The sequence below is a fragment of the Anguilla rostrata genome, chromosome 4, assembly GCF_018555375.3.
Source record: "Anguilla rostrata isolate EN2019 chromosome 4, ASM1855537v3, whole genome shotgun sequence".
NCBI lineage: Eukaryota > Metazoa > Chordata > Actinopteri > Anguilliformes > Anguillidae > Anguilla > Anguilla rostrata.
In genome coordinates this window covers 18,750,233-18,894,411 of record NC_057936.1, presented here as the reverse complement: position 1 = coordinate 18,894,411, position 144,179 = coordinate 18,750,233, and the positions used below count along the sequence as shown (strand labels likewise).

At 39.3% G+C, this 144,179-nt stretch overlaps 2 protein-coding genes across 8 annotated transcripts; both read right to left on the bottom strand.

Annotated features, from left to right (window-relative positions):
* Window positions 1–38,509: 38,509 nt before the first annotated feature.
* Window positions 38,510–55,587, bottom strand: tmem200ca (transmembrane protein 200C, genome duplicate a). 3 transcript variants are annotated; one of them, XM_064331119.1, is made up of 2 exons: window positions 51,468–55,587; window positions 38,510–41,650 (listed from the first exon to the last, which is right to left on the bottom strand). In XM_064331119.1, exon 2 carries the CDS (start codon window positions 41,615–41,617, stop codon window positions 39,983–39,985), a length of 1,635 nt encoding a protein of 544 aa, XP_064187189.1. In that variant the 5' UTR covers window positions 41,618–41,650; window positions 51,468–55,587; the 3' UTR covers window positions 38,510–39,982. The 3 variants fall into 3 exon arrangements, with proteins under 3 accessions (XP_064187189.1, XP_064187190.1, XP_064187191.1); XM_064331120.1 differs by having other exon boundaries at window positions 51,651–55,587; XM_064331121.1 differs by having other exon boundaries at window positions 52,556–55,587.
* A 151-nt stretch (window positions 55,588–55,738) lies between these two features.
* On the bottom strand, window positions 55,739–143,203 carry LOC135252709 (lethal(3)malignant brain tumor-like protein 4). 5 transcript variants are annotated; one of them, XM_064331116.1, is made up of 20 exons: window positions 143,080–143,203; window positions 128,831–128,940; window positions 128,192–128,286; window positions 128,046–128,100; window positions 126,709–126,794; window positions 125,731–125,835; window positions 124,694–124,829; window positions 123,944–124,035; window positions 123,399–123,550; window positions 117,250–117,326; window positions 112,084–112,169; window positions 111,617–111,727; window positions 107,513–107,627; window positions 104,096–104,198; window positions 91,563–91,736; window positions 90,176–90,343; window positions 85,331–85,404; window positions 65,685–65,857; window positions 57,924–57,986; window positions 55,739–57,345 (listed from the first exon to the last, which is right to left on the bottom strand). In XM_064331116.1, exons 3-20 carry the CDS (start codon window positions 128,264–128,266, stop codon window positions 57,190–57,192), a joined length of 2,001 nt encoding a protein of 666 aa, XP_064187186.1. In that variant the 5' UTR covers window positions 128,267–128,286; window positions 128,831–128,940; window positions 143,080–143,203; the 3' UTR covers window positions 55,739–57,189. The 5 variants fall into 5 exon arrangements, with proteins under 5 accessions (XP_064187186.1, XP_064187185.1, XP_064187184.1 ...); XM_064331115.1 differs by having other exon boundaries at window positions 128,192–128,301; window positions 128,845–128,940; XM_064331114.1 differs by having other exon boundaries at window positions 128,845–128,940.
* Window positions 143,204–144,179: the final 976 nt, after the last annotated feature.

The following is a 144,179-nucleotide window of genomic DNA, read 5'->3' as shown; positions in this document are numbered from 1 at the left end:
CTGGGATGATCTAACGGTCCATAATAAAAGGAGATGCCCTTCGAGAATCTCAGTATGGTTAGATGCTGGCCACCAGGGACCTCTATGTCTGTGCCTGTTTAGAACTCTGGGGAGTGCACCCTGACATGAATTATCCATGAGCCCCTGTGTGGAAAGACAGGCGCTGTGAAGGTAATCCAGATGAATCCAAGCTTTGAATCGTTTCTTTTTAAGGCCAAATCCCAGCCATTTCCTCTCTATCAGAAGTTTGCATTCTCCACCAGTAGCACAGAGGCGATACTCACCTTTATACTCCCATGTGTTTGCACCAAGCTCATCCTTATCTCCCACTGAATACGCTAAGGTCAATCGCACAGATTGCACAGAACAGATACTCCCGCACTCTGTAATGACTGTAATACCAATGTTAACTTCAGATTTATCTGTGGACCCCATCCATTCCCCGGCAATTTTAATTCATATTTTAAGAATGTGTGCCGATTATGTACACAGAAATCAGCAGTACTATACCTAAATGTATAAAAACAAGCGCAATAGCTGCGACCGCACACGCGCATACATCCATGTGTGCATGCATCCAGGCACACACCCTCACACAAACACGTGACCTCTTCTTTGGCTCATGACCAACCTTTCCACAAAATTCCACAGATCTGTGAATCCATTCGGGAGTTATGCGCCTTTCTGTGATAGGCCACACCCATCGCCACGCCCCCTCTTGGACAATCGACCTTGAAAGTCACTCACCTCTACCTTCGGTCATGACCAACGTCCATGCCAAATTTCAGCCTCCTGTGGCAGAAACTGTGGGTGGGACACTTTTTGTGGACCAACCGACCAACAGACCAACCAACCAACCGATCGACAGCTGCAGTTGCAGCTAAAAATCAGCTACCATGAAATTGTACGCTTGCTTGTTTCCGGAGAGTGGAAGCAGTTAAAACATAGCATACAGACATCAATTTGGGATAGTGGTTTAGTGCACCAGAGTTAGATAATCAAGACTGCACTCTATCCCCCACTTCTTCTGGCCACAAGAAGGCATGTAACTCAAACCTGACAGGTTTGAGTGGTGAAATTGAAAGGGAATACAAGCCCCCATCATATTTTTAGAAAGAGAGAGAGATTCTGATTTTATGAAAATCATTAAAGGTCAGTAAGCTTGATTGCTTTGCAGACTGAGATGGCTGCCACACTTCAAAACATCCTCAAACTTCACAATTTCCTATCATCCAATTCAGGTCAATATTCCCCCCAAATAATTAGTGAAACCTGAATTACGAATGAACTCATAGCCATGAGCAACCAGGGATTGAGATAAACCTAGCATTCATGCAGAACAACAAAATTCATTTAAATACGGATGTTCTGAATTAAAATACATTCTGCTAATTATATAGCAGTGGGAATGGAATACTCAGTGAAACAGATGAAAGACAGGAAGTAATTTCTTTTGTTAACCAGTATCTGGATACCACTGATGCTGATAATGCTTTTCATATCATATAAAAGCTTGAAATATCATGCAGTCTTTTCCCATGTTCCTAACTCTGAGAACAGTGGCAGGAGCTGAGGACTGAGCAATTACAATCATAGACATGGGATACATAAATATAGAACAAACAAATTAAGAACCTCACAGACAGTCAGAGCACTAAAGTAAAGGCTGTGAAGAAGCTTTTTTGAACTGAAATCCCAACATGACATTTTGCAGGAACTTCTGATCTCGGACAAGGTTTTAAATTGGAATGGTACGTTACATTTAATTAGCACATGTAAAGCCAGTTTAACAATGAGTCGTTTTCAGGGTACGTTCAACATTGGGCTACAAAGCAGGGCAGCCTTTGATACATTTTGTTTGTAAGCATTAGGCATTAGTAAGCATAAAAAAACCTCAGGTAGAGAATAATTCAGTTAATACATGGACATTTATTGAAAAAAAAATCAGAAGTATACACCTTTTTCCTAATTTCAACCTATCAAAACACAAAAAGATGAGTAAAAAGTCTTAGACAGGACTTTCCTCAAAATAGCCTCCTGTGGCTTTATATTTTACATTTGCAAATGTATATACATGAAATATGTCTACATTTCATGTCATATATATACATTTGCAAATCAATGCTTCTCATACCATTATATCCAGGGATGGTGTGCCTCCATAGTAAAAATGATGACTGTCATCCTATTTCCCACTTATGACTTAGGACTGGTTATGTATATTAAACTCTCCTTTTCCTTCTCATAAACCACCCATGAACAGCAGACCCATGATTAGAGTTCACATACTGTATGTTTTGTTGGCTGCTAATTATTTATTAAAGTAAGGGTCTATTATGATGATATAGGGCTTTCAGCTGGACCGAAAAAAATGTTATACTGTATTCAGAAAAATAACTGAGATTTAATTATATTTCAATATATATTGAGAAATCTGCAAGAATATTGCCTTGCAGTAAAATGCATAGGATACTTTCAAGCACTTCCTGTTATACATACACTGTCCACAAGGGAGTTACACCATTAGATGGATTTCATACAGCATTAGATGAGTTTGTAATTAGAATAATTTAGCTGGAGAGATTTTAGATTTGGCTGAGAGATTTAGAATTTAATGCTAAACATACTGTGTATAAAACTACTGTTTCTTCATTAAATGAGATTGATTAAATCTGAAGCTCTTGGAAAATAAAATTAAAACATGAGGGAACTGAATCTGGTCCAAAATTATACATTTATTTTCAGTAGTTTAACTTCTAAAAGACACCTCTTTAACCGAGGTGTCATCATTTTAGCTCCTCTTAAAAAGCAAAAAAGGCAGCATGCCATTCTCATGCCATCATTAAAAATGTGAGACACCAGTATCTGAAAGAGTAAGCTTATAACTAAACGACACTTTTATTTAAAATCCATATATAATGAACCTCCCCATTACAAAAAAAATTGATATGAGAAAACATATTTGTATGTCCCAGTCTCTGGTCTGAGTTGACAAGTTAGCATCCAGACATTCAACCATAAAATGCATGCTTGTTAACCGCAGTCTCAGAAAGTTCTTGTTCTTTTGTTTCAAATACAAGCTCCCTGAAGCAGCACTGAAGCAGTACTGATATTACTTATATCTCCGGTAAATATATTACTAAACCCCTGCACGTCATTACAAATCATGGTGAGATACATCCACCTTCCTTCCATGATACAATCACGAACAGTAGTCATAATTCATTCTCTGCTCCCTCTCATTATACTGTATTCAATACATCATCTTACCACATCACAACACCACCAAAAAAAAAAAAATTAAAACGCAGTTGATTTTAATTACAAAAATTTTCACATGGTCAAATAGATCAAATTAAATGAGGCACTTTGTGGCACAAAGGTAAAAGCGACAGTCAATGCGCAGATAACATTAATGGAGTGCACAGATAGTGAAAGACTCAAAAACTTCACCAGAGTAAACCTGACCTTTTCATTCCAGTTTCAATCAACAGAAAGGAGCTAAAAACGCACACGCTAGATTCCACAATCAGTAGGCCCCCAAGCACCTCAGCTCACTTTTGCATATGATTTGAAGCCATTTCTCAGGAGACTTCCCTAAAAAGATCAATATGAGATTGATGCTAATGAACATCTGTTTTAGTTCTATGACAAGTCATTACAGCCTTGATTAAATAGACTACATTACAATAACAAAACATTTATCAGGGTGACCTTCAGAGTTTTAATGGGTGTTGACTACAACATATTATACTGTGATAACACATGAGAGTTAAATGACAATCCTTCTTTTTTACCAGCCTGCTGTGTGGCTATTTTGGAAATATAGACCAAATGTTGTTATCTATACCTCAAAGATTTAACAACAACACATCTTTGATAGGATGAACAGTAAGACGTAAAGAAAGTTGATTCATTCATCTTTTCAGATGTTTTGAACCGGTCAATATTTCAGATTTTCAGAAGGCTAAAGTGTAAATGAATAGAGCTATGATTCCTGTTTAGCATAAAACATCAAGAAATGCAGACCAGAGAGGAGGAATGCTCAGGCACCATATTGGTTAGACAACCGTGCCAATTATGTGACTTCCAGCACCCTGGGAAAGAAGTCTGATGTGAAATCTGTTGTGTTTGTCATCAGCTTGTCAATCTCTCCTGGCTCTGAGAGCCTTCTTTTTCAATATTCCTCAGATTCACTGTTATACGCATTTAGTCAGTCCAATAAAATCCATTCCTGATCAAGACAATTTCAAACATTACTATGCTCATCGGCTTATATAGAACAGTGATTTCAAAGTCCTAAGGTGCTTTCATTTTCCTTGAACAAATGTTTTGACTGTAATTAGGCTGATTACAAAATAATAAGAAAATAAATACTACAAAAATGTAATAGTCAAATATAGCATAGTTCAACACAAACTGGGAAGACACAAACATAAACAAGACCCTTGGCTCGGCTTTACCCTCAGATAAAGAAAAGAACCCTTTAAAAGACAGCAAGATACAGCTGTTTCTACACGGTATTACCAATAACAAATATGCCATATGCTCCACAGGAAAACAGAGAACTGGATCTGAATTAAAATGTATCGCACACTGCTAGATTCGCATTTAAGAAGCTGCATAAGCATTTAACAGAAATCCGGTAATACATAACTATAAGGATACACCATCTGCAACTGTTCTCCATTCCTGTAATGGAGCACTTTATGACTGAGTAATTGGCGTGTGATGAATTCTCAGGAATCAATAGTTGCTCTTCTCTCTTTGCAGAGATCATGTTACAGGAAGAACTCACAGAAAAATAACATCCTGGCATGTGGCTCAGTGAGAAAGGGGAAGGAAGGGGATGTTTCTGTATAGAATTAAAAAACATCACCCACAACAAATAAACAAAAATAGCTAAAACGAGCCACAGCTAGTTCTGCTAGACATTATTTGCATAATATCTGCAATACTGACAGGACATTGCCTGCAGTTAATCCTCACATACGGAGTGCAGAAGATTAAACAACAGGCAAAAAGCTTAAACTCGAATCGGGTCAGATGGTCCCAAAGCGCCTCCTTAGATTTCACCTACTGGTACTGCTTTTACTTCTTCAAATTCAACTCGCCCAATTCACCTAGTTAAGGAGACTGCAGGACACTGTTCATTGCCCAGAGCTATCTTCTTAAATCCATCATTAATACAACCTTCAAGGGAATCCTTTAGTGTAACATGCTTGACTACATTCACCCATTTTGATTTAACAGCCTGCACTGTTCCCTGGATTGTGCCTGTAACCTCAAGGCAAAACAAAATTTCAAAACAATATTATGTCAATTAATAAGACTCATTATATAAGCTTATTCAAACAAAAGGTCATAAATAGTGCATAAACATAATCATTTATAACTTAGTATAATAACGTATAACAGAGTCAAAAAAGATGATTAAAAAATAGACTATGTCTGGACACAGGAGCAGATAATAACATTGCTTTCAATTTGGTCCTTTTTGCAAATGAACATCTTATTTTCTGGCAATGCAAAAGAAAAATGCATTCATCTGAACCTCATAATAGTCTGTTTATCAAATACAAAGGTGCATGTGCCACTAGCCAATGTCTGAGGAAAACAGAAGGTAACATTTCACATTGCAAATCTATATATAATTTTACTAAGGGATTTAATATACTCACCAGTGATGTAAATACATCATATCCAAATCCATCGGAGCATGTCAGCAGTGATCACCATGATCCAGAGTCAACATTTTGTTGAAAAGAAAACACAACACAGAAAACGCAACAAATCAAATATCTTACAGAGCCTATTACATACTCCAACATACTTTTAAGCATGCATCAAATGTTTCAGATGACCAATAACTGTTTTTGTCTGTTTTCAATGGTCCATGCAATGGTCCATGTTGCATTTGGCCAGTCATTACAAGACAGAGCACTTGATGGAAATGTGCTTTCATATGTAGTCATGTATTTATTCTCACTTGCTTAAATGCGTATCGTCTAACATTGCACACTAACATTATTACTCTGCTAACATAATGTCAATACTAATATAGGTACAGTCAAGAGAGAAATGCACCTGGCAGAGACATATCGTGTTAGATGTATAATTATCAGATGTGGTTCAGAGTCACGTATGAATATACTGTAGCCATAATAGCAAATGTGTCACTACAAGCACAGAGCCTAGTTGATGTGGTTCATTTCTGTCAATGTTAGAACATGCTGCTCTACTTTTGTTCTCCCTTGAATATGTTCTGTTAAACCAAACAGATTCAAGTGTCCTAACTGTGACATTAGCAAAAGGCAACCTAAGTGTCCCATTTATGGATTTCCTATTGGCGTATGACAAACAAACTCTCATTTTCCACAATCATTAAAATTAATCTAATTAAACAATGGGCTGGTTACTTTATATGTCTTATATAAACTTTAGACACCACAAAACAACATTAACCTCACGGAACAGAACAAGACGTAACTGATAATTTCTCTCTTAGTGGCTGGTTAAATCAATCACAGCACAGAAATACCAGCAGTGGCAGGAGCAAATTTGGTAGAGGTATATGTCAAGATGACATTCAGCTCTATCCTAGCTTATTTTAGAAGAACTACAATGGGTGGGTAATCTGAATTTGGAGACACCTTCCCTGATCTCCCGTACTAGGTGAAGTTGTGCTGACTGAACTCACAGGGAGAGACAGGGAAGCTGCTGTTCCAACTGCAAACAGTACCCTCATCCTCATCTTAGGAGCCAGTAAAAATACAATCATTTCTTTGGCAATATTAAACCCTTGCAATTTGCCACACTAAAGTGAAGCAGCATCTTTTCAGCAGAACCTAAACACAAAGGTAAACTTAACTGAACACCATAAACCCAGATTCTATTTCTTTAGTGGCTAGCTTGCTAGTGAGTAACGTTATCCTCTTTCAAAGAGCGGATTCCAGGCCAAGTCGTAACACTCAGCCCCTCCGCATATATTCAGAAGTAGTGGAAATGTGTGACTGGTGCTGTCTGATGCCTGCCCATAGACAATAAGCACCCCCGTTGTAGTCCATAGTAAAGCAGGAAACTGGATCATGCTCTGTAGTTTGGGGCTATATCTCTGCACTCACTACAGAGTTGGCTGAAAGCTCATTTTAATCAGGACAGCCACTCTTCTACACATACAAAAAAAACCTGTGGTGGCATTTCCTTTTAAATGTGCATTAATTTCACAATATATACAATCATTCAATTACATTTTACCACATATGGTCACAAAAATTACTTCTTTTCTGGAACATACTAAGTCAAATTTGGTACTTTTTCATACCACTTAATCACAAAAAACGCATGCTCTCATTAAGAGCCCATGGTTTTGTAGTACCACATGCAGTCTATTCTTCTTAGCATATTCACTAGTGAATATGAATTCATATTTTAAAATACTGTAGCAATGTGATGTTGCCTAACTGCTCTGTTAAAGATTAATTCATCTTTAGAGCAGTGGTTAATGCTGCCGCCACCTATTCGCCCTGGAGACTCCAGTTCGAGCCTTGCCAGATCCCTGGCGATACATTGGTTCCAGAAGTGGAGGCGGAGTCTAGATGGAGAGGGGGCAGTGCCTTTCGCTGGTGGTTTCACTCTTTATTCTTCATTGATTCATTCGTACTTGTAAAATTCATTTAATCAGTGCTTTTTATTTTGACAAAAATATTTCTCAATAGGCTATGTCAACAATCTCGCCATAAGTATCCAAGCAACAGTTCAGTGGACAAAATGTATAATATAAGAACAATTCATTAATAATTTCATACCGCTTTGAAAAAGCTGGCATAATTACATTACATTACATTACATTACATTATAGGCATTTAGCTGACGCTCTTATCCAGAGCGACTTACAACAGTGTAACCAAACTCAGGATCAAGTCCACTTAAGTCCATTGAATAAAATGCAGATAAAAAGCCTTTACTATAGTAGCATACAGTAAGGAGAAACAAGATAGTCTGAACCAAAATTTTTTTTTTTTTTTTAATAGTTATGGGAGAGGGTTTAGGGAAGAGGAGAGAGGTATACAGAGAAGAGGTGCGTCTTGAGTTTCCGTTTGAAGGTGCTCAGACACTCTGCTGTTCTGACCTCCACTGGAAGATCGTTCCACCATCGTGGGGCCAGAACTGCAAAGAGTCGAGACCTTGTTGCTGCTCGTGTAGGGGGAGGAATCAGCCGCCCTGTAGTAGCCGATCGGAGCGATGACATGAACCTTCCAAACATGACTGACAGATGGGCTAAATTGCAAAATTTCATTGTTCAACCAATATAATCAATGAGGTGCCAACCAAGTGCTCAACACGTAGCCTATACTTTCTAAGCAGGCTGTCTATTCTGAATAGGCTACATGACTTGTAGGTAGCAAATGATGATACCACTCCATGAACACTCCATCCGTGAGTTCTTTTTTTTTTTCAATCAATGGAGCACAGTGCCCCAGGGTTCGTGCCAGCAACGTCGAGAGTACCACCCGTATTCAGTTAGGGCAGCTCTCCACATAATCAGCAACCAGCTCTGCTCAGCTATGCCCGGTGAATACTGCAGACGATTACTTGCCGTCACTGTCAAGGTACGCAACAGTAGGCTATAAAGTTAAATACACATTCAATATTAAATGACACAAACGTACGTATCAATACAACGTGTAGATATATTCCTTTCAACATGACATTGAAACCAAAAAGTGCCAACACGTTGCGGGCAAAATAACAAAACCTAATCCAGCTGCTGATAAATTAACAGCTGTGGATAAAAATTCCTAAACTCTACGCGATCACATTTTCCAACATATTCTAGTGAAAGACATATGAGACATTTTCAAATACGTTTTGATTAATCATCGTTTTCAAAGGTCCACTGATATAAGGATGCTATATGATACTAATCCAGTATTAGTCTATAACGAGAACATACCACTGAGACTGGAACTTAAATTAAACTTGCCATTGGCGATAAGAATATACAAATTATATCGAATAATTTTAGAATAAAAGCAATCATACACATTTATTGCGTGATTTTGTTGGTTAATTTGCTTTTATCGAAACATTCCAAAATACACCAAGCTGATCGACTGCACTGCGACGTCAGAGAATTTACATTAATTTCTGGTGGTTCAGTTAATATATATATATATATATATATATATATATATATATATATATATATATATATATATATATATATATATATATATATATTATATTTTAATGTTCAACAGTTTCAATCTATGCTAGTATCACAGCTAAGTAAACATGGCATAATGTAAAATGCATTGTTAATCTGGTGCAAACGCTTTACCTCCGTTGTCTTCTTTTTCTGAAGCGACGTTACAAATGCACTGTTTATGAGGTACTTATTTCAGCAACGTCCAGCAAACCACAAGACTTTAGGGGGAGATCCGCATTTCTGGAAAGAGGTGAAAATAGGCTGCTTCACGCGTTCAAAACATCCCACATTCATTCTGCAACAACCACCCAGCACCACTACCGAAGGACCTCGGCTCTCCGCCCTCAGCGCGCGCAATTGGCCAGACGCTCCCTAGCAGAGAAACCACACCCACAAAATGCTTGTTTCCTTAACGGGCTAGATCACTCCCCATTGGTCACCAAAACTGTCATTCGAATTGGCATGCATACAACGTGGGCTTTGGGTTTAGGCAGATGTACCGTGATGGTTAAACAACATTTCAGCACTCTTTCATATTTCTCTGTGGGTGAACATGGCACGGAAGATAGCTGTCAAATTATTGTGGATGTCAGAAAGTGTACAGTGATTTGGCAAATGTAATCTGACATGTATTTGAACATCATAGAAGCTGCTTTGTTATGATTGTTTTAAGTACACAAAGGCAAATAACCTGTGAAATCAGTCTACACAAAGGCCTCTGTTTGTAATGGATGTTATATTTTGTGCACTGGTAGAGTATTGAAAGCCTATCATTTAAGGTTCTGTCAAATCAAACTGATGCTAATTCACCTGTTAATGGTATTAAAAGCAAGTTCTGTCATATTACAGGCCAAAATATTTTTTTTGCAGCATTACCCTGACCTTTATAGTTATTTCACTATGAAAAAGTTTAAATCTGATTTTCTTTATATAAACTTTTAGTAAGGACTGACTAGCGACTACTATTAAAATGTTCTGCAGTGCAATGACATGACCAAGCAAACATCTGGTAAAACTGTAAGTGCATGCGTCTATTTTATTAGAAAGTGTGCGGATAATCAGACAAAAATTTTTAACAAATCATGCATTTAGCAGCATTCCTTGGATTCAATCAAGAAAGTGTTAATAAAAAAAAGGTAACGCCTGAAGTCAGTAATTAACCTACCACCATTACCTACCACCACTGTTGTAGTGTTGATGTTACTATATAATAAACATTTTCTAGACAGCCCCGAATACCATGTCTGAAAGGTTGACTTGCAAGTAATAGTAGAAGTAGTAGTACTTTAGGTGAATATCCATTAGGTGACAAGCCATCAGTTATTCTGTCACTTGCTGTATGTAGGACACAGCTTCCCAACCCTGTTCTTGGAGATCTACCGTCCAGTAGGTTTTCATTTAAACCCTAATTTGGCACACCTGATTCTACTAATGAGTGGTTTAATGATATCTATAGCTGTTGAACGATGTGTGCTTTATTAAGGTTGGTGTGAAAACATTCAGGATGATAGATCTCCAGGAACATTTCCTGTCTGCCTGATTTCAAGGCTGAAACTGTGCCAAGGACACCACAATGTCCCTCTTGCTCCAGTTCCGATTTTATTCATCTTTTTATCGCTGGAGACTTTTTGCCCTGTCATACCATTGCTTGGTTACAAAATTCAAGGGGCTTTTCTTAACAACCAATCCAACAATCACAGAACCATTGTGTGGGAACAACAGCCCCCCATCTCTTTCATCACATCATCAGTCTGTGGCCTTGGTTCCACAATTTCCCTCTTTGCAATCAACAGAGAACATGTTTGTCTAATATATCTCTGTTACCACACAGAAATGCTGGATTGTGTTTGGCAGGGCATAACCAGTAAGTGCTTGTGCTGACATGAACATTGACTCAAGATAACAGATAACTAGAAATTGTCACAATGAAAACAGGTCAAAAAATGACACAGAACAGAAATTGAATTGACACAAGTATGGTTAGATAGAGTCATATAAGGAGATAGTGGTAGTACACAAAATAAACCCACTTCACCAAAACAACTGTTTCAATTTTGAGAAACGAGCCAAATAAATGAACGTGGCCACAATGATAGAATGCACACTTCCAACTTCAGTAAAAATGTAAAACTGAAAATACGATCTGGTGTTAAACTGGTTGATTTGAATATCAAATATATAAAATGCCACATAATTAGAGAGAAGCAGTTCTGTAAATGTCAGTATGCTCATTTGAGTTATTAAAGACCAAGAGGAATGATTATATTTTACTGGTAGTATTTAGTAGTCGTATCATGAGTAATAATTATTATAAGACATTTTTTTGGCTCTGTGCTCTGTACTCCATAATTGCAGATTTGTAATCAAACATGTGGTTAAAGTGCACAATCTAAGATTTTATTTAGGGGTATTTTCTATGCAATTGGTTTCAACATGTAGAAATTGAGGCACTTTTTAGACATAGCCCTCCATTTCAGGGGACAAAAGGCTTCACGGGTGTTTCTGATTAGTCAGTTGTGTTCAATTGCGTCCTTAGTGCAGGTATGAAGAGCTTTCAATATTTCATTTTGATTATAGTCTTTTGGTTGCCTTTAGAGTCTGTTATTGGCATTTGTCAACATGAGGACCATTGTTGTGCCAATAAAAGTCAAGGAAGCCATTATGAGGCTGAGAAAAAAAGTCAGAGACATAGGACAAACCTTAGGCTTGCCAAAATGTTGGCAAAACATGGCAAAACTGGCAAAGCTTGCAACATTATAAACAAGCAAGGATGCACTGGTTGCTCAGTAATGGCAAAGGGCTTAGTAGGCCAAGGAAGGTCTCTACAGTTTATGAAAGAGAAAATGTCACCATAATGAAGAAAAACCCCCAAACACCTGTCTCACAGATCAGAAACACTCTTCAGGTGGCAGGCATGGATGCAACGGTGATACTGTTCTCACCATCATAACCTCAGAATACTTCATGAACAGAACTGCAGAGGCTACACTGCAAGATGCAAACCTCTAGTTAAAAAAAGATGGCCTGGTTACAGTGTTTTAAGTGTCTGAAAAAGCCTGCAGAGTTCTGGAAAAAGGTCTTGTGGACAGATAAGAGCAAAATCCACTTGTATCAGAGTGATGGCAAGAGCAAAGTGTGGTGGCCAAAAGGAACTACACAAGATTCAAAGGAATTTCTACATGGTGAAACCCAAGTGTATAGAAATACCCTTGAATACAAACTAAACATTTACACATTAACCACATGTGAATTGGTGGTTACAAAAATTGGGGAGTACAGAGTCAAATCAAGAAAAAAATATGTCTTTGTCTAAAGCATCACGGAGCTCATTGTATTTTTGTGTAACATTTTTTTTTGTTTGTTTGTTTATGTTTATAAGATATACTCCATCCTTTGTTATTTTCAGAAGTTTAGCCTTCACTCAACAATATCCTGTCTGGCATTGGGGGATTTCAGAAAGTTCAATGACTGTCTTCGTATTATGAGAGCTGAAGCATTCTGGTTATTGATGCAATTTTGATGCTTAAATGACTGACTAACAGAGGGAGTGAGTGAAGCTTGTCAGACTGATTATATTTTCACTCTTTCCACTAAACCATTAAAAACTGTAAAATTAATGGTGCTTTTAATAGTCCCTGAGAATCTCCTACTTCCCAATCAGTAAAGTCATTGAATGTAACTTCAGCATTCAGGTACTCTTGCAGTTGGAACAACTCATCAACCACTGAGATGTTTGTTTCAGCCAATATCGGTTGTAATGTTAAAAAAAACATTAGTATACACATGCTACCTGTCATCGAAATCACAACCATTTCTCTGCGGGGAAGGTGAACTGGACACATTATAACTTGTAACCTCATGTAACAATGATCAGCCCAGTTCCCCAGTTGGACCTCTGACTTGGAGGGTGTTAAAGTGCCTATTTCCAAGTCAGAAACTGTCATTTACAAGAATCTGACCTCATCTAAACACGCCATGAAATGCACAAGAGACAGAGGTTTCTGGGATAAGATGAAGTTGGTTTAGTTCAAAAAGGGATTTCTTTACAACTTCTCACTTGTAATTATTAACAAAAAAGAAAATTTATGGAGTCTGTTTTGTGGATCCATGGTTTATCATCAACAGCAAAGAATATGATTTTACATTATATTACATTTGAGGTATTAGCAGATGCTTTTATCCAAAGTGACTTACACAGCTTGAATGATAAAAAATTATACAGCTCGACACATATAGACACAGTACACAAATAATTTGCTCAGGGTTCAACAGCAGTGTCACCTGAGAATTAAACTTGCAACCATCATGTTACAAAGTCACTTTCTTAATCATTACAATCTATACATATATATATATATATATATATATATATATATATATATATGAGTCATGTGTTAAAATTGTTGGGACAGGCAAGCACATTCTTTTCATTTTTTAACTACATATTTCAGTTCTTTTCACTTCCTTTCCTGCAAAAAGAACATTTCATGCGTGTTGTTGATTACAGCGTGGCAAATATGTCTGTGATTATGTTGTTTTGATGAATACTGGTAAACCTGTGTGGTCAACTGACCCACAGCTGATTACTTCAAACTCACTTCCTCACAGGTGAAATACTGATGTGCATGCAGTCGCAACCTATGGGGCTTGATGTGGTGGATCTCGGGGAATGCGATAAAATGCTTGAAGCTGTAGTATGGTGGTAGCTGCATTCTTCCATACCATGTGATTACTAGGTCATAGATTATGCTTGCCTGTAAAATATTTGCAAATGAAAAATGCTGCCAATCTATTCCAGTCTCCAAAAAGGAGCCACTTACCAACTCAATGCATATTTTTTATATTTTCCATGCAAAACCTCTATTAGATTTCTTCCCCATCAGTCACATCATGGCTCTTTTACAGTTCAATTCCTAGTCCTATTTAATTTAATTGTTCATTGCACTTATGCACCGACCTTGAGAAATGTACTTTGATCATTCCTTTGTTGGAGGCGCACCTGCAGATTAAGTAAATAATGAGAGGTTGACTGGTGGAATGAAAAATTCCAATTCCATTCCATTTGTAAATTACCCCTTTTCATCATTCTTTTCAGAGAACCAGACTTTCTACATCTAAAGTTTACCTCAAAGGCAAGAGGGGGCCTTGGAAGCAGTTTAAAGATACAGATATAATTTGGATATAATCAGCAGTATAACTTGTCCTATCCATCTCAAACAGTTGGATATAATTTCCTCTGGCGGTTAATAATAACTTTATATTTAGCATGCATTCATATGGAGGTGTGTGCACAAAGCAACAGATTATTTCCCAGCCAACAGACTAAGGGGGGGGGGGGGGGGGGGGTTCAGAGATGTGCTAGTGACTTTCTAATGTTTCAGGCTGCCCCCATGTTCACCTTAGAATCCTACCCTACAGGTGGAAAACTGGTAGCCTATGGCTGTTCATTATTCAAATAAGGGTGTTGCGATTCTATCAAAGAACTGGGTCACCATGCAACACTCATGCAGGGAAAGAGATCAGATTCTAATTTCTACAAAACATACCAGGCTTCTGTGTATTGTAAACATTAAGAATCTTTTACTGACCACATATTTCCCTGTGTGACTTTACATTGTATCAGAGGCTAAGAAGCAACATGCAGATTCTTCCTGAGAAGAATTCAGATGGTGGAGGGAGGGGGAACACAGATTAGGTTTGTGCATGCTCAGTGCTATTTTTAGAAGCTTGCAGGATTTAATCCCTGCATCCTTTCTGCATCGCCTTTATCATAAACTGTTTTGTTTTTCACAAGCTTAGATCATTAGCAGAGAGATCAATTTCTGACAGGAAGCCAACGGATGTGTGAAGCAACACTTTACGTGATCTGTGTTGTTGCATGACTTCATGAAAGTCAGAGATAATGGTATTCCGTCTTCAGAGAAAAGAGGATATCTGTCACCATGTGACATATTTTGATCCCTGCACATTCTTGTTTAGAGACTGAATATGCATATGAAATATGCATCTCAGAGCGCTCCCTATTAATGTTTTTTAAATTTTTATCAATTGTCCAATAGCCCTCTGTGCAAAGCCTATTGACAGTTGTTTAGATTAAACTGAAATTTTTTAAGCTCATATATCTTCCTTTTTTTGAATCAACAAACCATTTTACAGTTTGATTTTGCTTGACAATTAGCATGTTGACATAGCCTGTACAACGTATTGCTGTACATATCTATTTTTGGAATAAATTGGCTGTGGCAGAGCAGACCCCATGTTTCATTAAATACTAAAGGGCTCAGCCATATCAGGGACCTTAATTTTTAAACCCTGTCCCTGAACATGAACCAACCCACTGGCAAGCCCTGGTCCTGAAGACATACTACATTCATAGATTTAAAAAACCCAAACATAATAAGTTTATTAAAATTAAGGTGTGATTCTGTGTTTTAAATCAAGTGCTTCAACAAATCGAACGAATGAATAAATAGTCACTCAAAACATAAGGTGGGTGGATCAACACAGGGGCACAAGGCTTATTCCCCAGTGTCCCAGAGATTCATTTCTGTCGTGTCAAAACCACTGGCAAGTCCAGAATGTGAATATTATAGGCCTACAATGTTTCACTCATAATCGATTAACAAATTTTACTATTGCGATATGTAGTGCACATAAAATACACACTTGAAAATACAACACTGCCTTCTGATATCACTAACTGTCAGGCGCTGGAATTTCTCTGACTCTGAAATATTGAGGAAAAAGTGCTGCCGACTGCACGAGAAGATGAAAAAAAACAATGTATTAGCCTCCAACCCTCAGCCTGTTTTAATCACTGACGATTGCTTAACTTCCCAGTTAAAAAATTGATAGAATTAACTACATCAATGGAGGGTCACAGAACCTCCTTGAAGTTAAGTGCTTAAATGCAACAGATTCTCCACTGGGGATTTTTTGACACAGCTTGCAGCACCTTAGTAATCACAAAACAATAAGACTCGCTGTAATGAAAAACGGCTCAGTCCTTCAAGCCCACGTTGAGTAACTCTGGAGTTTTCCCAAGCAGCCTACAGCTGCCACGGGAACTCCGCTTGTTGTATGAAAATTACAACTTCACAACTTCCCACACTGTTCTACAGTACATGGGCTAATACATGTGATTTTGCGCATTGCTCTACTCATTAAACAACACAGTCGTTTAGAGCATTCATTTTATGGTTTGTTAATTATACAGTGTGCAATTAAAGAAGATAATTCCCATGTCTCTGAAAGCAGTTTCTGAAATTATTTGCCCGGTAAAAAAGGCAGTTCTCTAGTTTTAATATCTTCCATATATTTTAAATGATTGAATTTTACACAAGATACAGTTTGAAACAGATTGATGGCTCAATCAGATTTTCCATACATATGTAATATGGAAGTAGTTAATCTTTTCAGAGTGATCTGGGCAAGGGTGTAATTTAAAGGAGGAATCAGGGGCTTACTCCCCCCCCAATATCACAAAACAGGCTAAACCCCTCCCCCAGTAATATAGCATGATGGAGATTTCATGATAGGATTGCGATATACTGATCAGTAAGGGTGGGTGTTTGTCATGGAAGTACCAGGTGTCAAGGATTCCGTGACATCCCTCTTTCTCCCTCTTTTTTATAATTTCCTCCATTTTTAGTGCTTTCCCTTATTTTATGGCAGTTTTGGATGGTAACAGTCAACCATAATGTGTAGCCTGTATGTGATTTGTACAGGGCGACATGTTTTGGCAATAGCTTATTGCCAAATGCTGAGGGAAACAAAGTGTGACAATGTATACAGGTTCTGGAATGAGCTTGGATCAAGATTCTTGTCTTTGTAAGTTCTTGCAATCAGGTGTTTTATGCCCCCTGTCAACAGTGTTGATGCCCAGCACTACTTCCCCAGTTACTGTAACATCAGTAACAACAGGCACTCATAAAAGATTCAAACCTTGCAATTTACAACACATTGTACCAAAATAAACTTTAACGGAATAAAAATGGTCACATGGAAACAGTGTTTTATTTTAGCAATGTTATTTGACCATGCAGTATTTCTATCAATGTTCGGTTAAATTTAAGGCAAAAAAGCATTCTATTTTTTTTTGTGATGGACCGAATTTAGAAATGAAATGCACCAGCCCATCAATGTATTTCACATGTAGGCTGTTCCTAGCTTTTATTGAAACTTCAAGCGCAGTTACGGTTGCCACAGTTGGGAATTTTATTGCACTCGTTTCACCAACCCACGCATGACATCAATTAATTAATTATTAAATTATCATTAGTTTTTTTTAACTGATTCACTTTTTTCAGTTTTCTTGTGACTGCAACTTCAGCCAATATTTTCTGTGACAATCACCCATCTTTACAGATCAGTAATCTGTATTTTCCCTTAAGAATTCACCAGCAATGATCTTTTCACAGCTGTTCTTTAAAAAAATTTGAGGGTTGACCCTACCTTGAGGGTTGCAGTTCTCAGGGTCTGTGCATTTGAACCCTCACCCCCAATTCAAACTAAATTTATGCCTTTGGTTCTGGGTTTTCGGCAATGAGGAGACCTAATCATTTTGATATGTTTCTTCTCCAAAGTGAAATATTTCTGGCAGCCCTGCAAAAGTAAACAGAACGTGAATCTTTCAGTTAGTTGGCAGACACTTATTATCACTGCCCTGTTCCAAGAGTTTCAGTAAATTCCCTTTGAAACGCTCTGTGCAATGAAGCCTCACACAAGCTCCATTAAATTAGCTCAGAGAGGACTTCCCTAATTAGAACTTTGTGTCTATTGTGCATTTCTGGTACCCAGATTAAACTCTCCTGCCATTCATTTTGCTGGGTCAGTTCACAGTAAAAAATTTTTTTTTAATTAACTTCTTATCATTTAAATTAACCTGAGGTAACCTTATTTTGGAAATAAAAATAACTGAGTATTATACTTTTTTTTCAATCCATTTGGAAATTCCACTGTTCACTTAGACCTTTTAAATTATATCAGCCTTCATTATCATGCTAAATTAAAAAATTTATGGAATAGCAAATCACTGCAACAGCGGCTACCACTGGTAATATTTGAACTTACCAGGTATAACTTCTTCCAAGGACATTTTCTACATAGAAAAACACTGACTCATATTCACTTCTTTCAACAGTTATTGTCATTTACCATTGTTTGAAAATGACTTGTAGATGATGACATATGGGATCACAAATGTCTTCACATATCTTTTTATGTTTATTATGACACTATGACAAGCATCTGGAGATTTATTGAATAATTAACCCATTGAAGGCAGAACCAAAAAGCTAGTAAGCTATTAAATGATGTATATATAGTTCAGGGTTACACCTTATTCTTTGTATAGCTTGTTTGTTGGGGACACAACATTTTTTTCTTATTTAAGGAAGTTCCTAGGCAAGCTTGTCAAAATGTAACAATGCTTTATGCAAAATTCATCTATAGGAGTTTATGTTAACTCCTGTGATTAATAAGTCCTGTCAGATTCCATCCTACACTTTGAAATGTATTGCCTTGAAGACATACTACTGTATCCCCATTACAGACCATGGAAAGAATAAGAAATAAGACTTTATGAAGCTAGAAGGGTGAAAACACAAATTCAAGGCAAACAGGATCTTGTAATACTCTTTATTTAGTAATTTCTGTGAAATGTTACCATGTGCAAAAAAAAGTGGTAGTTTTTAAAGCCACATTGGGCCAGTTTCACAGACACAGATTAAGCTACTCAGTCAGTAGTCCTTGACTAAATTGAGTTTTGTAAGAAGAATCTCCATTAAATAAAATTTAGTCTAGGACTCGGCTGAATCTGTGTCTGTGAAACTGGCCCATTATATGTACATTTTTGTAAATGTCAATATTTCACATGCAACTCTTGATTTCATCAGAAAGTTCACCACAAGTGGGTTCTATAGCCCAAATATTTCAGATCTGAGCTTGCAAAATGCTCTTATTTTGTGGCATAATAGCTAATTGTACAAAATTGGAAATGAGAAGATGAAGAAGGTTTGTCATTGTTAGGACGTGTTAGGTCAGTTTTGTGGGGTTCGAAAGCTTTAAATTACTGACAGCAGTCTCAGGGGATAGACAGGTATGTAGATTATCTGGTTCTCTGATTTGAAATAACAAATTAAAGTGCTTTAATTTTAATATTTTAATTTAATTTCACCTGCACAGGACCTAGACTTTTCTCTCCCTCTTTCCACGCTCAGCTGTGGGTGCAGTAAGTGAATTTTGTTTAACAATCTTTGGATGACAATTTTTTGTGATAAGAAATAGTACTTCACAAGTAGGTTCTATTGACCAAAAATGTTATGAGGATGAATGCTAATAATAACCCAAATGTTATGAACAGCAAAGTTAGCATAGCCTTTTGTGGCTGGAAAACTTTGACAGACAAATAGGCCTATTACTGTAAGTTTTTACTGTAAATTTCACTTGCAATAACATTTTGACCAGAATGTTTTGCAGATCTAGTAAAGCAGATCTACAGTTCCCCTTGAACGATGTGTTGATTATACCATAATATTGCTGTGAAAACTACACAAATCATTTACAGCGTGTCTTTTGTCTTATTACTTTAGACACTGTAGTACAAACTGCTACTTTCACGAACACTTGAACAACATGATAAATAAATCCAGTTTGGCGGCTTGGCATGTCACTTATCAACACTATTGTGGTTTTGAGAAGTTTTTCTGTTGTGACCTGCCAGCGGTTTTGAGAATTCCAGTGAACTCCATGGCTTAATGTTTTGTAAAATAAAACTGGCTTTGTATTAGATAAAATTATTGTTTCACTGGGCTCTAGCCCATTTTAATTTCAACTGACTCTAAGCATGAATAAAGTCAAACATACAATGACAATAAATAAATAAATAAATAAATGCAGTGAATAAAATGGCTGCCTATAATCAAAATTTGTAGTGTCCCATTACCTTTAATGGATATTACACAGTGAAGAAATGTCCACTTAAAATAATGGATGCAACACTTTTTTTTTCTTTCTAGATTCGGGGGGAAATGCGTGTGGCAGTTCAAAACAATGTGGTTTCTCTGAACTTATTACATTTATTAATACATTTGCATTACATTGCATGAATGTGCCCAACAAAGTGTGGTAAAAATCACAAACAAGAAAAATAATCTGCCCCAAGGTGTACTTAAAATCACACACACACACACACACACACACACACACACACACACAAATAATTTCCATATACATATATCATTTATACCTTACAAGCAAAATATTTCATAATATATTCACATGAAAACAGGAAGAAACTAGCAACACAAGTATTTATTATAAGTTGTCCTAATTGTAAGCCGATCTGAATGAGGTTATTTTTAATTCATCATTCATTTGTCATCATTAATCTTTTAGTTTTAATAAATTAAACCTATTGAATTATAAGAATAACACTTAGAAATGATACATAAAAATACAAATGGTCTGCTGAAGTAACCATCTTCCAGGCTGTAAAATGCATGCATTTGCCTGGCACTATTGACAAATGTGAAAAGCTCTGCTCAAGGTCATTCTTGTCTACAAACATTTCACACTCAATCTGGAATTTAGATGTCTTAACTCCAAACAACAAGAGAGCATGAACAAACAACAGATTATTTGCATCACAGCATTTGGAAGAGCAAAGGGAATACCTGGAAGACAAGTTGAGCTATCTTATTATTGGCTGTTTTATGAGAACATAATGTGATCCAGCCGACAAAATGCTCACATCGTTCATAATGAGAAAGATGACTATCCCAGGACTGTCAAAATTAAGTACTGGAGAACCACAGTGCTTGCAGATATTTCATTGTTTCCTTTCAATCAGCAGTAAATTAAGATCTTAAGAATGAGGTGTTTGAATTCTTTATCCAATAAATGATTTATTAATGAAGGGGTTGAAATACATAGAAATTCTGCAGACACTGCAACCCTCCAGGCCTAGATTCTGAAACTCTTGACCTATGTTATACAACGTTCAAAACATGATGCCACTGTCTGCGATAGTGAGAAAACATTCCCATTCATAAGGCCTCAACATTTTTGTCTTCAGACCTTATCGATTGATTGATGTGCCATATACATACAATGAAAAAGCCTAAATAGTAGTAAAACACAAAAAAAGTGTTGTGCATTGAGTGTATGAAATCAAGATGATAAGCATTTAGTAATTTACCATAAGCTGTACTGTTGCTTATGCATAAAGAGAATGGAAATGCGTTTATTAGTCAGAGATCATATTCTGGGACGCTACATACAATTTTTACGCAACTTCTGCTAGTATTCCATACCAATATTGCTGTGCAAGGTACCAGAACAAAGGCTGAAGCACAAAAAAAGAAGAAAAAAAATAGTTAAATGTTTGCTATTGCATTTGTTTTGTATGAAAAGAATCACACGATGGAATCACAACACAGTTGAAAGACACATGCTTTTTGAGCCCTACCACACACATGTTCTCAGGCAATGCTGTACCCCAAGTTTACTTTCATTTCTTGACAACATGGAGAGATGAGTAAATAATGACTAAATCAGTGGCCAATGTTGTTTGCTTTTATAGAATCATTTTTATTAAAATGTACTTTTAATGAAGACATATGGCTCAATTTGTTGTGCAGTTGCCACAGTGGAGTTCACAGTACAGTGAAGAAAATGAATCACGCATAATCAGCAATGCAATGGATACAAATTGCAATTGGTTATGGTGTGCACACTCCACTCTTCTGCAGTTGTGTGTAAAAATGAATAAAACGCAGAGTTTTTGAAAAGGATTACATTATTATTTTGGTTGACCAATCCATACACAATTGTGATAGAAAAAATTAATAATGCATCAAAATGTCAAATTAAATCTGAGATTAAATCAGTAAGGAAACATTATTTCCTACGTATAATAATCTTTATTTTTAAAGAAAGATTATTATAGAAAATGTAATTGTTTTCCTTTATTTCATTTAGAGGTAGTAGATAATATATTTTGCAGCGTAATCATTGTGTAGTGATGTGTAATAAAACATACAAGATTAAGATAATTTATTCTCGCCCATAGTTTTGACCCAAAATTGGTTAAATACCAGGGAAACTAAAATAATTAATGCTCAATTTTCCATCTATCATTTTAACTTTAGGTGCAGAGAAGGCATTTGACAGGGTTAACTAGACTTTTTTCTTCTCTGGCATACTTCATCACTTGAATCAAGATTCTCTATACAGTAACTCACCAAGAGCATCCGTAATAACCTACAGCCACGTCTCACAACCTTCTCAGTCAATAAAATCATTACGTTTCAATGCTACTGCATGTTCAATAGTGTGTTCAATAGCGTCAAAACATGTCAGTTTTATTTTGCACAATTAAAGGTGCAAAATAAAATTGATGCACTTGTTGTACATCACTCTGGATAAGAGTGTCTGCTAAATGCCTGTAATGTAATGTAATGTAAAGGGCTCATTTTGCTGCTGTGTGCTTCAGACTTGCTCCTTTTGTAATAGTAACTTCACTTTGTTTATGCTGTGTTCCTCTAACATATCACTGCTGTAACCTCTAAATTACATGCTTTTACTGAATATGGATGGTTATTATGGGTTTTAAATCTTATTTTAGACTACATTCTCAGCGTATTATTCATAACATGATTATGGCTGTCCACTGCATTCTCCTCTACATCTGACATTCCAAATGTGTCTGAGCCCTACACCACAGCCAACAAGCCTGCCACCCCATTGATTGAATAAAGGGAAACCAATGTCACTTGCATTGAGTGGTTTAAAACAGCACAGAAAATCTTCCCCTCTGTGCCATTCAAAATAGCATTTACCGCTGGACCTATGCATGAAAACCAATTATTGATGCCTGTGAACACTGAGGTATAATTCACATGGAGATGTCTGGCATACAGCAATTTCCTTCAAAAGCTACCTTAGATGTGACATGGTCTGGATCGATCATCTTAAGTGCCTGGGTTTGAAAAATGCAATGAAATCCATTCTCCCCATTTCAGCCATACATTTACTTTTGAGTGCCACATGTGCAGAAAAAGTAAATGTCCTATTTTATCAGTCCAACTCTTTTACTCAAACTTTGGTTGAGTTCATTGCCCACCTGTACAACTGATTTAAACTAGTCTCAGAATTGCAGATTAAGGATACCATTGTTAAGAAATTGAACTAACTGATCGACAGAATATTGGAATATAATACTGGAATATAGTATCTAATACGTTCTGGACTTTAGGATGATCATTACTTTCAACCGGCTATTTGAATTTTTCACTGCTTGCTTTGCTTCCATTTCTAACTAATCACTTTCATAGTAATAGCAAACAAGATAGAACGCATGAGCTCAGCTTCACAGCATCAGTGTTCCATATTGAGGAATAGTCAGTACTCACCTCTACTCTCGTCCTCAAGGAATGCATCTAAATAACTTTTATTAGTCTTACTAACCCCGTCCTCTCTAGAGCAAGAAATCATTCCCAGCCAATCAAACAACTATTGATTTAATTATCTAGACGCTGAAATAAAACAAAATTCCCCTCAGAACAGGGGAGTTACCCTGTTTAATACCAAAATGGCATGCACAGTGGATGATCACTAGTACTGAAATGCACGCAGTTCTGTCATTCTTCCACTACTCTGTTTAATTGAATCTGAATGCCGAGGTCTCACGGTGGACTAGCATATTACTGATTACTGGGCGATTTTTGCTGTTCAGTTTGTCATCCACAGACTTATCACGTGCCCTCTTCCTGTGTCAAGATGTTAGCCTCTGAGGCTGAAAGCACAACAGCTACTATTGATTAGAGCAGATAACCAGCATTCACCAGCCCACAAAGATTATTGATCAGTTTGTCTGGGGCCACATCAATGTTTTGACCTTTTTGCTTATCTGAAATTGGGCAGGCAATTATAAAACACACAGTGTGACTAGAAAGAGACCCAACTACATTAATGTATGTGCCAATTGCTATGAGGATTTTTGCCCTGTACATGTATACTGTAATTAATGCTGCTCAAATGCAAATAAAGCACACTATGAGCAGCCTGTTTTAAAAAACAAAACGAGTTTCTTGCACACAGAGTGTTACATTTTTTTCCAGATCATTTTTATTGTCATGCAGGCAGGTGACAATTGAACCTGCGTTATTCTGAGCAGGAGTTTGTATTGAAAATTCAAAGGCTTGAAATCACCAGAACCTAGCATTTGGAGAATGAACAAGGAATTATATGTATTAATACTCTTTGTAAAGATGAAATCTAATGGCTTGTATGCTCAGAGTGCTTTCTAACCATGAATTTAATTGTTTCACACTAATCAATAAAAGAAAAGGGCCTCTTAAAAGCCTTCACTGATTTAAAGCCACATTTTCCTTTGCATTTGTCAGGAAATTATATCAGCTACAGAAAATGCAGTGTATGTAATGAATATATTCTAGATAAGCACGTATGTAAGGAAAAATGCTTGTGACCTATTGGTAAAATGCATTTGCGGTGTAGAGTATCAGGTTACAGAAAAGACTGTTTTTTTGTTGAAAATAGGGTGATTCTGCCACCCTGTGGCTCATACTGTGTTGCACAATAGTAAGACGGGTTACATGACTTATAATATAGGGGGAATTTGCAGTCAAACAACCAAGTGTTATATTTAATTCTAAACACCCTTAGGCCTCTTGGGTGGCACATTCATAAAATATTAGGTTCTTAAGACCTTCTTAAGCCGCGTTTCCACCGCAGGAACTATACCCCGGAACTAGGAACCTTTTGAGGAACTCAGTGCGTTTCCACCGCAGGAACTAGGGTCTAAATTTAGTTCTGGGGGCTTTGTTTTACCCCCCAAAACGTTCCTGCTCGGGGGGTAGTACTTTCCGAAAGTACAGGAACCTTTTGGGTGGAGCTTGCAGCGCTGAACATTTCTGATTGGTCGAGTACTCGTAGCGTTTGTGTTGTATTTATTTTCCGCCATTACCCGCCATGTTTGAAAATATGCAGCGCAAACCAATTAATTTTCATAATAACTTCAAATCAAACTTGTATGTTATGCGGCGCAGTAGCCTACTTTTGGTTATAACCTGTCAACGTCTTGGAATTATAACGTGTGCTCTTCTGTTCTTTTCTTGCTTTAGTATTCGTTTTATAAAATGCTAAGCATTCGTGCTGGGACAGCATATTACGTAGGCTACCAAAACATTCAAACGGATTAATTCGGTTGCTGAATATTTTCTTCCGGATTTTCTTTGTTAGCCCGTTGTAATTGACTCAAAACGTTTGATACAGTTATGTGAGGTATGTGGTAGTTCTGCACGATTAACATTGGTGATACAGTACAAGCAAACTGGAAATCACCTTCCGCACTTTTTATCCGGGTAAAATAACAGGTTAATTCTAGTAATCTTCCCTTTAGCTTTTTCAGACTGCCGTAATTTTACTCAATTTTACTGCCATTTTTCAATTCCACGAAAAGACCAGGAAGACTATGGGCTCATTTATGGTGCATGGTTCGCATCTGGAGGGCACACGTCGCTGCTCGGCTAGCAGTAACTTCGAAGGAAAGCAAACGGTGGCTGTACCACTACTAATTTACATTTTCACGCAAGTCCGAGTTTTCGTTCTATTCTTGTCATTTTGCGATTAGCCTATATGGAATTGACGACGAGAAAGTAATAAAACAGCTAATTGTTTACAACGTGTGCATGTTTTCTGCTGTTAATGAATGTGTTTGAGAGGATATATGAAAATCAATAAATACAAAAGTAACCATATATAGTCATTGTTGGTAACCCGTTGTATATAAGTGGAATAAACCCTCCGGTGTCCCGGTTATTAGAAAATAATGTAGGCTACTTCGGTGGTAGTATGGGGTTACAGAAGAACTCATATGACAGATGGACCGACGACAACGTCAGTGGGCTAATTTACCTAATCTTCGCGGTACTTTAGACCCCGGTGGAAACGCAGACAACCATTGGCTGAAGGAACCTTTTAGTTCCTGGTAAAGTAGTTCCTGGGACTGAAAGTTCCGGGTAATTTCGGTGGAAACGCGGCTTTAGATGTATATTGCTTAAATTCTTATTTTAATTTACGAGTTGACATTGGGAGCTGTATGGTGCTACCAGTAAGTGTTATGTGCATAACCATGATTGTTGATCATTATAAGATTACACTGACTGAGCATTATTATCGCCAATATGTCTGCAGTGCCTATAGCTGTCAGTGTAGCAAAACAGCAATCTTTACACACCAGACAGTCAGGAGAATTCCAAACAAAATTCAAAAAATGCAGTAATGCTGTACCTAAATGGCAGAAAATAAATGAACAATGCATCTAAGCTTGATGTTATTTTTTGCACTTATACGAACGATAAATATTTCAGAGAGAAACAGCCTGCTGTTGTTTAGACACTGAACAAATACAAAATAACCTACCAGAGACCCACAGGATTACAGTAGCAGCAAATGTTGTGGTAACATTGCAGGGGCAATGTTTTGCAATGTGATGTGACAACATTAAACTGATGCAAGAAAGATAACCTGTGTATTAGCTTAACATTGCGTCAACACATTATAACTACGCTGTGATACAACATTTGGACAAAAACACGTGGCATCTTCAGTTTCTACATTATCAAAATGTTTTAGGAAGGGAATTTTGTAATGTCGCCACATAATAGCTTTATTGCATTCAGTCTACAAGTATTTAGGTTAGTTATTTAAATTTCTTTGAAAATATTTGTCTTGGTTTTCAAACATTGCAACTTATTAATGAGAACACTCACACCCCATAGAGTCCTTATCATTTGTGTGCACTGTATCAGATAGGGGTATAAAAGGTTACTTAATCCACACCCATTTTGGATTTCTGATTAATATAACCTTGATCTGATGTGACTAACCCTGACTATGTGCAAAAACCCAGTAATCAAATATGCAGCTTTGGAACAACGCAACTGGTGAGGCAGAAAATTACCAGTCCTCTCACTCTGATGAGTTGGCTTTCAATTTGATGCGCAGTGAGAAGATTGAATTCCATCTTCAGCTTCAGAAGTATTCTTGTGCAAGTGGAGAATCGAATTTATCAGTTTTAGATGCCACTTTTTTGGCACCTATTCCTGTACACAGAATAGCTTATGCTTTCAGTCCTTTGAGTCACTGGTGTTTTTGACCACAGGTGATGCATTGATGCCTTAGAAAATTGCAATCGGCTCAGAGTTGAAATTTCACCAAATCATCGTCAGAAAATTAGGTTTAGCAGTAATGTGCTAAACTGTTTGTGTCTTCCTCACACTCTTCCAAAATAAGTGGGCATAAGATCACAATGATTTAACGGATGTTAGAGCAGACCGGAGGGTCTTATTTGCTGTCAATACACAATTATCTGCATGAGAAAAAGTGTGATGTGCATGTGCAAAGAGACAATACTCTCTCCCATTAGGGTAAAAATCACCGAGGTCCTAAATTACATATTGAGACAGGAAAGATTTTAATTATGGGAAATTGCTATGTGCCATGGATTCGTGAGAGGAGTGATCCAACACCGGATGCCAGCAGCTGTTCAAATCCCCCTCCAAGGGGCTGTTGAATGTTCTAGCATGTGGATGAGTCCCCACAGTCTGCTATCACTTCAGACCGTGCCAAGTCTGACTGTGGCTGTCAGTGCTGCAGGGCGACACGTTAGCATCAACTAGGGAAAGGAGGGTTTCAGTTGGCTGGGATGACAATGTCTCATCATGCACCAGCAACCCCCACTGGTCAACTGGGTGCCTGCAAGTCTGCCTGTTGAGCTGCACACAATGTATCTTCCTCCGATTCATGGCTGTGTGAGCGCTGCTCAGTGCAATGTGACAGAGACGTGCTAACTGCTTCAGAGGAGAGCATGTTTGTCTGCACCCAAATCTATAGTGGAGGTTACAGCATTTAAAAAATCCCCCTCCAGATAAGATTTAAATCAGACAGGGGTGGAAAAAATAGGTGGAAAACTTTAATAACATCCAAGTCGAGTATAGACATGGCCTCATTTTAATTTGTTGTGTAATTTAACGCATCCAGACATTCAGAAAGAACAAATAAAATGTATTATTTTAAACACTAGATTCAATTACAGTTCATTGAACATATTTCCTTAAAAAATAGTCAGGTTTTGATACAACTGAACAACCAAGTAACCATTTTTAGTAATTGTATATTTTCTATCATCTTTGCATGCAAAATGTGCACACACATTTAACAGAACAGCTGTTTGTGAAAACCCTCCATATAATTTCACACAATTTCCTGAAGAAAAAGCTGTCATCCCATCTTTCAAGTACATTAAAAAGTGATATGGGTCAAACTGACCTGCATCATAAAAGGAGGGTTAAAATCTGACTGTTGGCCTGTCTTTCCTGTCCTACTTCTCATCCTCCACAGCAAGCTGCTAAAACATCCATCTCCCAGGCATTGTCCACCCAGGCTGTAGCTGGCAACCCCTAGGAATGGCCCTATAGCTTATTTTCCTTTCCCATTCACTACCCTTCATTCTTTCCCAAGGCAGATGACTTAGCTGCATTCTTTGGGGACAAATTTGCTGACATCCATCCAAAACTCTTTAAGTTTCCACTTGCACGGCTGATCAACTTCACAACATCCAAGCTCTTGCAGACCCCACCCGCACCTTCTCTCCACACTCAAACTCAGTTGCCTTCTGGCGCCCGTGCCAGCTGCTCCCTGCATCCAATTCTCTCTCTCTCTCACATATTTCAAGCAATCACTCCCCATCTGCTTTCCTTTATCTCTTTTCTCATACCTCTGGTTATTCTCTTGCTGCCTCCTATTCAAAAACAAGAACAAAACAAAGCATCCAAACCCTTTTGATATCAAAAATATAATTTCTTCTCTACTAATGCTTGGAGATTCTGTTTTCAAACATTATTTCAATTTCTATTTCAGAAATCCTGAACCCCCAACCCTTGTCACCCACCCCCCTCCTGAACTTTTTTTGACAACAGCAGTATGCTCACCTGCACATTTTTCCTCTCCAGTATGAACAAGAGAATCTTTCATTCCTGGCCCAAGTGCAGGTTTAAAAAAAAATTTTTTTAACATTTTTTATCCACCTGGAATATTGCAATTCCTGGTTAGCCTCCCTTGTGCGACTTCAAGTCAGGCAGAATGGTACTGATTGGCTGATCCGCAAACCCAATCAGTATGCATTTGTTATTTCATACTTGTTTACTTTGTTGATACATTGTTCTATGTAGGTGCGGGCATCTTACAAAAATGCATATAATGTGAAGACAAAAGGCTAATGTTGTACACGCAGAAACTCTGGGGGTTTTCAAGACCAAGCTTAACATGGTGCTAGATACTATTTAGTCTGTAGTAAACCTGTGTTTACATTTGTTACCTTTGCTTTTGCTACCTGTTTCGTCGTTTCGATTGTCATTGGTTCTAACTGGTCGTTTCCGTATCCGGTTGCTTGGCCTGAAAAGCTGCTGCTTGCCGCCAAGATCGCCTACCAGCGGAGGCTGTTCAAACTCACGGTTGGTGTTGTTAAGTTATTGCTTCGTTTGACTTTGCGTATTTTACCGTATTTCTGTGTTTGACTCCGATTCCGATCTAGCTCTTCTGGTGTGTTTGCTGATTTGATCTCGTGTGAACACTGACTCGTTTTCTTCGACTTCGATTCTTTCATTAGCCCTTCTAGTTTGTTTTCCCCGTGTTTTTGACCATTCGCTCTCATTCCGATTCTCGTAGTGCTCCGATTAGTTAGTGTGTTCCAGCTGGAAAATCCGTCCATCGGGACATAGGTTTGTTATTTTGCGGTGTTAATTTTCCTTTATTGTTTTTGGAAGCTACTCTGGATGGAGACCTAGCGCTCCGTAGGGGGTACGAGGCTTTCAGTTTCTTACTATCAGCTAACTGTCCAAAGTTCAGCGTTCAAATCCGCACGTGGCCAGTAACCTTCAATGACAATCCAGCATTCAGTTAGAGTTGGATAGGCAGATACGGACCGGGGTTATTTATCAGTTCGCGGTACGTTTCCCCACCTATTTTCCGTACCAATTACCCTGTTACGGTCTGACCCTAGACCAGGTAGTAACGGTAGGTAAACTCAGCACTAGGTACACAATGACTAGGTAGGACAATGACGAGTATTGTTGGGCTGAATGACCCGTTCTCGTCATTACTGAATTTTATGTTGTGCTGTGTTGTGTTCTGTTAAAACAAATTTAGGTACAGAACATACAGTGCAAAAACAATTTATTGAATGCTGCAATTCATTCTTAATATACATATTTTATTTTAATATCTCAGTCTTGTCTGGATGAAGTGAAATTTGATAGTTTGCATTAGTCTTTCTGTGCCAACTGAAGTTTACTTGGTCTCATTTGTTCTGGTTTAACAAGGTTGTTATTCAGAATCAAGATGACTTGTCCCTTGGCAAAACAATTTATTTCAATGATTTTCCATCATTCTTTTGCTATTGAAAGTTTAAGCAATTGTTTTTGAAGGAGTTGAAAAGGCTAGTTAATGTAATAAGCACTAATCACCTTCACAGTGGAAAGAAGTCACTGGAATTAAAAAAACAACCTCAAAATGTTTACACTGTGTCCGGTTTTCTTTTTAATTGTAGGATGCAAAATTGGTTTAAACATGTTATTTAAAGGCTCTTAATTGTTGCCAGTAGCAATCCTCTTGGTTAGCTGGATAATTACCGCCTTTTAATAAGTTTTTACAGTGTTTTGGTCATTAATTTGTTGCTGACGAAGCTATTATCTTTGAAGATGTTTTGAAATTAGCATACTGTATTAATCTGGCCCCCAAAGTATAAAGAAACTAGGTGACCTGAATTAACTGTGTAATCAACTGCTTTAACTGATCAATTGCTGTGCTGCTCCAGTGCTGAGTAACAAAAGCCAGCAGACCCTGTGCATATCCAGGACCAGGAGTGAGGACCACTAGCTGAAAGACATGCTTATCATGGCATTTAAACTTCTATCCATGTTCACTTGTCTTCCTGACTCCTCCCATAATAGGTCAACAAGTTGTTTTTGTAAACATCTCAGTTAGAAACTCAATCATATTCAATTAGTCACTAGACTGTGCTGTTGGAGTGCCTATGGGATCCCTGGAGGATAACCCTTGAAATACAAGTTTAAAACCCGGCAGGTCACATGGTGGAGACAAACTGGTGGCCTTAAGCATAATACATAATATTTTTCTAACGGATTAATGAATACTTTGAAAGTCCAAGAAATTATTGCATGTCCTTTAACATGACTCCTGTTCTGGAATCAATAGCTGCTCAAAATGGTGCATGCCATGTTTTACAAATGTATAATCAGACATTGTAAAACATTACATGTCCACAAAATATCATGCTACTGCTTTCCTTTGTGAATTTAACAATCAGACATTTGCCAAAAACTTTATGAATTATGAACTTAGACACCTTTAGCAGGTAGGCTATATCCAGACATTTCATTACATAGACATAGCACTTAAAACATGAGAATGAATAGACTTTAAATGGGGCTGTTTGTAGTTGGCAATCATCAAATTGACAGGAAAATGAGGCAAAATACCTTTACAGGATTTTCAAATATTCTTTTAAGCAAGTTGGAGATTTAAAGTGTAAAGAGTAACAGCCAAAAGCAAAATGAAGTGTTGTCATTTCTGAAGATTGACCAAGGGCATGATACACCACTAGGTGGTGCTAAAAGAGAAGTGGAAACACAAGATATTTATAGAAAGCAGCCATTGAATACTGAGACACCTTCCGTCCGTTGGTAATTTCAAGCAATTGAAACCTTTTTTGCTTAATTAGTGTGTTTGCATCATACTGTGATGTCCACAACTGATTGATGAGCTACTACATTGTACATTACATATAGTGTGTCTGTATTAGTACAATGTAATTACTAGTAGTAAAATTATGATGGATATATCTATGTTTTTTAACCTTGAGGACATTTGTGAATGTCTGATTATTCAAATGAAATGTGTGGGATGTTATTTCCCCAGGTAAATTGATCTTTATACCTGATACTGCTGCACTGTCGGCTGCACTGTTAGAGCTTTCCTATTGTGCAAGTGGGGGAGGGGAGTAAGGCTGGATGTAGTTATATAAACATCAACCCTTCTTACATAAGACAACCAAAGCCTCAGCACAAGCCCAGTTTTGGTTCCACTTTTCTCTGAGGTCAATGCATTCCAATTCTGTTTATGGCTATTTTAAACCATTTATTTTTTTGCAAGTGTTTCAACTGAAATGACATGTTTAATTTAATCTCATAGCTAAATTCAGTCTTAAGTAATCCCCAAACGGGATTCAAAATTCAGTCAGTTTCTTTCCACATTAGATTAATTAACTAGTTTTCTAAGCTAAGGTAACATTTTCTATTAAAAAAAAAGCAACATCCAACAAATGCATTGGCAACTGTGTAGTAATGTGATATGCAGCTCCATAATTTTTATATATGTATTATGTTATGCTTGGATGTGAGGCCGAGGCATGGTGCAGGAAAACGGGTAACGACAAAGTATTGACACCTAATTAATAAAAAAATAAATAAATAAGCCAAAAGAGCCAAAACAAAGTGAAGAGGAAAAAAATATGGGAACGTAACTTCTTGTAATCACAATAGCCGGTTTGAACTTTTTCCAGTTCCATAGCGCTCCACACCTGCTCAGAGTCTAAACACCACTCTCTAAAATGGCCAAACAACAGCCCACTAATTAGCCTATATACAAACCAATATCCTTCCTTTTTAACACACACACACAAAAACATTTGTTATCATGTTTTTAAAAGCTCAATAAGTCGACTAGAATGGCATATAAAATATATTGATGTCACCATCACCACTTCCCAGTGTAGTTTAAGTATCCATGAAATATGTGGTTTCCCTTTAAGATTTTGGAGCCAACTCGCCTTAAATGCTACCAGGATGGAGGGAAATACAAACAAGGTGAAAGAAGCAGCGTAATTATACACTATAATGAATACAACAGTTATTACAAACTGATTAACCACTTTTAACAATATCATTAAGGTCAAGTCTTACCCATTTGTGAAAAGTTTTACACATCCAACCTTATGAATTTTTAAGCACAGATTCTGTTGGACTACGCAGTGAAGGAACGTGCACCTTCCTAAAACAGCAAATGTCATGTCTGGAACATAACAATATGTAGGCCTACACAAACGTAATGTTTCCCAGGCACTTCAGTTTTTCCCCAAAAATACTTTGTTGGGCATGGGTGAAGGGTAGTGCTTTGTTTCTACATATCACACTAGTGATATGTAGAAATACATATCACTAGTGTATCCGTGGAGGTGGAGGTGTACATGAACAACGTTTGTTTGTGTCGCATGTATGAATGGGCAGGAGTGGTAAACTTAGCTATAGGCCTATACCAATGTTAGCTAATTCTTTCAGCAAATTTGTTTTATATCATTAGACAGGTGGTCTATGATGTAAAACATTTTAGATAAGCCCTAACTGGGGTGTCTCCTCTGCAGACAAATGATAGCTTATTGATAAGAATGGTATTTACATCAAATAGGTCCGAGTATACTAAATGGAAGCAATGGAAGCTACAAAGCCTGAGACTAATACAGTAAGTTCCGATCCTGATAGGACATAAAGGCATATCAATATTGGACGAACCTGACAGGCTGCCCTGCCTTGACGTCTTGGCTTGACAGTGATGTGAAAGTGAAAGCGTTGCAATCAACAGCTTCCAGGCTGGTGACATGCATGCTTTTTAATATTACTTGACATTGTACAGAGAAGAAGACCTCCAGGTTTTCAAAAGGCATGAAGATAAGGGTTGAATGAAGGAAGGATGAACTTGACAGCAGTAGGCAGAGCAGATTGTGGGCACTCTGTGACAGCTTATGCGAGCCCTTAAATAGAAGTTCTATTTTTTGTCATTACTATGGATGTGGAGGCAGCCTGATTGCACTCAGACCACACCATGTGAACATTTAACCATTGGCAATGATGCAACAGAATCTTTTAACTTTTAAATGTTTTCCTATGAATCTCTGTGACCAAATTTCTGATTTAAATCTATATATATGAAAAATGAAATATCCAGTAATTGTATTCTGATTCCCAAAGATATTGCTTGATAAATGCTCACATTTCAGCGGAAGGAACAGAGGAACACAGTATTGAAATCATTGGTGTATAAAAATAATAACCGCATTCCCTTTTCTCTCCAGTTTAACCACTAAAAGAAAAATAACTTGTATAATAATAAAGTAACAGAAAGTACTAATCCGATTGGCTTTTTAAAATTATAGGCCTACATAGCACCAGTAAAACTTTAAATGTTAAAACATAGAAAAATCTCTAGCCAATAGTGGTTTAAAGTATGTTTTACCACTCCAATGGTATGCAGTGCCAAGCATATGCAAAGATTCATTATGTCTCCAGATTGGTTGGAAATGTCGTCTAAATTCTATACTGGTGCTTAATTGTGTCAGGAACACTTAGCTTACCCTTAAAACCAATCATCCAGAGAAAAGTCTAACAACTCGTACTGTAATGGATGGGGAACTGTAATATCAGATCATATTCTCAATAAATTCACTTTAGTGAGAAAAACGGCACTCTTGAGGTGAATTTGAGAGAAGGAGAGAGGAGGCAACAGATTGTAAAACACAGCAATTAAACCACTTTACCACAGTTCAGCATTGCCCACACTGTATTTCAACAGTGAAATACCAGTAGGTTTTCTGAATCTTCACAATGAACTACATCCTCAAGTACATATTACAACACATCCTCACCAACTGAAAAGGGAGAGTCTACTGCTCACTACAGAGCTTTAGAGAGATACAGTACTCTTTCAGGTCATTCAAGTCTACGGCACAGATTTAAAATAAGATATAGTGAAAACTGGCATACACTGAGTTTGTCTGGAGTCATAGGGTTGACAAATGTTTAGCAGTCCAATCATGCTGAGCTCTAGGCAGAATTAGTGCTACATTACCTTGATGGGCTGGTAGAAAGAAGCATGCATGTAAATGGCATAAGGGTTTGACAAATGTAATGTCAAATAAATAATTAAACAAATAAAAACACCAAATGTTAAATCTGTGCATTTAATTTAATTCCACCTGTTTAACTATACAATTTGTCATCGCCTCTTTTCAGCAGATACTGCATCTTGAATGTTTAATTCTAAAGACACGTTAAGGAGCTAATAAAAAGGTGATTGTTCAAAGGGAAAACGGCTTCAATGAAAAAGTGAAAAAACCTTTCACAATGCAGTATTTTTATGAAAAGCAATCTTGAAATAAATATGCATAAATGATAATCAAAGAAGATGACAATCAAAGAGAGAAATTTCAAAAGGAGTGCTTCAAAAGAACACTGGCTATTAAAAGAAAAATGACAACCTCCACGTCCATGATATCCAAGGAAACATTAATAGCCAGGATTGCTTACAACAGCTTTGTAAGTGACTGAACTATGTTTCATTGGATTCTGGATATATGTGACTAACCGATTTCCCAATGACAGAGTGAGGAATGCATTTTTGTTCTTGGTGTAATACTGGAAATTATTCCGGTCAAACAAGTGAGGGAAAGTGTTGGGATTCATAATCCTAAAAATCACAAAAAAAAAAAAAAAAAAATGCAAATCAGGTTGGACATGATGCTGTAATTTCGATATTTCAATATGTTGCAATATTTTATAATATAGCAAACGGCATTAAGTAAATTATATGGGAAAATTGGTGCAGTAGCAATATGAATTTAATAGGGCTCAGTTTTACAAATATCACAAACATTTCATATAACTGCAGTATTGTAAACTAGGGAGAAAATATGAATAATATTTTTGGCAGTGGCTTTATATAATGTTCTAAATAAAGAAATGACCTGTCCTCCATTCTGTGAACAGATGGAAACCTCACTCTCCTGACAGACATCACACCAGGACTCCACACCAAGTGGTGCAAAAGGATTGTGAAGTGCTGGGTAAGCATGTTTCATTCCCACAGACTTGACCTTCATTCATTTTGCATTTAACCCGCTGAGGCATACAAATATCTACCGTTGAGTCTCTGGAATGATTTGATTTCTCCCAGAAGTTAATAACAATCTACAAAAATGATCAACAGGTAGTTGTACCACAAATTTAAACCATTTCCTTTCAAATAACGACCACTTTATAACGTTAAATGACCAACTATTCTCTTTAAGCCCCTGGGGAAAAGGATTGTTCTGGATATGATTGTCCTTGTAACATAATGTGTTTATGTAGATGCTGCCTGTAGAAAGTGAAATTTGAATAGTTAGTTAGCAAATAAACGTGGGCAATCGCTCCATATAGCTTCCTCAGGGAGTGTTGAGAAATGAAGGGTCAATGCTTGTTTTAAATGTCCTGCATTCTGCAGAGGTCACTTCGGTGATTGCATCTCTAATTTCTCAGGTTGCTTACTCACAGCTTGACAAGGGCATTCATTTCATTCATTCATTCATTTCTAATTCAAAATGAAATATGATCCTTTAGACCTTTGGTATTTGAAATGAAAAACCACAATGCACTCTACCGCTGGGCCACTGTTGAAGACGGAAGACTGTTGAAATGAGGCAGCATGAATCAGGGACGCGCTACTCTTTTATCTGGCAATTACACAGCTCCTCAACAAATAAACTCAAATTTAGTTAACTGCATGACAGTATTTTTATACGAATTAAAAAGTGGAGCCCTGACTTTTTTTTATATCTGAGGTTAACTAAGTTGGTCTGTGAGCTATTCATAGAAAACAAAATTAATTACCTCAGAGAAGACGTTTTCAAAAATCTGGAAATTCATGGTATAAATATACCCTTTAGTCAGCATCTCTTATTGGTTGAGACGACATCAGAATTTGATGAAACAGCATATCTGTTTCATATGGTGTTTTTTCTTTACTTGCCAAAAGTGCTCAAGGTACAGTAGCAAAGAATTAACACTGTTGGTGCTTTGCAGTTGTTTTCCAGGCTGATTTTGTCAGGTCCAAGATCTCACTATAATGTAAATAGATCTGGACAAGTAACAATAACTTTGAAACATATGCCCTTGTATATTATTGACCATATAATTGTTGATTTTGGAAGTAGCACCATTAGAACTGGAGAAGATGGATACAAATTTCACATTTAATGAAATTCTAATGAAGCATGTCTTTAATGAACCACTGTTGTATTTATTTTCTAAGAAAGCAAAAAAAGGGACCATACATAGAAGGAAATATTCCGTAAATCATATTCATAAAAACATACTTTGAAGGCTGGGACAGCCTTACCAAACCGGATTCGCCTTACAGGATTTAATATAGTTTTGCCAGTTCAGCCATATCATGAATCAGTTTTAGTGTTAAAGTGACTAAAAAGATCAGTTTTTCACTATTAACAATACTGTAGTGTATAACAATGTGTTTCATTGAACAATTACAATGATAAAGTGCCTGTGACATGGTTAAAAAAGCAACTCTATGAATACCCCTTTCAATATATGTGCACAACAAATAAATTCATTTTAGCAAGTGGCTTACAGTAAGACCAAAATACCTGACACGAGGTTAGAAGATTCCATCTTGATTTTGTGTTGTGAATTCAGGCAATAAATTGACATTTCACACGGGGAAACATAAAATGCTTACATGTGTAATCTAGTCATTTTAATCTCACATTATGGTAAAACCTTAAATGCACTACAATTTAATGCACAAAAGAAGGTGACTCAAAGTAAAGGCCATATTATTATTACCTCTTTTCATTGTGTTCTGATGTCATCAGTGCTAGCAGGCTGAAGGACGCTACTCAGTTATGAGTTACTACATTTTCTAAACAATTTGATTCTACCCACCTGCATGGAGTATCTGCTGGGCAGATTATATACACCTAACACAGTCTCAATAAATATATCATTAAGAAACCTTCCGTTAATTTACTAGGGTTATGGTGACATTTATAGCCAATGTAAGGAAAAGAAATGTTCTCTAACCACAAGCAGATAAATGTCCAGGAAGTGATGGGTAAGGATTTTTTCCACACACAAGAACTACTCACTTCCCAGCTCAGTAGGAGACGATTCTTTTAGTGATACAGGCAAATTTACCATTCAGTTACTACACACAAAAACTTTACTTAAGGAAACGAAGGTCTTGAGCTCGAGACCCAGAGGTCTCATTCCTTGCCAGCAGCGGTCAAGATGCGAACATGACTTCAATATGTTCCATTTCTCGGGCCACAATCAACACACTCTTCAATGTACAAAAAAAAAGAACAAAAATGTTTGCAGTCAATTTAATTCCCCTCCAGGAAAAACATATTGAAAGGATTCATGTTTTACAGTGCATGTTTTTCGTTTATCTCATGTTCTTGGTGCAACTGACTGCACACATTCCATTGGTTTTCCCTTTGAACAATGTGTTCAGAAACAGTAAATTTCATGAACACAAAACTTACAGAGTTGCTCATTCATTTGCAGCTTACAACGTCTTTGGGGTGCAAAATAATTTTTACACTCATTGATTGACTTATTTCTGAAAATGTTCACAAAAGTTAAAAAGTAAAATAAATAGAGCATGCCAATATTCCACTGCTTATGCATCACAGCTAACTTCTGGCTATAACAAATTTTATGTTATATTGAAGAACATAAAAAAGTGTGACCCATATCAAAGGTGCTTGTGCTTAGTAACGAATGAGTATTACTGGGTATCATCAACTATTGAGTTCATTTGTCACATCGTAGGCACTTCAAGGTCCAAAGTATGTCAATATATTTGAACTGAATTGGCACAGAACACCACCATGGCATTTATAAATGTATTTCAGTATAGTACTATAGATTTATTCATTAAAACTAAGGGGTAGAATAAACCAAGACCCTGAGCCATTCCATTAAGCTCAGGAGTGATTCGTGCTTGTATGTCAAATGTTTAATTTAACTCATGCCAATCTTGCAGGTTATACTGTAAATATATAATTTTCTAGACAAGCAAGCCAAGCATTCAAATTAAGCAGCAACATACCTGTGTAATTCAAGGATTGAAATAAATGCTATACTTGCAGTGAGAGGAAAAATACAAACTCTCTTTTGTTTTCATTAGCAGTTAGAAAGTGACACTTTGTAGTATTGCTAAGTTTGATTTCAAACTAACAAAACAAATCCATCCAGCCATAGAAAACTACTTCAAAACGCATAAGAAATAACAGGTTTAGACTGTAGCTCCTATTTGGATTGACTTAATTATTAAACTACTGGTATTAAACTAGGTTTAACAGCCACATTTACTGTAAATACACACTATTTAATCTAGTGAGAAACACTATCACAATTTAACAGTGCACCATCATTTTTGTGTTTTGTCTCCATGTTTTTGCTTTGACTCCTTCAGTAAACATTAACTGCAACATTCTGAGATTCTTTGGGTTATGACGTCTATAACTGCTTGAATACCATGAATAACTAGTGATGGTCATCCTACATTAGATGTTGCAAATCAATATATAAATGCTTTACAAACTTGAATTGAGACAAAATACATTAATTTTTTAAATAGTATGTTATGTCTTTCAACCTTTGATTGCATGATCATGGCAAAAAGGAGCTTCATCAGAGATGAGTTTCATCAGAGATTTAAACACTATGTGTCTATATAATTTTAAGTGATCTGTTTTTTGAATGATTTATAAAGTGTCTTTTACAAATCTGTAGCATGTCACCCTTGTGCAAATGAACACTTTTTAAAGTTCCTTCAAATGTCAGTGCTTTCTACTTCCTCATCGTCCAAAGTTGTGTCTGATCTGGATATCATCAGAAGCTTTTCCTTGTTGGAGTATTGCCTTTTTATCACTTGCTGTATTTCGTCAGAGTTTCCATCCTCCCGGTGAGGAGTGGTTACCTTACTCTGTCTCTCGGCCAGCGCTTCCGCTGAGACCTTTCGACTGGAGGCCAACAGCTCGGAGGAGTCAAAAGACTCCCCTCCCAGGTCCCCCAGTTTTATGTAGCCCTTGTTGTTCGAGCAGTCCAGGCGAGGGCAGCTGAGGCGACGGGGCCTCTCCTGCTGCCTCTCGTTGGCTGTCGACGGACAGACGCCCAGGTCAATGGACCTCGAGTAGTCGGAGAGGGCGCTGAGGGACAAGTGCGACCCCGTCAGCCTCCGACCGGGTGAGGCAGGCAGCAGCTGGACCTGCGACCCCTGCGGTGACGCACGGGGCAACCCCGGCAGGCTGCCCATGCTCTTGTAAACATCCAGCGAATCCTGGTGCGACAGCCCTGCAGCTCCTGCGGCCTCCGCTTTGGTTTCCGGATCGCTGGAGCTCGGCCGAGCTTCCTGGGCCTTGCAGACGACAGCCTTGGCTTTACAGTCGAGTAGGCTCTCCGCGTCCGTTCTCCCAGATCGCCTTCTTTCCTCCACTGCACAGTTATTAAGCTTTATTACCGGAAGAGTGAAAGCGTTAACGGAAGAGGTGACTAAGGACCTGGTCTCCCACTGTTTGGGTTCTGATACCTGCTCGGTCATCCTGTTCTGCTCCCTGTATATGCTGTAGACTGTGTCAGTGAAAGTCTGCCTTTCTGGTGATAAGCTGTGTCGCTTCAAAAAGGACTGCTGCTTCGATTGGTCGTCGGCCCCCTGCTCTTGCAATTTTCCCGGAAGCGTGGAGGGCCAGGAGCTCTTGGCAAGCACAGCAGCACTGTAGGCGGGACTCAGCTTGCCCTCTAAGCCCCTCGACTGCACGTAGTTCACAAAGCCATTTAGTGGGCTACTGTCCTTAGTCCGCAAACTGTGGATGTCGATAACCGTCGAATAGATGTCCCTAAGGTTGATGATTTTGGTCTTTTTATCTCTGTTTTCGTGCAACACTGCATTGGCACAAATGAAAAGAAAAATTCCAATACCCATAATCAGAGGGCCAAACACCTTCAGCTTATCTGAATACATGTGCTGGTCAAGGAACTCTGCAAAGAAACCAAGGGTTGGGGGAGCATCAGTAGTCAAGGTGCCATTGGTATGATTAAAGTTAATTACGCTTTCATCCATAGGTTGCACATTCTGGTTATTGCTTGTCCAGTTCGCAAATACAGGCAGTATTTTGCCATAGGTCCTTGCAGCTTTAGGCTTGGCCACCTGACGAGCTGGGTAAATGGGGCTGTCCTTTGGCCAGTATCCCAGCACGGCCATGGCTATTCCCACCAGGAGCACAAGGATCCCTACTGCCGCGACTAGCCCTGAAATGGAGCACAGCTTGAGTTTGCCTTTGACCACAACCACATCATTCTTCCTCTTCTTCTTCGCTTTCCTCTTTCGCTTGTTCTCCGCTCGATTCTTTGCCCTGAGCGAGTCTTGTCGCCTAGCAGAAATCCGCAGCAGGCCACCAGTGGCTATCATGATCAGGATTGGACAGCAGGGCAGTCACTCATCCTGGAAAGGGAGAGAGAAGGAGGGTCAATGAGTCATCATATTACTCAACCAAAACTACTCTTGTTCATTCAGAATATGGCACATTGAAGTGCCTTCCATGTACATTTAATTGAAAAGTGAACTTCAAGTCAGACAGGAAAAGCGCATCAGTGAAGGATGAACATAAACATTTGTGTGTGATATTGAAAACACTGCTTTTACAACAAACATTTTAACCTTTGGTATCATCTACATATTTATTCTAGATCCTCTACTTTCTCTTCTAACAATTTTATGACCGACATTTTGAAATAATGGGTCCTTTACATTTCTATTTGATTGTTACACAAATTCCTAAGAAAAGGTCTAAATGGTATGTGTATTTTGAAGGGAACGTACAGATGAATTGGGGTGGGAGACATTACAAGTCCAGTGTAATCTGTCACAGGGAAAGGACACAGGGCATGTACCCCATCAGAAATGTGTGTTTGCCTGCATGGCTGATTAGTTACATGCAAGTAACATGCACTGACATTAGAAATGGGGCACTCCCTCACCAATGACACAATTGCAAAGTGGATATCCATATGGTGGAATAAATATTGAATAATCACATTTACAAATGCCTGAATCATATTTGACTCGGAGCTTGCAGGTAAATTCACTAAGGGATACTAATTATGAAAGTCAACTGTATCTACAGAGACTTATGAATAATGTATTAAACCATACCCAGTAATTCTATTTAACATAGCAATAACTGAGTGAATTCTGATGGCGGCCATCTCTCAGAGTGAATGTATGGTGAAAGCCCATCAGTTATATTTATCCTACCTCACTGAAGTGCACAGCAGACATTCCCAAACACATACAGTATACAACCAGTATTGCATCACCTCAAAAGGTGACGGATCACTTTACTAAATTTCATGCACCCTCTGTGTATTTAAATTACGTTTTTCCACTGAATGACCGAATTAGTACTGGGTGAGTGCTCTTTCTCTAGAATGCTGAGAGTAGGCAGAAGTAACAAAAAACCCTGGGTGTTTGGTCTAATGAAAAGAAACAACACAAATCACCCATGGACCCTATGGAGCAATTTAAGCACTCTACCTTGGCAACAGTTGCTGAAAGATCTGGATGCTGCAGGATTTCAGAAGAACTGGCCACTCTGTATCCTATTGCGGTTAATCAAATATACAATGCAGTACCTTTGTGTAGGCCCTCAATCTCAGAAGTGGATATTATTAGGACTGATTAATCTTCTACCAAGTGCTACAGCGTTATGTAAATAAAGAGACTAAGAACATGCTGCATCACCCAAAAAAGCATTTCCTCACTCATCCATAATGTCTCTCTTTAATCTATATTCCAGATACAGACTGCGATCAAAATCAAATTGTTGTGTGATGCATTTTTCATGATGTGTAACATATGAAATCCATAAATCCTCCCCACCATTGACCTTCAGCTCTACAGTGCTGGAAAAAAATGTATGATGTGAGAAAGCAGAGATAAAGCAAATATGATAGGCACTGCAAGCTTCAGTAAATCCTCCTAAGCAATGGGACAGTAATGGGGGTAATGGCCTCCATGCTGCTGAAGTATTGGTGTCGTTCTTCTTAATTTGTGATGGCATGTTTACTCCCATGATGTATGATTATGGCTAGGGAAACCGTCATCACATCACGACCTCACACCGCATTCACAAAAGACCTTTTACTCCCTGAGCTTTTGGGCCAGTTTAATTGATTGTCACACAACGTGATTCCCAGCTTTAACCGGTTTAACCGGGAGAAGGAAATCTTGAAGACTAATTCTGTAATAAAAAAAATATGTTTTACTAACATTGACCATTCCTGGTGTAACCCACTGTGTTCGTCATGTTGCCCATTAACCGTGCAGTTATGGCCATCAATACTAGATCTGTGTTGATGAAAATTCTATTAATGTCATCCTTAGTAAAATGTACATCTTGGCCCATTAAAATGTTCTATTGTCTAGCCATACTTTTTTACTTAACTTTACAACTGTATATGTAAAGAACATGGGAAACCTTCAGAAAGTCTACTTCCTCACATGCCATTTTTTCTTCATAACATGCACATCAAGGTTTAAAGGAATCAATTGTCTTGTCAGCAATTTTTGATTGTGTAATTAACATGCTTTGAATTAGAGAGTGCAACACATATAATGACCCTCTAGCAGACTGAATAAGCAGCAAAGTATCGGTGTCCTAGAGAACTGCTGACAGATGTGCACAAAAATGTGACTTTCAGTGGACTTTCCACAAATGTTTTTTTTAATTATTTTTTTTCTTCACACGGCCGCTACACTTAGCTGTGTGCTATGCATTCTAGCCCAATCTTCATTTGTCACAGGACATGAAACATATCAGTAATGGGGCAAGAAAAAACAAAGCCACTGACATTAAATGATTTTTCTGTATAAACCCAAATCCTTTAAAAAAATTAACTGTAATTATCTTGGAACAAAGCATATTCTCTGGCTATCACTTTATATGTGTCTACAACATCATTAAAGAATAAACAAGCATTTGCATACATGATACTGAAACCACCACATTCCATCCATGACCTCGCATTTATTCTGAGCTGATGTGTTGAACTTGGCTTGACTCCATTGAGATGACATACTGGAAAACACTAAACAAACGGAAAACACTAGAAACATATGAACCTGTCTGTATGAAAACACAACACTGACAGAGCTGACATGAGCTTCTGTAAACACAAAAAACTGTGTAACATTGGATACAAATTCCAGGTATCTGACCAAAAATGTTTTACAGATTCAGTAACAAATGTGCTTGCAGAAATGGTCTATTTGTGCACCTCACAGGTCATACCTAGTAGAGAATACCAAGGCTAAAACTTAAGGATGTGTACTGGATGTTTCCTGTATTCTATCTACAAGCTCAATACCTATATACTTGCTTAGCATAGTTCATGTACATTAGTGCTTGTAATATGATGTAATATACAGTGAGCTTCATAATGTTTAGGACAAAGACACATTTTTTCTTGATTTGGGTCTGTACTTCACAATTTTGTAATTGTAATGAAATGATTGACATGTTCTTAGAGTACATATTCTTAGCATTTTATACATTTTGGTTTCACCATGTAGAAATTACAGCACTTTTTTATAAATAGACCCCCCATTTCAGGGCTCAATAATGCCTGGGACAAATTGATTCACAGGTGTTTTTGATTATGGATTGTTCTTGGTGTTTGTCAACATGTGGACCAGAGTTGCACCAATGGAAGTCAAAGAAGCCATTATGAGGCTGAGAAATAAAATAAAAAACTGTCAGAGACATAGACCAAACCTTAGACTTACCACAACTACTGTTTGGACCAGTAAGAAGAAAGACAGGACTGGTGAGCTCAGTAAACGCAAAGGGCCTGGTAGCCCAAGGAAAACCTCTACAGTTGATGACCAAAGAATTCTGACTGTAATGAAGAAAAAACCGTTTGCAGAAGACTTCACAAACAGAACTACAAAGGCTACACCGCAAGATGCAAACCACTAGTTAGCCGCAAAACAGGACTGACAGGTTACAGAAGCTAAGAGGTGCCTAAAAGAACCCTGCAGGGTTCTGTAAAAAGGTCTTGTGGGCAGATAAGAAATAAAGTCACTTGTATCAGAGAGATGGCAAGATCAAAGTGTGGAGGCCAAAAGGAACTTCCCAAGAAGCAGCACAGCACCCCCCGCCCCCAACCCTCATCTGTGAAACATGGTTGTGGGGGTGTTATGATTTGGGCATGTATGGCTGCCACAGGTACTGCCTCACTTGTCTTCAGTGATGATTTAACTTCTGAAAGCAGCAGCAGAATGATTTCTGAAGTGTACAGTAATGTCTTTTCTGCTCACTTTCAACGAAATGCCACCAAACTCATTTGACGACGCTTCATCCTACAATGTTTACAATGATCCCAAACATACTGCTAAAGCAACAAAGGAGTTTTCCAAAGCCAGAAATGGAAAATCTTTGACTGACAAAGTCATTCAACCGATCTGGATCCAATTGAACATGCATTTTATATGCTGAAGAGGCAACTATCCCTAAAGCAAGCAGGAGCTGAAAATAGTGCAGTACAGGCCTGGCAAAGCATCAGAGAAGATAATCAGCACCTGGTGATGTCTATGGGTCACAGACCTCAAGCAGTCATTGCTGCAAAGGATACGTGACAAAGTACTAAATGTGACTACTTTCATTTACATAACATTAATATGTTAATATGGTGCCCTGAAATTGGGGGGGTTATGTATAAAGTGCTGTAATTTCTACATTGTGAAACCAAAGGTTACAAAAATACTGTTAAATAAAAGGATACACTAAAATACACATATGATAAACTGAAAATTGTAATCACTGCTAGAGATTTTATATTCAGCTTTCTGTCAGTAGGTTGCTCATTTTGACAGCTTGGTTAGCAGTCTAACTTTAGCTAACTGTAGCCTAGTATTTTTTTAGACTCTGAACTGTTGCTACTTCTGAGCAACTGTGAACGTTTACATGAACAAATAAATGCTTAAATTGAGGACATGACCTGGCATTTTAAAGACTTTGTGTGGTGCAGTGTTTTGTGAAAAATAAGTGTGTTCAGTTCTAGAAAGAACAAACTTCAACTCAAATGCTTATTGTTGCATCATTCATAAATAGATGTCCTAATCATGTGTTCTAATCACACCAGTGTGACCGTACACTTCAGGGACCACTCTAGCACTGTAACACCGGTGTGATGTATGCGCCAAAAGGTTCATAAATCCAGCCTGCCCCACACTCACTAATGATATATTCAGTATAACCCAGCCCTCTTTCCAGGTGCACCGGGCGCTTTGTCCTGTGCCTCCTTGCCTCTGGTCCCAAAAAACACCAGCATTGACTCGCCACGCCCAGTACGCCCCCAAGCCGCCACATTGACTGCACCCATGTACCATGTGACATTGACCCTGGACCATACAGCCCTACGTATTACAATTGGTGAGACAATTGCGCATTTAAGTTGCTGCATTTTCACCGGCGCCTGTAGGGAAGAGTTCCACCATTTTGTACTGCTTGAGGAACAGCAAGTTAAGTGATATGGATGCAAAAAACAATGATTTCAGAAGACCTGTCTCTAATAAATACATCTCCAGTGAAAGTCACATTGCAGTATTACTGCTGAGCTTGTTGTGTTTTAATGGCCAGTTAAAAGTACAGCTAGAAAAGGACATTCTTATGCGGTTTCCGCTCCCAATAAGAGCGTTAAGAAAAGTGTCTTCTGCCGCAGTGTCACGCTGAGGCTGCACTAACCTTTGATTAATGGCTCTCATTATCATAAACATTGCTTGTAGGAATTTGTTCTTTATGATACAGGTGGCTCCTCCTCTCTGCACTGCGGCCCTCGTTCATCAGAGTCCTCTGTTTACCTCGTTTAGGCCAGGAAACCCGTAAAGATAAAGGCGTCTGTAAAAATGATTTCCACTTCCGGCCCTCAGTGGATTAGTCACTAAAATTCTATTTCTGTCACAGGCAGAATATTTGTGTGACTCTGACCATATTTATGTTGAAATGAAACAATAACACCTGTGATATGAGTCTTTTGAAGACTCCACGGATGTTTACAAGGCTGCTTCCATCTGTGTTTGTTTTGAGCATATGCATGGATACTGTGATTGGCATAAAGGACTTTGCTCTGGAAGCGCTTTTGAGATTAATACAGATAAATGTAACATTAGGAATTCACCTGTGAGATTTCCTTTGACATGCCTGCATTCTAGCGTTTATTTTTATTGATGAACCATGCATGATTAATTACATTTATTTTGTAGACTTAGTGCTAATTTTTTAAGATAGATTTTAGTCGGAATGCACTTATGCAGGACTGTAAGACAATGCAAGTGCTTAATATATTAATAGTAAATATGCAAAGAACAGCCCAACTAGTAGCATAACAAAGTCACCTAAAGAAGGCAACGCAGATCTGTCTAAGGCATTACAAACAAAAGCCTAGAAACGTCAAATCTGTTTTCAGTTGTTATTGACATGTGCTGTCTGTAATATATTTGGAAAAGATCCACGCTCAAGTGTTAAAAAAAAAAAAAAAAACTTTTTTAAGAAAAGCATGAGACTGTGGATTGAAAAATGTCAGCATACTATCTTTCAGTTTTTCGTAAGAATGGAGTTTATGGAGTTCCTAATCTGTGTCAGTAAATCCATTAAAAAAAAACTAATGAATTGCCCTGTTATTTAAACATCCAAGTCAAAAACAGGTAACTGTATGAGGAGTAGCAGCATTTCTTTGATGGCAGTAAACTGAAATATAATCTTCACCACCATCTTTACTGCAAAATACTGAAAGTTGACTTTTTAAAATTAAGATACCTGAAATTCTAAGCATAATTAGCCCATTCAATTTCTGAACAGGACAGTATCTGACCTTTGGTTATATTGTAAGTCTTATGCGAGAAAGCATGCTGTAAATAAAAAAAGGAACTGTTTGCTGAAATACTGTACAGTAAAACTGCATTTGGTACTAGGTTTTTTAAATAAATACAGATCCAAAGATGCGCCTGAGGCAAGGCATGCCATCGCTTGGCAACCAGGCCAATGAATGTCTGTTGTTACTTCTTAGTTATAGAAAGTGCATATTGTAGTGATAGTCAACGATACCCCAGTTTATAACTCAAAACATCTGTAAGGAACTGGAGGACAGACCTTTAGGCCACAGGACCATCTTGCTGTATTACATCTTCCTGCTTGGTGATATCCTGCAAACTGTGATATACCTGCTTATTAGGACAAATTAGGAGAAATAGCTATAACTCCCTACTTGATGTAAAATAAACACTTTCTTCATTTTACATATCAATTTATGCTTAACTGGGTCTTCTTTCGGGTTGTGGTTAATATTGAGGTGGCTTAGTGTTACGTCTGGTAGCGCATGCCTGGTTATTAAATGCAGGTGAGTTATGGGACATAACAATGGTCATATCCATCTTTTATAATGAGAAGTCTGGCTTCTACGTTCTAGTCTATATACTAGTCTATACACATATTCTTGTACACATGCTGTCATCATAATAACAAAACCAACGCAACACTTCTACTTTTATGACCGCACGAGGAAATGGCTATCTCTGGGCAGACAAAGATCTATCATTAAAGTCAGTAACACCACCAAACCAAGCAGAACCTTTAGGTAAAAAACTGACAACAATATAAAATTTCAGATGCAACTTAAAGCTGTTAACAACAGAAAAATGCATACTGTATGTGATCACATCCTTGCCAAGTTTTAAGAGACAAACAGTACAGGACCAAACAATTTGGATGGATAGTCACTGGTTCAACTCCGAAAAAAAAAAACTGCCAGTCACACCCACACTCATGTGCTGCTGGGATACAATGTAAATGCTGACTGTCTGCTGCAGCCTCAAAAATACAGTAAGGTATAATTTTCAGACTAAAATTCCAATTTGAAGTGATTAGCATATATAATTTGATGTATTTGCATTTTCACAATTTTATAGAATTCATAAAATATACATGAAGAATGACTTACTGTACCGTTATTTTTTTTTCCAGATTCGAAAGCAGATTCTTTTAACCAAAATATATCCTGTTGGCATTATCCATTTGTCTCTGTCCAGGGTGCTGAACTGCATGACAAGTAATTCAATAGCCCTTCAAGAAAAAAATGCTTTTCCAAACACTTTTTAAATGCAAAAAATTGAAGTTTCAATTTTCATAGTTTCAAGATAGTCCCCCAAGATAGTCTCTCTTGTTCTGCATAAGATTACTGCTATACACAAATGTTCCTTCCACAACTGAGTTTAATGCTGAAAATATTTGAACTGTTTTTCCAAAGGAAGTCTATATGAGTGTCATTGTCAAGTAAATGGCTTAATACTTCCTCAGATTGGATAAGTAAATCCTTTTATTTTGAGGGGATGATGGACAGCAGAATATGTAAGCATTCCATGTAATTATCTGTGAAATCTTAATTTTCCTCCTTACTTCATTGGGCTGTAAGCCATTGTGTACTCCAAAGGTGAGCGATGAAAGGCACAAATTGATATTCTCCAGGCACATCCCTGGACCTTCCAGCCAAAAACAAAAATCAAACAATAATCTTCTTAAAACCTGTCATCAAAACACAATTCTGTATGTCTGGGGGTGGGGAGTGAGGGGGTGTTTCCAGAGAGAGAGAGAGAAGTGCCACAACGGCCACATGAATGACACCGGAGTTAAAACATCTGTCCTGTGCTTAAATTATTTTAATTGATATGCTATAATAAAAACATCCCAGTACACAACCAGTTAAGGATTATACTTATTGTAATAACAGACAAATGTGTTAGGCCTAAATGTAAACCATCATGGATGATCATGTAAAAAAAAAAAAAATGTTGGGGTCATCACATGCCCTTTGGCGTTTAAACGTCATGGTTACATGAAGAAGTCAGTACAACATAATGAGTGCAGTGCCACAAATCTCTAGGCTATTCAAGGAGTGTCAGGCCCTGTCTACTAGTGTTCTATCTTAATTCAGTGGGGGTGACATTTCTGCAGTAGCTGCAAGCAGAGGCTGAAACATAGTCCAATGTGCCATGTGACACCACACGGTCCATAATTTGAAGACATTCTATGATGGGTACAGCATCTGAGAACCGGAACTGTATTGTATACGTAGCACTGCAAAAATCCAACATCATGATTAAATAACTGACGAACATAAGCTAAATAAATGTAAATGAGCTGTTCATGTTATTAAAAATTCAACAACAGGCTTCTTGCCAAAATGCAGTACCTTAAAACAGAACATTCTGCTTTAAAATCACTCATTAACAGGCGGCCACTTTTGCGCTTGGTTCTTTCCCCGTGATTGGCAAGTCCACACTGATCCTTTCTGACCATTCTCAACTACAACGAATGCCTGGCATATATCCTCATCAAATTTTATTTTCTGTAGACTAGCATGCAGAGAAAAAATAAAGCACGTGCATATGGTTAATGCAGGATCGCAGCGGTTCACAGCCTCCGGGCACAGGAGCAGGGCCCGGACCAGTTGAAACTTCATGCCATAGTTGATTACGCTTTATAATTGCACGATAAATACAGCGAAGTGCAGATATTTCCACAAGTCTATGAAGTAGAACTAAAACCTATAATGCTGAAACGCACGTTTATATTACCAGTGTGGCAAAAACTGGACTCACCAGCCATAGTTCTATACATCAAAGTAGTTTAAAGAGTTTCCGAGTTACCGATATTATTACTGTATAAACAATATACACATTTGTGAAATTCAAAAACGAAGATTTGGTTGGACAATGAATTTCCAGCAGCCTACGTAATCGGTCATTTTTGTCCCAAGGAATGACATACGAATCAGTAGAACGAATAATATATTCATATTAATAATATATGGGACCACAGTAGGGGAATAATAAACGGAGTATAATAAAGGTTTCTGTCAATTTTTCTCACCAATATGTGTGCAATCCTACTGCAAACTATTTCAGCATTGCTTCTGCAGGTATGATGCACGTCAACTGTACTGAATCTCTAGCCCTATAAATACGCATATGCAACAAATCAATAAATTGCCCAGTAAAATAGCCTTTGTGTAGCTAATACATTGACATTAAATATAAAAAATGAATTTAATATTAAAGAGTTGTTTGTACATCTGATAGTGCAGTCTCTTCATACACCACCGCCTAGCTACGTTTTTTAAATGTAATAAAGGCTTTGTTTTTAAAAATAGCAGAGCCTCTCGCAAAACATATTCAGATAATATGATATTCTCCCACATTCACTTACCGTTTGTTAGACTACCGGGGGAAATCCATGTGAAATAAAGTATGGTGATACTTTAGCCCATCTGAGGTAATTTGCAGTTTTGCCCGTCGTGGAAAACGATGTAGGCTACGGAAGGGTTCGTTTCCGTAGTATTGCTCTACTTTAAATACGTATTTAGATAATAAACTGACCAGTTTAACTTACCAAGTAATACATGAAAATGTCCACCATGTAAGAAAACATGAGCCATTCTGCGTTTTATTTAAAGATATTTAAAGTTTCTCTTCAGCGACGGGTATGTCGCGTGACGAAAATTGCACTGCATGGTACTCCATGAAAGTCCACTTGAAAAAAATACTTCTCCAGTCAAGAGCATAAACACCATATTGTAGTTTCCATTGAGTGTTCCAGTATTACCTGCGTTTCTTACGAATACATTTCCTTTTATTTGGCGCGTTCGCGCTGGCTCCCCGGAGTTTGTCTTCAAGCTGCGCATAGAGTTTGAGATGGCGAGTTGTGTGCTGCCAGGCAGGAGTGATGGGGATTTCGCTGAAGTTACCGATGTTATGATCCTTGACTGTTGTTGCTATGGCACCACAGCTGTGTTGAAATGAAACTGCTGCAGGATGTGAATAATTGCTTCTTACCTATCCTCGCAGTAACGAATCCTGCCCAAGTCTAGATGAACAGCACCTAAGGCGAAAGACACTATTCGAGTTCGGGTAGTCTTCGCGCGGTTATTGATGTCTCCACACAATTTTCAACATTATGTATGTTGATGCACTGATATGAACTCTAATATGAACCTGCACAAGGTATCATCCCGCGTCACCTCCAACCCCCACAATCCAAAAACTGTGTTCAAATTGCGCTATGATACAGATATTGAAATATAACCACATTAGGACTGCTGCTGGTCATTTGAGTGCTTAGCACAGTAGGTTGTATGGGAAAAATAACGAGTAGCCTACCACATTTGGTCCGCACTATTACATCACGATATAGGCAACAATAAGTTATTGTTCTACTTGTCCATGGCGCCCCGCTGGTTAACAGTTGCTGACGGCTAAATAATCGCAGGTAATTAAATTGGTTGCATTGTACCTTACCCAAATCTGATCCAAGACCACACATCCTCTTAAACGAAATCCACACTGCAATTATTGCCCCCAGGATCCAAAAACTGAAGCTGGAAATAAACGCGCTTATGTGTGCGGGATTTGAGACTATTCCACCGGGGGTGGGGCTCCCATTACGTTTATGAACGTTTTTTCTTAGTATAATTTTACAAGAAATCCAGAATTGAGTCGAATTTGCTTTGTCTCATGCATTTCTTAGGCTACTTGAAGAAAACATATGCGACACGAAGTGTTTTCAATCGATTTTCATTTTTCTTACCCGTCTTCCGAAGTAAAGAATAGAAATAATGTCCTTTTTCGTTTAAACATGCACTGCATTATAGCCAAACAGTTACCAGAAACAGCGCATTGTACTCATTAAGAGACAGACTGTTGAAGCGGTTCTAGCAGCCTAAAGTGTTCGATGAGGCGGATATTTGGAAATTCTTCAATTGCGCAATGCATATTTGTATAACACACAGAAACAAAACAGTTAAGAACACATTAAAACGCGATAAAAACTGCGTTTTCCAATCGAACATAACACACCACGACAAGGTTTTAACAGATACACAGTGATTGCAAAGCAAGTGAGGTAGTCTTTTCACTCATAAAATGCCGCCGTATCGGCAAAAGGCTTGGAATTAATTACAAATTATTAGTTAGGCTAAGAGCGGGAAGATTCTTGAAGCCCCACTTCTCACGATTGTGCAAATGAGAAAAATATAGCCATGTCAATTACAGCACACTAAGAATGTGTTCTCTGCTTCTTTCTCAACAATAATGAAAGGATCTCGCGTCTAAAGCCAAATACTATTAAGACCCAGGTCCTACACAGCAAACATTTCTACAGATTAACGGTCTCAAAATGAATCAGTTTAAATTTAAGATGATTCTGTTTATTGAACCAGCCCCAGCTGATGAAGAATGTCCTGTGTGCTTGGATGCTCTCATTTCGGCAAACCACTGCCTTTGATGTGAGCTTTGCTGCAGTTCACAGTCCTGTCTCGAGAGCCTTGGAATGCCGCTCATTTCCGCCCTCTCAGCGCTCATTCTCAAAACTCAAATGGCTGCCTGCTTTCGCCTAAATGAGTCTTCACAAATCCCAAGAGCTCACTTCCCACAGAAGGGCTGTAAAAACATTTAACATTTAACTATAGTCGTCCATTCAACAATACAATACAATAACAACAACATAATATAAGTTGATAGGACAGTCAGTTCACAAATCACAAAACATGAAAAAAATTCCCTGCAATCAGAGTTTTCCCTTTGCATTGGACAGTAGCAAAGGAATTGATATTCTTCAGTTTTTTATTTCAGTTTAGACAAGGAAAGGTATCATAGGATATACATGTATGGTATAATTTCCTTATTTCCTTATAATTTGAGTTAAGCAGGCCATCAGGAGACTGAAAAATCAGAGTAAATTGATCAGTGTCAAAATCAACAGTTTGATACATCCAGGGCCGGCCCTAGGATTTTGGTGGCCCTAAACAATTCTGTGGGATGCGTTCGATCGGGGGGGTGGGGGGGGGATGTGCTGTTGGGGGTTCTCCGCTCGTTCCGCGATAGGGGATGAATAACATAATTACGAAAATAACGTTATTTTCCTTAGATAAACATTGGATTGTGTGGCCCCCCCTCGTGGTCGTGTGGCCCCCCTAGCGGTTGTGGCCCTAAACAACCGCATAGAGCGCTTATGCCACGGGCCGGCCCTGGATACATCGTTAGAAACCAAGAATGCACAGGTCAGCTCATCAATAGCAAATGACCTGATAGACCACAGAAGATGAAGTGGACGAACAAAGAATAGTTCAAATTGTGACGAAAAACCCACTTTCAACTGTCGAACAGATCAAGAACACTCATCACGATGTAGACACAGATGTGTCAGAGACTTCCATAAAGAGAAGACTACACCAGCATAACATAACTTTGCTAAAACAAAGTACATAAAAAACTGTAGAGCTCTGACACAAAACCTTATGGATAGATGAGACAAGTATTAACCTATACCAAATTGATGAAAAGAGGAAAGTGTGGGGAAAGAAAGGCCCCCTCCCCCACCCTCCCACCTGTGAAACATGGTGGAGGAAGTGTTATAATTTCACCTGCTACATTATTCATCTGTCTACATTATTGCCACAGACCTTTCTGGTGACACTGCTTTCCTGCCAGTGGACTCTCGGGTTTCTGTTCAGATCCCTCGCTCGCTAGCCTTCTCTCCCTGATGTGTCCCACAGGCGTCCTTCCTCAAATGAACTCTCCAGCATTCCATAAACCTCAGCTACTTCTAGTCCATCACCACCACTCTGCGATTCTTTCATACTGAACAGAGCAGCTGAATTCTTTCATAATGAAAAGAACAACTGGAAAATAGTAAAAAAAAAATGATAGCCTGTTTCTCAGTGCATCTGTGGTTGCACAGTTAAATCAACAACTAAAATACAGCAAAAGCAAATGGCATAAAATGATTTAAAGTCATATGAAATTTAGGGGCATTTTCTTTGAAAGGGTGGCCATCTGACATAGGCCACCTGACCATGCCATGGGCATAGAATTACAACATTAACCTTGCCCAGCCTAATGAACAAAACAACCATTCTATAGCAATAGATGTGCTCGGGAGCCATAAAAGACAATGTCAAGTATTCCTATTGCGTTCTTGTCTTCTGAAAAATGCAAGAACAACGAGACTGTGTGTGGGTTCTGAGGGTATTGATTTAAATAAATTAAAATTCATGTTAAATGGTGGTAAACCTCAGTCCAATCAAGCAGAGTCTTTTGTCAACACTCGTGATCTGAAACAGTGATTGGATCAGAAGAAATCCAGCTGCAAACAGACCCATTAGGGCTTATACCCAATGCTACTGGTACTGAAGCCTTCTGTATCTCCCGAGAAGCAGTTAACTACTATGTTAATCACTATACCATACTCTAAAGTAAACTATGAGTGAGCATAGTGAGCATAGTGCAGAAACATAATAGCATTGATGGGGTGTTATACTGGTGTGGCATGCTCAGACTAGGAATATTTGTCATTAATACAGGAGAAAAATGACAAGGCCATATAAACATTTTTCAAGCCATTAAATCGGATGACAATCAGACGCATGTTGTTAGTTGCTTTGAACTTATTTGGAAAGGAAGAAAATATAACAGGAAGGGAACTCTAATTGATAAAGATGTATTTTGAATTTTATTAAGGAATAAGAGACTACCGATGTGATCTGAATGTATTGTATTGTATAAAGAGTGAATTCACAAGTTGGAAACAAGGCTTACAAATGTGTAAAGTACATTTCATAGTTAAAGACTGACAATTTTTCAGAAAGAATCAGGGGCTTGCCTGTTCTGGTACATTCCATGCACTGGGATAAACAGAGCATTCTCTCTTTAAGACAGAAAAAAGAAACAAAATGTATCTTAGCCCTAAAAACTTCGGATTACAACAGGCCCCAGAGAAAAAAGCACAATGACATTGAACAGATTTGCATTCCTGAAGATTCTCTGGAGTCAAAGTTTGGCCATAATTTTTCTTCTGCTCATTGATACACACAGAATTGTAAACTTCTGATGTTGCACTGACTGAAAATGTACCATTTCTAGCAAATATAGATGTTAATAAAACTTAAACACGTTTTTTTTTTAACTTGCTTTAAAACAATGAAGAAAATGCACAACTGGATAACACAGTTAACAAACGTACAGCATATTTGGTGTCCTAATGTTCCATGCCTGGAGAGACAGGTTCACATTAAATAAAATAATAGGATGATGGCAACCAAGTTAAGAATGACATCAGCTATAAAACATTCAAAACCAAATAATATGTCTCTACTACTTATATTAAATTTGGATTTGATTATGAATTTCTTCAAAATGAGCAATGGCAATTTCCAGCTTCCCATTTTAAAAAATTAAATACTTTTTTTAGAGATATAATATATTTTAAAATAAATTATGCAATTTGAAACATAAACCCTTTTGGTATTCCAGAATCTTGTATATACACATTATTAACGTCCTATAAATGCTTCTAAATTTGTGACTATTTCATAATAAATAGGAGTGAATCAGCAGGTCCAGTGAAATTATAAAGCATTTTATATAAAAGGAATCAAATGAAATGAGAACACAGCATTGGTTATGGCCAAGTTTAAAGCCAGTTGACAACAGACGTATCAGAAACAAAGCCCAGTATAATTCTTAAACGGTTGTATTTTAAGTACAAATAGCACCTTGATGACCAAGCAGATGACAGCTGAACTGTCATATTTGTGATTGTCAGTCCTGTACTGTACTGCAGTTTTCTGTAGAACATTACATAGTAGTAAAATGTATATAAATCGGCATATTGAAAATGCAATGTGAAGTAGAACGGACCAATGCACCAAAGTTTTAAGCTTTGGAGAGAACACCAGGTTCGAGGTTCGGGGGTTTTGGGTGGGATGAGGCTGAGCCCAAGTAAGAAGAGTGACTAAAACCAAAGTCCAAAGTCCCAGACAGACTAGGTTTTCCCAGCCAAATTCTCCCTGTGTATCTCTATAAGAAAACTCCTGGAATGCACAGATATATCTAATGTATATACATATAAAAGGTGAGAGTTGGTTTGGTTGGTTTCATGTGTTGGTGTCACTGCTTGAGGATTGGTTGTCTTCTGCGTGTTTGAACATCAGGATGGAGTTGTAGATCTTCAGTGCCGGGCCCAGTTTCACGCTCATTATCTTTACGATGTCACGTTGAGTCAGAAGCAAAAAGGCCTTTCCGTCTATTTGCTGTTGAAAGAAAATGTTCCAAAATGTGAGAGGAGGGGCATTGATTGGGTAACAATGCCTGCCTAGCAGTTGGCTTTCCAGTTGATCCAAAAGGTGTTGGATGGGGTCAATTGGAAAACCCCAGACCAAGGGGTATCCAGATACTTTTGGTCATATAGCATACATATATAAATAATTTTTCTTCCCCTAAGATGATGATATTACTACTGCTGTTTAACAACCCTTAAAATATCTCAGACAGCAAATGAAAGTTCTGCTTCAGAAGCAAGGCATTTTGTCTGGATACCAATTTCTATATGAGGGCTCCTGCATTGTGACTTGCAGCCAACGTTTCAAATTTTATCTGTCTCCCAAGGCTGATTTCTAATCCAAACAAACTGACGCTCGCAAAATGAGTTCTGAGAATAAACCCTGCCATCCCCTCATGTCCTACAGTTGACACCTGCAAATGTGTTTGATAGCAGAGGCTTCTCTGCACCTGTGCCACCTAATTAATTTAATATATCAAAACTCATTAGCTTTCTCTTAACGATTAAGGACATCCGGGGAATTTCCTTGGCCATCATGAGTCTGCTTACCTCATCTTGGAACTGTTTGGCTTGTTCCTCACAGCCAGGCAGAGAATGGATGAAACTGGCCACCTAGACACACAAAGACAGGTACAGACTGGTATGTTAAAGAAGGTGGCAGTAAAAAATGTACCTTTATCAACAGAGCAGCTACTATAGACAAGGCCTTGATTTCACATCCAATATGAACCAGTACTGTACACCAGAGCCTGTACAATTGCTGAACTTACTTTCCAGAGTCACAGCTCAGCATTAGAAGTGCAATTAAAACCTGGGTACAGCACTGAGTCGACATTGAACAGTGAGTGTCTACGATTCTTAACGGGCTTTAAAATCCAGACAAGAGTCGGCAGGGAGAATTCACAGGCCCCGACAAATCCCTCTCATTCATAGCAGGGCACTCTGCATAGCTCTCAGAAACACATCTGCACCATTTTCACTGACACAGTCATTTCCAGCAATATTTTAGTCTGCTCTTCATAACCTGTCTGAGAATAGTTGCCTATATCTGAGATTGGGGTCATTTCAATGTGCAGCAATTTATGGTGGGGATCTCAATGGAACAAAAAAATTTTTTTTCTAGGTGCACAAATTCATGCAAAGAAATTTGATGGAAAACAGAACAGCCATTTTTTCTCCATTACCTACCGTGGCATTTACATTTCAGTGAGGTGTACGGTAAATACCACAGTTGCTGCCATTAATGTCCCCGTCAGAGAAGTAATAACCTGACATCTATGTCAAAAGATCTATTTACAAAAGAAACCCTATGAAAAGATGGCTGCAGGAATGTAATGTTCTGCTTCCAGCCTGCCTTTTGCATTTTATCACATAGCATGAGCAAGAGGACAGAAACATTTGGTGGATGGGGGTTAATGGGATTGCTTCCTCAGCTCTTAGCGAACAGCAGAAACATCACCACTCAGAGTGGGTATGACTAAAGCCAGAACTGCACACATTCCCTGAGGACTACTTGAGGACAAGGCAAACCGGTTCCTTCAATCTGAGGAAAATCCAAAGCTTTGTTTGCAAGGTCAGTGTTTGATGAATGCAGAGGTGACAGATATCCCTCTGTGCTCCAGAGGAATATATGAGCTCAGTGTATTGTGTCTGTGAGGAGGTCAAGTAAATATGCTGACTAGGCTTCAAATCATGGAAACTCAGCCAATCATTGACAGAGTCAAATAACAGAAAAAATCCGTTTTTCTTTAAATATACAGGGGGGCAGGTTAAACCCCAGACTGCATTTCAGTGCTCTTTATACAGGCACGTATGCACACACACACACACACCACACAACCTCACTTCAGTAGTACATGGCAGAGCTGTATCTATATGGGGACGGTGCCATCTATGCCCGCTAGAGTCCACGGGCTGACGTGATTCAAAGTGACGTGGAGCTTCACAGCACCGGAGCCCTGCGGCCTTCACACCCCTCCTCTCGCTCGTTCCAAAAAAATCCATGAGCTCTCAGAGCATCACAAGCCAGCGCGAAGAGTTCCCTGGGAAGAGTTACTTTCCGCTCAAAGTGCAGTGGCCAGGAAACAGAGTAAACTAAACTCAACATCCAGAGACCTTAACAGAGGAACTGCATTCTGTCAGTGAGGAGTCTGGGAAAGCCAGACCTCTGTGTAAAATATACATTGCTTTCAAAAAGGCTGCGGTGAAAGAACAGAACTTCAGGACAGAGCTCAGAGCATTGGGAGCCCTTCCTGCAATACGAGGCTGTTTCTAATTAATGCAGTTCTGTTTTATTTTAGGCTGCCGCAGACTGCCTGAGAGCTGATTGTCACTTTGAATATTTGTTCTATGTCAGAATTAATATTTTAACATCAGCACCTACATTACACTCAAAACAAGGGCTTTCAAATGCTGCCCTCTTAGACAAAAAGGCATATTTCCATTAAAATGCATGCTCTATTACACGACTAAGAATGTCCCGTTCTGATTTTTACAAAAAACAATTTAAATACATGAATACATACCATAATTCCAGCATAAATAGGTTCTTCCAGTTTAAACCAACCATTGTCACAGAGTGTTAAGTTACCTCAGAGCTGGACAGATTTATGAGCAACCAAACAAAACACTCCGACACTGGATGCTTTATTGCTTTTTGTGTTGGCAGTCTGCTAGGACTAGCATGTTTATCATTCAGGATCAGGGATACGAGACTCATTCTTGTAAAAGGCAATCAGTGACTTAACTATGGAAGATCTCTCTTTGACATACACAGTCTTTACTTTCCAACAGTTAACTTTTTAAGTCTTGTGCCCTACCTAGTAAACTACCTCTTGTTTATTTTTTTGTCTATTGACTAGGAACCAAAATGAATTCAAAATTGAGCAACTATGAATTAAGAAGATTTCAGAAGGTCTGGGACAATAGCATGGAGAAAGAGGTACTTGCATGACAATTCCACTGATAGGATCCTGGGAAATATTAATGAGGAAGTCATACAGTTTACACAGTTAATATGTCTTATGCTAACAGTGAGGTGGGACCTATGAAAGAAATATTACAGTACAACAGAATGACTTTAGTGAATGAACACACCACAATGTACAGGACCCACGCAGTTTAAAAGCTGTATGATACACTGCCTTTAATGAAACTCCCCACTTTTAGCCATTCTGAGGCCAGACAGCTGATATGAGAATCACCTCATGGAAGACTGCTTTCGGTAACGGAAACTTAACTGTAACGCCAGATATTTTCTATGACCAATTCCAGTGACGATCGGTCACGGTTGATCACTCTTCCATGCATCATTCATTATCCAGGCAGCTTGGGGCAATTACAATCACCTGCAGGCCACTGATGGATCATTGGGGTTAACGTCCTGTAGTGTGATGCATGATTAGGCACCGTGAACCTATCATCCATAGCAAATACAGTGACCTTGTTGCTTTTATTTAATATAGGGTTTAAATTGATCGATGCTTGCAGGACGTACGGTCCTCGAAACCACCAGAGAAAAATCAACCGTGAGGCCATATGAATATGACACCATGCATGTAACTAAAACAAGATGGCAGTACAGGTATTACCATACCTCCCTTTGTGTACAGGGTAGCTCATCTTACAGCCTATAATGGCACAGAGAGGACAATGAAATCTGAGTCACGAATAACATCATTTCCTATTGGCTTCCTACCAACATTATTTTTCAACATGCACACTGAAGCATGTTGACGGCAGTCTGTTAAAACCACTTTATCACACTTATTAACTCCAGTCTTCTGAAGACATGTAAAGCTTTCATTATCTAATCAGGAATTAGTATTTTCATATGGATTTCAAATGGATGGAATGGATTTATGGAATGGATTTCAAAACAAACTTTATATGAAACATTTTTAAATTCAGGCTGGAAACTAACAGATAAATCTGTGACAAATCACTTTAAATGAAAATGAAACTAGTTTAGCTATATAAAAAAATTGGCAATGAGTTGTTTTTAAAAAAAATGTTTACACAAGCAACTGCAAACTATTAGTCCTTTGAGAAAGCTTTACTATGATTTTTTTATTTTAATTTTTGTTTTTACAATTTTAATTTTTTTTTTCCAAATCTTACATCGCTCTCCTAAAACGCTTTCTTTGCTATAAGCCTCAGACACTTCCTGTAAAAGGATGAAGAAATTGCAGTGTGGGGTTTTGAAGTAGGTCAACTGGTCTGGTTTAATGATGTAGAAGAAATGATAATGAATCAGTTGCTTAATTGGTCAATGTATGTTCATCTTTAATGTTATAATGTTGTACAGTAGGCTTTTTTTAAGAATGTGTGGGGCAGGGAATTAATACAAGCATGATATTGAACATGCCTTTAACATAAGTGTGCTGATGTTCATATTTAAAATGAGCATAATAGCTTGTTTTAACATTGTAGGATTATGATTTGACCATGTAATAATACATTATATTGTTCACGCATCATCTTCTCAAAGACTTCAAATGATAAGGATTATGGAATTATGTAATATAGCTTTAAAAATCAACATCTTGCCACTCCTAAAATGAATATCGACTGTAAAACCTACCCATTGTTATGATGCCATGCAACAAGCATAATGTTCTGACGTCTGAATGGGCCTTGAGAGCTTAGTAGAAACATAACTTCCACATTTGCTGTTAACTCGAATGGCCCGCTGGCTTTCATTTCATTCCCAGCCAGAAAGCACAAAGTTCCAGTTCAATAAAGATCTTTGGTTTTACACAATGGGCTTTTGATTAGCCGTCTGTCTTTGGTGTCAAACTAAATTCCCTCCATTTCGGGATACATTTGTTGCCCTGTCAGCTGTTGGCTGCCAAGCTTTCCTAACATGTAGACATTATCTACTAGATATCATGGCTAGCTGGACTTGAGGGTTCTGTAATTTATTCAGGGCAAACTGAAGGTCTTCATATGCATTCTATTTTCCAGCTGATGTTGACCTTAAAGAGCTATGATGCGTTGTAATTGGGCTCAGGAGAATGTAGGAAAAGACCACAAGATCAACTTATCAACAGCAAGCCTCAAAGGAATTGGGTCCATGGTTTTAAAGCACAAACAGAGAAGTTCCCTCAATTTTAAAGCTGCTTGATGCTAAATATAGTTCAAGGAAGTGTCTTTAAATCCTAGAGCTTCTAAGGGCCTGGATAATTCAAAATAAATCATCAATTAATAAAACAAATATGGATCATGTAGACCAGGCCTATTGATTGATATATCAATTAAACACTTTTAATTGCTTAACATACATACATATATATGTACACACACACACACACACACAATGAAATAACCTGGCATCAAGGGTTCAACATAATTTGATGCTTTCAAATGCTTTCATGTAGCTCCCATTCAAAGATAACTTGGATGAAAAGCACAAAGTGTAAACTAAGTGCCACTAGTGTAAACTAACAGGAAAGCTGCACTGTGTAGCAGTAGCTGAACAGGTCAGAGCTGAGAGAGCTGATTACTGTGGCACATTTGAGGACCCAGAGGGCCTTGCTGTACCAGTCTGTCTTGCTGTAGGACTCAGCACCCGCCCCCCCCCGCCCCCGCCCCCATTCACGGCTGCTTCTTACCCCCTCAGAGCCCTCGTGTGAACTCATTCTCTCTGTGTCCATTTTAACTTGCTTTGCTTCATTGACATCAATGCCTGCTTTGTCAAAGCAAATACACACATGCATACATATTAAGAGTACTCATTTTGATTGTAAATATTAAAAACACATAGCCCTACCAACTATAATATAGTTTGTGTACCTAACGTATCATCCTCTCTGTCCTCTCTCTCTTTGACGATCCATCACTCAGTATGCGTTTGTGTTTCTACGTATCTACAGAGAAGTTTTCACCCATTCAAAGCTGTTTTTTCTGTGTGCTCAGAGCCTGTATTGATCCCCCCCCACCCCCCACAGGCCCCCGCTGGGCACAGCGTTCCTCCCGCTCCTCAGAACGCGGCGGCGATGAGATGGCAGAAGCAGTGGATTGGAACCAGCTCGCGGCTGCGGCTGGAGACGCTCGCTTTAGCAGAGGGGAAACGTCTGGACGGATCACGTGTGCTAGCCATCAGTTAATGGGAGAGAGAGGGCAAGGCAGAGAGAGATAGAGGCACCGAGAGAAAGAGAGAGACAGAAATACAGCGTGAGCGAAAGAGACCGAGAGAGAGAGGAAGAAAGACAGAGAGAGAGATAGAGGCACACACAGGAGGGACGGAAAGACAGTGAGAGCCAAAGAGACAGAGAAAGAGAGAAAGACCGAGAGAGAAAGAGAGATGCATAACCACCTTGAGGATTACAGTCTGTAGAGTATAGTGCAGTGACACAGTGTAAGGGCAATGGAACTGGGCTTGCAGCCAGCATGCTGCAGGTTCTGTTTCAGGTCTACCTTCATTTCCTCAGTGAAGGATGCAGCAGTACTAATGGATACTGTAAGTCACCCGGGTGGAGGCCATGCACTGATAGAATAAATAACAGATTGTAATTTCATGCAACACTGATGAACGCGGCATTTTACCAATATAGTTTAATCATAATGAACTGAATGTAAAAGGCTGACAGATTTTTGTAAATTAAAAAATAAAAGCATATCTTTCATGCTTGCCCTTTGAAAGGGAAGTGGAAGACTTTAAGTGAGAGACATACATGTGCTGTTTTTCTCAGGCAGAAATACATAGTTAAAATGCATATTTACTTCAGAATAAAGATGGAGGGAATATAAAGCAAGTAATGACTAAAGGAAAAGCAATCCCAGCATAAAGCTAAACGGAAAATAAACTATCTGCACTGGCGCAGTATGTCTAGAGTAATATTCCCCTCCTCAGCTATGAATATGCCATTCCCTGGTCTGTGCTAATCCATTTAAAAAAACACGCTTTGCATGAATGCCGATTTTGTTGGTATTATCATCTCCTCAGAAAAAAGATTATATGCTATCCATGTTGCAGAAAATCATTGTCATTAAAGACAACCTGAAGCTATATGTGATCAACTAGCTACTCTACTTACAATAAAAAATAATGGCGGAACAACTTTTCTTGGATGGTTAAAAAAAATGACTACAGGGAAAACGCATGCATTTTTTTAAAAAATGCAATACTGTACAGCATTATTACTTTGAGAACCTTAGTAAGATGTTCTGACTAGTGAGCTTCAATCAAGAATGTAATGTCAAAAACTAGCATTAATTGAATGTAATCTGTGCACCGGGCAGCGTTGAATGTTTTCAGCATTAAGTAAATTTCCTATCACTATCCAGCTACAGTACCAACAGATCTGTGACAAGGATGTGCTTTATTTGCATAGGAACAGGAGAACCTTTTTCATAGCATCATAGAAGCCAGACTCAGCAACACTCTTCTGTCTTGTTCATATATTTCGATGATAAAACTTTAAACATACCTCAACCACATGTGGCGGTTGCAGGTGAGCACTGATTATATTATCACAGACAGCTAGCACTACTAGCCTATGTTAGATGGGAACCAGTTGCCATAGTAACATGCAGTGCAAACAAAGGCACTGCATTAGTTGTTTTGACAATGATGATGGCTGATATTTGAAATTTGCTGGGTGTGCGTTTGTAACCCTACTAAGAAAGCAAACTGTTTACGCAACCAGGTCTGCTCCCATGCACAGTGCTCTCCGTCACTACACTGTTTACGCTGCACACATGTCTCCAGGTGGGATTACCATACCATGTAAATCCTTTCAAGGGCAAATCCTTATATCAGCACTGAGTCAGATACTGGGAGAGCACAGACCGAAAACAAGACAAGTACAGCGAGCTCTTTACAGAAGACTTGATTTTTAACCTGAAATCAAAGAGATTCAAAATTCCATGTGAGAACAAAAACACCTGGATCCTTTTTTTTTAAATATCAAAAGCATCAGAGAGATGGCCATCCGCCTTTGAAATCATGTGACACATATTGACGTGAAATCCACAGATAAACTTGGCAGAGCTACAATAACTGGCAACATTTCAGCCAGTATTTTTTCAATCCCGTTCCCCCTCATTATACAGTGTTTTGAGTGCCAGTTTTCATAACGAGATTGCGGCAACGATGACACCATCACAATACTGCGTGGACTGGGATAACGTGAGCTGTGCATTCCGATGAGTACGAGCGTCCGGGGGCGGTGTTTATTTTCAGTTAGCCGCTGCAATACAATTTCCCGACCGTGAACTCAATTTTATCAGACCGATTAAGACGACGCAAAAAAGAAAAGAAAAAGAAAGCGAGGAGGAGAGGAGAGGAGAGCGGGTTTTCCTTCTTACCTCGTCGACGGTCCAGTGAGCCACGCGGCTGGCCTGCACGCCTTCCACGCCGGGCAGCAGCTTGCAGTGTTGCTCCCAGCAGAGGGGCAGGTCGCGGCTGGGGTGGGCCGACATGGCCGACAAGAAGACGGACTGGTGCAGGGCCTGCTGCATGCTGTCCGCGCAGCGCTCCGCTGGAGGAAACAGACGGCGGAGCGGTTGGAAAGCCGCAGGCTGCATCTCGGGGCGCCGGGCCTCCGTTAGCACCGAGAGCTCATCAAAGTGACAAATGCGCATTCGTGTCATCGGGTTAGCGCCTGTGGTGGCGCGTAAAGTTTGGATTACAGTTATCACGACAAGAATAATAGCTACAGGGTATGATTATTATATTGGAAAGGATCTTCCTGACTGATTCGAATAGGAGGGAAAGGCTAATACACAACTTTTATGGGATCTCGCAGGGTATTGCTGTGATGCAGCAAGAATTCATCATCAAAAGTCTGCACTGAAAAAATAAATGCACAAGGTCAGAATACAAAGTCAGGTCGGGGTCAAAGCTCATTTTGGAGAAAAAAAAACTTGCAAATGTAAATGCACAAAGGGAATTCCTATAAAAATCCATCAACAACTCAAGATATAATATAATCTCGTCAGCTATAAATTCATTATTTAGAAGGCCAAACTGATTATTGCAGTCTCTGTGTCCTGTTTCCTCTATGTGCTGCTGATATGTGTGGTGATCAGTGGTGACTGATACAGGTCACAGGAGAAGAGAAGGTAATATCCAATGTCCTCATTAACAGATCAGTGGATCTGTGTAGCACCTGCTTTCAACTGGCTATCCTTAACTAGCAGGTTGTCTTGCCATCAGTATGACTACACTGCACATGCTTAAAATAAAAACCAGGAATAAATAGCTGTGAAGGATGACTGGGGCAATCACATGCTATGTTATTAGCTTCAAATCGCCATTGTTCATCACATAATGGAGGTTTTATAACACCACTTCAGATTATGATATGAAATTACTCATCGGAGCATTACTCAGTCATTAAATCTGACCCTGCTAAGATTAAATCCAGTACACTGTGAGTTATCGGAACTCTATGTTTTAATGAAGGCACGCACAAAGACAAGGCCACATCACTGAAAGGTTTTAAGCCATGGAAAGACGGTTAAATCATTTCTTATGGAGAGTTGTACATTATGAATTGGAAAATGGATGGACGTACAAATAGAATTCTCAGCAAAATCAGAAAAAATGAGTATAATGCAACATCTCAGGAGTTTTATAAAATATGTGTCTTAAGATAATTCCAGAAATTACTGTCCAAAGATATTCTGCCTGTACAAAAAAAAAAAAAACTAAAGAAAAACAAACAAAAAACAAAGGAATTCAATACTGGGTTGTTTCTGAATATATTTGATTAAAACAGGATTTGAGGACCTGGAATTCTACAGGAAGAGAATGTGTGCAACTGGTGCTCAAGGGAAAAAAATCACTTCATGGAAACAAAAATTCTACGAGGAAGCCAGTACCTTTTTTCACACAATTTTCCTGCAATGTAACACCATATATCCTAAGAGGATTCTGATCTTACTCAGATTCTAAAGGCACTTTCAAACAGAGTTTACGCTAATTCACATGACTCTAAGAACAGCTTCCCTTGAAGGTTCACCTGAAATTTCTGTCTCAGTCACTGCTTCCTGTTTCACCTGCAATCGATGTCACACATCACAAACAGCTATGTTTGTACAATGGTGGAAAGCATTACCACCTCCTTCCTGCTTGCAAGATTTAAATGATAACAGAGCTTTAGTGCGGAACTGAGTCACACATACTTTGATCAGGCATCTTTGATCATTTAAGTCTGCTCTTCAGAGGGGAATTGCAGATCTCCTATTATGGAAACACGATAACAGCTTTCTACACCAACAGCCAACCAGGGTACCAGGTCTTACAACCATTCCCCTAATGCAGTTTTCACTTTTTATTTTTTTGCCATGCTGTTAAATGATACCTTATAAATAATAATTCTTCAGCTTTATTTCTATATATATGTGTGTGTGTGTGTGTGTGTGTGTGTGTGTGTGTGTGTGTGTGCGTGTGTGTGTGTGTGTGAGTGGTAAAGGAGTGATGTGAAAGACTGATACCAAATTATAGGAAGCATCTGGTTGCAGTTATTGCGATTGGTGGTGGTGCAACCAGTTATTAAGTTTAAGGGAGCAATTCATTTTTCACATGGGTGATATGGGTGTTTCATAACTTTTTAATTAAATAAATGAAATAAAATGTTTTAATTATTTTAAAATTTTAATTACATTTTATCAAAAGATCTAAAACCATTCAGTGTGACAAGTATGCATCAGGAAGGGGGCAAATAACTTTTCACAACAATGTAGACTACTTTTTTCTTCTGACGTTTAAAATAAATTAAAAAAAAAAGAAGAAAAATATTGTTTAATTAACCTGTCACATTCTATTTTGGAGTGTTCCTTCAGACCTTTTTTTATACACCAGCTGTGTATCATCATGTTCTATCTGGGTAAAAATAGACACAGAAATTTTTAATGAAACAAGTGGGATTTTCAGGGTGGAAAAAGCTTTCGCGCCACACAGCTGCAGCGCTTCTTGCCCTGTGGAAATACCGAAACCTCTCGCTCAAATGTTACTGCCACTCCATCTCTGATACGGCATGCAGAGACATTGGGAAATGGCGACCAGCTTCTGCCTTGGGCTTGGAGCTGTGAGCGTCCCATGGCTGCTGGACTGAGCTGATCAGACGTGACACCGGAGACAACTGGCCTCTGGGGAAGGCTTTTCACTTACCATAAATTCAGGGCATTTCATCCACGGGGGAGAAAACCACTCGCAAAAAAATCAATGTTTCGAAAATTACATACCATTACTGGTAGGAAAGTTTTACCACCAAATCACAAGGGGAACTTGTATTAACAAAAATTTTTGACCTGGCATTTGAAAAAAATGTCTTGAAATCTGATAAATTGTAGAAGGTTCTTTCTGTCAGCATTTACCAGATAGTAGGCAAGAAAAAAGAAACTGCTGATGAAAAAAAAAGTCTTCCCCCTCAAATCCTTGTTAAATGAAAACTATACAGTATGTGTGGCAACTATTTCTAGAAATTCTCTTTTAATTCGTAATGCAGTTGCTGTTATGCATAAAAATAAAAAATTCCAATGGTGCTTTCCACAAATGTGAGGATATCAACCCAAAGTGCACTGTCTGAATTGCAAACAGAGAGTGTGTGGCTAGACAGTATCACTTAGAAGCACATTATCCTTTCATTAGTAGCCAGCCGAACAAATATAGTGAGGGGTACATTTTCAAAAATCCATCTGACTTGGCTAGGCTGGCAGCATGTCATGTTAAGCAAACTCCATATTTCAAGTCAACTGCCCTGTGTGTACTGAGAAAGCCAATTAACATGGTCACGGTGAAGGACAGGGCTTAGAAGCAGTCCTACATCTAGAATTGGGTTTATATTGATATTAAATTAAATAAATTAAATAAATAAAATTAACATTACATTTACATTAATATTGAATTTACTGTTTAATGTTTTTTTTCCTCTATATATCCATACAGTATATACATTGAGCTCCATAATGTTTGGGACAAAGACTCCCCCCCCCCCCCCTTGATTTAGCTCTGTACTCCTCAATTTTAGGTTTTTTTTAATCAAACAATTCACATATGGTTAAAGTGCAGATAGAGTGTAAGGTATAGGTTAACCGGGAAGAAATTACAGCACTTTTCATACATAGTCTCCCCATTTCAGGGTACCATAATATTTGGAACAAATGGCTTCACAGGTGCTTCTGATTAGTCAGGTGTGTCCAATTGCTTCCTTAGTGCAGGTCTAAGACAACTTTCAGAATCTAGTCTTGATTTGAGGTCTTTGATTGCCTTTCGAGGGTGTTACTGGTATTTATCAGCATGAGGACCAGAGTTGTGCCACTGAAAGTCAAGAAAGCCATTATGAGGTAGCAATTAAGAACAAACCAAGACATAGAAAAAGCTAAAGATTACCAAAATCAACTGATTGGATCATTAAGAAAGCACCAGTGAGCTCAGCAATTGCAAAGGGCCTGGCTGGCTAAGGAGGACCTCTACAGGTAATGACCAAATAATTCTCATCATAATGAAGAAAAACCCATAATCACCAGTCTGACAGACCAAAAACACTCTTCAGAGGCAGGCATGGATGCGTCACTGATTACTGTCTGCAGTAACAGAACTACAGAGGCTACACGGCAAGATGCAAACCACTAGTTAGCCAGAAAAATGTGATGGCCAGGTTACAGTTTGCTAAGAAGTGCCAAAAAGAACCTGTAGAGTTCTGGAAAAGGGTCTGGTGGACAGATGAGACTTGTATCAGAGTGATGGCAACAGCAAAGTGTGGAGGCCAAAAGGAACTGCCCAAGCACCCCCCTCATCCACGAGACATGGTGGTGAGGGTGTTATGGTTTGTCTTCATTGATGATGTAACTGCTGACGGCTGCAGCGGAACAGATTCTGAAGTGTACAGAAACATATGCTTAAGTTCAAGCAAATGCATCCAAACTCATTGGACGGAGCTTCATCCTACAGCAAGACAAGGATCCAAACGTACAGCTAAAGCTACAATAGAGTTTTTCAAAGCCAAATATGGGAAAATTCTTGACTGGCTAAATCAGTCACCCGATCTTAACCCAATTGAACATGCATTTAATATGCTGAAAAGACCTGGCAGAGCATCACCAGAGAATATACTCAGCACCTGGTGAAATATATGGGTCACAGACTTCAAGCAGTCATTGCATGCAAATGATATGCCATAAATTACCTGATTATAAAGTAACATTAATATGTCCCAAACATTAGGGTGCTCTGAAATGGGGGAGGTTATGTTTAAATAGTACTTTAATTTATACATAGTAAAACTGAAGTGTATAAAAAGTTAAAAACTCTTTAATGAAAGTTTGTGCACTTTAACCACATGACAATTGTTTGATTACAAATCTAAAATTGTAGAGTACATAGCCAAAAAAGAAAAAAAAGTATTTGTCTGAAACAATATGGAGCACTGTAGCTGCATCCAATAATTGTGTGTGTGTATGTACATATATGTATATATATATGAGTTGATAAACTAATGAGAGGTGAAACCCTTTGCATTTTCCTGCATGCTGTTCTTAAAGATTCAGCAGGGCCCTACAGTGGCTCCTGACTGCGTGGCTATCTCCCCTCGCTGGGCCGGGGGAGACTGTCAGTCAGAGCAGTCTGCTGCTACCGCGCTACCTCTGCGCTTTCATGCTCCCCCGGTGAGCCCAACACACAGCGCTGCGGCTGGGGCTGTGACCGCGGCGGCTCCCCCCTCAGCTCCCGCGCATTTCTGCAGCTGCCGTGAGTGACGCCAGCATCTTGACAGTTATTAACGTGAACACGATTCAACATTCCCCGTCCTTCAATGATACTTCAAATGTCATTGTGCGCAATTACAGTGTAATTAAGCGTAATGAGCAGAATGAAACAATCGCTGCTTAAATGATCTGCTGAAAGAAATCCAGCAAAGGGCTATGCAAGCATGACAGTTTAACTGTTTAAATTCCAGCAGGGAATCCATTCAGCTGCAGCCATTTTAACAGACAAACTAAACTGGATGTGATGCAGCCTGTCATGATGGCAGTAATAATGACTTATGACTACAGTGAAGATTACGCTCAAGGTTTATGGTTGTAAATTACAACAACACACTCAAAGCATTACAATGATCATTATCAGGATTACCCTGACTCCATTCCTGTATGTGGGCACCTTAATGTTCTGGGTGAGTGCCAAATTAGCCATACAATTAAAGCACATCCCTGGCTATCACAAAATCGCGCACAGCACATTCATATTATTTAACTAACTCTGTTGAGACTAAATCAAAGCTAAGTAAGTATGCAGCACTGAGACAATCCATAGCCATGAATTATCTATACAGTACATTTAAGAGGCTTAAGATAGCTCTACTGCTTCACCTCCCTCTCTGAGCCCTCTCCATTGAATTGTGGTTTTAAGATTAAATAGTGCCATTTAAAGCAATGTGTGGGAGTAATTGTATCACACAGCCCCACAGAGCTCCTCATGACAACAATGATGAATTACAAGAATGGCAATACGGCAGTAATGAAGAGATGTTTCATCTTGGAAACACCACCATTTTTAAAAAATCATATTCGGAAAATGTACGTAACATCTCATATTCAAATCTACTGACTTGCACTGTGCAGAAAGAGCTGTGACAGCACGTGTTTGTACACTCTACCCGGGAAAAACTGGAGATGGATGGCAACTTAATTGCATTCCCACAATGCACTGGTTTCTGCGGGGTGAACCCTGCATGCCTTCCCTCCCCCAAATCTGCTCGGTTTGTCATCACAGCACTCATAAGAAAAGGAAATGGCCAGGACCACGCTATCCCAGTCAAATCAATCTCCACGGCCCTCTGCTGTAACTCCCTGCGCAAGCTCCAATCATTCTGCACAAAGAGTGGCAAGCCGTTGGGAGGAAATAAAGAAAACTGTGTGATGCAACAGTATTAAATGTGCATAAGACAGGGCCCCAGGACAAAAACAGAATAAAGACTTCAGATGTGTGAATGCTCTCCTCTTGTTCCTCTTTTAAATATTAATCAAACGATGCTATTATGAATAAGTGACAAAGACGAAAACAACTACAAACCAACATTAAAATTTTTGTTTTAAAAGATGTAAACCAGGGCGTATTTTCATGTTCCTTTTCTGTAAGATAAAAATATCAATCTTATATCTTATCTTATATAATATCTTATACCTTTACCAGACCTGGGTCAAATAAGTATTTGTTTTGGACTCAAATACTTTTCTGTGCTCTATTGATCTTGCCTGGTGTATTTGAGCCTGCCAAGGTGGGGTTTGCACTTTCTGAGAGTATTTAATTGGTTCCAAAACACCAGACAAGATCAGTAAAGCGTAGAAAAGTATTTGAATCCAAAACACATAGATGGGCATAACTCAGCCAATTATTGAAATATCTTCATGAATATTTAATAATCCACAACTTAGATATCAGCTGGTATAATTTACCATGTACATAAATACTGTATAGAGTCTGCTACCTGCCCCCTCAAACCCCTTCCCCCATTGTAGATTTACTGTAGCGTACATGATGTTGGATATTGACATTGTTTGCTTTATGGTTGTGGGTAGGGTAGTGATGAACTAGGTAGTTTTCAGTACTTTGGTTTTCCATAAGAGAGCACAGCCATTCAGCCATACAAGGCCGGTCTTCACACTGTGAGAAACGTATTTTAGTCTTGTGTCCTGCTGGCTCAGTGGAGTGAACAGACGATACGTCAGTCATAGTTTGGCCACGTGTTCTTCTTTCCTTATCACTCCGGCTTTAAAAAGAGGGGGGGGAGCAAGACCAATCGATTTAATAGACGCTGTACGGTAAGACAGTGCTGTGAGCACATATTGTACTGTGGGTGTTCTTGAAAAGATAAACAGTTAGTTTGCCATGTTCCGAACAGAAGAAATACTTGTGCTTTCAACTAGAACAGATTGTAAAACATCTATAATAATTCATTTATATGCATGTGTATTATTGATCAGTCTTTGGCCCGTGGCAAGTCGAGCATATGCAAAGCTCCAAAACATGGTCATATTTTTTTTTTGCGATGGAAAAAAATAACTATTATTATTTTATTTTTTTCTTTGCTTTAAAAGTATTAAGTGACTTTTTTCAGTGCTATTTTAATATTTTTTTAAAGCCTTAATTTAGTCTAATTAGGGACATATTTACAGCTTTATCACCTACAGCATTTTTCTTATTAAATCAAGGCTAGACCTGGAATTATTATTGTTTTTTATCTGCACATTTTTGCCAGTAAAATGGTTATTAAGGCCAATACATATGATGTAGTGCGTTTCTATGACTCCTTTTAATTAAGCGCTATGCAGCACGAACATTGTGTCTACAAAAAATGTTATTTTCCAGCTATTGGCCATTAAATGGACCAACACAAGCCGAGGCACTGACAAGCCATGTATGGCACTCATTGAGACTGCGAGTCCCAAGATTAGTTGTGGGTCCATGGGAGAGCTCTGCTACTAAAACAGCCTTGGAGGGAGAGGGTTTCGGCTGGGTTTCTACAGGGGTGAGGGAGCCCCACGGCAGCAGCTGACAGAACCGACCATCGAGGGCACTGCCACACTGCCGCCCATGCCCCGAAACGCATGTCCGGGGCATCTAAGGGGTTTCATTACCAGGCCTGCGATCACCATGGCGACATTCGCACCGCATTTTCTCAGTATCTACCCTTGGCGAGGGGCTGTTCTTTCAGTACCTTGCCTCAGTGCTACATGCTCCTGGACTGCTCTGTCTGAATGGTTGCAGTGAAACATTCAGTCATCCTGGCCAGGCAACGAGCCAGCAAAGAAAATAAATAATAATGATTATAGACAGACACTTTTCACAAAAATGGCAAAAATGCTACATAATGAAGCTAGTCAGTTTGAATGTGGAGCGTTTGGCTCGTTACTGCCATTACTAAAAAAGGGCTGAAAACCAGCAGATAACACTGCAGTGGTTAAAAAAGATGTACAAGTAAAAGAGAAGTTATGGAGTCTTCATTTCTCTGCAGAAAGAATCTGCAATCAATAACACCATGTCACAAGGATAATAAAATAGAAAAACATAATAACAAGAGGCAAGCTTTATTACTTTGTAAAATTGCTATAGGGTGACTCCTACATTAAAAGTGGCTTCTGCTGGAACAGTGTATTATTTAAATTGGCTAAGGCTCAATTCCCAATGCAGATATGGCTAAAAAGGTTTTATATATGGGCACTGAGCAGACAGCTTGACAGCAATCCAATAGTGTCTCTGGGGTGCCTGGTGGAGGAGAGAGTGGGCAAGGCCTCCAGCCAGCACAGCAGTGAGCAGTTGACAATGCCTAATAGGGCTCCATTATACTTCAACAGCACCCAGCCAGAGGCCATCTTATGGGAGAAACCGCTCTTAATGACAAACGGCACAAACAGCACTCCTGAAATGACCTCACATCGCTGGGCTTTGATATACTCCAAAAACAGGCTTTGAGAACAGCACAGCAGGCAAAAAACAGGACGGCGAGCAAATACTGACGTTAGCGCATTCAAAAAATACAGACGGCAAAGCCCAAGCAACCGGCTCAGTGACTCTGCATATACACCTACCTGTCCACTCTGGCTTACAGAGACGTGGTGTAGAAAACATGGGGTTGTGCTGAGGCTGACCGTGCTATTCCAGCAAGCATTTGCACTCTATGACACACTCTCAGTGATGGGCAATTACTCTTTCCCTTATCAAAACCATTAGCTGAAGGTCACATCAGTGCATGACTCATTTGGAAAATGCTTGTCATGTATATTACTCAGTCAGCGTGCAATGAATCCCGTCGACCCCTGGGTGTTTCACTTAATTGCATGGCAACTCTTTAGAGATTCTTTACCTTGAGGGGCCACCAGCTGTGAAAACACTTTTGTATGTTGTGTTTTTTGGACCAAATATCGGGCCTTAGAGAATAATGAGATCACACTGATTAGGAAACAAATATTCCAAAATGCACCATCTAATCACAAACTCCATCTCAATGAGATGTTTCTTTTCACTAATTACTCTTGTACAGAGAAAATTAAGAATGTTAAGATTATTATCAGCTTTGCATTGCTTATCTATTTACGCAGCATCATAATTAAAATTGGACATACTAGGGCAGCTGGAAAACAGGCTGCAGCATAAGATACTATCATACCCCTCGGTTAACTGTATGCCTCTTTCTCTGTAGCTACATTGTGGATTTACACATACAAACACTGAATATATCTCTTGAAATATTTTCTTTTATTCTCAGTTCCTCCTGTATTCCATACAGGCTCTGGATCTTTTAAATCTCACCGGCCGCACGTAAGAACAGAGGTCTGTTCATATTGTACTGAACACTGAATAAAACACAATTCATATTTCCTCGGTCTAAGCATCTTCCCAGAAAATGACATGAAGTACAACCAACTGAGCTGCTCTGTGTAAAAGCGGAGGACGTTTACTAGGAAAAAAACCCTATGGCCTCAGGTACAGGTGCAACAACTGAGCTTCACAGCACAAAGGGAAGCTAATGCAAATGCAGTTCAAAATTTGAGAATGCAGAGACGAAACATCAAACACTCTAAAATGCAAAAGACCTGAACAGATCACCCTGATATGGTTGGCTGAGACCAATAATAAAAAAATGTAACAAAACAACAGAGAATGAAATATAATGCATAAAGTCCCAAAGTTCAGGTATCTTTGAGGAGTCTCCCCAATCTCATTAATAAGGCAGACTCCAGTGAAAGGCCTCTGGGTGATGTCTTTGTCGATTCAAAGCCTGACTGAAAAGGCAATTAATTATTCAGTTAAACAAACAAAACCGTCAGGTTTTTACAGGAAAGAAAAACTGCTGTTTGATGGAAAGGTCGGCTTTTGAAATTCAGAAGCCATATTGCATTTATTAACAAGACCTCTAACTGTGACAAATAAGGACAAAGGGTGATGTTACTATGTCCCACACGACAATCCTCTTACAGTGCATATATTATGTCAATTCAATTAAAAAAATGCACAGGATGCAATACATTATAAGAAACTGACCATGGAGTGAACCTGCACCAGTTATTGGATAAAGGCCAGTGGTCCCCATAATTTGACATCAAAGATCAGGTATTAAACCATGGACTCCTTCAGATGGCTAGATATTGGTACACAAAAAAAATAAAATCATGAAACACGGATAAAAGAAATAACACAAAAAGAATTGAGAGGGAAAAAAACACTACCCACACATCAGGAGCAAAAGACAGACTTAGAAAATTGTATATTCTAAAAGAAGCTAATCAGCCCATTATCACATTGACCAATATAGCATTAACTGCCAAATATCTTCAATCAGCATTTTGTCTCACATGCTGAATTGGGCTGGACCTCAGTGGATTTGAAGTAGCTGTTGTGTAATCATCCTCCGTAACATGGCTCTCAAGCTCAGCCCAATTAATTCCATGTAATCAAGCCGCCTCTTTCCATGCTCCTTACCCACTTTCCCAGTGTGAGCCAGGCAGTAATGGAGCCGAGGATTGAGCCTTGATGGACACCCGTGTGGTTATGATCCAAATGAGTGAGTGATTTCTCACATCATCACGGTCCCCTTAATCAGGCAACTGTGGGAAACAGGCATGGAAGAGCATCCCAGAACACCGGCCAAGGGAAGGTTACCAAGTCGCCAAACAAATTATGTGCAGAGAAAAGACAGACTTTCCAGTTTTGTGATTGCGGGCATCCCGGCATACTTAAAGATGAGATCGGCACACGTGACAGATTGATGAGCACGGTGAGTGATAGCCCTAGCTCAAGCACGCAATCTGTTGGTGCATTACGAAATTACATTCTCTGATGTAGTGCACTGCCAGTGATTTGTTAATGTTAACTCAAATTCGGTGACTGCAATACCAAGAATCAAAACTGTTCAGTGCCTGCACTTCTTCCCCTTGGACACCAAACTGGCAATATTTGCAATTAATTTCCCTCATTTGTCACCCAAATGAAGCAGATCTGGAATAAGGATATTTATGTGGCCTGCTACATCATAAGCACAGCTAGGTCCTTCTCATTTCAGCACATTCAAACAAACATTATCTCCTTTAGCTGGTGCGATGTTCATTTCCTGACATTATGCCACTCCTAAATTCAGCGTTCAATATTTTTTGCGCTGACTCGGCCATCTGAGAGAGGAGGCCACTGTCCAAAGTCTTACAGTAAGTGGCACGGGCCTGTTGCCATCGCCTATTACTTCCAAGTGCCGTCTGTGACTTGACTGTATTTTCTCGAAAGGTGCAATGCTTAGTCACTTCTTCCCAAATGCAGTCACAGAGAGAGAAAGAAAAAAAAGCAGAACAAGATTAAAGGGGAAATCAACTGTGACAAATGCTGTCTGCTGATGCATTGTAATTCTAATGAGACGTGTGCTTGAGTGGCCCCTCAAACCCCATAAGGACCAAACCCAATGCTTATTCCACCAATGGCCTCCAAGACCCACAGAAAATAGCTTGCAATAATAAAGTTTCTATTTAATTAAGACCATCCTTTTAAATTCAGCGGCCATGCAAAAACATTTTGTGTGCAGTACAGGATGAAGATGGAAAATCTTTTTGAAATGTCTAACGGGGGGCATTTGCACTGATACCAATCAAAATCCGAACCCCTGCTTATCCTACCCCTTATCCTAGCCTTTTGTTAATCCTGTCTAAGCCGGTGCCGTGATGTGGCACAGACCCATTATCTGGAACATATTTTCTGCATCAACACCGTCGATAGTGCCTTTAAGTTTATAAAGCTGCATGTAAACTATTTTGAAGAACATTATGATTTAAACAGATGTTTCAGCGTGCATATCTGTGAAACAAAATCGAAGAAATTAGTTTAAAAATTTTATTTCAGTACTTTAAAGCTTAAACCATGTTGAATGTACTGTACATTCAGTCAAAACTAGAAATTTAAGGCACCCAAAGACTCTTTACTGATTGATCAATTTAGATAAATACACTGTACAACTTACTATCTGTTATTGCATTCTTTCAGATCAGTAGACATTGCCAAAAACTGCAGCACTGTCAAATTATTCATCTCAAGGTGACAGAGTTAATGTAATGCTTTTCAGAATATCCAGGGGCTGCAGATCAGGTTGGTTAAACATATTGCATCACTGTCAAGGTCATTTTAGAAATGCAGTGGTCTGCTTTAGGTTAGGGCCGATTGTAGCCTAATTAGTACACAGCTGTTTCTATCCAATCGACTCTCCACTGCAAATTTACATACATGGATGTTTTCCAATAGTTGCATGAGAGCGGATGACTGATTATTGCATAATCCATAATCAGATAAACAATAATGATAAGCATGCATACTGCAATAAAAACAAACAAAACAAGCACCCATAACTATTTGATTGGTAAAGATTCTGTTTTGAGAGTTAATCTGTCTGTCAAATATTGCCATTTTAGGGTTGTGCTGAATTAAGTGTATGCCACCATTTCTGTCCAAGATTGCCATTTGCCATTCAAAATGAGAGTTAAGCTTGTACTTTGATTCTGGTGGACGGGACTGCAAACACGATCTTGACAATGATCTGTTTCATTGAGTCTCTTTGCAACAAGGTGGCTTCATTTTCATCTGAAAACAGCACAGATTAGCATAATGTATTCCTACGGCTTGGTAGGTATCACACCCTCTCAGTGGCAAGACTTTGATGCTGGGAGCAGGGCCAGGAGAAGACAGAATCTCTCTCCCTCTTCCTCTCTCTCTCTCTCTCATGCACACACATACGCACTTTTTTCTCAAATGGAGGCACGTGCCAAACTATATGAAGGCAAACTATTAGCCTGAAATATCTGAACACTGTGGTAAACTGAATGTAGAATCAGGATTTTTATATCAGTAACAGTATGGAAAATTCAGAAGACAGGATAGTATTTCATATTTATGGTATCCCATTCTCACACTGCGTGCAATTAGATATCTTGGATACTTAATGGAAATTACACAAAAGATACAGATAACAGATTTGCAAGTTTAGCAGCCATGCATATACCACTTAAATAGGCATGAGACAATTTCTAAAATGACCTGTGAAGGTTTTAATGCAATGGACATATCATATTTGGAGGAAGTGACATCTCAGCGTTGTCATAGCAACTTCCAATTCAATGAAAGATGAAGAACATTATATTGTAATGGCAATGATTACGCTACATTTCAACTCTAACAGTTCAGCCACAACAATAATCGGCTTCAAATGAAGTCCTCTTCGTGCACTGTGAAAGCTGTAATTTCAAATATTGTTCAGAATTATTCATTAACAAAACCTTGCTCTAAATCCCTAATGCCACATTTTGCTTCGCTTTGCACTGTGCAGAAGGCACTGCGTCGTTTCAAGACATCTGACAGCTACTGAACTTAGTGCTAGGCTGCAGAGAATTATCACCACGTTCAAAAGAATCGTTAATGAAGAAATAATCAGAGCTATTCGCGCAGAGGTCATCTCGACTACCACGAGATGAGATCCTCCGATGACTTGGCCCCAAGGGTTATGACCCAAAGAGCATTTCAGCTGGATGAGCTGCGGTGGGGGCTGGGCGTCCCTGAAGCCACAGAGAATGGAAGTAGGAGAAACATGGCTTTTTGAGAGGGTGTTGCATTTAGGCATTGCTATGCGATCCCAAAATAAAAGTCCTCTGAGCTGATGACAGTGCAGCCCTCTGTGTGAACCGTTTTCACGCTCTTACTTACGTTAAAGGGCACTTTTGCAAGGGAAGGCAGGCTGATGGTGCACTGGCACAGCGCCAGGGATAAATGTGTATACTTCCCCGCAGTGTGAGAGCACTTCGGCGAGCAGAGCGAGATGCATGGATGCATGAACGCACACACGAACGCACGCGTCGTCTGCTCAGAGAAAACAAGAGAAGGCTGGATATTCCCAGAGCTTTTAGGAGATTATGCTAACGCAATCTGGAGTGGAATCCGTTGTCACGTTGACATCCTTCATTATGTGAAGAGGTCTGCGAACAGGCGGTGCCCCAACCCCTCGCCCTCATGCTAACTGCAGCAAATGCTGCGAGGGATTTGAACCACGAATGAACACTGCAGGGCTCCAAAAATACAAATGTGCGAAACTACTCAGGAGGAATACAGCAACTGCGCACTGCAGATTACAACCGAGGAAGGGCTTCAAGTACATTGCTTCAAATTTGAAATAAATTACTTTTTCCCCTGTTGTGTTCCAATTTCCCAATTTATCATGCTCTCTTAGGCAGAGCCGAAACACCGCCTGAAAAGATTGCTTTCTCCAGCAAACCTACTTCATTATAATCCAGTCCCATGTAATTAACGTTCAAACTTTCTGTTCTTATGAATGTTTTGCGATGCCTTCCTTGTTGAGTTGTTTGCTTTGAAAAATATATTACAAATATTTTCAGTGCATCAGGACTGCAGGATATTTGTACCCGTTTAATTTGACAAGTCAGAACCGTTGCATGCATTATTGCACTGTGCTGGATATTTCACACTTAGCGCACACTAACATCCAACAATTAAAATGGAGAAATGGTGGAAAATTGCCTCTCATTCTAATTGCCTCTAAGGCTTGAAGGGCTTTATCCCGTTTTTGTTCAACAGTAATATACACATGCACGCACCGCACACAGGCATGCACACACAAATACACCCAACAGCAGCTGAAAAACTGGTGAAACTGCAGCCACTGGGTTACATGGGTTATTCTGAAAGGGTACACAAATCTTGCCATTTTCAGTTGACTTGATATGGGTCAAGTTCTGTTGCTTTCCATCCATCAATTAGATTCATCACTGAGAACACAGCCAAAGATAAGTAACTTCCATGATGTTATCTTGCTGTTCTGTGCCCTTACTTGTCCACTTGAGAAGCAGTCAACTATATCACAAGAATCTTGCATCACGTAGTTCCGTGTTCCAAATGTGATGCATATCACACACTTATGTTTGTAAATGAGCCTCCATATATCTATTTACACAAAGGCCTGGAAAAGACACACTAATATATGGCAAGCCACCATAGCCACTGATGAAAGTGTGCAGACCTGCACTAAAGGGTGAGTGCCGTGGTGTCGCCCTAGTTACTCCCGCTGACTAGCAAACAAGCTCCCCTTGGTGCTATGGCAACTGACAGATTATAAGGAGAATATATATGTGGTTGCTGCCACAGCCCAAGAGAAGCCAACTGGCCCTTAATATTAAGCTTGCTTTAACATAAGGCTTTCTGTCCTTAAGTCCTTCACATTGAATAATGTCCACTTGCACACCAGGAAGAAACCTGATGTTTGAGTAGAGGGGTGGAAATTCCTCTGTGCACTACCTCTGTTTGGATGGTTTGGATGAGTTGCCGACTGGTTGTCGACATGATCAGAACAACTCTGCACCATGCCACTATGGTGACCAGGCCAACACAGCCCAGTGCGTGAATTGATAAGGCCAGATGGATTTCTTACAGTGATCGTCTGCCATGTCATTCTCTCCAACCAGGTTCTACTCATGGCCATCTGTTTCCGCAGAAAGGGGAGGGAGATGCGCTATATTTTTAGTGCCTCAATGTGAAGTAGTGAGACTACAACAGACTGGCAACCAATGGATCAGCTATAAACATTAATGATGCTGTGTGACAGCCATAACACTGCCATGCCTTATTGTGGGTGGTTGAAAGGGGAAGGTAAAAAAAAAATAAAAATAAAAAAAATAAAAAAAAACGGCTTGACTCGGAACATAAGCTTTTTGACGGTTTGCCACTTCCTGCAAGACTACTTGAAAGGAAAAAGTCGATACTGCCAAGACTCAGCAGTCAAATTAATTTGTTAACATCTGTAGACTGCTTACCCAGATAGAGAAGATCTTTGCTGTTTTCTGAAAAATGAGCACAAATCAAAATGTTAAGATTCTCAATTATTTTCCTTTGGCATCTCTTCTTGTTCATATTTCATCTGTGTCAATATTGATATCAACTATTTTGTGAAATAAAGAACATTAGGCTGAACATACTGCGGCTTCTGCTCCTGCATGTTGGTGCAAACTGAATGATTGACAGCTCTAAACCTTCTAATATCTGTCCCCTGTCTTGGCCGTACACTCCCCTGGCCTCAAGCTGCCCTCATTTGCCCTCACTCGCCCTCTCCTGCCCTCAAGGAAGCATTAGTTCTTGCTGCCTTATCTACGGTATCAGTCTTGTTCTCCACTCGGATTCAGCAAAAATTCACCCAGCGTTTGTCACCTACTTCACGCCTGCCATGGTGGTAAATTTGTCAAACTGAGAATGTAGGGATTTCTACCGCGAAATTAAATGCTCGTAACAAAGCCTGCCCTGGTAGGAGATACATCCTCAATGGAAAGCTGTTGCTTTCATACATCTGATAGAGAGACACGACCACTAGAAAAATGAGGGGGGTTATAGAGATGTTTTCTGCAGAAGGCAACACAGCTGCTGTCAACGGTTCCACACAATGAGTCTTTGACCTTGTGAAACTCTGTAGAGGATTAGACTCAGAACGCGTCAAACCATCATGGTGAAACAGCAACGCTTCACCATTCACAATACATATCCGATCTACAGAGACCAGCAACCACTTCTCATCAGCGGTGTGAATAAGTATTTGCCCCCTTCCTGATGTTCCTCTATTCATGCACATTTGTCACACTGACTGGTTTCAGATCTTAAGACAAAATGTCATTTTAGAAAAAAGGGAACCTGAGTAAACACCAAACACCTTTTAAGAATTATAATTTCATTAATTTAATGAAAAAGGTTATCAGTAGCATTAACATTTGCCTTCACTGGAACTAAGGGCCAAGCCCAAACCATGAAAAACAGTCCCAGACCAAGGGGTGACTAGATACATTTGGTCACATAGTGCATTACATTTTGTCTAAAGAGCTGAAACTATTCAGTATGACAAATATACAATAACGGAGAAAATCAAGAAGGGGCAAATACGTTTTAATGGCACTGTATAAGGTAACGTATAACCAAATAAAATTTAGCATGTGTAGCCACACAAAGTTTTCCAAACTTGCTACACCCTTCAAGCGCATGCCACACGACCAGTGACAAAAGTGGAAAACAGCCGTCTCCACGTATCAAAGAAGCCGCACGCGTCGGAGAGCGGAGGGGAGACGACAGGCGGTCACAGTTTGCGCGGCTGGCTGGGCTGGCGGTGGAAGTAATATGTTCTGTCATCACACCTCGCTCTCTTTCACCTCCTCTTATCATCCCAGCGGTCCGGGGACACCGTTGCAGGCGTGGTGCTAAAATTAGTTTTTCACTCGGATGAGCCTCGGATGAGTCGCTAACAAATGCGCTCGGTCAAAAAGGATATGCAAAAAGGGATCTTTTCAGATGTCGCTTTTCTTGCCAAAAACAATCATACAAACCCCCCCTCCAAAAAAAAACCCTAAACAAAACAAAGGCTTTCTGCTCTCGCTGACAGTAATAGAAGCATTAAGGGCTTCAAATCTTCCGCTTACTGTAAAATTAATACGAGCTTGAGGCCTTGGTCTCCATGGAAACAATCAGTGATTCATAACAATTGTTTAAGTTCCCAATATGAAGGCAGATGCAATCACTGCCGCAAATATTTTTTCCAGCGGAGAGAAAAATAATGCCAGAAATGTAGTGTTTCAGAGAAACAGGGGACACTTCATGCGTTCGGCAGTTTGCAGTCATCCATGATAAGCAGAATAGGCATCTCAATGTGATGAGCTTATAAAAATGAACCAATTTATCACCAGAGTTCCATGCCTAAATCCCAGGGTGGTGATTCATTAACCTCGAGCAACTCAAGATAAGACAACTGGGCTGAGGCGTTTTAAAGAGGTACTACATCTGGATCGTAGCCTGTAATTTCCTCGAAGGAAAACTATTATCAACGTGCTTTAAATGCAAAGCAACAAATAAAATCCTATATCATTAATGGGTGTATTAGATAACATTACATGTACAGTAAATGGCATTTTATTTTATTTACCAACATTTTGATTCTATCAAATTTAGATGTTTCTTTCTTGAATGTATTACGTAAGTACAGATCTAAGAAGACATAGAGGGTGCAATAAGTCCCACGCTTGTCCCCTGGTTTCATAGTTCACCATTGGGTGCATAACAGCTTTCAGTTATTGTGCTGAAACAACTATACAGCCGCAAGCTTCACAGGCCATTAAGTTTAAGCACCTCGAATGGTCGGCAGTGACTCTAACAGGGCCTCTCACACAGCCCTTGACCGTGGAATCACACGGGAGAACAGTCCTCAACGCGTATCCAATTCGCTGTCGACAAGATTATTTCTCAGAATGTCGAGAGACAATTAAAAGCAAATGTGAAACGGCTGCTGTTCCTTAAACACAGGCTTAAACACCAGCCGTGGCAGTCCAATCAAGGCTAACCCGAGGCTGGACAGGACTAATGAGGTTTAACCAATTCAATAAAATAATGTAAACTTTATTTAGTTCTGTTGTGCAAACAGGATTCTTTATTTAAATGCTTATTTTCAATGATGGATATAAAGGGCTAACATATTTGTTGATTTGTTGTTGAAATGCCCATTACAAAATATGGATAATGTGCAAAAACCACTTCTGTTGGTAGAAAAATGCCTTAATAAAAAGACGTTAAATAGCAGAGGTGACCAGCTAAATGGGTGGTTTAACAGCACAAAGATGGTTCTCAGACATTTCAGAAAATGTATGTCAGAAAGTGATGAAGAAAAAATGTAACCTCAAATAATTTCTTGTGCCACAAGAAATCCTTCCTGTAAAGTAGCTGCAAAGGATTAATATTAGAAGGTGTCTAATAACAACTAAATCCTTTGAGAAAACATGATTTCTTGGGCCATGTTTTCTAAATAAATTGGGTTTCTGACATACATGTGAGTAAATGTTTAATGAGTTCTATATCATGCACAGAGCATAAAAATAATAAAACATTTTACATATTATTCATTAAAAAAGCAAAATTACGAAAATGTAAAACCGAAATCTGTAAAATGTGTTACCTCTAAGCACACTCTGCAGATCAATCTCCTCCTCCTCTTCTTTTATTTTCAGGTACTTTGTTGACTGAGAAAGCCTATGCAGAGAGATAGAGATAGAGAGAGAGAGAGAGCGAGAGAGAGATTGAAGGTGATTATCCTGCCAAGTGGAACTAATTCAGTAGAGCAGCAAGAATCAGAGTGAACAGCAAGTACACAAGAGGGAGGCAGACAATGCACTGACTGAAACATCCACCTCCACCATGACCCTTACCATTTACTTAACTTTAGACTGTGTCAATATGCTCTAAATACAGTATGCACAACCTGTCACCTATTTACACAGCTGGTGTTTTACTGGAACAGTTCAGGTGGGCAAGCGAGGCGCACGCAAACACACTCCCACTCGAGCATGCGCGCACGTGCGCAGATCTGACCGGGGCCGACGCCCAAAAGCACCTAGTGGTGACTGAGCGCCTGCTCCGCCCAAGACAACGTTCTCTATGCCGCCTGCGTTCCCATTGGGCGACAAGCCCCTCCCTATTCTCACAGAGACAGCGTGTAGCCAAAAGACTGAATGGCTGGCACGGACACGCCTCCTGCATTTAGTGAGGCATAGAACTGTGGCATTAAACCAGGGGCGACAGCGCTGCACAACTTTTAATGCCAGAGCTGCACAACTTTTAATGCCAGAGCTGCACAACTTTTAATGCCAGAGCTGCACAACTTCAAATGGTAGAGGGTGATCTGCACTGACTGGCTGTCCTCCTGCTGGTGGAAGATTGATGTAAAAAATTTGGATAGCAGCCCTGTTGGTCCTACACAGGAACAGGAACAGGGAAAATGTGGGGGGTGGGTGCATCTCACAAACCGACAGCCCTGACCACAAGAACCCCTACAGCAACAACAATAATAATACATTCAATGGTACAGAAATTTCAAACCTACAGCTCATCCAAAGTATATAGCAGGGAAAACACATCACAATTTATCTGAAATAATACAGACAATATGTATATATTATCAAATGTTACTTCCTTTTGTAGCCCACATTAAAAGATAAGAACTTAAAAAGTATCATGAGGATCCGTTAAGTTTTGTCAATCAATGTGATATCTTCCTTTTTTTAACCACATTTCAAAAAGGGACATTCCAGGAAAGACCATGGCATTAAAAAGTTCAGACGATAAGGGACAAGCGTTTCAGTCAGAAGGCACGGTTCAGGTATGGTTCAGTGACTGTGGTCTCAGTCCTTTTCCGCGTGCAGTTTTAGTAACACCATCGCTCCAAAGTGGGGGTGGATGAGGACAGTGGAAAAACGGGGTTTTCAGATGACAGCCCTAGTTCTCGGTCTTCATGCTCGACCTGAAGCGCGAGCTTGCGAGAGGGAATGTGGCAACTAACGAAAATGGCCGAGCTTGGCCATGGTGGGCCTGATGTTCACAGTCAGAGAGCAAATCTCACACAGGGCGCTGTGGCGTCCCGCTGGATTTGTGCACGGGGGAACGCTGGGAAAAGTTCCACGCCGCCAAAGCCAAAAGCCTTGACCCAAGGTGTTCAGGTCCTTCAAACTGAGTTCTGAAGCAGGCTTTATTATTTTACACAATATACAGACACTTTGCTTATAGCCTGTGAAAGAAGGACATTAGAAATGAAGATTTTAATTGTGGATATATGGGGCAGTCTGGCTAGCTCAAAGTGACCACATGCGATGATGTTTAAGGATACATAAAGCAGAGTTCCCACACTTATGAACCCATTTCAGGGGTTTTGTTAAACTTGTACACCTTTAAGAATTGTACAATAGGCTATATCATGAGCAGACCACCGATATAGCAATAAAATTGGACTCTTCAGGATAAACTGACTTGACCCCAAACATTTTGAGTATAATGTAGATTTGAACCCAGGAACAGTTTCCAATTGAATAATTTATATAAAACAAGATAATATTGTTATTGTCAGGAACCTTCACCTCTGAGGAGCTCCACAGAATTACGAGCATACGCTTCTGTTTAGAAATTTACCAGAAAGCCTTCATCCTCAATAAAAAGCACACCTCCCATCCTCACTCCCACACAACACAAAGCATTTTGAGACACGTATAAAAAGGGGTGTTGAAAACATATTTGTGTGTTAAGAATGGCTTTTGTGTGTTGAATATTAAAAAAACAACCATTTACACCCGCTGCATTGTGGAAAGAAACAGGGTTTGGAAATTATTTTTCCAGCCAAAAATTGCTTCATCACTTCTTATTAAAAAAGTGCCTGGCCATCAAGCACACAGGGCTGGGAGAATTACTTTAGAAACCAAATCACAGCACAAGGCTCTCTCTCATTAACTCCCATTATGAAAGTCTTAGAATACAAGTTGAAAGAGATGTGCCTTGTTAGGGTTGCAGTGAAAACCTACAGAATAGGTATATCTGCAGGAACAGGGTTGGGCAGCCCTGGCTATGGTCATAGGTTTCCCCAAACTATGTGAGATTAAAACAAAAAGGAATTCAGCTTTGCCAGCAGGAATAATGCTAATGATTTCAAGCCCTTGGCTTTAACAGAAGTGACCTTACAGTGAATGCTGTTCTTATGGGACTCCTCTGTTTATGTTAAATGGCAGAAACCAAAACAACTATAAACCAACCTCCTTAATAATGCTTAAAGCTCTAAATTCTACATTCTTTTGAGGAATGCTAGTGAAGTACAGTGAAGTAGGGCAGTCATTGTGATGGACAAATTTGATTCCTGATTATGTTACAAGGGATTCACTGTGATCACTGCAGTTGTTTCATTTTAAATAGTAAACATTAAGTCAGTGTTCTAAATCTCCATTGCTTTCAGTTACCAGGAGTGAGTGTTACATTAGCAACAGAATTTTCAATTTAGAACATTCTAATCACATATCTATGCTCTTACACCTTAAAAGGTTAAATGTCAAAGACATTCATACCTATTTCAAAGAGCATAAGAAAGTAAGTGGCCAGAATGCACACTGTATTCAAAATAAACTGCAGAGAGCTGCAGAAAGCAGTGTAGTTTGTCCTCTCTAGGGCTGCCTTTGCGTATGAAAAATCATGACTTGCAAAATAATCTCCTCAGGTGACAGTCACCCGCAGCACTCCTTCCTGAAACAGGCAGTCAGCCGCAGAATTTCAGACTAGGCTGAAAAAGCGATTGATGGCGGGCCCCGCGTTCTCTAAGCAGCTTTAATTACAGGAGCCCTGCAGCGTTGCGGCTGATTGGCGAGTCCGCGGCGAACCCGTCGAGGTTGACCGCTTGATTCCAGACAGCGTTGGCCGGCCCGCGGGGGTTTGGCCCCGGCCTCGGCGCATGGCGTGCAGCCGCGATAAAGCCAAACGCTCTGGACGGTGCTGAAAGCTGGGTGCCCGACACACCCCTCTCTGGAGCACCAACGCGTTGGGAAGAGCAAAGCTGCAGGCAACACGCAACCGAAAAAAAAAACAACAAAAATAAACCTTCTTCCTGAGGCACAATACCCAGGTTTCTCTGTGATGAGCTACAATAAACGAGTTCGTAGACACCACTCGCCCGAGAGATGTGCAGGTCAACCCACTAATTGCTATAAACAGACTTAAACTCAGTCGTTGCTATAAACATACTTCAAACCATGCAAAAAGGCAGAGCTCTGCAAAATCTCCTCTCTGTATTTTTAGTATCCCTGCCTCTCAGTCTAACTGGATAAACTCCAGCCCTGGATGCATCCTCCAGTTAAGAGACGCTGCCAAAGATAAAATTAAAAAAGGAAACACCAAATACCAAAAGCTCAGCCTCAAAAGCTTAAACAAGCAGCATTTTTAAATCAAACTTTTTTCTACCACAGCCAATGAGAACTCATACTGCCTTCTAGATTTACACAAACACTCAATGCCTCAAAATGACATAGTATTTAACACAGTACACAATTAACATTTTGCTATGCATCTGCTTCTAGCATCTGTAGGACGGCATATGCAATTTCAGTCCTTAAAGCCCGATAGCCATGAAATTAGATGCCGACGTCTAACAATAACATTGTATAAAATGATTGCATTTATCTGTCATTGATTTACGGTGCAGCATTACAGCCCATATGCCGTTGTAAAGTGCATTAGTGCCGACTCGTCGCACTAATGCAAAAAAGAAATCTGCTTTTGTCATTAAACACAAAACCATTTTTGGATTTCTTTGTTGTTTTTCAGAATTGAAATGTTCTGTATGTTTTCTGAGACAGACTGAAGGTAATGAGAGTACCTTATATATTTTTGGAGACAACAGTGTTTAAAATGAAAATTCTTACAAAAAGCCCTGGATTTTAAGGGGTTAACCTCCCTATTTTAAGGGGTACACCTCCCTATTATTTGTAACGTGTTATTTATGAAATTGCATTTAGTGTCATGCTATTCTGCTTTCCAGCCTAACTCTTCACTAGGAAGCTTTTCACCAAGGATTATACAGAGGAAGGTTAGTAAGGAAGGTAAGTTATTAACAGCCTTTTGAGTTTGTCCGCCCTCCTCCAAATAGCAAAGATTTAATAGAAAGAGAGATGCACGAATTCATCCTGACATCTGCTAAACATTCTCTATGGGATAAACAGGCATGTTTATTGGGCTAACTGGTCAGCCACGCTAAAAGTTCCACACTAATAGGGAAGCCATTTTCAGGATTTCTGGCTTAGCTCTTACCAACAACTAAACTCCCATCTGCCCTCAAAAACCACCCAAACATCCAAAATGCCAGAAACAATCACCAGCTAACTAAGGGCTGCTACTTCCACAGGGGCATGCGCATGCTAGCTTTAAGTCCAGCAGTGACGGCTGTGCCCTTTTCAGAAAGAGGCGGGGTTTCAGAAGGTGGGAGGGGATTTGGGCCTACCTGCCCGGCGGTCGGCCCCTCTTCCCAGTCGGAGCGGGCGGTTTCTGTTCCTGAGCGTAAAGTTCATCCCTGTGCTCCCTCTTCACCAGCGTGTATCCAGGAGGTCGCGGGTTCGAGGCGTACCGTCCCCTCAGACGGCTTGCGCCTTCGTAGCCCGACAGCATGGCTCTGGGAAATCAACCAGGACAGACGTTCAGGAAGTCAACACAGGGCAGGAAATGGATTTATTCATGATTGTGCCAAATAACTGAGTAGACAAAGCACAGATACCAGCTTTAGAGTTATATTTTATATTTTAGAGTTTGGAAAATCAGACTCTACACACAGTACACTCATTAACCTAAGTGCTATCAGAGGAAACACTGCATTCTTTAAAATGGATTAAAGTAATTCATGCACAGGTGCATACAGAGCAGAAGAGTTTATTTGTTCTGCTGAATAACAAAAGGCAGCTTTTTTCTGTGTACATTTCTAAAGGATAGCCCGTTGTAATGCTGTACTGCAATAAAATAAAGGCTGCAGTGATAGATGCTGTAGTAGAGCACAACTGTCCCCCTAAGGAAACGTATATGAAAAACATTCATCACACCACTGATTGCCTTTGACTGCTCTCCAAGGCAGCCACCAACTAGTCTGAGCAGAGGAGGCAAATGCAATTTTATCATATCATTCTGAGCCTTGAATAAGCGGGTCTGGAGTGCTGAGTCAACATTTAGCAGAACAAGTCTCAACTCATATTTGTGAAAACATGGCCACAATTTAGAATTTATATTTCTCTCAGACAGGGCATATATGTTTGCCTTTCTTTTGCAGATTAAAAAGAGAAAATGAAAACCTAGGCTTGCTGATGAAAAACAAAAACATTTCTATCTCATCTCTGAAGATTGGGTTTTGACTGAGGTGCTAAAGCAGGAGTCTGTTATTAATCCGATTGGATTAATAGGGTAGATTTGGGAGTTACGCAATGAATTTTGTCGTAGTTTATTCTATTATTTCTATGTTTCCATGCCCTAATTCTGAGTCAGATGCCTTAACACCCACTGCAAAAAGAGAATTCCTGGCCCCTGGCCGTTGGCATATCCTTTCAGACACTGGCACTGGGTTTAAGCTTTCAGCTGCACACACTGAGGATTCAGTGCATTCTGGGAAATGCCTAATGCACTTATCTCGGCCAGCTCCACCAGCTGCTGCAAACTGTGCTGCCCCTGAGGTGAGAGTGAGCAGAAGACCTCTGCTGGATGAAAGAGCCTGGAGGAGAATGCGCTTCCCAGCCAAGCCGTGACAGTCAGCCGGGACCTCTCGGTGCACACGCAGGCCCCGCGCGCGCGCGGTTCGTTTCGTGATGTAAATACGCCGGCTCCGCGGCCGACGGGCGCGTCTCTCGCACCTCGTTTCCACGTGAGGGTCCTCGGGCTTTTGGCCGTCGTCCCCGGCGCTCAGGCGCCTGGTCTTCTGCACGAAGTGCACGGGGACGAAGGTGATCTGCTTCTCCCCCCCGAGCCGGTCCGGGAACGTCACCTCCTTCTTCATGTTCATGTCCGAGTAGGGACAGCCGAAGGCACTGCGGGACATTAGCACACGAGCGCGTTAGGCTGGCGGGAGAAGCTACCGGTGGGGGGGGAAAACACACGCGTTAGTTAGGATGCGTTCACACCGGACGCACTTCAACAGATGGGGGCGCCTTTTTTTCGAATTATTTTCAATGGCTGAAGCATTTCTACACTGCTCTTGCGCAAGCAGGCACCTGACGGTCATCCACCTCGGGCACCTCTTAGGTGCGCATGATGCTGAAAATGATCCTACTGTTTTTAAGCACTCCAAGAAAAAAACAAGTTCAACGTCAATGTAATTCTTTTCTCTGCAGCCCAGTTGCATTAAAATAGAGGTGGGCCTAGATTCTGCCGTTATCTTCCACAGAAGAAATACAGAAGATGGAAGAGAAGTTGGTCGTGACAGTTTCTGCCCAGACGAAGTTGTACGATTTCACAAATCGTGACTGCGGGGCAAAAATAAGTGGTCCAAGGCACGGCGACAAATTAGTGCCATGTGGACGTAGATGGCGAGCTATTTCCAGAGAAATTAGTTAGCTAATGCCGTTAAATACATTACGTAAGTGATTGGCAGGAGCAGAGTGCGGTTGCATAGCAACAGTGAAAAAGACGCCTCCTGTGCCTTTTTCAGAGTAGGCTTCATCAAATCAAGATAGGTAGTGCGTCTCGTGTATTCAAGCCGATAAAGCTTGTCTGGTGTGAACGCAGCCTTAAGCATTCATCTCATCAACATCTTACTCTGAAATTTTCCAAAACGCAGTACATGAAAGAGATGCTTTGGAACTCTCTTTGGGAAAGGCTCTGTTACCTGCGGTTACATGTAGCGCAACCTAGCCTTTTGTTGGTTTTGCATTAATGAGAATATAACTGATTGTCAGCTTTTTTCTGAAATATTCCTCAAAGAACCCTCCTCTAAACGTGTAATAAATTCACACATCTAATGGAAGTCTGGCAAAAGAATAGTTCCTTTGAGAAAGGTTAAGCAAGGACATTGTTTTGGCACTAGGCAATATAACAAGGAAAAACGATTAAACAACTAAATTATGAAACTGCTCAATTGCATTAAGACCTCCTTTCCCCATAACAGGATTTCGTTAAGTACCAAAACCGACCATCAGGAACACAAAGTATAACTTTATGCGCGAGAGCAGAGCTAAACATTTAATATGCCTGCTGACAAGAGAAATTTATTCATGTGACCAAGATATTAGCCAACCACATTCTATCCCTTGACAAATGTCACATTCACAGTGGTAGAATGTTGCCCTTTCACAGCTCAAGACGCATTAAATACATTGCTTGCAAGAACCTTATTTGAGGGAGGAAAATGCAGTAATTCCATCTTTGTATCCCTTTTCCATATGATTCACAATATTCCACGGGCACGGAAGGGCTTAGGATGACATAAAATAGTCAGACCCCAAGCTGCAGTCGGAGGATTTCATGAGGTAAAAAGGCCCCCTAAGAAAGGCTTATACACAAGGATAAATTACAATTAAAGCCATGGCAATGCTGCAAAATCAGTACTGGACCTGAAAGAAAAGGGCAACCGATGTGTGAAATGGATTTAAATAAAGAAGCACTGTATCCATGCCAATTTAACCCCCCCCCCCCCCCCCCCAACACCACAACATAAAATAAAAATAAAAACCAAATCCATTATGTGTGGAACCTTTGAAGGACGGAGCGCTCTCCGCTTATGGAACTAAACTCACTCACATCTGGGGGACCATCTGGTCCCCGCTCCTTGTTCCTTTGGAAGGACACCCCGCCTCCCGTGCCCTTTGCGCTCTGTCGCCACGGCGCGTAGCTGAGCATATGGCGCCGCGAGCGAACGCACGACTGCAGATGATTCACCGAGCGTGCAGTGAGCGTGCTCCACGCTCAGGGTTAGAGAAACCTTTCAGCGCTTACCTGTTCTGCCTATTAAAGAAATGTTCACTCATCTTGTTCAGGCAAAGTATTGATGTTTTATTCAGACCTGAAAATAAGATATCCAGACTCTGATGATGTTGACAGGTCACAGACATCAGGAAGTCATGCTATGCAAATGATATGCAACCAAATACAAAACATGACTCTTTTATTTGACATTATGTTAATTTGTCTACTGTATAAGTGAATTTCCCTGTTTCTGGCTTTTCCCCAAACAGTTCACCGCAGCAGAAGTAAACAAGCAAATGGTGGCACAGGAGGTCTCAGGATTGCATTTGTTTAATTCTTGCTATTTTTCTGGTCAATGATTTGTTGTTAAGACCATTAAAAGCTTAATTTTTTGCCGATTTGGGCTTGGCCCATATTTTTTGCCCAGGAGTGTATACAATATGTAAAATATGTGGAAGCATTTCAATAAGGTCTCTCATTTCATCTGCATGTGTTTCTCCTTCATTCAGTACACAGAACTTAGGTGGACCTTTGTTTACAACTATGAATCAATCCAGAATGTTATATAGAATCAGGAATTATTACGCCCTTTCTTTAATACAAAGAAGTGCATTAGGCATGGACATTGTCTTTAAAAATAACATAACATGATGAAGACCTCAATAAAAGATGACACTTCATTGTCCACTGCACAATGCCAGTTTATCATACGTCACGACTTCCGTTTATTTCACTTGTGCTTATTTAACAAAAGCCTTCAAAATAGCGAAAAGTTTTCCATTACCTGTCAAGCTAAACTGCACTCTTGACTTCCTATGAATAACAGCGTAGAATTAATCAAAGGGGGACTGTGTTGGAGGCCTGTTAGAATGCTTTTACGTTCTTTTAAGCGTACATAAAAGAGAAAGACCTGCACAAAGGAAAAGCATATCTCTAATCTTCGAAAACATCGTGTGTTCAAATCCCTGGCAAACATAATAGTTGGGCATCATACAGCCATTCAAAGCCAAGGCCACAATTGGAAATGTCAAGATGACGCATTACTTTGCAGGTTACAAACCCGCACGTATTGCATTTTAAGTATCGGTTCTGGAAACAATTTTTGACTGGAGTGTTGCTAGATAGCCTCTCTACATAGGGGCAGCCAGAACTTCAACAGATCATCATTTCCCATCCTCTGTGCCCAGAATAACGAGCAGACTATAAAACAGGCAAGAAGCCAGTGGTGAGGACTGATCTGACCTGAGCTGTGAAACTATTGTACTATAAGACTACTTAAGAGGACAGACCACATTGAGCACCTGATTAGTAGTATAAACCAAGAGTCCGCCATAATAAATAGAAAAGCATATATCAGGACGATTCAACTAGCAGGCCAGGGGTCAAATGTGGCCTGCCACAGATGCAATCAGCCACCAAGACCAAAGCCGAAACAAAAGATTTGCCCTTTGCATACAAAACATTCCTGATAATACTATATGAACTCTTGTCCATAAATCATGGATGTTATCATCCTGTATTATTTGTTCCAATACTGTTTATTGTTGTAATATTTCATTTGAAGCAAAATTTAAAAAAAAAAAAAAAAAACCTTGCTGTTATGTTTCTCGGATACAACTGACGTGAATACTTAAGTTCACAGTGTTTTGTCACATTTCGTCTTGTTCATTATTTAGTTGAAGCTGCAGGTAAACCCTGACCACATTTTAACCAACCATGTTCTGTTTATTCGGACACTGCCCACTCAGAGATGACAAAATGAAGGGCAAGACACTTAAAACATCCTTGAACTAATCATTCCATGTTTTTTTATACAGTCAAACAGATGCAAGCAATAGGAAAGCACATTTAAAAAACGCTGTCCATTTTCATGCAATTAATGAAGAGTCCAATGTAAGCCCAGTACCTGCAGCCATTTTGAACATTGCTTTGAACAAGACCAGGTCAAAACCTAGTATATGGCTGGACCGGCCGACCAATGGCGTAACTTCATAACTCGGTCGACCAATGGTGTAACTTCATCACTCAGTCACAGACATTTGCGTTTGTAGGGCTGGCCCCGCTGTTGCGGTCCAGCCATAAAGAAACAATCCCTCCCGGGGCGAAAGCGGCAGGCAGGGCAGTTTGCACTCCTGACAGTGAAAGGCTTCCCACGCGAAATTGGCAGCAAAGAAGCAAGCGTGATTGCTACAAATAGTCGGCAATTACAGGCGAGGGAAAAGGGTGGAGGGCAGAGGACAGAGCGGACCTGTGAGCGAGCGCTTACAGCTGTCAGAGGAAGAGGACGGGAAGAACAGCCAGCTGCAGACCAGGCAGCCAGAGCCACATGTCTTCACAGCCAATTACAGGCCCGGAAATCTGTCTCCCCTCGCTCCTCACAAACCTTAAAAAACATCACGCCGATTTCATACTGCTTTCACACTGTCGCAAAGGCAAAGAAAACCAAAATTCTGTGCTTTTAAAATTGAGTACCACTTCACCTTGGTTCTTTATTCTTACAATTTTTGAATTGCAGCAAGAATGGTAACAGCCTTCAAGACAGGGAATTAATTTAAGATATCAGAATTTACAAGCACTTCCCCCATTGTCTTCTCCCAACAGAAATTACAGGTGCAACTGTAGACCTATCCCATACCAAAAATATCCTCCTTCAGCTGAGTGCCCACAGATACTGTACAGCTGGTGCAGACAGGAAGATATTGGTCATTAAATGAATCAGAGGAGTGGCCACTATGTGTAGAGGTACAGGGTAGCCTGCTAACTGAGATATCGCTAACTGAGGACTCTTATGCGATGCTCCGGTACTACAGGTCACAGCGGGTACTGGCATGGCTCTGATTCGACCAGCCCGCTGGACCACAAACATTATGCCACTTCGGATCAGTCTAGACCAGTACTACACAAACTGAAGACTGGGGCCCATTGATGTGTCATTGGAGTGACTGAAGCGGGTTGCAACATTTAAAAAAATGTACTGTACATACTGTAGCGCACTTTCAACAGGCATTCACTTCTTTAAGTCCAATTAAATACTGCACTGTTGAAACTTACTGTACACATGCGGTTGTTTTCAAAAGTTAAAATGTAAAAATATTATAATTATAAATAATTATAAATATTATATTATAATTATAATAGGACATATGTCTTCCTAAACTACAAGCTAAAGGTGACAGAACATATTCCTTCATTAAGCAGTTTATAGAATTTGTTAACACATACTAGTACGCTTCTTACTATGTTCACTATGTCAGTGTGAGCGCATAGACCGCACACACACAAAGGGTTTGTTTTGTGTGGCACTAAGTAGCAGAGTCAGCACAAAGACAACTTAACCACACTGCATATAAATACTTTGCTCAGCATACCAAGCCAGGCTTTCCCTGTTTGCCTTTGAAAAAAAAGCACCCAGCCCTTCATTGTCCCGCAAGGCTAACAGCCACCACATTACGGAGCCCTATACCTCCACACTATACTATTCATAAAAATTCCATCTGCATCCCCAGAAGCAGTCATTTTGAAATCTGCACTCGGCCTCATTTAAAAAGGCATTTCTTCAACACAACAGAAACAGGCTCACGGGGTCGGCAAAGATTAAATTTTGACACATTTTATTTTGCTTTGCATTGTGGTGCAAGTCTTTGCAGAATCCGAAAGTATTAGCAAGTTACCCCCTTTGATAGTAACATGACTTTTTTGCCACACAATTACAGTGTTTTACCTTATCTGTTCCTGGATTCAGAACACTTTCTCAGGTAATATAACCAGCCATTATTGACTTTAAAAAAGTCTAGCCATTATTCACTTAAATCTGCTATTTACTTCACTGTGAAAATGCACAAACAGCAATAAAAAAAAAGATTAGCGGGTGGAGAAGTTTGCCAAGATTTATGAGACCTCCCGATTTACTGCACTAACTGAATAGGCAGAATGTAGACGGCTTTAAATTCTCGAGAGGATTCCTCATAGGTCAATATGAATTCATTTCCAGTTTAGTAAGGGCCGTAATATAAAACCAGATGTACAGTTGTGGGTACAAAAAGCACAGTGGCCTTCTATTGAAAACAGGTCATACATGAGAGCACGCCAACAGGGAATAAATCAACACCCACAGCAGGAATACCAGCTGGCTGAGTCTGCCACCTCTTCAGATAGGATTATCTTGGTTGGAGATCAAGGGGTCAAAGAGTAAGCGCCATCAAAAAAATGAATAGACACTACGTCTGTGAACACTGGTAATATTCCCAACACAACTGGCAAAATACAAAAGAGTAGTTATTTAAACCAAAAAAACACACATCATTTTTGTGAGTTAGCGTTTGCCTTAAAGTGATTGCAAAATTACACAGTTGTATCCAATAATTACAAAAAAACCAAATGACTAAGGCCAAATGAACCTTAAGTCAGCCGGGTGTGGAATTACAGAGCAACTGCAACCAATTGTACCAGCAGGCAGCGCAATTTGTAACAGTTCTTAACCTTTAGGAGAAACAAATAAGAAAGCTAACTTCAAACGCTGTGATAAGGTTTTAAGATTAAATGAAACAACCTTTGCATAGTATGTCAAAAAAGGATATTGTGAAAGTAATTTTCCTTATGTTAGGTATATGAACAAAAGTCGTGCAGTATAATAGTTAGGGAACTGGACTGGTAACTTTACTGGGCTTGTCGGTTTGACTTCCAGCTGGGCCAGAGTTCTAGGGGAGCGTACCTACATTCAGCCCATGCCCTTCAGTGCATTCACTATTTAAGCCTACTCCCAGCCCTATGTTCCTCTGTGCAATTCACAATTTAGAACCCTACTTTCCCCCAGCCCTATGCTCCTTCAGTGCAATTTCACCAATTAAGAACCCTACTTTCCCTCAGCCCTATGTTCCCTCAGTGCATTCACATTAGCCTCTTCCCTCACCCATTCCTCATGCAATTCAAATTGAGCCCTACTTTCCCTCAGCCCTATGTTCCCTCAGTGCAATTTCACAAATTTAGAGCCCTACTTTCCCCCAGCCCTATGTTCCCTCAGTGCAATTTCACCAATTTAGAGCCCTACTTTCCCTCAGCCCTATGTTCCCTCAGTGCAATTTCACAAATTTAGAGCCCTACTTTCCCTCAGCCCTATATTCCCTCAATGGATAACCCTACCAATTTTTTCCGCCTTATTTTAGTATTGCATGTACACATTTTTCTTACTTTCACAACTCTAATGCGCGCACGCGCACACACACACACACCTATGCACACACAATGTGCTTCAAAGCAGAGGGATACAAAATGGATAATAGGTGGCTGTATGATTTGGAAACTGTGAAAAGGCCACCAAATGCATTCCCCAAATAGGCCGCGAGAGAGAGAGAGAGAGAGATGGGGGAGAGAGAAAGAGAGAGATTGGGGGAGAGAGAGATGCGAGTGTGTGTTGTTCATGCGCAGGCGTCTGTTTATGTCTGTGTGCATATTTAATTGTTACACACAATAGGTTTGTGTAGGAGTGTGTGTGTGTGTGAGAGTTTGTGTGTGGACAAATTATGGTTGTCATGCCAGAAATACATACATGCAAATATACGTACACACACACATACACTAAAATAAGACAGGAAAAAAATTGGCAGGGAAATTCCACTGAGGGAACATAGAGCTGACCCCGTGCTGCAGTGCTTTGGTAAAATATTCAGCTGCATAAATGTATTATATGTAAAAATGTTATCTGTTCATGTCACTCTGCATAAGACCAACTGCTAAATGCTGAAATGTATAACATCTACATACATCTAAATAATTTTTATACCACCACTGTTCCTAACACACCATTGCAGTCGAAATGCAGCTACTATACAGTAGGTCTTTTCATTTAAGAGCCAGCAAGACATTTACAAAATGCACATACACACTTATCATAAACAGACTCATTTCATTACTAATGCCATCTGAAGCCTTATTTGGGAGTGATGTGCTTTTAGTGAAGTTATATTACAGTAATGCGAGGAGAGGGCTCTTCAAATACAACTCAATTCCCACTCTGGAATATATGACAGATTTACTTTGCACATCACATAAGTGAGTAACTCAATGCGGTGCCTGTCATATATATTGGACGCGGGCTTGAAACTGTCAAACGCCAACTAAATATATTTCACAATATATTTCATTCGGCAGTGAAAACAACCACATTCTGGTGGGAGTCAGTTCTCTCCGGTTTGATCTCTATCCAACTGAAATAAAAAATGGACAGCATCGAGAGTTTCCATAGCCAAATGCCAAAGGACCATGCGGCATTACTGGAGAAAGAGAATGCGGCAACCTCAAGAATGGTATCCTCAATACAAGAGGAATGGCTATAAATACAATTCATCTGTAATCAGTAGGACGCCGAATCAATCTAAATAAACCTCTCCAAGGGTCTTTTCTCAACTCCAGCAAACAGAACTATACACAATGGAACTCTGGTCGAAACAAAAAGTTGAAACAAAAGGAAACAACAGAGTGGACAACATGAATATCCCAATTCATCTACAAAACATCACTGTCCAAAAACAACTTCAATTTAACCTCAGCCAAGCACATTTCTGCACACCCAAACATTAAAACTGCACGGCTATTTTCCCAATGGAAAAACAACTACTTTCCTAAAATTTTGCCTCTGTGACCTGTCATTTCATGTTGCTCTCTGTCCAAAGCTACTCCTCTTCCTACAGGTGTGGGCACACCTTTATTTCCATGGAAAGGAAGTGTCTGCAAGTTAATCAATCATGTAGAAAATCATCCCCAACCACTTGCATCTCCATTGTGATGACATAATCTGATTAAATCTAATTATTTTCCCTGAAAGGCGGATTATATTTGATATCTTGATCAGATTATTTAGATGAGATTTTGAAAATGATCTTTTATTGTGCACACACACACATACACACAAATGAGATCTGAATTACCACACTAAATAAAAATAAAATGATTGAAGGCCTGAAGCCAAAATTGTCCAGTTGTGCGTAAGCACATTTCAGCACATAACATTTATTATAATGCATTCCAAATTAAAAAGCTATGTCTATGCATGGTTTTATTACGTATCACCTTTAGCTGTGACAGCTCTTCCTTAAAACCGGCCTTAGGCTAGAAAACAATAAGATGTAATTAAAGTCCCGTAAAGAATAATGGCAGAAGTTTAAATGAAATAAATGTTCCCACAAGTGAAAATAATTCTGGAAATGGCATGCAAGCATTGGTAAATAGACATGTGTTCAGCTATTATAGAAGAGAAAAAAATCTCTCTTCAACAGTTGCAAATAAAACTGAATTCTATGTTAATATGGTGCAAATTCATGCAAAAGGAATGTAAATGATACGATAATTAAGTTCAGGGCGTCCCACTTCTTCAATCATGGTGCACATAAAATCCGAGTCTCTGAAATAAGTCTGAATAATCTGATCCTGCAGTCTGTACAGAAGCCTTGGCTCTTCCTCAATTCAGTTTGTGATTACCTCTTTGATAAAATGAGAGGCCAGATTAATGAGCAGCCTCTTTGATGAGGTGCGGGGAGCAGAAATAAATAAAAAGAAATTGAGACCCGAATCATATTCTGTGTTATATGAAGGGCACAATAAATGATTTCTTTGATGAGAGGGAAAGGGGTAATTACCCAGACATATCACAGAAATAAATATCACACTATCTAAACTGACGTCGTCCACATTTTGAACTTGCTTAGTTGTCATCTGCTTATCAATACCAAAGCAGGTTTAACAGACCCATATTAACCCCTTGAAACCCAGGGCTTTTTATAAGAATCCCCCTGTTTTAAATAAACCCCATCATAAACAACATACAGTACAGACATGGTCGAAAGCTTGAACTAAAGAACACAGTTGTACTGTACCAAAATGACCAAATCCCCTGATCTTGTGATGACCTCACTCAGTAAACATGCAGGACATATTTAATCTGGAAAAAACAAAAAAAACAAATTGTATTTATTTATACAGAAATGCCTGTTTTCAGGTGCTCCTGAAGAGACATTTAACACAGTGGAAAATAAGGCATCGACTTTTCCTAGCATATGTACAAAAAGTGGATTCATTTGCTTTGGCTCAGGGGGTAATTTGTTTACGTAATTCCCAGTAGAGAAGGATTAGCAACCGTTTGTCTTGTTGCAGACATTTTTTGGATTATAAAATATCATAATCATCAACCTGGGGTGCCAATTTCAGCCCTCCTTTGGGAGGTGGGACTGCCTAATTATTTATTTTGTTACCTCTAGTGGTTTTACTGATGGAGACTAGGTTTTATGCATCAAAGTGTGAAGAGTCGAAGGTTTACAACTGTGTATGGGTTATAACTCTGATCCTTGAAACAATGACCGATACAAGCAATAATTTAAGACAATGTTACTGTTGTACGCTGGCGCCTAATTTCATGGCCATTGAGCATTAAGGCTTTAAACGGACATCAAGACTGCTCAATGCTAATTTAAATTTAACAAGCCAGGGAATATGACTGCTCTGTAACAGCACCACAGAGAGCTTCTCAGGATCGTTCAGCATTGATCATGATCATTCCTAATCCTCTGAATAATGCCTTTTTCCGTAAACAACATGATGTGACCTGGCTGTGTAAAGGGAAACACACTGTAGGCTACCTGTTGTCGAAATACGTTTTATGAGCTGTGGCCTAGGTTCAATGTACATGTGTAAAAATGTTTTTTAATTTTTCTTCACCAATGAACCCTAACGGTTCATTGGTGAAGATATAACTGAATTAATTGCAAGTTAAGGACAAATTTAGGCTGAATTCAGGCCACTGTATGCCACAGCAAGCTGAAACACTACCAGACTGCTGTCGTATGGCCTTACAAACTGTCACGACTGCCACTTAAATTGAAAATAAATTACCTACAGTGAGAACTTGCTGTAATCCAGGGAGTTCTCTTGCATATTAACGACTTATTGTTAATCAATGCATGATAGAGGCAACTTGCAGAACATGCACAGTTGAAGATTACATTGAAACAAGTGCATCGAGGAAAATTGTTTTTATTTTTAATATCGCTGTGACAGGCTGTCTAATCCAAGTAGTCATCCTTGCATTTTCACACTAACAGATGAGACATGAAAAGACATTTTGTTACCCACTTCCAATGTGAGATGGTATCTTACACAGGGACAAAGAACAGTTTTTATTCTGAGGCTCTGAAACTGACTACATTCAGAAAAGCATCCAAAGAGAACACGCTACCAAAGTCTGTTCTACTGTACCCATTCTTGGGCATAGTGCAGAGGTCAAAATAGAGGTCAAAACACTGCCACAAAGGTGAAACACAGTTCACAGGATACCAGCTGACGCACGCATTTGGCTGAAATGTAATGGAATAGATACACTAAGAAACCCAAAAGGACTAAGGCCAGATATTTCTGCTGTTCCTTAACCCTCTTTTCTCAGTGAAAGCGCTTTCCAGACCAGGCTACCAGGACCTCTCAGGATCAAAAACCTGGAGCAGCCGTCCACAGCTGGCCCTCTGCAGACCCATGCCAGTTGGCTGCTCTATGCTGCTAGGGAGCACGTTCATCTGCTGCCTACCACTCACATGCACGCTGTTAGATGATTACAACCAACAGATCTACGGCTGAATAAGACGTTTGTATTTGAATCAAGGTCAAAAAGGCACACGGGGGATGAAGGGAAAATTATTAGATATTTAATATAAGGGAGGGGCTCCTTTGACCCCGCTCCTGGAGGTCATCATTACCACAGAATTTATGAGGCACTGACACTGCACCATTCTTCAATAAATATCTAAGGGAAAATCCATGGAAGCCTTATTATGGAATCCACGGAACATAAAGGAATAGACTGAGACCCACTGATGCAGGTTATCATGAGATTGTTGCATTTTTGTATACTTTGTGCTAATACATAAATAATTATTTCTTATTTACACTACATGCTCATGCACTTGATTATAGCAGTCATGTCAGAATATTAAAAGTGAACACACAGAAAAAAAGCAATACAACTACATCCACTGCCAACACAGAGATCAATGCAGCGATGCTGCCACGTTGTATACCTTTTCCTAATTGAAATTCAGCTCAAAAACCACAAAGCCAACAAAATCACCAAGATAATAATTCAGGGAAGCAAAGCTTATGTTTTAATGAAAAGCCAAGTGACCTTTCAAAATTCCAATTTTAAGGTTATAAATGAACATGATAAAAACTGGAATGAATTTAAAGGCCTCCGCTTGAGAAGTGTCCAAAAAATTAACTATACACTACATTCTTTTACTGCAAACAAACATAGTGCCTAACAAGGTACTGAACTAGCACTCATTCATATTAAACAATATAAAACAGACATTTTACATAAACAGTTTAAACAAACAGATGAAGGTGAGCTTTCATGGAGGAGGCTGAAGGCCCTTTAGCCTATCCATCTCCAATGTAGATCACAGCTGCCATCGACTTGGCTGTTTACAGTGTAGTGGGAATTTAAGCTCACCTGTGGTGTCCTGTGTATCTGGCGCCTTTGATGTGGCCGACTCCCCTACATCCTGGAGTCAGGCAAGTTCCTGGGGCTGCTAAGCTCTTGAGGTCTGAGGATCCTAAAAACAATGATGAGCAGTCATTCCCTTTGTCCTCCCATTTAGACATCCAGTGACCTTTCATCTGTTATTGTGGCATAGCTTATAGTGAATATAATGGGAATCAGGACTTCTTCACTCTCTAATTTTAAATGAATGCATTGAATATGCTTGACTACTTTGCTGTATTCTATCTTGACTAATATTAGTAAAATAACATAACCAAACATTTCCCCCAAATCAGTTAGCATTGCGGATGTCTTTTTAAACTGGCCTTTGCATCCAATTAAAAAAACAATTATATGTTGGCTCCTTCATAAATTGAATTTTTTTTCTCTGATATTGAACTCATAGAAATGAATACCAAGGAAAGCTATGCTTCATGGAGGCATCAGCAAATCAGTAATTACACGTTCATGTAAGTAAATGGTCCATTATCATCAAAATGTTTCACAATTATAATCTTCGATTTTATTTGATTTTATTTTATATTTTGCGAGTTACAATATCTTTTTGAATCTTCCTGGCTAAGACATCTGCTAAATTCTTACTGTCCTAACATTATGATTCATTAATCATGAATTTCTGGAGGGTAGGGGCTCTTCTGAAGTGGCAAAAAAGAAGAAAATCAACTGATGCAACTTTAATATTGAACTAACGGGATTTTAAATGTATGTACTACCTCAACCAATCTTAGTGAATAATGCAGACTCCATTCATGTCCTTACAACCCAATTCCTCATCATATTCACCCAAGAGCATATTGTCAATAACCTGACCTTGGGGCATGACCTTCACTTAGCCTCAACTGTTCATCACTACTAGGGGCAATTCCTGTAGGATTTCAAGAAAGAATTAATCAGCAGATGTGATGAAGACTTTAAACATATGTCAGTACTGTATGGTACTGACAGATTACATACAGTGATGCTAATTAATCAAACTGTATATTTGATGCTACTGACTAACCGTTGCATGCTCTTCCTGAAACTATGGTAAATCTGCCTTATTAACGTCCTTGTTTATACATTTAAAGGACTCATTTTCAGAGGTTTATCATACACTCAACGTAGTAGTTGGGTTTATGGGTTACGTAGTTAATATAAACTGTGTACTTGTGAAAGCTGGTAACAGATGTTTGTTTACAGGCCGACAGTATTTCTGACATTTGGCAAGGAATCTTGGCAAGAGGAGGACATTTGGCAAGAGGAGTACAGTAACTTTTGATTACAAACTTCAATACAACTGAATCCAAGAGAATTTAAGCACCATTTTCTAACTACATGAAAACAAAATGTATCATCTCACAAAGGAACCTCAAAAATACAGTTACAAAGACTTGCAGTTCCTCAGATTACTTTGAGCGATATACTGTAATAAAACTTAACAATGCATTAAACGACCAGAGGGAGATGTGTCTCCAAAATCTCCATCTCTGATAAAATCTAGAGTCACAATTCGACTGGTGAATATAAGCGGCTTCCTATCAATTTCTCTCCTGTGTTCTTTCCCAAAAATTGAGTTGCAATGGCTGGGCTAACATAAGAAGTTCACTAGCAGCCAAATACACCAATACACCTGTACCATTAATCTACCATAAAAAGCAACTATGACAACCATTCATGCAAAAAAAACTGAATTGGATGGCAACATCTATATCTATTGTGAAGGAGTGGACAAAGCCTTAGCTTATCTTGTCTAAAACATCAATAACCCAGGCTTTTGCCTACCTAGGATTCCAGCATTTTCATTCTTTTCCAATAAATAAAAGCAGAATGTCTGGTTTACAGAGTGGAAAAATAAATCCTCAACAGTGGCCAAAAAATGTAACTATGACTGATGCATATTGCTCGCATGCCCTTTTAAGCCCAAAATTTAAAACATTTTCTCCATACAGTCGCTCTGGATATGTGCCAGAAAAACACCTTAACACCTCTGCGTGATTTCTGAAGTGCGTCAAACTGGGTGCTTTTTTTTCTGGCCAGCCCATGGTGCCACAACAGACAGGTACTCTCCTGTAATTACACTCATTTATCAATGTCCCAGAGCACCCAAAAATAGCTGGCTATACAATCCAATGTAAACTTTTTGCATTTCACCCTCTGCTACAGAAACCCATTCAGGCTTCCATGATTTATTTCTACAGGGCCTATTCTGACTTCTGCAGCACAGAGAAGCTTGATGTTTAAACAGAAGTATAATAAAAGTAGAACTACACCAGAGCTCCAGTCTGTTGCACAGTCACAAGCCCAGACTAAAGGGAGGGGGGAGGTCAACCTACCCACAAGGCCACTGAACTTACAGGGACGACAGCATCAGGTCTATAAAAAGATAGCACCTCTAATATTATTTCAAATTCTCTAGTGACTATCCATGTAATATGCTTTAGATACACTTCAGCTCATAAGGAGAACAGACCACAAATATACAGCCCCTATCATCTCACCCAACACCCAAGAAAGAAGAAAACAGAATTATAACAAAAAAAGCAAAAAAAGAAAATTCCTGCTTCAATTTGAAAGTTTCTCAACCACAACTTTGCAATTCAACTGTCATAGGCACAGCATAAAATGTACATTCAAACTTTCAGTTCTTAAGTAATTACAGCTTACTTTCTGATGAACATCATACTTCACAAAAGAATGCAGTCTTAATGAGCTGTGCCACATATTAGTGTTTAAGTCAGCAATACATGAGAGGCCAATACACGAAATAAACTCACTCTGCTTGAAGAACTGTTTTCGATAAATCAGTAGGATGGCAGCAAACGTTTTTGTTTAAAGCTAGAAGATAATCCAGACTTCTATGTTTTGTGATATAAAAGTTTATGAAGGTTGTGGAGGTCATCAGTTTGGATGAAATATATTACACAAAACAGCAATGGTAAGGTTAAGAAAAACAGACCTTCCTCCATGGCATTTTTTTCACTTAAGGGCATTGTAACTTTCACTTTATTGACGCAACAGATATTCCTTTTCTGCACGTGGCAATGTCAGGCTTTCTTGTTGGTAGATCAACGAAAGCCAATTATGCAGAGAAGTGGGTGGCTGCTCTTTCATTCTGCACGTGAACTGCTCTCCTCTGTGTGTAATACTTATTGATGTTCTTCTTTCAGCTACCGGGCACAGGAATGGCAGACCACATCACCATCAGATGCTGAGATACACTGCTCCACATGCGTCAGGGAGATTTATCGCCAGCGGAGAGGTGAGTGCAAAATCAATACCAGGGATCAAAATGAAGGAGAAGGGCTGAAGCCAGGGAATGCACCAGAATTTATATTTTAACAAAAAAGATTTATAGATCAAAAACCCTCAGGGTTCCAGTAGACTCACTTGGGGGTGGTTCCAGGGGATGACCTGTTCGGTTGCACCAGCCGGAAGGGTGTAGGTCCGGTAGGTCCGAGTCCACCCAGAAATCAAATTTCTCGTGCCAGCCATCAAAGTGGATCTATTTGGGGTGTGCAAATCAAATTATTCCACATTACTTATTCAGTTAGCATAAACCTGTATTTCAAGTTCGCATCACTTTGTTTTCACATCCATAACCAAAAAATCTCAATACATGGAAAGTAAAACTTATACATACAATATTTAAAAATCAGACCCTCAAGGCACATTGGCAAGCTCATACGGAAAAATCACTAAGAAGCAGAAAATCACGGCTCATATTGGTCTTCTTATTAGTTATTCAATCCCGTCGGTTTCATCGCACAGCTCTGTATAAAACCTCAGTGAGGAATGCACATGAAAAATTAATACTGGAGGGCCAAGGCCAAATAGTAATCAAAAGGGAAATAAAAAATGTATATTCGGGGACAGTCAGAGTTGACTTTTGTGTTACCCATTTGAAACACGTGGATTTATTGCAGTAGAATGTTAATCATTTCCAGCGGGCCAACAATTTATTGGTTTATTTTACATTTGATAAAATATTGTGCACCTGTACATTAAGGCTTGCCAGGAATGTGACATCTTTTGTCAGTTCTCCAAATCAAGACTGAGCAGACGTTTTCAGTATTTATCAGGTTATATATCCAGGGCTTTGTCAACAACCAGGATGAAACGCATGATGGGATATCAGCCCTAAAGATAGCTGAAGTCAGTGAAATGTCTCTGTGCCCTTTCCTTGTTTTATTTTTATGCATGTTCAGCGGCAGCGTAAATGTTTTCCATGCTGGAGCTCATTTTCAGCTTGTGTTAAAGCAATCACTGTTTCTATGGTTCAGCCTAGCAATTTTCCAACAGGGAATCTTCCACCTTTTGATTTACTACATGTCATAATAAAAGCCACAGGGACATTAATAGTTTTTATGTATTATTTTGCAGTAGTCACTTTAGTTGTATCTAGTTATATTTACATTTTCTTAGGCAATTAACCTTTTTCAGAAATATGCTGGAGTTTGATGACATAAAGCTTTCTGAAGTATTTCTGTTATTAAAAATCTCATCTAAGCAAGTCCACATTTGCTGGTTAATGCTCACTCCAAAAACCACATTTCTCTGGGGATACCTTGTTAATGGTAGAGAATATATTCTTTCTTTTGTTAATGCCCCCCAGAAAGAATTTCTGAAAGGTCAACTTATAAATGCCTCATTTTACATCTGGATCCATTTTTGTCCAACCCATGAGGCTTCTCAATTTGGCATTTAAAAAAAGATGACCCAAGATGTTCAGAAATAAAAAATGAATTAATAAAAAGACTGAATTCCCCCTCTATGAAATTCAAACTTAATTGAACTCTTTACTGACTATAACACTCCATGGTTTATGTTAATACGTTAACAAGTTAATACCATATCAATACAAATCACTGTCATAATTTAACAACAACCATTCAAGTGGCTGCTGTGTGATAAAACAATTAAGAAATAACAACATCAAGGGTAGGACCAAATCTAGCTGTATACCACCCTCTAGTATTCTCCTTGCTGACATTACCAAATTGGGTCAGGAAGTGATAAAAATTTTTTTTAAAAACCTTCCTGTGTGATGGTCGTTCCAGGCTTGCTATGATACTGCATAATCAGACCAGCAGCTAGGGTGTGACTGACTATGGTCAGTCGCTGGCAGACTTGTCTAGAGTATCAGCCTCCAATTTAAAGCTAAATTACACATTTCAGCTCCCAAACCATGTCATTATGAGGTCTCGGAAACGTATTTCACGCTTGCGCTAAACTGAAAATCAATGCCGAATGACGCGTGAACAATAAAAATGGGGATTTTAAATTGACGTTACCACTTTCACACTTGGCTCAGCTTGCCATGTCATGACGCTCACGGAACACAAAGGACAGTGCTGTTTGTGCACAAGAACCAACAATTTGTGCATCCCTCTGGTGGTCACGGGTGTTGGACACCTGAATAGATTTAATCAGCACCATCCTCCTCATCTGCTGTTACAATCAGACCGTAAAAACACTATCAAGTCCCTAAGGATCATTACAAACAGGCACGGGTTTGGTAAATTAAATTGACTGCTTGAATGTGATGCTAAACAAGTTTCAACTTGAATAGCAGTGTGTTTACATCCATGCAGAAATCCATCAATAAATGAATTCAGCCAAGAATGCAGATTTTTATTGGTACTGTCAGGAACTGCGGTGACAGACACACCAGCAAACAGACAAGTCAGTCACATGTCCTCTCCTTTCAACAAATGACCTTTATTAATTGTATTCTTTTTGAGCCATTGGCTGACTATCTGTTTGTTGACAAATAGTCAATTTATTAATGATTTCTTTCATTTTAATGCTAACCTTGAACACAAAAATGTCAATAGGCATGTGCAAAGATCGATATACCTATTGATTGGTTCAACTCATTGCATTACTTCCATAATAATGATTAAAATATGCAGTCGTATGAGTCGTAAGGACTCTCAGCTGAAAGGCAATGAGAGACATGCCTATAGATAACATTAACCATTGCTTGTACAGCCCCATAGAGCTTAACATTCAGAATGTACACTCGCCAAAGTATAACTGGACAATGATTAAGTGTTTAACAAAACCTGCTCGCTATAATACAAAACGCATTTATGGCCATTCACTTGCTCATTCAGGTACTGACTAGATAATTCAGCATGGTAATGAATCAGATTTATTTTATACATGGAATGTGTTGCATATAGGTTGGCACTGTGCATAAGAAAAACAGCTAAAGTATTTTTGTGCACAGTATCACATAGATTTTCTTATATTGGTTTTCAAGGTGTAAGGGCTTTCGGCTGATCAAAAATCAGTTCTTAATGAACAAAATGTTTGTAAATTTTTTCCTCTAGGTTGAATTGTTTGAACAAAATTCCACTAGCATATAGTACAATATAAACACTATATGGCCAAAAGTATGTGGACTGCTGACATACAACATCTCATCCAAAGGTATGAAGTTGGTCCACCCTTTGCTATAACAACCTCCACTCTTCTGGGAAGGCTTTATACTAGATGTTGGAGCATTGCTGCAGGGATTTGCTTCCATTCAACCAGAACAGCATAATGAGATCGGGCACTGCTCGGGCAATTAGGCCCGGCTCGCAGTTGGTTTTCCATTTGAACCCAAAGATGTTGCATGGGGTTGAGGTCAGGGCTCTGTACAGACCAGTCAAGTCCTTCTACACCATTCTCAACAAAACCATTTTTATATGGACCGTGCTGTGAGCCTGGGGGCATTGTCATGCTGAAACAGGATAGGGCTTTCCCCAAACTGTTGGGGAAGCACAGAATCGCCTTGAATGTGATTGTATGCTGTAGCATTAAGATTTGCCTTCACTAGAACAAAGGGTCCCATCCAAAACTATAAAAAACAGTAGACCAGGGGGTGTCCAGATACCTTTAGTCATATAGTGTAATATTTTACACCTCTAAACATCCATAATATCACTTGGTTACCAGGTTCCCTTTCAGAGTCTCCAAATGACCTTTTTCGGAAACCTGCCTCGACATAGCATAGAAAAAACGATGCAGAATACTCATTTTTGGTGGTATTGCTATCATAATTGGAACCAAGAGACCAGGATTATGCCTGTAGTCAAAAGGGTTCAATAATAGTAACCATTTTATTTTGGGTATGTCATTTTCAGGCTTGTGTTTAAATTAGGAGGCAATACAGAAGGGGTTACATTCCAAACACGGTAGCACTGAATATGAAATCACACAGATTCATTTCTCAGAATATGGCAAGCTAAATTGAAATTTGAGATTGTGACAAAGATGTTCTTTTTCAGTTAGCTTGCAATGGAGTACATGTTCATCTGAAAGATAGCTCTTGAATTAAAAACCTCCACTTTATCTGTTTGATTGTTAATATTTTTAATATGTATATTTTTGCCTATATTGCTCGATGGTGAAAACATTACATTACATTTAAGGTAGATCAAAAAAACCTACTGAACTGAATTTTGCTTTGATATGTGCTGAGTGTAACGGTCACTCCCTCACCTTGACCCGGTAGTCCTCTGTGTCTACAATGGTGGCCACCCGTATGAGCATGGGGTTCCGCCTGTCCACTGCCTCCAGCTTCATGTTCACCTGGAACCTGTGTGGTGCTCTCTGAAAGATGCATCAGGATCCCAAGGTCAGTCACCTTTGCCACTCTACGCCGATTTGTTTTAAGAAGCAAAAACTATGAAAGGTTTTTCACGACGAAGGTTGTCCTTCAACTGTGGCATCGCGTATTAAATCACACATGCAGTTTGATTATTTTTATTTAAATGCAGCTCAGACATAGCTTCAGGCCTGGTCCTCTTTGATCACATACACATATCGGTAATTTCACTTTTACAGTGACACCATCAAGCACTTTAAACGATTAAGCAAATTGCAGCAAAGTGCAGAGGTAACGGTAGCACATCAGGCACAGGAATTATAGCTTTTAAGATGTCCGCTCTGATTTACACAAGACTTACCATACAGAAGGCCTGGCTCGGAACCACAGAAGAGCCAGTGTCTTCCAAGTACTCTTCCCACAGAAAATTTTCTGGATTGGGATGTCCTGAAAAATCAAAAAATGCTATGCTTCCAACTGTATTCCATTTAAAGGAATCCCCTAAAATTCTATGTGATAATCTGTACTGGGATGCTTCAAAATACGCAACATTTGTGAAGAAACAAAGCAAATGTAAAGCTTTGATAAGCAGGCAATGATTGTCTGTCACAGAGGTCTCGGTTTGCTTTGGTTTTGTTATCCCCACTCTCTGTTGTTTCACTAGTGATTACTCAAACTTGAGGCTTATGCATTTTCCTTGAAAACACAGAGGGCACATCATCTTTTGATTTCAGAGGGGCATGTTCAATTTGTGCTTTCGGCCCATGTGAAGTTTTTGCTAAATAAGCCAGAGCAACCAGGCTAAATTGACACAAGCAGCTCCACCCAATGCTACAAATGCTACAAGTACAAATAATGTATTACATAGAAACAGAAATGTAAGTGTAAATTGCAGCACCTCGCTGTTGACTTGGACTATGAACTAGGAATACATTACGAATGCATCCATCTACTGCAAAAACAAGACACAAATTTCCTGGGCTGTTGTGAGCAGAGCTTTCAGATTAGTGGAGTGAAAACAAATTGGATTTTGCTCAACAAGGTTTACACGCAAAACTGAAGAATGCCATGAATGCATTATTCATGTTGCTTCTTGGCTGGAGGTACATTGTTTTACCCTCACACATAATAAATAAACCTAATGATGCTGAGGAATGTGAACTCCAGTATATGGAAAACAGACCAACCTCCAATATACAGGGGATATATGAGAAATATAGACCAACCGCAACACAATCTGAATCACACACTGCACCCAAACTGCCTGTGCTGCCCTGGTCTTGCATGAGTAAAGTAGGTAAAAAGCATTATTATGAAAACTATACATTACACAAGTACAAACTGTAAGACAAGTTTGTCAGACCATGCTTGTCATTGTACTAATGTCCTCCTGTACCTGTCAGCGTTAGTCATTCTGAAAGTGGTGGCCATGAAGGACAAACCCTTCTGGGCAGCCAATGCTACAATGTACTACCAGACATCTGGCTGGCCAGTGCAAAGTTAGCTTCTCCAGCAAACAGAACAGCCATCATGGCTCAGAGCTAAAATAATAAGAAGACTGATGATGCTGCACATCCAGGTTTGTCTTAGTGGTGGAGGTCATAGTCCCGCTTCAGCCTTTTGAGCCGGGCAGTAAAAAGTGTACAAGCACCCCCTTCTCCTCTGTCCTGTTGCCCATTGTCTCACTTGTGTGGATCAACAAGTTGAGGGACTATGAGGCCCTGTAGATGGTGGAGCTCTTGGCAGCAGACTACCCAAGCGATGCCACACATGGCTGTCACCACGTAGGAGACAAACTGCAGTAACTTTACGCCTTCACCTTAAATCCCACTCCATATGACTGACATTCACAGAAGATAATCCCTATAATAATTGTGCTTTATCAGTAGCACACACATTTTGCATACAAGACAGAAAAAATACCAATGGAAAATGTAGGATGGGTATTCTGGGAAATCAAAGGGACCAACATAGATTATAAGTAATAACACCGTATGACCTAGATATAAGGTTAATGCAGCAGTAACCACCTTCACACTAAGCCATCTCTATGCAAATAGAAATTTCATGTATAAATTACAAAAATAAGTGAACATAGGAAATAGTCCATGAATTCAATTTTTTAATCATAGGAGAATTAAATGAAATTCAGTTATGTAGTTTTTCTTTTCTGCATGTCATTTATTTAAGCTTGTACAGCTTGTAAGCTTTCACAACTGAAAAAAAACTGGAAAAAAGGCAAGACTGCTGTATATTTTAATGTGCAATATAAAAATAATTGTCCCTGGTTTGGCATATTTCACATAGTGGAACCTTTATATATTTATGTGTAGCTACACTGGCCAGACCTGAGGCGTATTTTAAAATGGGTATAGGTTTGTGCAGCTAATTATAAAAAAAATGGAAACTGGCATTTAATTCACCCATTTTTTCTTTTCTTGTCCTTTCCCTTGTACCTTACTAGACAGGACAATGTTAATACTTCCATGTTGTCCACATTTGCTTTCGATTGAGCCTGCTATAAAGGCCGCTACCCATTTGTAGCTCGTTTCCTCTGCTCATTTCCTCTCCTAAGTCAAAGTGCTCAGTAACGTCCCAGCCCCGCGTCCTTGGTCCCTGGATCTGAGCGCTGGTGATCTCTGCTATCTGGGTTATGGCAGGGGATCGATTACACGCACTGCGCGCGGCCTGGTTTCACCAGCCAGTCATAATGGCGCTCAGAGTGGCTGCGATTACAGAGCGCGATACTGTCCCCCGCTTTCCTCATGGCAACTTCTCAGATGCATAATTATTCTGCTCCAGAACTAATTTGAACAGCCCACGCATGCTTTTAAGGGAAAAACTGATGATGCAGGCACTTTGGGGGGAAAGTCTTGTGGAGCGCACGAGCGAGTTCTGCCGCTCAGCTCAGCAGATTGATGTGTGAGCCAAAGGGGCGGGTACTGAATACACTGACCTGGATTCATTGGAAACGTGCAGTACGACGAGGTTGTTCACGACCGCTAATGCGATTAACTTTGCTGCTATCAACCCCCGGGCGAAGCTGCCGCCAGCAGTGGTGCTGGCCAGCGAAAACCAGGTTTATCACACCTCAGTTCAGATGCTACAGTCTTAACCAAGGCTGATGGAAAGCTTTATGATGCCAGGTGTAGACACCACAGAATGGCAACAGGTTTTAAAAAATGTGTCAAATGTAAAAAGTGTCATGGTCTGAATCCAGATTGGGACAGTCCTAGAACTGGACACTAAGCAATGAGTCCAGATTATGGCAAGTCTCACTAGGAACACACTTTGACACAGGCCACGAGACCGATCTCAGTGCCTGGTTACTCTGGGATCCTGACCATCTTTTAACCTGTGGGGGCTAAAACTTTAAAAGGGAGCTAACTGAATGATACCATCAAAGAAATGGCAAATCCAGTTCCCAGTTTTGGTGCAGTACTTTTCACACACTCACACACACAAACACACACACACACACAAAATGTATGAAGAGCTATCGCATAAGGAATATTAAAAAAGAAAATCAGAGGTTTGAAATAAGACATGTGTTAAAATGTCCAACTTCATTGAATATGCATTAAAAATGGCATTAAGCGTTCACTCAAATATGTAAATGCTTACATATAAGTACAGTATGAATAAGAATAAAATAAACTGTATAATAAGATTAAATAAGCTAACCTTATATTGCGAATTACGCTAAGAACAATTTCGTTATTGAATAGAAACAAAACCTAAAATGTATCATTAAAATCCTTAGAACTAAATTGATATTTAATAATAAATTATATAAATTATTAAAGAATAAATTCAACGATTGTCCAGTCATGGAATATTCAAAATGTGAAATCTTGAATGCCATTTTATAAGTTAGACTGCCGTATTAAAATATTCTACTTTTGAGTACTCCGCTTTCATTTTTTAAAATTATTCTCTTGTTTTTCTACCAGCATGCACCCGAGCACCTAAGAATGTGGAAAGGTCCATCCTTACATAACAGCAGAACAGATGAAATAACAAAATGCCTTGGTTCAATCTGCAGCCTCCTCTTCTGTGTTCAGATATGTGAACAGATTCACTGACAGCCCAAATCAATACGAGGATACAGAGTGTGGGGAGTCTGAATGACAAACCTGACACCTGATCAAAAACGCAATAATAGGAGTACAAGAGATCACAGTGAGGCCTCACGTCAAACCGAAAGGTAAATCTCAAGCACATGACAGGGATTGGGGTCTTGATTTTCTGATTCCTCTAATTCTCTTTTCGCAAAGTCTGATGGATAGTGAACTGTAGCTGTGGTAGAGCCGTTGCACATATTTGGCATGTTTAATACTTTAAACAGCGGTTAAAATATATTTACAGACAGGGATGTGGAGGAATTTCAATTTGGAATGATAAAAAATACTGGCAATAATTCATTTGCTATATTAATAATAATTAATTTGACATGCTATATTCTCACACAAGATATTTCTTCTAAGTTACTCAGAAGATTTGTTTGTCGTAATTGTGTTATCGGCAGGTGAAGTAAAATAAACACATCTTTGACACAAAAAGCTTAACTTTATCTGTGACATACAGAAGGTAATATGGAACAAAAGCTAGGTAGCTAAGTGGGTTTGGTCAGAAAAAAGGTCACAAAGATGACTAGACATGAGCATTAACATGAGCTCTTGCATCTTCACCTGCCATGAATCTACCACTCTCAAAGATGATTTCCTCAAATATCTTGGCTGACTCATCAAAAGTCCCAATATCTCCTATAAAAGGTCACCTTTTACAGTTTTTAGTAGAAACCAGCTATATCACGTTGTAGAATGATTGATGGAGAATGATTGCAGGGTTCAGCAACAAATTCAATCTCTGGGATTCCTGGGTCTCTTATTCCAAAGAATGCTTATTTGAAAAAGTTTTTAGTATCCAGGGGTGTAGATTTAATGCCAAATTTACATTAGCAAATCAGAGATATAGCTAAGTTACGATTCCTTGCATTTAACTTAATGGCAGTTCCTTGTATGAAATGTGAGGCAGGGCTGGGGGTGGCTACTGCACATGTGGTGAACAGACAGGAAAAACATAAAAGAAGCATTGGCTTGCTGCCTTTTATTGGTCCAAAACATCAACACAACAGAAATAAATGAAGAAAGGCCAATCTGGCATCCAAACTGCTCAGAAGCAAAAGATTAACAAAAAGCAAACAAACTTCCACCAACACTGTGCCACACTGTGCATAGCCCAGCGCCCATATGCCCTCAAAACACTCCTCTCTAGACTTGGAAGCCAGGCCTCTTACAGAGCCCATAATTAGGCAATGGGCCATAGCTGATGTGATTACAATGAACAACAGCTGCAGCCATCCCTGTCTGTAAGGCCGTTGCTGCCCCCTGGTGGGCAGCATCCTAATTCCCTTCCTGGCATCACAGAAAGAATATATTCTTCTCTCAATCTCAACCTATTTCAGCAAGCCTGAAGAACTGGTCAGGGGTAACTGACTGCTGCAGGGTCAAGTTTAGATACTCACCCTGAGGTGCTGTGAGTGGCCGCCCATGGTCCTGACACCATCCCACGGGGTGAATGTGTGGACTGGTGGCATCACACCTGCAAACAAAAGCACAATTGCCCTATTACAAAATGCAAAAAAGAAGCCAATTCATAAGACCTTACTATTATTATCATATCATCAATGCATAAATGCATGAGGCTGAAATGAAGTCATACACATTTCAGAGGCACAATATGGCATATGTACTATTAATATACATACATATTTGTACATGAAGATGTGTCCTGATTCAAAATATATCTTTTAAAACAATGCCTGGAATGCTCATGAACCCATAGGAGTTACAGCGAGCTGGACACAGACATGTGCTTCATTTATAGCAAAAATGACAAATAAATGAATATACGCAAAATATATCCTCAAAGTTTCTGATGCAACGATCAATGTCTTCAACAGCTACTGGATATTACTGCAGGGGAACTCTGATAAAATAAGTCCTCCTCTACCCATGCACACGCACGCGCACATTTTAAATGGCTCTGCCACAACTTCATTTTTAAGCCACTGAGCAGATCCTTAAATCCACCCAGCTGATGTTTTTATCCACTTGTCAACTGCGAAGGGTACACGGAGGGTTTACAGACAGATGTCAGCGTGCGACTGGGGGCGGGGGGGGGGGGGGGGAGGGCGAGGGGGCTGCGCGTGTGCCGCGGTGAGCTGCGACTCCTGGACTCCACAGTGCGAGAGCCGGTAGCGGCAGTGGAATTAGCTTCTCCTGCTGGACAGTGTCAATACGGCAAAGAGAGAAGCAACCTGGAGCGAGGGGGGCGGGAGAGACTACACAGCTGCAGTGCAGGCCTGACCGCGAGTCGGTAATAAGAGGCCAGAGCAATTCTGTACAATTAAATAAGCCAAAAAACTGATGTATGCCTCCCCCTCCAGGAGGCTCAGTGCAGTTTTAGTTTAACATAACACAGCCATTGTGACAGTATTATTCCCAATCTTCACATTTCTACTGCCCTACCTGCTCTGTAATTTAAACTGATAGTCAAAAATACTTATGCAAATTAGACACATGCAGAACCAAAATTTTTAAAATGCAACTAATTTTTAGTTACTACTGGACTACCAGTTACTACTGGAGGTGGAAAAGTATGTCACTTGAACTGCTGATCTGACAGACTCAGGCCAGCACAGTAAATTCTTGATACATTGTTTTCTTTTGGAAAAGAAATTAATTATTAACCTTCAAGGTATAACTGAAATTACTGGTTATTACCTGCTGTACCTAAAGTTACTGTTATCACCAGGGCATTTTTAACTATAAGTAAGTCATTTCAATGATGCACTGGCAGTCTCTGTCTTTGCACACATTTGCCAAATCTGTGCTCATCTGCTTGAATTTCTTCTTCTAAAAATGTGTTTGGGATGTTTCTGGGCATGACGCACTTTCTGTGAGGGGAGGGGAGGGTGGGGCTACAGAGTCTGTGGGGTGGGGTCAGGTTTCAGCAAAGTGTTTGTACAGTAGCTAGCTACTGCAATGGCAGAGGTGAATAAGCACAAGTACAGTGAAGCAAAACGACAAGCCGACAAAGCTCATTCAAAATCCAGAGTCAACCCTGGAATTGCTTTTCCTCAAAGGCGACAGCTGAAGTTCACAAAGAGATGTGTTTGATGTGTTTTCTGTTGGTCCTGCAAGTAATGTTACCTCTAGCTATCCAGCTAGCTACGTTCGGTAGCTAGATGACCGAAGTTGGGTACTCAGGGTGAGTGAGCAGGGTTCAAGACGGAGGAGGAGACTTTTTTGATTGTAAACACAGGACCACGGTAAGGCTAAAAAGTCCTGTACAGTATGTATTTAACCATTCATTGTAATATTTTGAGTCCAAAGTGGTGGAATACAAAGCACAAAAATTAAAACAACAAAAATTGTGTCACTGTCCTAATACTCCTATTATGTCCTAATAATGATCAGGAAAGTTAATTTAAAATGAATATCCAAAAGGTTTCCTTTTGCTGCTTTTGGATCCCAAATGTAGCTAATTTCAGAATCTTGGTGGCAGACTTATTTTCTCAATTTTGAAAAACCTCAAGTTTAAATGTCAGGGTTATGTGTATTATAGTGCACAGAAACAGCATCATCCTGACCACTTCTATTCATTCTTCTCAATTTATGCACATACTGCCTGCGTTAGAGCAGGGTCCAAAAACATATTCACAAATTGCTAACAAGCGTTTGGAGCAATCTTTTGATTTTTACTAACTCATGATCAGTGGTCTCTACAGTGCTCCTGGAGAGGTGTTACTTTCCCATCTGTTCTCCTAGCTACTGGGTTTTCAGTTAGCTGGCTAAGCACCAAAGAAAAAAGACACGGTAACAGTGGCTGCAGCTGTCTAGCAAACTACAGTTAAGCACATGTCACATTTAACATTTACAAAACATTATGAAATAATCATCAATGTACTTTAAGTATAGTTTCAAAAATAGAAATAAAATTCTGGAAAGGGTAACTCTGTCATCGCATAGGAATTATGAGCATGACAGCTTATTGCCTACTAAATGTTTTTATTTGTAACAACTTTCCTTGAAGGAAAACAAAGGTTGAATCTCAAAAATGCCCCAGTTGTGCAAACAAGCTCCAGGGAGAGTGCAGTTCTGTGGGCACAAGCACACAGCCAATGGCTAACAAGTTAAATTGGCCTCGAGTCAAATATGTAAATGCTTGGTGCATCCATGCAAGAACTTTCCCTCAGTTTTATTTTGTATGAATACATGCCATACCCATATGCCCTATGGTTGTAATTACTTCAACAACAATACAATATTTTAGCAGCTGACCTTCCAGTTTTCTAATCACAATGGCAATCACATATGCCTGTCCTAAAGACCAAAAAACAAAACAGGGTGCCTAAAAACCTTGTATGGTTACTTCCAAAAATAATTAACAAAGGGAGAGATTGGCACTACAAAGGTCTACCACACAGAACTACATACAAGACAACAAGACCAGATTCCCTGAATTGTTGTAGGGTTTGGATGCTGACTTAATTAAGGGCTTCTTTCTACCTCACAGATACGCAATACCCTGCAGTGCATCAAAGCAAATAAATGAGCAAGATTTAAAAGAGCTGTGCCTGGACTATAAGTTGGTCCCAAAACAATCTTAAATCCCAGAATCCAGCTTGTTCTAATGTATTTTTTTACTAAGGAATTTTCCTATGTGGCATGTATTTCACAAAAGTAAGCCAATGTGACATCTTTACAAATGCAGCAAATGAAGTGGGAAATCCAGGGGGGCTTTCTGCTGCACAAAGAATCCACACAGAACATTTCCACTTTTTTTGCCTTTTTCTTTTGCCTCACTGAGGCTCTGTACGCTCCAAAGATTTTTTTTGGAAAAACATGATTTCGAATGTATTAAAATGAGGTCCCTCACCTTGTCAGCCAAAATTTCCCAGTGACATATAACAAAGGTCTCAGTATAAGATAGAGGTTTATAAATTTCAGACTAATTTGACCCTGGTATCTCTTAAAGCAGACCTGCATTAATATAATATGACTTTTTTATACACTGTTCCTTAATTTTAAATGAGGTGCCATTTGCTCCAGCTTCCAAATCCTTTCACAAAACATCCATATTCAGTGCATGTCGAATCATAAGTCACTATCAGGCCTTTTACATTTGAACACAATTCTGTTATGAATGGTAAGTGTTGCCTGAGTGTTGGTTTTTGGATTTATTCTCAACCTTCCCATCAGCTCCCCATCCTTTTCTGCACTGTGAGAGGCGAACAGCCGTACTGTAGCTCAAAGACCCATTTAGGAAATATACTGTAGACACAATTCCAAAGGTGATTTTTAAGTTGGATTTCTGTTTTAACATCTGTTTGAGCTTGGCTGTCTAGGCTGAAATTAGCTAGTGCAAGTGAGCAATTATTGTCACCATCAATGGCAATTACCTGTTCAAAGTAACATTATTTGATCAAATAATGTAATTATACAATAGAAAGTTGTGTAGGCTGGTTTCGCTTGTAGAAAAGCAACTACATGCATTGACACATGCTGTTAAACAATATCTGCTCAGTAATAGGGTTTCTTGGTTCCAGCTTTACTCGTTATTAAATTTTCAATATCATCAAAACACTTCAGGGTCAAGTAAGTCTACATTATCTCTTACATTACCTACAATGCAGAAGACAATTAGATCTTTGCTGAAGGTTGAAAGGGAGGATATTACAGCCTCTCATCAGTATCCCTGAAAGTGTTATGTAGTGTTACATGTCTTAATTTAAATCATATGACACCAAATGACTTTCCCTATACAAACAAGAACCAATTCTTCTAATATTATTCATCAATGCAGTTAACTTCCTTCCAATTATCTTCTGTCTCCATTACTGATAAGAAGAGGTTCAGTTTTATATCCAATAAATAGATCCCACATTTTACAAGCTCTCTCCTTAACTGAACTCTTGAATGAAGCTACTTAGGGCTGAAGTATATAAATCTGAATACAGGACATTTTCAGCTATATTAAGTTATGACAATGTCTATGGGACAGAATACTTTTAAGATGAACTGCAGCTGTCCATTGGATACAGGTCTTACTAGACAAAGTAAGAGACATGACGTAGCTTTCACTAACCAGCTGGCTAAATCTCATAAATCATTTTTACTGACTGTATGTCAAAAGGAAGTGTCATATTCTAGCTGAAGATAAGGGGACATAAATAATTATTGCCAGCCTGTTAAAATGAATTTCAGCCGAGTGATATAGTGCTATATCAGTTGGCTACGCGGCATACTGCAATGCCAAGACAAATAGTTTCTGTCAGCTGTGTTTCTGTCTCTAAACTGGAAAAGCAAGACAGTTGACAGATGGACATTTGCTACTGCCTTCATCATCACAGAGTATTGAGATGTATTGTAGAAGCAGTAAATGGCGGTCAAATCTATCATTACATGCACTCAGAACTACCCGAAGAGACAATGGGCCTCATTCACAAAACCTTTCTTAAATTCTTCTTACTTTTGTGCTCAGCAAAGGTTCCTACTAAAAACCAAAGATTGATTCATAAAACATGGGCAGACCTTTCTTTTCTTGTGTGTCAGAGGATGAATGCCAGTTGTTCGAAAAATTAATATCACAATAATATGCTTGTTCATGTTGATTTGCACAAGGAAACACCCTAGCAATGCCATAAAAGGAATGCAACCTTTAGGGTCATGTGCAAACATCAGCCAATCATTATTCTCTGTAAACATATCTGCGCTCATAAATGTGCGCTCCCTAAGGCAAAATTAGCCAAGTAATCCAAAAGCAACAAATACACCATTGCTAAGTGCTGGGTTTGGCTTTGCAATTGTCAGTCATTATATATCATTATCAATCATCATTAATCACTTTTAGTATGAAACACTTACGTGTTTCCAAACACACACAGATTTTCCAAAGAACAAATTCACATAAGAAAGAAAATGATGAATGCCAAAATGTTTGTGGAAATATGCTTGAATGAGGCCCAATATTATTAACAAACACAGAGCAAAAAACACAAAAATGGTCAATGTGATCAAATATAGCTACTGCAATACCATATAGTGTTCAGTCATTTTTAAGTGGATATGAACCGCTGTTGCAGCTAGATTAAAGCAAAACCATCCATAGAGCTGAAATTACAACTGCTCAAAAAAAAAACTGAATCAAACATCTGGCTCCAATGAAAAAAGTAACTGAAATAAGTTCTCTTGCGTGCCATTCAAGAGACTCCAGAAAGTCAATTTTCTCATAAATTGATTGTACAATACATGTCATGTAGTCACTCAAAATGGCAAAACATGGCCTCGTACTTATTCTAAATCTATGTTTTTTTTCTTCTTTTTTTCCTTTCAAATAAAGAATCATACAATAAACCACAGGTATCAAATTAAAACCCTTATTTTGGCCGTTACTTCAATACTAAACTAAATAAGGTTTTGCAAGTTATGGCCAGGGATTCAATCTCTGAATGACCAATTTTATGTCACATTTTAAGGGAACCACTTACCCTAAACAGCTAAGGCTACTGTCTTCAAATTTTAAACTGGCACAGGACAGCAAATCAATTTGGCACAGCATTACAAAATGGGCTCTTGTATATCCATGTCTAATTAATCAACTTCTCACCAGTAGTCATATGTGTCATCCCAGTTATCGAAGTGGACCAGGAAACGGTTGTCTACGATGTCAGCAACAGTTGCCACACACACCAGGCAGGGATTCTTCCGGTCCACTGCCTCCAGCTTCATGCCCCCTTGAAATTTTGAGGTTGTCACCGTCTGTTCGCGAAACAACATACATTACAATCCCATTTAGCCAAGCTCGCATCTCACGTCACTTCCGCAAACATAACTAACACTATTTATTATTTTATCTTTACTGCACACCTTTTCATATTTTGATAACTCAGTAGAAAAAACATGGATGAAGAGCCCCCAGAACAGATGCAAAATCCTTGTAAAGAATTTCATATGCTATTAAAATACTTGCCCAAGAGAATATTCTCACTCACCATAACAAAATACAGAACGAAACATAATTCAATCCCATCTATTCATGTTCAAGTCTAAAATAAAGCCAGTATTGGTTTCTCCATGAACAGATTATACAGTGCACTGTATCTCTGGCTGCAGTGAACGTCTGTTGAGTCTACATGGAAATACAGTACTTACACTATTTTGGGTTTTAAACAGATTCTTTGGTGCAGCTTGAGCATTGCAAGCCTCTTGGTACTTCGCCCAGTTAAACTCATGCTCTTTATAACCTAAAATCAAGAGAGTGCACATGAGCACTGTTAAAAAAACAAAGAAAAAACACAAATTTTTCTGTATACTTCACAGAAAAGAAAATGAATATGTGATTTGAATGTTAACTGACCATATCATAGCAAATACATTATTCCATAACCCCATAAGGCTGTTTTATACTCCTGCGTAGTTTTTGTGATCTATGTTGTGTGCGGCACTGGCAAATGCATAGAGCATTTATACTAGTGCAGCAGGCCGTGTAATCAGATTTCTGGTATAAATTATAAAGTTTTATTTTATATTTATTTATTGACAAATTATGACGTATCATCAAACCTCTTCAACTATTAATTTCAGCGAGGTCCCAAAAATGAATGGGAGTGAACTGGAAGCCTCACTACTGGTAAGTGAAAGCAACTGAGTTCTAGAACACTGACACAGAATTTTGGAAAAAATAAAATAATAACATTCCAAAAAACCTAATCTTCAAAGTGTTAATAAGAAAATTGAAATACTGAATTAAAAAATTTAAAAAACCCTGAATGCTTACACATATTTCTAGATGGTACAATGATGGCTTTATTATACATTATATAACATTAAGCAGTATCATTTAATTTGTGTAATTGTGCTATGTGCATTATGCTTTATGAGAGTACAGACATGGCATCTAACCTTTTGGAGGGTGTAGCTTGTGTCCTGTCATCTCACACCACCCAGCAGGCTTTATGTCAGGAGAATCTGCATTTACCCAGAAGTCATAGCACTCCAAGTATCCCTCAATGCGCAGCCGCAACCGATAGCCAATCACCTTTTTTAAAAGATGCAAGACACTACATTTATATCTGGCCAAAAAAGCCATCAGGAAGCCCGTTCCAGACATATACATACACTACATTTCCAAAGGTATGTGGACAACTGAACATCACACTCACATGTACTTGTTGAATATCTCATTTCAAAACCATGGGGAGACCACTATTCCTCCTCCACCAACCTTTACAGTTGGCACTATTCCAGTCAGTATAGTTGGCACTTCACTACTACAATAGTGAAGCGTGATTCATCACTCCAGAGAACGTGTTTCCACTGTTCCAGAGTCCAATGGCGATGTGCTTTACACCACTCCAGCCGACGCTTGGCACTGCGCATGGTGATCTTAGGCTTGTGTATGGCTGCTTGGCCATGGAAACCCATTTCATGAAGCTCTTGATGAACAGTTCTTGTGCTGACGTTGTTTCCAAAGGTAGTCTGGAACGCTGTCGTGAGTGTTGGAACTGAGAACAGCTGATTTTTATGTGCTACACGCTTCAGCACACGGAGGTCCAGTTCTGTGAGTTTGTGTGGCCTACCGCTTCGCGACTGAGCTGTTGCTGCTCCTATACGTGTCCCCTTCACAATAACAGCACTTACAGTTGAGTGGGGCAGCTCTAGCAGGGCATAAATTTGAGAAACTGACTTGTTGGAAAGGTGGCATCCTATGACAGCGCCACGCTGAAAGTCACTGAGCTCTTCAGTATGACCTAGTCTACTGCCAAAGTTAGTCAGAGGAGATTGCATGGCTGTATGCTTGATTTTATGCAACTCTTAGCAATGGGTGTGGCTGAAATAGCCGAAACCTCTAAATAGAAGGGGTGTCCACATACATTTGGAAATGTAGTGTATCTTGAACTTATCGGAACCACGGTCAGCCCGCTCCTGGTCAAACTCACCTCCGCCACAGACAGCACACAGAACACCGAGGGGTGGAGAGGGTCAATGCCTTCCAGTAGCATCCCCACTTTAAACCCGTTCCTGTTATTAGGAAAGGACTGAAACTGCAGGGAGACACACAGGCAAAAAAAAGTACCGCCAAACCCGGAGATTAAAAACCCACAAATGAATAGACCCAAAGACGCTTCTCCGCACAGACCGATTCATTAATTCAATATTATCATGCTCGCGTTTTCTAGCTGGTGGCATCGCTCTGAAGTGTCTCTGCAGCTTGGTTGCTATAGAAACAGCTGTTTATGCTTCTGAACGAACAGATGTCTCATCAAATCCTGTCACAGGAAAAAAAAAAAAAAACTCATCTGTACACTGCGTGTAGGAGAGGATCTATTCTGGCATGAATCACTGGTGGGGGGGAGGAGGAGGGGGGCGCTGAAAAACAGTGGGGCGCGCTGGCCACAGATGCCAGCTCCGCTCCCCGCCTCTAGCCAATTGTTAGGGCACTCCCCAGAGACGCCGCAGACTGATTATATTCTAACAGCACATTTGAAACTGCTGTGACAAACAATTATTTTTTGGCAAGCTCTCAGACAAAATGTCCCCAAAACAGGACCGAGCACGAGATGAAACCTGCCGATTCGCAGGCTCGGTATAGATTTTTTGTATATTGCGTCTGCCCCAGAGGCACAGCAGTGTAAACTGAGGTCATCTGTAGATTCAGCAAACATTGCCCTCTCGCAGGCATAATTAGCAATTATCAGACAAATAATTTGAATAGCACACAAACGTGTTGCTTCCCGCTCTCTCACAATTGCCACTCGAGGGACACGAGAACAATGGTGACGGCTAACTACAACTAACAGGACAACTAATGTAAACTCATTCTTTCACATTTTGACACTTTCTTTTTGTAAGAGAATACCTCGGCAACATGTTGCTAAAATAATCTATGTGCATACTAAGCGATGAATGATTGATACCTCTGTGAACAGTCTTGCCGGGGCAGCAATGGCCTTCTGCTCCTCCAGGTACTGATCCCATGACCACGGCTTCTTCTTACTATTGACTGTCACACATAATGAGAAAAAAAACAGCACTGCACTTCGCAGCTTGGAGCAGACAACATCCCTGAACCCCATTCGCTATACATGAGATATAACAAGGACCACGTCCAAAAAGAGGAGTTTTGCATAATGCCTGAAATCTACTCTGGCTCAAATAAATTCATTTTTTACAGAACGATGCTGTGGAAAAAAGAAAAACAGCGTTGTTAATGCAGACATTACAATCACTGTTAGGGAGAGGACTACAGCAAAGCAGCCACTTTAGGGAGCATTATCCTGTCATTGAGAAAACAATTATTTAGAGCAAGCGCTATTTGCTTTGGCAAGACTATATGAAAATGTAAAGCTTGCAGATGCAAATAAAAATTATTTTTCCATCTGCAAGCTTTAAAGTTACAAGCTACTTCTGTTACTGTGACCAACGTTTAATTAGATTTTGGAATACACAGTAATATCACAGCCGTATCGCTGACAAAATCTTCAAACAAACTTATTGATACTGGCTGACGAGCGAAGATCATGGCCAATTTGATGAGACATGTCTTCATCACCAGAAGAATAAAACTGATGACATGTGTATGCGCCTGATAAGATGCAGGCTTGACATTTTCCATCCAAGATAATAAACACGAGTTTGGAAATCCCATTACTGATAGATGTATTCTCTGCCATCAGTAACAAGCAATCAGCACAAGGCTATGGGGGGCGCGGGGGGGGGGGCTTTACTCAATCCATTCCTATTTATGTAATTGTATCTTGTGATCTCAACAAAACCAATTTGTTACAATGACAAGATAAGTGTCATGATTTTGCGAGCACAGTCATTTTGATAATATCGAAATCCTGAGTTACTAACTTCTGACCAGTTGTTAATGACAAATTTCTGAGATTTAAAAAAAAAAAAAGGTTTGCAGATGGCCTCAATGGATTCCCATAAAATACAAAATGAATCAGTAATAGAAAAAGTGAATTCTTTGTAAAAATCAAAGGCAATATCATAAAATAATGCCATCAATTTTTGAAAATAAAAGAAATGAGTTAGTTATGGGAAAGACCAAATTTATAAAATAAGATTCACAGCAATGTACTGTATGTTATGGCCCACATGCTTTGCTTTCTCAGTGCAGTGTTCTATTTCTGTTCTCTAAAACCGATTCTTATATTGTTACGAACTAACACTAAGGACTATTTTCATACAGCCCCGGTGTGTAGGTGCTTCCTATAAGTGAAATGTTATCTGAGGACAAGCTCACCATGGGAACTGGACAGTTTATTCTTCATCTTTGCCTCGTCTTCTCTCGGCCTCTCCTGAAACACAAGATCTTTAGTTACTAAGAGTGGAGGATGAGGGTGCCTTCATCCAGCTGAAATCTAGCAGATGAGAGGGAGAGACACGTACTCTCAGACAATATTCATCTGAAGTGCCTCTGGAGTTCATGCTCAGTTTCCTTCTCTTCCGCTCTTCTGCCTGCATCCTTAGAAGCCAGATGGAATCTACAGAGAATTCAACTAAATATCAAAACACAAATAAAACATGCCATTTCAATATGAATTCCCGCAGGTCTGTGAAAGCACATTTCCCTAATTTCTAGTACATTAGGTAAATTGTTAGGTGTGCTCTTGAGAAAACCGTTTATAACAGTTCTTCAGACACCAAGAATAGAAAACTTCAAAATCCTTCCATAAAATGTGCCAATTTCTATTTTTATATCCACTGTGGAGAATTCCGTATAAATCCTCACACATCTGGTGATTTATCAAATTACATTCTACCACACAGTGTATTAGCTCTATAGAGCAACGGAAACTGCGCCGTCCCTTGAACACCTGCGTTGCCATTTGGGTTCTGTTATGCATGCACAGTAAAAGAACAGGGAAATGGCCCCTGCTGATAGTGTGTCCTGGATTTGAATTCCATAAAGGACAGACACATTCATTTCATTTCATTAAGCCAGTTATTCCCCAGCTGGCGGAGATTTAGTGTTTGTGTGCGTTGCGTTAAATGCCTCGTTAATTGGAAAGCGGGGGAACGGCTCACTCCGGATCCCTCACCCTCGGGTGTCCGCACCCTTCCCACGCTACCAAGGACTCAGGCGCCCAGCGTCCATGACAGTCACATTCTACAGCCAACGTGTCCCAAGTCCTCGTCTGAAGGAGAGAAAGGAGCAGTTCAGTTTTACTCTCGGCCCGTAATTCTATTCGCTGACCCCTGTATAGACACCTCCAGTAAAGCAGTCCAAATAACATCTGACGGCGAGGTGGCGGAACGCCAAAATCAAGTGTTGGCCTACGATTCAGAGGCCCAAAGGTGGAATGAGAACCACTGAAGATGCGTTAATCCTTAAGCCCCTGATAAGTGCTATCAGGGTGCCAAATCCCACGGCTGCCTGTCCTTTGAGCCCGTTCCCCAAGGTGCATAATTGATCTCTGTGTAATTCACAGGAGGCGGTGAAAATCCATCTGAACACCATGACATTTCGCAAAGAAAAATATTCGTTGAACGAAGGGCATATCTGTGAATGTCTATACGAAAATACTACAACCTCTTATGCGCATCTTGTATCTTTTTTCTATTTTGAACTTCAGGCTTAAGGGTTTTTTATATTTCCACCAAAGCCACACATATCAAGGAAAGGAAATGAATGCATTAGTGGTGCGCCCTGCTACAGTGATTTGTTTTCAGTGTATGACACAGACCCAGGTCTGGTATCAGATCTTGAACGTGCCAGGTGTTGATAGTGGCTGGCAGCCCTGAATGGCAGTGCGTGATTGGCCCTCGCACTGGGCAGGGTTACAGTTGGAAGCCTGCTCATTGCATCGGCTGCATGGATCAGCAGGTGTCAGCTCTCGCTTCAAAGGTGTACGCGTGCTTATAAAATATAGGCCTACCTCACAGCAATTCCAGAAAGTCTAACCCTTAAGCAAGACTCACGGCTACATTGTTTATAACACAGGTTTACTGGAGCAGGGTGGAAACTACTTGACAACATTTCAACACTGCTACTTCTTTATCAGGTCACTGACATGTGCACTTACACGTGCTCTCAAAATAACGGACTATGACAACTACATATGAGATTCACTTCCAAAATAAGGAGAAATTAAAAGAACAAAATTTTTAAATTGGTTCCCAAGTAATCACATTGCCACTGAAGTGAAATTAGAACATGAAATATACAGCAGGCTATTTGCTCAGGTCATGCACATTTAAAATTGATGCACATTTTAAAAGTCTGTGTAAAATACTGTGTTTACTCTTTAAACAGACAGCGTGTTAACAGCCTGTTTGTTAAATAAGAACGAATCAGAATCACACAACTGCTGAGGGAAAATTGCTCGATGACAGTCAAATTGATTCCTTTTACCTTGATCCAGTGGTTTCGCTAAAGCAACAGGCTCGGTGTTCACAAATGAGTCATGTTACTGTACACACACACACGGTACACATTTAATCAAGATAAATGTTGTTAAGGAGCCAATATCCTTAGGGACCTCTGCAGTGGCATTGACAAATCCGTGCCATGTCAGGCATCACACTGAGAGACCTGGGCCTCGCAAACATGCACCTTCCAGACGTCTACATAATGTGAAAGCTTATTACTGGACTCATTACTGATTGATCTGAAAATCAAACGGAGCTTAAAATGGCTGAGCAGCAGTGCTCAGAATAATAACGACGGGGCTTTGTAGTGCTCACAATAAGGACTATTTTGAACCTCGGTGAGGCTGTTTCTTTCAGCGTGCTCTTCTACATTTCCACTGTTGGCAATCTTGTCTAAGTCAAAGTCAAGTCAAATACTGCATACGCAGGAGGCATGGGTCCTAGCTTTTTGGTTTGGTACATGCTGAAATAAACACAATGATACACACACAAAACTACGCATTACTCACTTTAGAACAATTAGGCGATAACGACTTACTGACAAATTGAGTTGATCAATTTTAATAAATATGAGCATCGGCCACCAAAAATACACTATATGACCAAAAGTATCTGAACACCCCTTGGTCTGGGGGCTGTTTTTCATGGTTTAAGCTAGACCCCTTAGTTCCAGTGAGGGAAAATCTTAATGCCACATCACACAATCACATTCTAGATGATTCCGTGCTTCCTCAACAGTTTGAGGAAGGCCCTTTCTTGTTTCAGCATGACAATGCCCCTGGGCACAGAGCAAGGTCCATATAGAAATGGTTTTGTCAAGAACGGTGTGGAATAACTTGACTGGCCTGTACCTGACCTCAGCCCCATCCAACAACTTTGGGATCAATTTGAAAGCCAGCAGTGAGCCAGGCCTATTCGCATAATCAGTGCCCAACCTCACTAATGCTCTTCTGGCTGAATGGAAGCAAATCCCTGCAGCAAGGCTCTAACGTCTAGTATAAAGACTTTCCAGAAGAGTGGAGGTTGTTATAGCAGCAAAGGGTGGACCAACTTCAAATTAATGCTCATGATTTTGGATGGCAGGTGTCCACATACTTTTGGTGTATTTTAGAGAACAGTATATACTACATTACCAGGCCTCATCATTATGAGTACACCTGTTTCATCTCCACCTCGTCTTTCCCTGACCCTCCTTGCCTCCAGAGGTCATTTTCGCCATTAATGTGTCTGGCCTCAACGGTTTGGGCGTATGCCAATTTCCCACTCTAAAAAGTTTCTCAATACTGGGATGCCTTCAGTTCACTGATGGACAGTCAATAGAATAACAGAATTGCTCAATATACTGTACAATAGTAATAATATAATAGTGTTTAGGACCACCAAGAGGAATGTGAATTGCAGTAAACTTGTCGAGTCCTGCTGGAGTGTTGCCTGCATCGCCCCTGTGCAATTATCGGAATTGACGGCTAAGCAGAACGTGAACCTGTCAGAAGTGCTCTTCACACGAGCTGAACACAGAGCAGGGTCCTCGTGAGGCCAATCGGGCTACTGACACCAGGAAGCACAGTAGCCTCTGACGCACGAGCCTGCACAATTCAGCCACTTCGCTTTTTACAGCATAATGGACTCACGGATAAAAAAAGTGCTTTCAACATGGGGATTTTCAGAAAGTGCCACTCTGCACTGCTTTAATGCACGCGCCTTAAGATACTGAAAACCATTTATCAACACGCATGAAAGAAAAGTAAAAAAAAACAAAACATTTTAAATACCCTATGTTGCAACACATTCTATCACAACATTTCTTTCACCTTAATAGCTAGAATTGCCAATTTAGAGTTGGGACAAATGTAGTCACCCGTTTGAAAGGGTCCAGATTGGGTTTGATATTTATGGATTCGGGGAGCTGAGCCAGATTGTTACATCTACTTTGGTACACATAGATCCAGTGGTGAGCGATGATCTTTTATGAAAAAACGAATCACTGCATGCAGTACTGCAAAAGAAAAAAGTTAAACCCATGGTGCACGCCTATGGTGCAATACGGTCTCAGTTGAAGAAGGCGATTCTAATAGGGTAATAGGCCAATACGGTACACTTCAGGCACCTCAATGGTCTCAGAGTAAGAAAGACCCAGATGGTTTACAACACTGCCTTATTAAAATCCGGGTAACTAAAACCTTCCCTGGAGTATAATGCTTGAAATGCCATTGGAAGGCCTAGTGAAATGATCTACAGCAGTGGCAGTAATTCCCCAGACCTTACCGTAAAAATGTCACAGAACACTTAAAAAAACATCAAAGAAATGTCACTGAAACACTGATTCTGGAGTCTTCAGCCCAGCAGCAGACACCCCTCAGGCCAGGATGATTTGCCCAGCTGTTGGCAGGACGATGGTCGGAGACACACAGCTCAATCATAATCTACTGAGGGAGGTGGCATTAACAAAACTGCCTCAAATTCATGGACAAAAGGTACAAAATCCCTCTCCTGACAGATACTTGACATGGCATTAATGGAGAAAATCACAACTCATCTCCAACTCATCTCTTCCAATCGACTGCACTGGCACATTAGCGCAGCTGAGATATGGACATTGACAATATTAGTCTTAGGCTACATTAAGTACGGCTGCAGCCTTCGAAACACATACACCAGGCCTCGTTCCATTTATTTTAAATGATCCTATTCTTCCTCTTAAAGTCAGCCTGACCCATATCCATTTCCCATCTTAAAAATGAGCAAAATCATATTCATTTCACATGACTGATGTTGTCTGCAGCAATACACAACATTTTGAAAAAAGGCCATTTCTTGAAGAGCTTGTGTAGCTGGTCCATACCAAAAATGAACAAACACTCTTCCTTGAAATTTGAGTTTTTACAATACATATTTATTTAAATATGCTACGTGATTCCACGTTTATTTCATGTTATGCACTGAATTGGATGTATATGTACTGAAAAGAGAATACAGCAAGTGTTTACTGTATTCATTCAAAATGAAAGCGAGGGCTGATTGAATTCATTACACTGTACCCTGCATCAAAATTCACTGGCAAGGGTCCATAAAAACAGTGCCAATGACGAACGGCAGCAGAACTGAAATGAGTCGATACAGCTTTCAATGGCAAAAGCTTGATTTTTCAGTGTATGGCTTTTATTATATGGGAAGAGCACAATCCAGATGCATTACCATGAATAATGCATTTCTGTAGGTAGTACTTAGCTCAGCAGTCAGCTGAACTGAATACAGCAGGCTAGTTTTTGATGTTGGATCCAGTATTTGGCATTCTGAAATCTAAAAATATTTACTTTTAAAATCCAAAAATATAAATAAGTAAAGAACAAATATATGTAGATGTATTATATGGTAATAATCATAATGTGATTAATAAGCTGTAGGCTAAAACTCCACAAGTTTGTATCCTGTCATTGAACAAAAGATAAGAGTTTGAAATACAAATAATTTACAATACAAACCTGTTCAACCACAAACCAATAACCTACTCAAACTCCCCAGGTGAAGGCTAAAAATGACATGACAATCTCCCAGATAACAGTAAATAATAAGTTCCCCACTGTAGGGAAAATCTCAACAGCATTTTTGCCTGGTTCCAACTAGAGCCCTTTGAATTAATCTTCTCAAGAGAAACAGTCAGAAATCCAGCCTGGCTTGCTATTCCTTCAAAATGAACTCCTATGTGTATGCCGAGCATTCAAATGACTTACAAATGCAGTTCAATTAATGGCCAACTGAAGAGCTTTTTAGGTCAAATGTGTTACCTTAGCAACATGAAAAATCTTGTGAAGAAAAATGACACACTAATGGAAGGATGTTAATTGCCAGCTTCAAATCTGGCCAATTTTTAGAGGCAGAGAAAATATTTTGGACCTATGGATTTTATAGGTGTGCTTTTCTGAGTTCCTTAAATTTTGAGAAAAAGTAAGACAATTCCACAGGCACATTACACTCCCCAGCTGTACAGCGCATCACCAGCGTGGCACTCCACCTCTCAACAATGTTAAAAGGTGTCACAAACACAACTGAGAAAAAATTGAAGATTGAGCCATCTCAGCAGCATTTCTGTCTCACACTTTTATCTGTTCCATACTTCAACGTAAGCAATTTCAAGAAGTGATAATGATGACAAGAATGAAGGATAAAATAAGATCTAGACTGGTCGGAAGCATTGCTTAGATACAGTATCTCTGGTTTAAGGCATCATTACATCGCTTACAGAATCTCTGTCAACAATGCAGCAAGTACAAAAATGGATCCATAAAACAGGATTGCCACTCTGCAGCTTGGTGATCGTGAGCAATTCATTTGGTTCATTCGATTTTGTGGAGCAACCGCATTTACAAAGCACAAAAAAAATGAACAGAGCCATTCAAATATAGGATAGTATAGGTAGTAGGCTATCAGTAGCAGGAGAAACACTGTTGCAGAGTCGATTGGCTATAATCCACCCTAAGAGTGACATCACTTCCGCTCAGTCACCCTCACTCTGGCTTCTACTGCCGTCCTCTATAGCTGGGGCAGCTTCTCCCTCTGCTCTTAAATCATTCGCAAAATGTATCTCAACAACAAGACTAACTCTCAAAATGTTCAACACTGTAACAGGCACATCACACATGCCAGAGTACTGAGTACGCAATATTCAACAAGTAGCTGCGTTAATTAAATCATTAATCTGTCAGACATTAACCAGTCAGCTTCATCACGGGCCTGCAAACACACAGCGATCAGCACTTAAAATAGCGTGCACTGCTGACAACATGGACAATGAGCATGACAACAGTGTATTCAAGTCAACAAGCTGTCCAAACTTGGCCTCCACGCTAAGCTGTCATACTTCCAGTTTGTTAAACTGTCTGCGAAAACAGTAAGCTCCTGAACTGCCCACTTATAGTACGCTTCAGAAGTAAATGTAAAGATAAATGCTTCAGTTTGAACTCATTTCATCTTCACTTTATTTGAAGCCACACCTGCTTCACCCAAATTTAGTAGCACATTAAACACTAGCTGTAAACATAAAAAAGTGAGAAAAACTGCTGCACCACAGATTTGAACCACTGCTTAGGCTATATTAGAATAAAAGCAGTCAAGCAGACATTTAGAAAACTCTAAACCTCAAAATGCTTCTCCTTTCCCCTCAGCATCATGTAGCTCATGTTTTGTCTGTGACATCTGGCCTTCAGTAAGGCATATCTGCATACAGTCACTGGACACAACAAGAGTTGTGAGTGCAGTATGTTGGCCTGGGAAGATGACATGTCACCTGCTACAGTATGCATTCACGTTTGCCCTTCACAAAAGAGCAAATTGTATGCATGACCTGCCAACAGTAGCAGTTTTACAGTTGTATGTTCATTTGTATGGACTCATTTTCCTGCACCGAACACAATTTATCCATCTTGCAGTTATAACAGTCCGCTTGGCATTGCACTACATACAGTATGGTGTGACACCTTACTTTATCTCACTTACGCTTCTGAGCCATTCTCATGTAAGGCTCATGCATTTATTTTAACAAGATATGTGTTTGTCTTGTCCCTATACAGCCCCATTAGTCATTTCACTAGGTGCTATTTATTACCAGAAAGAAAGAGAATGGACTTCATTTTAATGTTGAAAATAAATTACTAAAATTCTTCCTTAAGATAAATTCTAGCCTTGTACAAAGGCAAACAGGACAGCTAATGAATAAAGGGTACCAGGCAACAAATATTTTAGAGAAAATGTTTATGACCTTCTACTTTCATGGCAAATTAGAATATTTACAGCTGCAAGCCCTGAGAGTTAAACAAGGTCCAGTTCCAGACTACGAATCCTACAGAATCACAGGGATTGGTAACCCAGCATTACCTGTCCATGTGAATTTTTAATTTTTAATTTTTTGAACAAATCTCATTCACAAAAGCCAAAATAAATGTCTATATAAATGTACATCTAAAATATCACCTGTCCCATTCGTGATTGGATGGTATTTTGTGATATGATTACCACCCAGAAGTTCTGGCCTGATAATTGTGGAAATTGTAAAACAAATACCCTACATGAAATGAGTATGACGCTCTAATGTTTTTTTTAATCTATTTTTTCCATACAGACATTTTTCTTTAACAAGACTGCCTCCTCATGAATGAGACAAGAAAAGAGGGACAATTCTGTGCTAATGGAATTTCGAAGGACTGTGTGATCTCCGGTGAATGGTGAATCGTCCCCAAGAAAAGCAGGGGCGAACAATAATTAGCATGCAGGCAAGTTATGACAAAACATGCCAAACACAATAATTGGATTTCAGTACAAAAGACCCCCAGGAGTACATCCTGTTCTATTCTCTTCTGAATAAAAAAAATTCCTTTTGGAATTTCTTCCTGAGAGCTACCATACATCTGTTTGTTATGTCCATGACGCAAAAAAGACAAAAAGTCAAAGCAAGCTCAATCAGCAGCAGGCCTCTCAATGTGCTGGTAGAACAATGCTGTAGAGTTTGCATTTCTGCGCATCATAAGGCTTCTGACTAAACTGAACTGGATGTGATAAATGCACAAGGTCTGCTCAAGGAGGTGGTAAAATGTCAGTGATGTCTTGGAAAAAGAATTGGACAATGCATGTATATTCCAGAAAGGAGACAATAATGTGCAAGACAGCCAGCAAGACCTTGAAACAGATCACAGTTTTCACAGATTGCTTGTCTAATGCTTTTGGCAAGAATAAAAAAAGACCCAGATTGCTTTTACACCAAGCATGTGCATAATGTTACTGGAAAAATAATCTGATCTGAAAGAAAAATGTGATGGTTCTATGTTTGCAACATATTTTTACTTGAGGTTTTAATACGTAACAATGACACATATACCCCAGGCTTGTCCAATAATAATTCAGATAAATGTGACGCTAAAATAGAGACCAGCAATTTGGCATAGGCTACACATTGTGTTAACAGTCGAATTAAAATAAGTGACTTAATTCTAACATGATGAAGTCTTGGCAAAGGCAAATCATCACAAATCATGGCATAAGTGGTTTATGGTTCACTCCCCAAAACCACAAGGCTTCAAATTATGTCTTTTTCAGAGTTGCATAAGATAGCTCATTCACGCCTGGTTTGTGATACTGAAAACACAACTAACCACCATGGATATTCCAACTTACTCTACAGCAGTAAAGGTTTATGCACAAACAATATTTTGTAATGAAAAAGCAATATGAGAATGCTACCTGTTAAGCAGGTCATTTGTAGAATAGGGAATTGCCACTTTTGTCTGGTTTAAAATAAACATCTCTCCACAACACAGTGTATGGAATGTAAAAAAAAACAAGTGACTCAAGGCCTGTTATTATGTGTGAGGAAATTTCTAGCTTGTCTTTTGTACCAATATTTTTGTTGTAGAACAAAACCACCCAGACATATCCTCTTGATGTGCGTTTCCTATCATTGAAATGCAAAACAAAGGAACATCTACACAGTTCAAAAATGGATGGAAGAATGGGCTTAACCCATTAAAATCCACTTAAAACCACCCTGGGCTTTTTTAAGAATCCCCCATCTTAAATAAACACCATTATCTCCAAACCTATATAGCCTACAACACAGACATGGTTCAAAGCTTGAAATAAAGAGCAGATTTGTACCAAAATGACCAAATCCCCCCATCCTATGAGAGTCTCTATTCTGAAAACAACAAAGAAATCCAAATTATTTGTCTTTTCTTTATTCTGTAGTGATTACATGTACTTCTGATACTGAATGAAACTAGATTTCTTTTTCTAATCATACCCCAGGATGTCGACTGAACACAGCGGTAAAATTTGACATGTTTTACCAAAGGTGGGTCCAAGTGTCCTCTCAAAATGGCACCAAACCTGTCAAAATTGGAGCATTGTTGATATTTTTTTATGTTTCCACTTTAAGAAGTTCTATCAAGGGTCATACAATCTGGAACCACACACAAAGCACATCCCCCCCATTTTGGCTAAGTCCTGCATTTCAGTATTTCAGTTAAAAGGTGTCCTTTTGTAGAGTACGTGCACAAAACCTATTCATAATGGCTGCGTCTCACACACACACACACTAACAATCAAACCACTTGGTTTTCTATTGCTGTGCCCTCTGACCTTGTGCTCAACTGTCAGGGGAAGGGGGGAGAGGAGGAACCAGCTGTAAGTAGACCTGTAATTTCTATATGCAAACTGCGGCTGTGTGAAAGGAGTTGTTACACACAGTTGTCCATTCTTTAAGCACAATATTTACTAAATATACTACTACAATAACTATTATTATTATTCTTATTATTATATAATTATTATTATTATCCACCCAGTTTACAGCACCCATAGTTATCAAAGTTTACAAAGGAATTTCAGAGGGAAGCGTGAAGCGAGGCAGCTCGTCTTTCACCAACTAGGCTACAACTTGTCTTTTGCCATCACACACAGGCACATGCACAAGCACACACACACACACATGTGCTTTCTACAATAAATCAGTTGATTGTGCTGTTCTTAGTGCTTAGTCTGACCTCCCACTTTAGACCAGTACAGTATGGAGAAAAAAAAACTGCCAGTTTCCTCCCTCTGGCATAGTTCACAGGGTCAAAGGTATGCAAGCCTCCTTAAGTTGACAGCCTCAATCACAATATTATATATAAAGATATATAGGCCTATATCCTTTCTGTGGTATTTTAGTACAAGCACCACCACCAATCTAGCACTAAATATAGGCTATAAGTAAACAATGTGCATTCTGCTCCACTACTTGTTACAGATTCAGAACAGGGCACTTCCCAAACCTGCATCTAGGCTAATCATTGTTAGCAGAAATGAACGGCAGTGGGTTAAATACACACATTTTCACACGTATAATACTACATAAGCACATATTTACGATGGGCGCATACAGAAGCCGCTAAACATGCCGAGTATAATCATAATAATAAAATATCCTACTTTGTGAACCTAAAACCAGGAAGATGACTGAAATACTAATACAAAAGAAATCATATAGTGAAGTAGTTACTATTTACCTAAAATTAGTAGTTAACATAGTAACAACTAATAGTAACATATACAATCAGCAAATATAAACAGTTTATAAAACAGAATAAACTAAACTAGTTCAGTTTAGCCAGAAGAGGCTCCAAGTTGTCTTCGTATGCTGCTGCTTCTACCAAGTCAAGGCTCTCCAGTCCAGGCTGACTATCGCTATCACTGTCACTCTCTAGTTCCTTCAATGATTCCTTCAGTCTTCCCTTTATACTTGCTCATCGTAATTTGGCTTTTGCAAGCACACGCCGATGAACAAAGCCCAATAGATGCCAGTTTCGCAAAGCAACAGAATATCTCAGAAATTATTTCAGCTAGAAGGAAGCCGTAAAACTAATTTCAAAAGCTGTGGAAATGATCTTGAAGAATACAAGACTGTCAGGTGACTGCAACACACAACAGGGTTTCCAGCAAGGCCTAGAGTTACGATGAGTAGGTCATAGAGGGGGTACATTTTTCCAGGTAGGCTGCTTTCAGGTGAGTTAATCGCACTGGAATGTCTGATTGTAATAATTTTTTCACTGTTCGTAAGGTAAAAAGTTGCTTATTTAGAAGAATGGCCATTCTCGTACTTGAAATTGTATGTACATATACAGAAATGCTCGTTTTCAGGCGCTCCTGAAAAGGCATTGAGCTCAAAGGAAAATAATGCAACTTTTCCCAGCCTTTGGACAAAGAATGGACTCTTTTGTTTTGGCTCAGGGGGTAATTTGTTATGTAAATCCCAGTAGAGAAGGATTAGCAGCCATTTGTCTTATTGTAGACATTTTGGATTATAAAATATTATCATCAACCAGGGGTGTCAATTTCAGCCCTACTTTGACAGGTGGGACTGCTTTGTTATTTCTTTTATCGGTAGCGGTTTTACCGATCGAGATGGGGTTTTTTGCATCAAAGCGCAAAGAGTATAAGCTTTACAACTGTATATGGGTTATAGCGCTGCACATTCAATTACCAATAAAAGTAATAATTTAAGACAATGTTACTGTTACACGCTGGCATCCAAGTAATGGCCATTGGCCTTTAAGGGTAAAAGTCTTGTGCTGTTCAACACAGCACAAGTTAAGTTTCATCATCATACCACAACAACGATTTATGGCTTTAAATATGTTTACTGACAAGCTAACATTGACATAATCTTCCCCCAAGGAGAGAACAACTTTGCAGCTGAACCAAGGAAAACTACAAATGAAGCAGAACCAAAATGGTGCTGTAAAAGAAAGCATGTTCTAAGCATCTCTCATGTTCTAAGTTCTCTCAGCATGCATTAAATGCAGTGTAAAAAGTATAGCTTTACCATGGTTTAGCCTACATGGTCTGTGTTGTACTTTATTACACTGCATTTTAATGCCTGCTGAGAGAACTTTTGAAGATGGTTTACATGGCAATCCCCTGATATAGCCTAATTATTTAGTCTACACTCACTCATCCAAAACTCAAAGCAAATTCAAATGCAGGATCACGTTTAAGTGTCTGACTATATATAACAAATGGCTAAATGGTCGACATTCACATAGGCTAATAATGTTGTCTGTAGGCTATCCAGTAATAACAAATGTGTAAGCAATAGTTCACCCAGGTACATAAGAAAAAAGCTTTAGCTCGCTTAACATTTTGTTAATGCTACACATTACACAATTGTTTTCTCGCCACTCGTGTATCATCTACGATTTTGTGACAATTATAAATGTTAAATGAGAACAAACAGAGAATTTTCTTTAGCCGTGCATAAGTGTGATAACCAAGTTGTCTTAAAATCAAGCCATGTTGTCATGTTTTAAGATCGCATCCTCTGCTTATGAGTGCTCATGTTCCCTTACATGAAGTGAAGGATGATAACAGGAGCAGCAGGAAGTAAAGTAAAATTCCACATTTGTTTGATTATGTGCAGGAACAGAAATGAACTTAATGAAGTTCCTCAGGCCTTGCCCTCTAACTGCATTATGATTTAATGTTTCAAATAGCCTACCCTCCAAAGTAGAGTGCACTGTTGAATAGTTTTTTCAATAAGCTTACTGTGTCATCTCAAACCCAAAACAGCTTGGAATCTACTTACATTCATTTAAGCATACAGTGTAAACGGAGAATGAACACATGTGCAATGCTAAACCTAAACATTTCTACATACGTGTCAAAGGTTAAATATTGAAGTCAAAGGCTTAACGTGCACAACAATTTCAAGAATGCTGTGCATAGCATTTTCAAGTGAGTGCATTTTATTGAGAAATCAGAGCCAGGCAAAAACATGAAAAATATGAAGGCTTTTCTTGTGATTCTGCTTATAGCTACATAGCTGAATGAAGACACACAATGAAGGAAATGCTAACATGGGCATTGATATTGTATTCCCATTGCCAAGACTGACATTTCTTGTTCTTTGTTTCATTACATCTAATAATCCAAAAATTGCTTGTTTCTAATTGAAGTAGGCTACATTTGCCAATGGTTAACAAATGTACATGAAACATATAAACTACATTACAGAAAACATTAGAAATCATAGTAGACATCATTGGATACAAACTGGTCACAGTTGAGAAAGTTGGAATAAAATGAGCTTAATTGCTGCAAATAAGCCAGTATACAGAATGCTATTCTGTCCCACTCAAAAGCAAATAATATGCCTAATGTTTTAAGAATAAATCTTCTAAATATTCTGTCTTTTGGCTTAAAATTCTTACACTTAGGTATGGTCTTATTTATATCATTGCATCGTTTGTTTAATGCCTATTGGGACTGTTTAGAGCAACAAGTTACATTCCTCTCTTATTTCTACTACTAAAATGTATTGCCTTGTCAAGGTAACAGTTCAAGTATGTACAAATGTTTAAACTAATGGCAATACTAAGGATTAAGTTCTTTAATATTCTATGAAAATTATACTATATTGATGGTTCTACAAATCTTAATTATTAATGTATTAAGCACACTAACTAATCATACTAACTGTCTGGATGTTCCTACAGCATTTTAACAAAAAATCGAGCACTGAACGTTTTTATCCAAATTTTTTGAGAGAAAAACAAATTACGTTGAATTGTTCATCTTGCAAAGAACAGAAAGAAGCATCGGTTCGTACAGTAATTTACTCTGCTGTAATGTAAATAGGCCTAAATAAAAAAGGGAACGCTTACAATTTCTTAATATAGATAAATGTAACTTCTTAGGCAGCTAAATGAATATGAAAAGAAGTTTAGCATCAAAATGGCGGAGGTGTAAAACCAAAGACCAAGAAAAAATTAACCAGAATGAAATTTCACGAGGAAACCAACACAACGTAACTAGAAGAAAAAGCAAAATGCTGGCAGAAGTCAAGACAATTTAAGATTCATATCGAAACCACGCAGCTAGCTACTTCATGTCTTCTCATATTGGTATGAAAACGCTGTCACACGAGGAAGAGTAGACTAATGATAGACTACACTTCAGGAAGAGTTGCAGTTGACAAAAAAAATGTTGCAGAATAGCAAATACTAGAAAGGAAACATTTCCGAGAAGAGAAAATTATAGTTTCACTTAGCACGGCTCTTGTTTACTGTGTTCATGTCATATGTTTGGAAACGATTTTCACGTAAACAAACGTGGGTAGTTATGTTATCTGTTCATGTCGGTAATTTCATGGGTCGTCATTACGGGAGGAAAAACACCTTATTATATATTGTCTTAAAATGAAAACAAGAGTGATTATCTCAAAACGGATTTGAACACGATGGGAAACCCTAAGACCTTCTTCGAACTGTTTCCGGATCTAGTTCTATGAAAATTGTGGCTTTCCCCTAGAGTTTACTTGATCACCCTTTTAAAAAAAAGTCTACTATCCCCGCTGTTGTATGAAATTATTAATTTCTTACCCACACGGCAGTCGGTTTGCCCCTCAACGTTGTGACAGGAGAAGCTAGGGTTCCCTATGTGGTTCTGCGCATGCTCTAACAAGCCCTCTGCTGGAGGCAGGGCTCACCACTGCTCAATTCATGAACAGGTGTGAGAATAAATAATCGGATGCTGTATCTTCTACGACATTTTTTCAGCATATACATTATTTAAATTGGCTACCAATCCAGAAAATGAAAACATCGAGCACTACTGGATTACTTGCTCGGCTAATTAGGCTATATATTTTCACATATAAACATTGTTATTTGTGCGATTTGCAAATGTCCTCAGCATGTGTAGTGTAGGTGTTCAATCGCGGTGGAGGTACAGTTATTAATTTCTAGATAGTTGTCATTATTTTTAATCAGACTTTTTCATTCGACTCCCCACTAGGCCTATCAACGAGCGCCTTGGCCGACATGTACAATAACAAGAAACCAGCTCCGCTGATGTCTGTTGCTTGCGGTACGACGTGGTGATGGAAAATAATCCAACAGAATGACAAACAGTGCAGACTCAAAAGCAATCAGTTGTCCTAACGCTCCAAATGCAAATGACTTTTAAGGCGTAGTCACCGCTGCATGCTATTGAATGGAGTCTACAGGAGGCTTGCGACTTCAGGCACCCAGATCGCACTAAAACTAAATGGCAAAAAAACCTTTTTGAAGGTCTTTTGATGGCTTTTAGGATTAATGTATGGCTTACGGCTTTTATGGCTTTTTTACTTAATGTGTCTGATAAATTTTAAAAAATCACTTTAGCAGTCAGGTTGTGTATGTTCAAGTGAATTGTGCGAAATTGATAAAAGCTATAAAAGGCAAAGATTCTAAAGGGCATAGTTTGTAATATCAGCTTCTTCATCAGGTCCTGTCCAATCCAATATTAGAATATATAACGTAGTGTTTTTCTATACAGTTGGTCATATAGAAGCAGATTATGCTTTTGAATTTGCATTCCGTTCAGTTCTTATGCACACAGCACTGTGACAGCCCATTGTTCTTTTTCATTTGTATTTTGCCTGAGCTGTTTCTTTTTTATGGGATATATATACTGGTTGTTTAGAATTAAGAGCACATAT

Coding starts and splice junctions, on each gene's coding strand:
- tmem200ca (XM_064331119.1), bottom strand. CDS start 41,617: ATGATAGCCACTGGTGGCCTGCTGCGGATTTCTGCTAGGCGACAAGAC.
- LOC135252709 (XM_064331116.1), bottom strand. CDS start 128,266: ATGCAGGCAGAAGAGCGGAAGAGAAGGAAACTGAGCATGAACTCCAGA. Junction 124,036..124,693: donor CAAGCTACACCCTCCAAAAG/GTTAGATGCCAT, acceptor TCTTGATTTTAG/GTTATAAAGAGCATGAGTTT. Junction 123,551..123,943: donor TGTTTAAAACCCAAAATAGT/GTAAGTACTGTA, acceptor TTTCGCGAACAG/ACGGTGACAACCTCAAAATT.